The sequence below is a fragment of the Silurus meridionalis genome, chromosome 4 (genome assembly GCF_014805685.1).
Source record: "Silurus meridionalis isolate SWU-2019-XX chromosome 4, ASM1480568v1, whole genome shotgun sequence".
In the NCBI taxonomy this organism is placed as follows: domain Eukaryota; kingdom Metazoa; phylum Chordata; class Actinopteri; order Siluriformes; family Siluridae; genus Silurus; species Silurus meridionalis.
In genome coordinates, this window is record NC_060887.1 from 17,144,925 (window position 1) to 17,289,103 (window position 144,179).

General features: G+C 37.4%; 5 protein-coding genes across 6 annotated transcripts; 4 read left to right on the forward strand and 1 right to left on the reverse strand.

Annotated features, from left to right (window-relative positions):
• Positions 1-457: 457 nt before the first annotated feature.
• Positions 458-8,864, forward strand: slc6a19b (solute carrier family 6 member 19b). Its single transcript, XM_046847203.1, has 12 exons — positions 458-766; positions 3,727-3,867; positions 4,061-4,198; positions 4,375-4,556; positions 5,526-5,636; positions 5,783-5,895; positions 6,020-6,148; positions 6,239-6,395; positions 7,041-7,245; positions 7,375-7,534; positions 7,814-7,976; positions 8,215-8,864. Exons 1-12 carry the CDS (start codon positions 568-570, stop codon positions 8,365-8,367), a joined length of 1,851 nt encoding a protein of 616 aa, XP_046703159.1. The 5' UTR covers positions 458-567; the 3' UTR covers positions 8,368-8,864.
• A 95-nt stretch (positions 8,865-8,959) lies between these two features.
• LOC124384405 (sodium-dependent neutral amino acid transporter B(0)AT3-like) lies at positions 8,960-17,955 on the forward strand. Its single transcript, XM_046847202.1, has 12 exons — positions 8,960-9,581; positions 11,206-11,346; positions 11,609-11,746; positions 11,987-12,168; positions 12,252-12,362; positions 12,867-12,979; positions 13,280-13,408; positions 13,511-13,667; positions 14,283-14,487; positions 15,072-15,231; positions 15,562-15,724; positions 15,903-17,955. The coding sequence occupies exons 1-12, from the start codon at positions 9,401-9,403 to the stop codon at positions 16,095-16,097; spliced, it is 1,875 nt and encodes a 624-aa protein (XP_046703158.1). The 5' UTR covers positions 8,960-9,400; the 3' UTR covers positions 16,098-17,955.
• A 2,861-nt stretch (positions 17,956-20,816) lies between these two features.
• On the forward strand, positions 20,817-29,163 carry si:ch211-254p10.2 (solute carrier family 40 member 1). Its single transcript, XM_046846089.1, is given in 8 exon segments — positions 20,817-21,455; positions 22,410-22,529; positions 22,655-22,777; positions 22,932-23,194; positions 24,274-24,298; positions 24,384-24,902; positions 24,905-25,036; positions 28,681-29,163. Coding segments are annotated over 8 exon segments (1,593 nt in total). The 5' UTR covers positions 20,817-21,304; the 3' UTR covers positions 28,941-29,163.
• A 2,523-nt stretch (positions 29,164-31,686) lies between these two features.
• LOC124384409 (rap guanine nucleotide exchange factor 5-like) lies at positions 31,687-68,769 on the forward strand. Of its 2 annotated transcripts, XM_046847205.1 has the most exons (17): positions 50,035-50,141; positions 50,732-50,831; positions 59,763-59,841; positions 60,194-60,338; positions 60,590-60,687; positions 62,569-62,599; positions 63,163-63,241; positions 63,414-63,563; positions 63,737-63,834; positions 63,935-64,057; positions 66,000-66,178; positions 66,597-66,687; positions 66,777-66,827; positions 66,956-67,043; positions 67,157-67,221; positions 67,325-67,379; positions 68,202-68,769. In XM_046847205.1, exons 3-17 carry the CDS (start codon positions 59,804-59,806, stop codon positions 68,318-68,320), a joined length of 1,410 nt encoding a protein of 469 aa, XP_046703161.1. In that variant the 5' UTR covers positions 50,035-50,141; positions 50,732-50,831; positions 59,763-59,803; the 3' UTR covers positions 68,321-68,769. The 2 variants fall into 2 exon arrangements, 1 of the variants encoding a protein (XP_046703161.1); XR_006925391.1 differs by lacking the exons at positions 60,590-60,687; positions 62,569-62,599; positions 63,163-63,241; ... (8 more) ...; positions 67,325-67,379; positions 68,202-68,769 and adding exons at positions 31,687-32,065; positions 35,654-35,716; positions 36,031-36,137; ... (4 more) ...; positions 43,987-44,057; positions 45,557-45,682 and having other exon boundaries at positions 50,020-50,141; positions 60,194-60,327.
• A 534-nt stretch (positions 68,770-69,303) lies between these two features.
• Positions 69,304-116,716, reverse strand: LOC124384404 (dynein axonemal heavy chain 11). The gene is given in 83 exon segments (XM_046847201.1): positions 69,304-70,636; positions 70,738-70,878; positions 71,294-71,406; positions 71,518-71,633; positions 71,789-71,971; positions 72,062-72,301; positions 74,516-74,635; positions 75,455-75,646; positions 76,552-76,779; positions 76,942-77,069; positions 77,416-77,564; positions 77,763-77,956; positions 78,171-78,293; positions 78,997-79,167; positions 79,286-79,426; positions 80,721-80,885; positions 81,041-81,245; positions 82,751-82,873; positions 83,030-83,265; positions 83,482-83,655; positions 85,002-85,136; positions 85,286-85,387; positions 86,223-86,405; positions 86,834-86,977; positions 87,099-87,212; positions 87,308-87,454; positions 88,718-88,951; positions 90,056-90,217; positions 90,334-90,476; positions 92,000-92,123; positions 92,844-93,006; positions 93,263-93,447; positions 93,571-93,732; positions 94,049-94,288; positions 94,383-94,485; positions 94,571-94,736; positions 95,777-95,981; positions 96,633-96,806; positions 96,957-97,088; positions 97,641-97,791; positions 97,900-98,048; positions 98,177-98,304; positions 98,420-98,552; positions 98,669-98,746; positions 98,923-99,117; positions 99,277-99,369; positions 99,504-99,642; positions 100,038-100,154; positions 100,242-100,387; positions 100,496-100,652; positions 100,755-100,915; positions 101,855-101,986; positions 103,345-103,578; positions 103,765-103,917; positions 104,572-104,698; positions 104,799-104,890; positions 105,376-105,600; positions 106,299-106,421; positions 106,520-106,642; positions 106,787-106,945; positions 107,605-107,688; positions 107,828-107,986; positions 108,100-108,186; positions 108,340-108,456; positions 108,661-108,883; positions 109,133-109,302; positions 109,451-109,708; positions 109,828-110,160; positions 110,246-110,641; positions 110,769-110,873; positions 110,976-111,171; positions 111,291-111,415; positions 112,120-112,257; positions 112,333-112,449; positions 112,845-113,012; positions 113,096-113,329; positions 113,456-113,667; positions 114,162-114,261; positions 114,348-114,540; positions 114,683-114,841; positions 114,843-114,877; positions 115,320-115,463; positions 116,229-116,716. Coding segments are annotated over 83 exon segments (13,398 nt in total). The 5' UTR covers positions 116,451-116,716; the 3' UTR covers positions 69,304-70,388.
• Between the last annotated feature and the right edge of the window lie 27,463 nt (positions 116,717-144,179).

Below are 144,179 nucleotides of genomic sequence, written 5' to 3' on the forward strand. Positions count from 1 at the left end.
CCTGATTTGGAAAATTAGATGACAAGCAGCACACCTCAACCGGAAAACTGTCATTTCTGAATAATGAATGCTGCTCTCTTTATTATTGTTAATTTCATGAGTGATTTAGATATTAAATGTTGAACCCTGGGTCCATTTATTTGTAAAAGAAAAAGTGCACTAAGAGTGCAAGTGTGTGTGTCTATGTATGTGTGTAAAGTGTTCCCAGAACTGCCCTGGATGTTGGACCCTTGTTTCTACCAAAGTTACTACTCAAGTGATATAAAGATTCTTATCTACATTTATTAACCATTTAGACCATTTAATTGGCATGCATGCGCATGTGTGTGCAGACAGGTGTGTGTGATGACATTAATTATTGTCATACATCAGGCTCAGTCAGGTGCTCTTGCTTCCCCTTATCTAGCTGACATGGCACATACTCCTTAAGGGGTAGCATACACGTGCCCTCTGCTGATGTTGTGCTAAAGTTCACCATATAAATTCACCTTTCTCAAAAAAACACTGCCCTATTACTCATAGTTCCCCACCACCTCTAGTTCAGATACATACAGCTGCCAGAGAATCATGAAGCTGAAGATCCCAAACCCGGGCCTTGAGGATCGGATCCTGAGCCATGATCAGCTGGAAAAGCTGGAGATCGAGGAGGCAGGGGAAAGGCCTAAATGGGATAACAAAGCTCAATATATGCTGACATGTGTAGGCTTCTGCGTGGGACTCGGTAATGTCTGGCGCTTCCCCTATTTGTGTCAGAGCCATGGTGGAGGTGAGAACATACATTTTAATTAACAAAAACATTGACCTCAGACAAAACATTACCCTCGGTTTAGAATTTTAAAACTCACTTCACATTTTCTCAAAAAATTATTAATCCTATTCTAACAGACTGGATACCAATTAGAAAAGTCAGAATTAAACCATATGTATAATCTGAACTTCAGATGTGGGGTACCTTCTAATTCACAGGACTCAAAAGCACTTTAAACTAGATATTTTAGTAACATTTAGTCCAATTACACTTTGCTTATGTTTCTTTAGTGTCTTGTAGACTTTTTATAACATTTACAAAGATCAGGAGCTCCTTGGGAGTATACAGAGAGCTAAATTTGTTCAGGACAATTTGTTGGATGCCTTACAATTTTTTTTGCTGTTGTTGGGAATCTGTTTTCTTGCTAGTGGTGTAACATTCCAACATAATGATAGGAGTCAAAGATAAGAAGCACTCAGGTTTTTATAATGCAAAGGTATTTTTTAAAATCCACAGTATTCTTAAAGCTAAGGTAAAGTAATGAGCTAATAAAAAGGAGTTTTGGAGATTGTGTTCTTCAACTTATAAAAATTATAACAAAATCAGAAGATGCAAGCTGAATATATACTTTAAATAACCGTGGCATAATTGTATTAAAGCTTTTAAACTGATCGCCAAGATGTGCAATTTAAAAGTCAGCTTAAGAAAAGTCTGATTCTCAGATTGTTATATTGAATTGTAATCATGAAGTAATTAAAGTTTACTGCAGTCAGAAGAAAGATTAAAGTTGCTTTTAGTAAAAACAAAGAACTGATTGTCCAGAATGACATCAAATATTACAGCGATTTTAAACTCTAGGTAATTGATTACAATTGGTCCTTCCTTAAAACAGCTCCTTCTTATATTACCCCTTTTTCTAGTCTGTTCGTAATTTATTATAAAGTTTAACTGCAGGTTTTTGTGGCCTGGATAATTATACATACTGTATATCCACACGGTTAGATCCCTCAAACATTAAGCAAAAAAGTTAATGCATCACTCTTTCTATATTAAGGATTTGTAAAAACTTGTCAAAAATGTGGGGCTGACAAATGATTCATTTTCCAAACAGAGATTTTATTTTTGTGAAATTTGCAATTTTATGTATACCCTAGACTTTTAGCAAAACATTCAGATGTTGCCAAAGGTATGGGGACATCAGAATTTTACACTTTCACACATGCAGATCTTCCTAAATAGGATGTGTTTGTATGTTTAGTCCAAGGTTGTCCTTTACCAGTAATTAACTAAGAGGCCCAAACCTTGTCAGAATGGCAATGCACCTGCACACAAGTAGTTCTTGCACAGGACTCTAGTTTAAAAGTAATTTTATAACTTTATTAAACTCCTTAACATTTTTCTACATACCCTATTTGTGTCAAGTAACACTTAATATTTGAATAAGTTTTAAGCTTGTGTGTGCTTTCTCGTAAACCATTAGCCATCATTATATCCTTACTGGTAGGATGCAGTCTTGGTCGATTTATAGCTTCCTTGTTATACCTTTAATGTGAGAGGTTACAGAGTTACAAAAACACTGTGTCAGAAAGGTCACCATAACAATAAACTTCATTTATATTAACTCATCTATGGAAAAACACCAAAAAACAACAGAAACTAGCATCGACTTCAATAAGTCACCCTTCCCAGAAAAAAATTTAGTCAACATATGGGTCAGTGACAGAATAAACAACATTTTAAAATGTGTTATTCTCACACTTTAATATGTTGTTTAATGTACCTGCTTTAGGATTTTATTACCCATCTACACATCTTCATAAAAGCATGTGTTAATGGAGTGAACCACTATCACGTTCCAGAGTATGTGAAACTCTAGCCCCAGATCATACTGCCAGTGCTTGGCTGCATTGAGGTCAGTACATAGAGTACTGAAGGCTGATAAGAGTGCAAACTCATAGCTAGACCTCTCTAAGAATGCCACCAAGACAATGTGTACCTAAGTGTATTCACAAGTGCACATAATGTCTGTGCGAACATGCTGAGTCTGCCACATTGCAGAATTTAGTTTTGTCCCTATTCTAAAAACACATTAATATGTAATCAGGATTAAACCGCACAAATACTTCTAAACAGATAACCTGGCACTCACTGCTTATTAGGAACACAAGTACTGTACCTGCACATTCCTGCAATTATTTAGTCAGATAATCATGTCGCAGCAGTGCAATACAAAAAAAAAAAAACATGCAGATACGGGTCTTCTGACTGTTGTGTGGGAAAATCCTAGGACATCAGCATTTTATGAAAGTCTCAGATCAGCACACCTGTTACCAACATCCTTGCTATGATGTCAATTCAAAATATTACATCACAGAGATCATACTTATTCTGAAGTTTGATGTGCACATTAATTGGATCGCTTGATCTTCACAGTGATGCATTTACAATGGCAGCATTCATTTATCATTAGTAACTGTCTGGTCAGATTTGTTGTGGTTTACAATAAACTGCTATTTTTTTTAGTTACATTCATTAACTGTCTTGTTTAAACCACACCTACTCCAGGTTTTAATATAGATACTAATTTTTATCTCGAAACACATACAAATTGAGATATGAATATCTGGAGCAGTAAACAGATACAGATAGAGTTAGATACAGTATCATTGATACTGTATATATATATATATATATATATATATATATATATATATATATATATATATATATATATATATATATATATATATATATATATATCATTGAGTTACACCATTACTTGAAAAATGTGTCTTGTCTCTGAACGGGACTATCAAAACAAATACTATTCACATTTTAAACCAATTAAAAGTCATACATATTTCCAAATGTACCTAACACATTATTGATCCTTTATATCCTGCATTATATGTTTAACCAGAATAAACATTACTTGAAGTGTATGTTATTCAACTTATTCTTTATTTTTCTATCTTCAGGAGCCTTTATGATTCCTTTCCTGATCTTACTGGTGTTCGAGGGAGTTCCTCTTCTTCACCTGGAATTTGCTATTGGACAGCGCCTGAGGAAAGGCAGTGTTGGGGTCTGGAGGACCATTAGTCCTTACATGACAGGAGTAGGTGAGCTGAATTTCATGACCATCAACTATCCTGAGTTGATTTGGGTAAAAAAATACTTCATACTTGCAGTGACAGTAAACTATAAGAAAGTAGTTGTTGAACAAAATTCTTAAATCGGTGTCTCATTATGTTTTTCCCTCCTGTTCAAATGTTTGAATGATACATGTAATACAGCTTGAAATTCTTTCTGCAGGAATTGCATCCATGTGTGTGTCCCTATTGGTCAGCCTCTATTACAACACTATAATCGCCTGGGTCATGTGGTACTTCTTTAACTCGTTCCAGGACCCACTACCTTGGAGCCAGTGCCCCATAAATGCAAACAGAACAGGTATCACAGCTACAAGGCACTACTCATTAGCGTGATTATAGGAACAATCGTTTTCTGTTTGCACACATGGATTTGTATTTCATCAAATGAAATGTGTTTGACCATGTTTTCTTGAACAGTATTTGTTGAACCAGTAGGCCTATGTCAAAATTCTCTAAGCTTGACTTCATTGACAGGTTTTGAGCCAGAATGTGAGAGGAGCTCTCCTGTGGATTATTTCTGGTACAGGAAGACCCTGGACACAACTACAAGCATTGACCAATCAGGAGGGCTGCACTGGTGGATGGTGCTTTGTCTAATCTCAGCCTGGGCCGTACTTTATGTCTGCGTTGTCCGTGGAATAGAAACCACCGGCAAGGTATTTACTTTCTTGCATAACATATTTAAACACAGGTCAAACAGATAAGTACTGTTTAAAAGCTTGGGAAAGACGTTTGTGCCAGGGGAACTGGTAGACCAGGTTATGGTGGTGTATAGTTTAAATAAATAAATACATAATATATATATATATATATATATATATATATATATATATATATATATATATATATATATATATATATATATATATATACCAGGTCTAAGAATCCTGTCTGTTTTTTCCAGCTTCATAATTATTGATTTACTTGTAGCTTAAGCTTATGAACTAATCATTTAAATATCTGCTAAAAATAAAAAGCCTTTATCTGAAAATTACACATACTTCACATTACATAAGAGCCGTTATCAACTGTATCAGTAGTTTTAACATCAAGTACTGATACAGTGCTTATAAACAGTAAGTGCTTTAGTGTAGTCGGAAGAAATGGTCTGTGAGAACATTTAGATCTCATCATCTTTAAGAGAGCAAGGTCTTTTTTTAAGTGCAAACACACATGCCATGTATTACTAAGCATATTATACAGAACAGGCAAGTTTTTAATTCTTTTAGTATTTTACTGCATACTTTAAGATTTAGCAATGTTATGCAAGAATAAGGACCCATTAAGATTTACTACACAAAGTTTAATAAGTTTATAGCTATGAAAATAGAGATGGTAGACTTTTCAGATGGATTCGTTCAAATGCAAATAAAAAAGCTGCATATAATAAAGTTGACTAACAAACGTTCGTTATTGCTTAATCAAAATTCACAGTTTTTCTTCTTTTAAATGACAGTTATGTCATTAAATCTAATCCAATTGGTTTAAATAGCTTTTTCCATACATGCTGTGCTTTTTAAACTTTCCAAATATAGGGTTCTAGTAGTTAGTTGTATACCCAAGAGGTGATTAGCATAATTTATAATGAATCAGCTTTATATTTACTCTTTATATCTCATTTCAAGGCAGTGTATGTGACCTCTACGTTACCCTACGTGGTTCTCACCATTTTTCTAATCAGAGGACTGACTCTAAAAGGCTCCGTTGAGGGAATAATATTTCTTTTTACACCAGATGTAAGTATAAATTAACAGAAAATCATTGCTTTTTACAAGTGAAATTCAGTAAATATGGCAATCATTATTTACTACATTAATATTGTGGTCATGCACACATATGTAAAAAAATCTGTGTGTGTGTGTGTGTGTGTGTGTGTGTGTAGCTCAATGAATTAGCAAACCCATCGACCTGGCTGGATGCAGGTGCTCAAGTGTTTTATTCCTTCTCACTGGCCTTTGGTGGCCTCATCTCCTTCTCCAGCTACAACTCAGTACAGTAAGTTCAAAAGTACCAGCAATTAAGCCCCAGAAGTAGAGACAACTGCTGGAATATATTTGAAATATTAAATATCTTCCTGTATTGTGTCCTATGGTGTCCATATTATATGAATTTCTTTCAGCAACAACTGTGAGCAAGATGCTGTGATCATCTCCACCATCAATGCCTTTACATCAATCTTTGCTGCCACTGTAATCTACACTATCATTGGATTCAGAGCCACAGAGAGATATGATGACTGTCTGGCAACGTATGTACTTATTTCCTTAACACTTAATAGCAGATACCTGGACCTGGAGAAAGAGGTTATCTAATTATGTGCTTTGCATCTGTCCTGCAGAAATATTATGACTTTGCTAAACACCTTTAACCTGCCAGAAGCAAACATCAATGAAAGTAACTACGAGCAAGTTTTTACAGAGCTTAATGCCACATATCCCAATATCATTCAGGGTTTAAATCTTCAGACCTGCGACCTAAACACATTCCTGAGTGAGGTAAAAAGTTTCACACAAAAATTATTAGTACTTATACTTTGCATTTTTTAAATTGTGTATCATTGGGTTAAGATTGAATTCCTCTTTCACAAAATTTTAAGCTAAAATACACTATATAGACAAAGGTATTGGGACACATGATTTTTCCAGCCAAATCTGGTTCTCTAACCACAAAGTTAAAGGCACATAATTGCATAGGTTGTCTTTAAATGTTGTAGATTAAAAATGTATATTTACTTGTATTTGTCAAGTGCCCCTGTACACAAAGCCAGCTCTATGAAAATTTATTTTACATGGGTTGGTGTGGAAGAGTTGAAGTGAGCTGCTCAATCCTACTGAACACCTTTGGTATAAATTGGAACACTAACAATGCATACCAGGCCTCCTCACCCTACATCACTACCTGATTTTACTAACACCCTTGTGGTTGAGTGAGCACAAATATCCTCAACCAAACTCCAAAATTTTTTGGAACATCATCGCAGAAGAGTGGAAGTCATTATAACAGCTAATAGGGACAAAATGTGGAATAGGATGTTCAAAAAGCACATACAAATCGTATGATCAGGTGTCCACAACCTTTTGTCCATATAGTATAATATGTTGAATATGACTGCTTACATCCATGCTTCTCTGGTTAATCAGGGTGTAGAGGGTACAGGTCTGGCCTTCATTGTCTTTACTGAGGCCATCACCAAGATGCCCTTGTCTCCACTGTGGTCCGTCCTTTTTTTTGTTATGCTCTTCTGCCTCGGCCTGTCTTCCATGTTTGGAAACATTGAAGGAGTCCTGGTACCTTTGCAGGATTTAAACGTCTTCCCCAAACATTGGCCTAAGGAAGTGATCTCAGGTGCGGTATTCTAAGTGTTCAAATATAAACTGAAAATTATACAAAAATAATAGATTAGTATAAATGTATATATAACCTGGAACCAGGAGTTAGCCATGGATTAACCCATGATTTTTTTTATTGTTTCAGGAGTGACCTGTCTGGTGTGCTTTTTAATTGCATTAATATTTGTCCAAGGGTCAGGGAATTACTGGTTGGCACTCTTTGACAATTTTGCTGGTTCAATTCCTCTTCTCATTATTGCCTTCTGTGAAATGGTTGGAGTGGTGTATATTTATGGAATAGATAGGTAAGTGAAAAATCACTTTTTTATCACAATTTTATCTTTACAAAAAAACAGTCCCTTTCTTGGACACTGTTGTTGTATACCCTGTCATCTTTGATGCTGTGGTAAAATAGATATTACAATACCTATTATTTGTGCCTATGGGGTACTCAAAGAAAAAGACTGTGTGGTGAAAATTACAGCATACATTGGTTTAAAAACTTCACAGTGTCAGCAGTTTTAATAGTAAACCACTGCATATTGGAGTGACATCAAATCTGAGACCATGAAATCTCCCAACAGGTTCAATGAAGACCTTATGTTCATGATTGGCCACAAGCCTAATATCTTCTGGCAGGCCACGTGGAGATTTATCAGCCCTCTCATCATGCTGTTCATTTTTCTCTTCTACTTTGTTACCACCATCTCCAAGGAGTTCTTTTACCTTTCCTGGGACCCTGACTCGGTGAGGTTATTCAAGAGGCTACACGTAATAAGAGCTTAAAGTATAGCATGAGCCAAGTTAATAACTATTTGTTAGTAAAATTGCTATGAGTTGCATGAGTTGCTGTGGTGAGCATTATTTGCATTTAGTCATTTAGCAGACAATCTTTTCACTTCTGTGATGCATTAGTATTAAGGAAGAAATGTTTCATATACAGCAGCTAGCCTTACTTTTTTTGTTCATCTGTTTGTTTTTACAGCCGAAATTTCCCACTTTGGAACAGAAGCCTTACCCGTCCTGGATCTATGTAATAATTTTTATATTAGCTGGGATTCCTAGTCTTGCTGTTCCCGGTGCTGCCATTTTTAGGGCCATACGGAAACGTTGCTGTAACAAGGATGTTGATGTCTAAATTAAGAGCACAATTTGTAATTCAAGTCCCATAAATATATCTTTTTTGGTCATTGGTAATTTGATCATTGGTACTACTTCTTTTATGTCACCATTGTAAAGGATTTTTTGTTCTACAATTCTGACTATAATAATAGACCATTGTGAGAAACACACCCTCTGCTGGTTTCATGAAATTATATTTACTTTTAATACTCCTGTATCAGTACAGTGCATCAGAAATGTTGTCAAATTGTGCTTGTGATATTCAAATGAAAGCCTTTTCAATTAATTTTTTAGGTGTCGTATATACTAGAGAACCTTATTTATTTTGTACCTTTTGAACATTTTCACTGTAATATATTTGCATTATAAGACTGACTTTGCTAATGTACATGTTAAGTCAATATATGTAATTAATTCATATTTGTTCCAAACACTTTACACATTTTGGTATTGTGTTGTCCTTTTTTCTTAAAATAAGCAGCATTTTACTAAAATAAACATCATTAAACTAAATTTCCTTTTTCTGTTTTTTAAGATTTTCAGTCATCAGTTTAGTGCAAATTATGGCAGTAATCCTTCTGTTATAGTTCCAGAAAACCTATAGTTAACATTGTTTAAATTTTAAAGTCATGAGAATGAGTAAGCTGTTAACCTGTAGATTAGATGCTCTGCAAAAGTGCCAGAAAGCCCATAGTTAACATCCTTCTTTCAAACTGTGAGGTCATGCCAATGAGTAAGCTGTTAACCCGTAGATTTCTGTAGATGCTCTGCTCAACCACAGACTAGCAAACAAATGAGTAGGAGTGTTATCCACGGTAACTGTCTGTGCTTCCTGGCATATCTCAGAATGCTGAAAAAGTGCCAAAAAAAGCAGTAATCTGCAGCATACAGTGGGATTGAACAAAAAGGGCCAAAACTCCTCCCCTTCATCTGAAGAACAACCCCATAAAAAATGTCAATGTAAAGAGATGCAAGAGCTGGTGTGAAGAGGAAATGAAAGTCAGACCTGGATCGTGACTCACAAATCAACTGCAAAAGGAAACTGAAGGATGGATGAAGCCCACAGCAGCAAAGACATTGAGCTGAGCCAAGCTCACGAAGATGCCACTAAGACTGATGAACGCCCCAAATGGGACAATAAAGTTCAGTACCTATTGACGTGCATTGGATTTGCTGTCGGCTTGGGGAACGTATGGAGGTTCCCTTACTTGTGTCAGGTATATGGAGGAGGTAAGAGATTTTTGCGAATGTAGGACAGGATTTAATTTAATTAAACCGTTGCTTTTTATGTTTTCATGTAATGATGTATTTACTGTTCATGTTAGTTGATTCCCAGTTCTTGAATCTCTGTCTGAGGTTTATACATTTAATTAATCAGACACTGAAAATTAATTTAATCTACTTCCTTCCTAGGTCTTTTAAATGATACTTCCATCCACATCATTTTAAACTGTGTCCAAATGTAGTGATATATTGTTATAAATCTAATTTATTAACATAATATATGCATATAATTGAACTTGTAAATAGTTAATATTTGTATGTTAGATATTATTTTGACTCCTTGAATTACAACCAGCAACAAAAAACCCCCATAAAAAATACTTGTGCTGAGGGGGTCCAAGAACACTAACAGCAAAACATTTCTCTATACACATAAACATCACTAGCACTTGATATATTGGAACCCATGCTTTCAGATATAAATGTAGTCCATTACTGATATATATTTAAGATTCTGTGGAAAAAAAATATATATAAATGTTTCTGGGTATAAATATAAAGTCAAATCGATGTGTGGGTTAAAAAAGATTTTCTTATTGGGAATTAGAGATTAGGTTCAGAAGTTGGTTATGCATTATGCAGCATAGTGCTTAACAAACTCAACTCATCCTACCAGCCTAGTCTGCACTAAAGTATAGCAGTGACATTACTAAGAGGAAACTGTGGTTTAGTAAGTGTAGATAAACATACAAGCAGCTATTTACGTCGCAAAACCATGTGGTAGAAAGTGTGTACATGCTTGTAAAAGACTGGTTCCTGTCAGGTACTGAACATGAAAAATGAAACATTGTTTAAAAAGCAATAAACTAGATTACAAATAAAAATGACTTCATTTTGAATACTCGCAGACTCACTCATTTCTAAGAATGAATAAAATATAATGTTGAGTATTTCATTTGATTGCTTCATAAATAAGACTAATGATGTATTTTCATTTCATAATGCATTCATTTTGTATGTATCTTAAAGTACAAACACACACTGCAAAATTTTATACATTTCATCATTATCAGAGTCTTTTATATAAAGGGATATGGTTCTGTTGCATGTGATGTTTGCACTTTTAGGACCTTTCATACATGGAGTACCAGCTTTTTGTCTAAAGTAAATATAAGTCTACATATGTAAATATAGAAACCAGGTTCACCCCTGCACTGTGTACAGTACATTTGAAAGTACCTAAACAGTTAATACATCTATTCACACTTCTATATCCTGTATTTATGACACTGAAGTCAAATCAGTTAAATGGGATCATTAAATGCTCTGAGATCAAATTTGATTGTCTATCAGGTAAATCATATAGCCTTTAGATGGAAAGTATTCCTATTCTAATGTTTTACACTACCAGGAGTTAAAGATAAGCCCATGTTATCAGATTTCACAAAAACAAAAAGGTACCACTCCATATGCCACGTGCTTAGTGGGTTGAAAACAAGGATAACACAAGAAGAACTTAGCTTCATACATCAAATCTTTATTGCTTCTTCAAATCTTAGTAATCTGATGTGCTAATAATAACAGTTCATGAGAAACTAGAAGTATAATAATGTATTGTGTTTGTATCTAGGTGCATTTCTAATCCCATACCTCATAGCACTGGTGTTTGAGGGGCTTCCACTGCTTCATATGGAACTGGCTATTGGTCAGAGACTCCGCATGGGCAGCATAGGGGTTTGGAACTCAATCTCACCTTATCTAGGAGGAGTAGGTGGGTACTTTTAGTCTTATGGAAGAACTATATGCACAGTGGTTATGTACACACAGTATGAATGACTTTAATGTAGTACATGTTTAATGTTTTGACTGTAGAGATTAGCGTCCTGAAAAAAATATCTGTTTTGGTAATCATGTCTATTAATGATGCTGGACTTATTTGATTTGTAAACTGCACTGAAATCATATCTCTACTGTTGTTGTACTTACTATACATACTCAATCCTCTGTGTGTGTGTGTGTGTGTGTGTGTGCAGGTGTGGCCTCAATGACTGTGTCATTTTTAGTTGGCTTGTTTTACAACACTATACTGGCTTGGGTTCTGTGGTATTTCTTCCATTCATTCCAAAACCCACTGCCATGGCAGTCGTGTCCGGTTAATGCTAACCTCACTGGTAAGACAGAAACAGTATGAACATTAAAATTATATTATTTTTCTGATACAAAAATGGTTCTCTATGTAGTGTCTCTTCCACATGGGGCAGGGAGTGGGTAATCTTACATGTTTACACTGAAAAAATCACAACAATTATTTAATTTTGATTAAATTTCTTTTACTAATGCTTATTTGGCTGACCTGGCAACTAGTGCTATCCATGTCTGTTAGGCTTTATAAATGCTTCATGTTTTTACAGGATACGTTATGGAATGTGAGCAGAGCACTCCAGTGAACTACTTTTGGTACAGAGAGACACTGAATATCACTCCTAACATTACAATTAATGGGGATCTTCAGTGGTGGCTAGTTGTATGTCTGGCTTCAGCTTGGGGTATTGTCTATATCTGCTTCATCCGAGGCATAGAGACCATCGGCAAGGTCTGTATTCTCTTCATAGTAAATTTTATTCAATCAAACATTTATTTATTCATCATTAAATAAATCTGTTGCTTTGGTTGAAGGCTGTGTATGTCACAGCTACCTTCCCATATCTTGTGCTCACCATCTTTCTGATCCGGGCATTAACTCTGCCAGGAGCTACTATAGGATTGCGCCACCTCTTTACACCAAATGTAAGTTGTGTTGTTTTTTTTGTTTTTTTTTACAGCTATTGTGCACTTGTTGTTTTGACGATGTGTCAGTTGATATAAAATAAAGGGCTTAACTAGTAAGTGCTAGGTAAATTAACCTAAAGCTTACTACTTTGCCATGTAACAAGACAATCTAACTAGTTATTTCATTGTTTTTTTTTCTTTTATTGTAATCTTAATCTAAAAATTAAAGCATCATATTTAATCATTAGTTCATTTATTAATATGCCTGCGTCCAGTGCAACTTACAATGACGCAAAGTAGTTACGGGTTTAGGGCTTTGCTGATATTGATACTGTGATTGCTGATAATTCGGGTGGTGGTATTGAAACTCTGACCAAATTCTATCCAACAAAAATGTTTACATATCAGAAGCAAGAATAAAGTAGAAAAGAAAAATCCATTCTGTAAAAATGGGTTATAACCACATCTGCTCCAGCCATGCATAAATAATCTATTTGCTGAAAACTTTCTCTTTTCTGACAGTGGGAAACCCTGAAAAGCCCAACAGTGTGGTTGGATGCAGCAACTCAGATATTCTTCTCTCTGTCTCTTGCATTCGGAGGCCTTATTGCATTTTCCAGCTATAACCCACAAAAGTAAGCTCTTATTTGGTAGATATAGAAGGTACACTCTTTACAATCTGTTCCACTCAGTGATTGCCTAATTTATTACATAAACATTATAATGCAGTAATACACTTCATGTAACGTACTGGAAAACATTAATATCTGTAAAGATAAACTGCAAAGACATTGTTATTAATTGTGGATCCAAATTGTCTGAAACAAAATTGTAATCATTTGCCAGTGTATTTTTGAGCTAAATGTCTAAAATGTTTAATACCAATAATAAAACAACAGTAAAATAAAATAAATATTTTATAAAATTCTTTCCAGAAACAACTGTGAGCGAGATGCTCTGATTGTTGGCTGCATCAACAGTGCTACCTCAATCTATGCGTCAATTCCAATTTTTTCCATCCTGGGATTTAAAGCACTGTCCAGCTATAATGATTGTGTAAACAGGTAAGTGCTCCACAGCATGAAGTGAGCTAGGAAAAAGTGGCAGAGAATGTAGAATGTTATTGCTGGATATTGAAGCAAGTATTGGTTTCTTGTTTTTCACAGTAATATTCAGGAGTTGATGAATGCTTTTAATATTCCGGATATGAATATAACAGAGGAAAATTATGATTCATACTTGAAACATCTTAATGCTACAGATCCACGCATGGTGCAGCAACTAAATCTGAGAACATGTAATCTCCAAGCACTGCTTGATCAGGTATTATTACACATGCCATTATATATAAATATACAGTATATATATATATATATATATATATATATATATATATATATATATATATATATATATATATATATATATATATTTACTGTTCTGTAAAAAAATCAATATACATCCATTATTGTCAAAATAACTGGCAACAAAAGTGGGGCATATTATTTACTAATGTATGGGAGATAATGTACAGGATCCCCTCAACTCAAGAAGTTATTGCACTACCTTTCAAGGAAGAAGTTATGACAGCAGCTTGTTAAATTAGAGAGAAACAGGGAAGCACACTTTGAAACTTTGATTCAGAACACTCTGATATGGTAAAAATATTATATGTATGTCTTATAATTGAAAAACTTTACTAATAATAATCAGTAGTCAATAATGAATTCTATGTTAAATAACAATTCAAATAATAGACTCGGAACCACTTTAATACTGAATGTAGACCCACCCATACACCTACAATACATCATGGCATATACTTAAGAAATAAAAGTACCACTTAAATGTATTGATTGTTGTACACCTGCTGACCTTTGATTGCAGACTATGCAGTGGTAAATGTGTTTTCATTACTTTTTGTTTGTTGTTCCTCAGAGTGCCTCAGGCACAGGTTTGGCTTTCATCGTGTTCACTGAGGCCGTGATAAAGATGCCGGGGTCTCAGGTCTGGGCCGTGCTCTTCTTCATTATGCTTTTCAGTCTTGGACTTTCGTCAATGTTTGGAAATCTGGAGGGAGTCCTGACTCCTCTGCTGGACCTTCACCTAGTGCCCAAGTGCATTCCTAAGGAGATTTTCACAGGTAAATAGAGAGACTGGGACAACATTAAGTGGAAAATCATTTGACCTAAAATAAAGCTATGAAGCTACATTATTATAATAAAGTTCTAAATAGTAGAAGTTCTGATAAGGGAGGGTTTGGGCAAATATCTTTTTATTTATTTATTTATTTTTACATTTACATTTTTACTTATTTTTACTTCCAACAATAGTCTTTGTCATATATTAAGATATTAAAGGTCTCAACAACAAATAATAAGTGTGGAAATGAGCAAGAATGAAACAAATACACTCCTGTGACTCTCCTGTACAACAATTTACTTGTTTACTTTTGCTGTAGTGAACTGTCTGCGGAAAAACTAGAAACAGAGAAATTAATTTTCAAAGGCTTCTTGAATGCAAAATCCAAGTCATGATTATGATTAAAATGAACAAATCTGTGTTTACAAAATTTTCCAAAAAATATTCTGGGATATTTTGTTTTAAAAGATTTGTTGTTAAGACAATTAAAAGCTTATGTTTTTTCACTTTTATTTGCCCAGGGTTGTATAAGATCAGGTCAATTTTACCAACTGAATGTTAATATTATTTTTTTTCGTTCTATAGGTCTGATTTGCCTGGTTTCCTTCATTGTGGCACTCATCTTCACTATGGGATCTGGAAACTACTGGCTGGCCATATTCAATAACTATGTAGGTTCCTTGCCTCTGCTGGTCATCGCCTTTTTTGAGATCACAGCCGTGATTTACATCTATGGAGGCAACAGGTGCTTGCTAACTTGTTAATAGAATGTACTGTAGGATTATGTATTTCCAAAGACCACTAAAACCGCTACTAAGATGTGTCTAATACAGGCATACAATTGGCCATATTTACAGTAATGCACATAAAGAACTATTCTAGTTAATATTATTCAGTCAAGACCAAGAGAGGATTATATACAGTAACATTACAATAGCATTATGTGATCAGGGTATTCATATGGGTATAGCAGCATTAGATTTTCTAAGACACTGTTTTTATCTGTACTCAGTTATTGTACAGGACCCTTGTAATTTCAGAACATCCGATTAATACCATGTTTTTACCCTGTCAGATTCAGTGATGATATAGAGTGGATGACGGGACGCAGACCCAACCTGTACTGGCAAGCTACATGGAGAGTGATTAGTCCTTTGATGCTTCTGGTGGTCTTTTTCGCTTATTTGGTTGTACAGGCACAACAAAAACCCACCTATGAAGCATGGAACCCTGATTATGTAAGAACCTCAAACACTCTTGTAACACTAAATGTCCATGTTTTCCATATTTACAACAATTCAACCCAGTGACATTAAGGTACAGTGTAATTAATAAAGCAATAGATAGTGGTATTGGATAGGGACTACAAGTGCATATGTACTTGATAATAATCTGATGTTTTTCTTACTCTCCCAGGTGAATTTTCCTGCTCCTGAAATCCTGACATATCCTGGCTGGGTCTACAGCATCTGTATTCTCCTGGCTGCTGTTCCCTGCTCACTTATTCCACTTTGGGCACTTTATCACTTTATAAAATTTTTACATAAGCGCCTAGCGGACAGACTAGCTACAAGATGTTATGATAATGAAGGATACGAGGTAGAAACATAATCTATTATATATATTACTTTTTATTATGGATCATAAAAACATCAAATGTATGGTTGTGTTTTGTATACTGACACCAAAAAGATTATATACTGTCATCATTTGTATTGTGTCCTTTGTTTTTAAATCGAATACTGTATTTAACATTACTAAAGTAATGTAAATGGACTGCTCTTTGTTTAAGAACACATTATATAAATTAATATATAATAATACTTTATATGCATAATAATTAGGTTATTCTCTAAGTTGACAATGTTTCTCCAGTCTCTGCGCAATAAATAACAAAATCTGCACAGCAACTTTATAATTTTTTATAAATGGTTTTAGGGTATTGTTTTGTTCATTTTGTCATATTTTGTCTTTAAACTATCAGCATTCTAATATATTTTGGAATATATGGAAGTTTATAATGTTTATATGTATGTTTGAATGAAATGACAAAGGGAGTCATTTAGGTTAGACAGTTTTTGAAAAAGAAAAAAAAAAAGTAATAAACTGTTTGGTCACTGAACAAATATGTCCCTGTGTACTTCCTTGTCTGATAAGATGGATCTGTTTGTTTTGGTTCAAATAAAAGTGATGATTGCTATGATACAAGGAAAATGGTATCAATAAAACAACTTGCCCCATCATTCAGTTAATTATTAAAAGCAATTACATTTTTGTAATAGACATCTTAAAGAATAAACAAATCATAATAATTTAAATAAAGAATAAATAATTATAATAAAGAATAAAAAAAACCCTCTATTTGTTTAACAATATCAGAATGAATGAACTCATTTGTTCAGACCAGAGAGGAGAAAAACAGGATGTCTGATATCACCTTATGTTGTTTGTAGATTAGTGCTCTATCAGCAGTACATGTCTTGTGTATAGTGAATCACAGCTTATGGAGACTATATATTTGCTGTGTTCCTGATCATTTAGATAACGTTTCATTAGAGTGTAGAACAGTAGAGCTGTATCGTTACACTCCCCCATGTTATCTATAGTCATTGTCGAAGAGAGAATAGACCGAGAGCTATGAGTTTAACTTGCATTAATGATAAGCCATAGAGGAGAATAACTATCTTCTATGGTTCAGTTAAAAGCTGTTGCAAAGAACTTTTCTTGCAAAGAGTTGAGAAACTAAATATAACTGAGTTTCTCAATCTTTCCAAATGTTTGTGTGAGAGGGTCACACAGTCTCACAGCATTTCTTGATATTGTAAGGAACTTTAATTTATCGATTCGTATTCATGGACATGAATTTCTCTCTTTCTTTGTGTCATTCAGCATGAGAAGATAATTGGTAATGCTGACAAAAACTACAAAGGCAATATTTTTTAACCATTTTTATCAAAGAATAAGGCCAAAAATATACGGTTCGGGCAAGGGTAAGGGTTAAGGTTAGGGTAAGGTTTATACTGCTAAATGTGTGTCTGTAATTATCGCAGTCTCCTTAATTTACCCGGCAGAATAAATTTACTGTATTTTGACTGGAAGGAACCACTGATGATGGTCTATAATAGCGAGTACCTTACTGAATATAAAGCAATAAAAACAAGGATAAAATCTCCTGTTTAAACATTGAGTAATAGTGCATGAAGATTAAAAAATCAATAACAAACGAGAGAAAAAAACAATTCAGCATCTGTAGTATCCAATGCCAATAAGAAAACTTTGGCAGAGGCACCAAGAATACTTCCTATTGAAATACATTACATAGAAAGTCATCTTCATTGACACGAGAAAAAAGGGGGAATTTGTGTCTATGAACAAGAATCAATAGATTACATTTCGTGACTATATCACGAAATGGCGTGAGACTGGGCTGGAGAGGAAGAATCACCTCAATTAGTCATTTAGCAGACACTTATCCAGAGTGACTTACAAACAAGTGAAAAAGCTGTACTGCTCCAAAGAACACAGCGGACCTGCGAGGAATCATTATCTAAAAAAGAAATGAGACAAAAAAAATATTAGTTTGGACATAACCAAGCCAAAAAAAAATAACAATTAACTTAAGTGCATAAATAACATGAAATTTAAAGAACAGGAATTAATACTAAGCAATTATTGTAAGATAAGTGAAATGAAAAGCAAGTATAATAATAGATACTGTCCTAAGAATAATTTAATTGGAGCTCTATAGAGGATAAAGACATAAGGTGGCTCTCATTCCACCACTTGTTTGTAATGCTCAGGGGGTGTCACCGGTGACATTGTCTCTTATGGTGGTCACATGCTCTGGAATATGCTGCCTTTGTAAAGCTGTATGCCCTGTTTTGCTTTTCTGGCACTTTCATACAATGATGTCCTCATACACTGTTAAGTTAGTTGTCCTACTCTGACTGCATGTTTAGGTCTGTGGTCATGTCCCTGTAAAAGGAACACATGGCAAAGACAGAGGACTTGGATGTGTAGCAGGAACAAGCCAGAGCACACTCGTATTTAAAAGGTAATATCTGCTGGCTTCAAGGATTTTCTTTGGCAATTTATGCTTGAGGTAAATTAAAATAAATATTTTAGATCTGGAATTTATTTGGGTACATTGCATAATATAGTTTGTTTAGCTTTAATGTGCTGCATATAATGTTAGCACAGTAACAAAGCAAGGTAATGTATCTATCCATTGACATTTGTGTAAAAATTACATCCCTGTCATATAATGTTTTTTTTAAGCTATGAATAATATAAAATATAAAATAAGCAAAACATGAACTACAAGCAAGCAATTAATATTTGATAAAGAGAAGACAAAATACAAACTTCTGGTCATTATGAATTTAGTCAAGAAGCAGCTTCAATCATGTTCAGTAAGGTGTTTTACTTATTGAATTTGAATGTTGGTTAATGTAGCTGTTTATTATTTGGCTTAGGTGGAATTTTTTCTTTTTTTAGAAATAACAAATTACCATGATAATCTCTTAGAAAACATGTTAAAATGTTAATAAAAATAATAGTCAGTCAAGAGGCCTGTTTTTCTGAAGTATTTGGGCTGTTTAATTGCAGAAAGGTAAAAAGAGAGAAATCCACACTGTTTTTATGTACTAAACTATATATATATATATATATATATATATATATATATATATATATATATATATATATATATATATATATATATATAAATTGTCATCGTAGGTGCATGTCCACTGTGAGAGACATAATCTAAAAAAAACAAATCCAGAAATCACAATATATGATTTTTAAACTATTTATTCGTATGATACAGCTGCAAATAAGCATTTAAAAACCTGTCTATCAGCTAGAATTCTGACCCTCAAAGACCTGTTAGTCTGCCTTTAAAATGTCCATCTCCACTACATTTATTATCCCAAATTGGATGCACCTGTTTGAGGTCGTTAGCTGCATAAGGACACATGTCCACCCCATACAATCACTAAGAATCCAACTACTAACATGGCGAAGACCAAAGAGCTGTCCAAAGACACTAGAGACAAAATTGTACACCTCCACAATGCTGGAAAGGGCTACGGGGAAATTGCCAAGCAGCTTGGTGAAAAAAGGTCCACTGTTGGAGCAATCATTAGAAAATGGAAGAAGCTAAACATGACTGTCAATCTCCTCGGACTGGGGCTCCATGCAAGATCTCACCGTGGGGTCTCAATGATCCTAAGGAAGGTGAGAAATCAGCCCAGAACTACACAGGAGGAGCTGGTCAATGACCTGAAAAGAGCTGGGACCACCGTTTCCAAGGTTACTGTTGGTAATACACTAAGACGTCATGGTTTGAAATCATGCATGGCACGGAAGGTTCCCCCTGCTTAAACCAGCACATGTCCAGGCACGTCTTAAGTTTGCCAATGACCATTTGGATGATCCAGAGGAGTCATGGGAGAAAGTCATGTGGTCAGATGAGACCAAAATAAAACTTTTGGGTCATAATTCCACTAAACGTGTTTGGAGGAGGAAGAATGATGAGTACCATCCCAAGAACACTATCCCTACTGTGAAGCATGGGGGTGGTAGCATCATGCTTTGGGGGTGTTTTTCTGCACATGGGACAGGGCGACTACACTGTATTAAGGAGAGGATGACCGGGGCCATGTATTGCGAAAAACCTCCTTCCCTTAGTTAGAGCATTGAAGATGGGTCGAGGCTGGGTCTTCAAACATGACAATGACCCGAAGCACACAGCCAGGATAACCAAGGAGTGGCTCTGAAAGAAGCATATCAAGGTTCTGGCGTGGCCTAGCCAGTCTCCAGACCTAAACCCAATAGAGAATCTTTGGAGGAGCTCAAACTCCGTGTTTCTCAGCGACAGGCCAGAAACCTGACTGATCTAGAGAAGATCTATGTGGAGCAGTGGGCCAAAATCCCTCCTGCAGTGTGTGCAAACCTGGTGAAAAACTACAGGAAACGTTTGACCTCTGTAATTGCAAACAAAGGCTACTGTACCAAATATTAACATTGACTTTCTCAGATGTTCAAATACTTATTTGAAGCTGTATCATACAAATAAATAGTTAAAAAATCATACATTGTGATTTCTGGATTTTTTTTTTAGATTATGTCTCTCACAGTGGACATGCACCTACGATGACAATTTCAGACCCCTCCATGATTTCTAAGTGGGAGAACTTGCAAAATAGCAGGGTGTTCAAATATTTATTTTCCTCACTATATATATATATATATATATATATATATATATATATATATATATATATATATATATATATATAAAGAGAGTGAGAGACAGTTTGTGGTATTGTGGTAAGATGTATTTGTCTTTTGTAGCATGTCAGTGACAGGAGATTTACCTCAGTGTGCTGGTGTAATAGTGAACCGTGAGAACAATGACATCAAAGTGGCACAAGAGAAGAGCAGAGGTAAATCAAATAAAAATAATAACCAGCATACCAGATTTATGTGTTTTGCCTGTCCAGGTTTACATTAATCTTGTAATGACATACTTTCAGTTAGGTTCATGAATAATATTTGTTTTATAATTTAGATGAACAACTGAATAAAACTGTAAGATAATATTGAATAAAACAAAAAATACCCCAAATCTCTCTCTCACTTTATCAGCGGACAGCTACCTCACAGGCCCCAAGTCCCTCATTTATGTCAGTGGAGCATTATCAATGTGGGTAAGAAAAAAAAACCATAATATTCACAGACCCCCCCCTTCTTAGTTGTATTTGTCATTATTCTTTACTGCATTTGTCATTTGCATCTGGCAGGGTGATCGCATGTGGCATTTTGCCATCTCTGTCTTTTTGATTGAGCTGTATGGACATAACTTACTGCTAACTGCTATTTTTGGGCTGGTGGTGGCTGGTTCTGTGCTTTTCTTGGGTGCTCTACTTGGAGACTGGGTAGACCGTAACCCAAGAAACAAAGGTAGGTTGTGCATTTTATTAATTTGCCATTCTGTGTAATTTGTGCAATTACAGTGTCACGTGATCATAATATAATAATACAGTGAATTTATTAGAAAATGGACAGTACCTGAACAGGGTTATAAAAAATTTGAACATCCCACAGAGCACTATCGAATCCATTATAAAAAAATATATAGAATTTTGCACAATCACAATCCACCAACAATCAGTGACAAAGTAAGGAGGACATGAATCAGATAACTCTAAAAGAGTTGGAAAGATTGATAATTATATGTGATTATAGCCCAGATTCCAAAAATGGGCTTTATTTAGGCATGGAGAGAAAAAAAAGCTAATATTGAAAAAAAAAAATTAATTAGCATAGCTGTGGAAAACAGTTCACTGCTCTGATGACACCAAACGTTTGCCCTTTGCAAAAAGCACTACAGCATTAGTAGAAGCATGTTGTAGGGTAATACATTTCTATAACATGTCTCAGCAGGGCCCCTTAAACTGCTTAAGTTTATGGGCAAGATGGATGGAGCGAAATACAGGGTAAACTGAGAATAAACCTTGTTTTGGTCTGCAAAACACTTGGATAACAAGTTTGAAGACATACTGCCAAAAGTGTCAGTGTAGCGATTCAAAACTGAGAACCTGAATGTGGTAGACTTGCCCAAGCAAAGACAGGAATAGTGCTGTCAACCAGTAGTATTCAGCCAATCTGACAAAGCTTGATTTATTTGCCAAGAAGAATGTGGAAAAGTTTCAGGATATGCAGTAGATCTGCAAAACTGAGAGATCAATACCAAATACCTGCAGCTGTAATTGCAGGCAAAAGTTTAATACTTGTGCAACCAATACATTTTCTGTGACATTTGTATGTGCTATATTGTAATATCATGAGTTACTAAAGGTTTGATGTACTTCTGTTTTTAAGGCCTGAAACAGTCCTCTATGTTCTTTACTGCAGTGGCTCATGCATCCATGTTCATTCAAAACATCTCAGTGACAGTCTGTAGCATTGTGCTGATATTGGTATTCTCATACAAAAAGTGGATTGAGCAAACCTGGGACGGTTATTTGACTGTGAGTAATTGTTACGGTTTCTCTACATACATACTTCATGGGTTAATATTGGTACATTTTATACTTTCAGTAATGTATCGTAAGCAGTTCTAATGTAACATGTTGCATCACATGACTCACATAAGGCAGTTTGTTATACGGTGGTCATCATCCTGGCAGATGTGGCAAACCTCGCCAGCACAGCCCTTAACATTGCCATTCAGAGAGACTGGATAGTGGTCATAACTGGATACAACCGTGGCCACCTAGCTGGTAAGAGACTATGTGCATATCATTCAAATATTTATAATGAAAACATAAACATTTTATTACAACTTAATATGATGTGCATGCATCATTCTAATAACATCACCATTAGCTGTTTTTCTGACAATACACAAGGGAAATTGCTTTAATTCCACTATAGGGATGAATGCCACGATGAGACGCATTGACCAAGTGACGAACATTTTGGCTCCACTGGTTGTGGGTCAGGTAATGACCCTGGCCTCAAATGTGGCGGGTTGTGGCTTCATCCTGGGCTGGAATCTGGTCTCTTTGATTGTGGAGTTTGTCTTCCTCTCTAGAGTATATCACATAGTACCAGAGCTTTCACTTAAACTGCCCTTAGTAGAGGAGAAGTGCTATCTGGAGAGGAGGAATGAAAGGAAGATGTCAAAAGGTGAGGGAGTGATCTAAAATGCTACAATTACAATAGAGAGAGAGAGAGAGAGAGGAGAGAGGAGAGAGTGTTAGCCAAATACAGTGGAACCCGGTTATCTCGCCCTCGGTTATCTCGACAACCCTATTAAGTCGACGTTTTTGAAATGGAACCACGAAATTCTCGCTTTGTCTAGGCATTTTTTATCGGTTATGTCGATAACAATTTTTATGTATAATGGTTATGTATATTTTTTTTATGTCGCCGAACCCTAATATCTCGAGCACAAGGGGGGAAAAATTTGCCATTTAACGTCGGTTATCTCGGTGCAGCCGCAGAAGAACTCGCAAAAGTGGCGGAAAAATCAAGGCTTACAGCTGCTACAGGTGTTGTATTTTATACTGGTGAATCTCTGCTGTTAGTTAGTGCACATATGCCTTTTGTTGTTAAATGTTATGCGATGAACGGGAGGCGAAACACGGAACGTGTGATGACCAGCAAAAGCATAGAATGAACACCGGCAGGATCGGGGGGGGAATCCGCGATTGGGGAGGAAAAAGCGCAGCCATTGAGAGAGTGCCGGTGGGAAGGCACGTACCGGGATACGCATGCGCGATAACAACGACCGCCGTGAACCAACATATACCAACAATAACGGACAGTGAGAGTGTGGAAGTTTAAATAGGTTTGGTAATGATGATAAACGAGCACCATATGTGCGCGATTGAAGCCGGGAGCTTCAGAGAAAGCGGCCGAGAAAGCACCTGACACGCTGAAGGGGGCCGAAGGGGGCGTAGCAGGTGGATACCTGACAGATAAACATGTACTGTATGTATTTTTATAGCATGCCTTCATCAAACAAATTGCGGCAACACTGTTGTGTAAAAAACCCTTCAAAAACACCTGCATGCACATTCTCATTTATTAACGCACATCATGTACATAAAGAAATTTCAAGCACGTTAATATATTGCCGCCATTTTGATTTTCGTTTATCTCGATCATCGGTTACCTCGATGCTTTTTGGCGACCCCCTAGGACATTGACATAACCGGGTTCCACTGTATTATATGCTATAAGGTGTGTGGACTTTACTTTAATCTAAAAGGAAGTAAAATTTAGATCAAACCTAGGTCAATGGCATTCTTTTAAATTTACAATCACAGTGTAAAGAATGAAATGTGTATTTGTGAAGTCACACCTGCTACACATGAGTAGTAACCATTGTTTTACATTATGCAGGTGAAATTTCATTGAGGCATTTGAGGGGGAGAACCAGCCAGACACCATGTCTGCATCGCCTGCACAGGCTCCTTGGCACCTGCAAGGAGGGCTGGAAAACTTATTATAGGCAGCCTGTGTTTCTGGCAGGAGTGGGCCTGGCATTTCTCTATACCACGGTGCTGGGCTTTGACTGCATCACCACAGGTTATGCATATACTCAAGGCATCAGCGGATCCCTTCTCAGCTTTCTCATGGGCGTCTCAGCCATGGCTGGCCTGCTTGGTACAGTTCTGTTCACCAATCTCCGCAAAACCTATGGTCTGATCAAAACCGGCATGATCTCCAGCTGCTTGCATCTGTCCTGTCTGCTATTGTGCGTGTGTTCTGTGTTTGCTCCCGGCAGCCCTATGGACCTTAGCATGCTAAAAGAATCTAATGCTTCAGACTTGGGAGAGATGAATGGAGAAGGACACAGCAGACATGAGAACATGCTTCAGTGGGGCAACAACCAGCCCTGTTGCCTGACCGCTCCTCAATTCACTGGACCAACAATACTGTGCTGTTTGAAAATGCACCAGGAGGGCCTGCACCTGAGTCTTACATGTCCATCATTCTGTTGTTCCTAGGAGTCATCACAGCTCGAATTGGTGAGAAGAATGAATGCTTAGAGTATTTACCTTAAGCTCACACCTTAAACACTTAGAATTTGTAGTTGGTGTTGACCGTTGTTGATATTGATCAGATTATTTATAGTGGATACATACCACCAATGAAGATCATCAAAAAAAATTTACATTTATTTGATAAAGCAAGCAACAAAATTCAAGTGAAAATAAATAGTTACATTTCAGAAAAAAAGAGAGAGAGAAAAAAAAATGGAAATACGTATACAAAGGGTTGCACACCCTGCTATAATGGCGCATGGGACTGTGCTTAAATTTAGCGATGATCACACTCAAATTCAAATGAATTAATTATCATACATTTGTTACCAGTAATGTTATTCTGATTAACCCTAAATAAAGACCAGTTCTTCTCCAAGATTTTCTTGACATCATCTTGGTTTATTAAGACTGCTGAAGCCATAATCCTGAAAAAAAATGTGTAAATGTGTAAACACAATTCTAGAAATCCACAAAATCAGGTTAAAAAAACTAAAACAAAAGCAGACTCAAAGTCAATCTATATTACAAATGGGAAAAAAATCCCCAAAATCTTGAAAAGAACTCGAAAAATCTAAAACAAACTTCTTCTCTGTATAAAATATATTCAAAGCAAACTCTTCTCAGGAAATAGTAGAGTAACACAAAACACTCTTAAACAAGAACTTAAACAGGACCGCTTGTATTACGGTGGCCGAGAAGTGCAAAACACATTAAAAAAATCAGAAAACAATTTACCAAATTAGAAAACACACAAACAGACAAACAGGAAAAGGTAGGTATAGTTTGTGAATGGAAACTCACCGATAATTGGACAAGACACCTGTCATTCAAGATATACAGGAAGTGAAATATTATAACTTTGCTTCTTGTACATGTGTAAAGTTCTCAGTTTACATTAAACTATTTTTTATTTTGATTAGTGCACCTTTACATACAAGAAAAAAACAAAAGTAAACATTAGCAAGCAAGGAGAAACTGTTGTACTTCCTTTATATCTTGAATGACAGGTGTCTTGTCCAATGATCGGTAGGTATTCTATTTGCAAACTTCTCCTTTCGGCTTCTCCCATTAGGGCTCGCCACAGCTGTCTCCATATCTGCCTCTGTCAACCCACTACCTGCATGTCTTTCCTCACCACATCCATAAACCTGCTTTCTCTTTTTCTTCTTTCTGGTGGCTCCATCCTCAGCATTCTCCTACCGATATACCCCATGTCCCTCCTCTGCACATGTCCAAACTATCTCAATCTCGCCTCTTTCACCTTGTCTCCAAAATGTCCCACATGCGCTGTCCCTCTAATAAACTCATTTCTAATCCTGTCCATCGTCGTCACTCCCAGAGAAAACCTCAACATCTTCAGCTCTGCTACCTCCAGCTCCACTTCCTGTCTTTTAATCAATGCCACTGTATCTAAACCATAAAACATCACAGGTCTCACCACAGTCCTATAAACTTTCCCTTTCACTCTTGCAGATACCCTTCTATCACAAATCACTCCTGTCACTCTTCTACACCCACTCCACCCTGCCTGCACTCTTTTCTTCACTTCTCTAACACACTCTCTATTACTTTGCACTGTTGACCCCAGGTACCTGAACTCCTTCACCTTCTCCACCTCTTCTCCCTGCAACCGCATCACTCCACTCCCCTCCCTCTCATTCACACACATGTACTCTGTCTTACTCCTACTGACTTTCATTCCCTATTCTCTCCAGCGCATATCTCCACCTCTTCAGGCTCTTCTCAACCTGCTCCCTACTCTCACCACAAATTACAATATCATTCCATTTGCAAACTATACCTACCTTTTCCGGTTTGTCTGAACTGTTGCACGAAAACACATTAACAAATGCGAAAACTCGACAATTCAGACAAACCGGAAAAGGTAGGTATAAGTTTGTGAATGGAAACTTACCGATCATTGGTCAAGACACCAGTCATTCAGGATAAACAGGAAGACTTTTTTTTTTTTTTTTTATTAAGCAATTAAACATATACAAACAACGGGGCAATAACAAGTACAATTTACATTACAATACACAGAACAGGTGCCTGAAAATACAAATATATACACATATATTTAGGGGAAAGGGGTAAATAAAATATTATATTTTAAATATAATAATAATAATAATAATAATACAATTAAATTAAAAATATAAAAAATTAACAGGGCTATGGTTTATTCTGTAAATCATATTGTTCTATAAAGAACAAAAGATTCATTGCATTTTTCTTTTTAATCACTTTAAGGGCATTTATGAAAGAAATAAACTCATTATAAAATATAAAAAACGTTGGTTTCACTTTCAAGTATTTCGATTTGTGTATATAAAATCTTCCCATTAGAAATATATTATTAACAAGAAAGTCGTCTTTGTTATTGTTCTTTACAAGTCCAAAGATAATGTCCTTCACAGTGAAATTTCTTAGATGGGAAACTTTTGGGTAAAGCCAGTTATGGATATCAGACCATAAAGCATCTGAAGTAACAGTCTGCAGCAGGAGAAAGTTGGAACGTATGTGTAAAAGTGTACAAACTAATCTTTATGTCATGATATACTGCATCATCTCCAACATCACTGCATATGAATGTCTTTCCCCAAAGTAGATTTAAATTAATTAAAGTTTCTCCTTGCTTGCCAATGTTTACTCATTACTTATTTTCTTATATTTAAATGTGCACTAATCGAAATAAAAAAAATAGTTTAAAGTAAACGGAGAACTTTACACATGTACAAGAAACAAAGTTATAATATTTCATACTTCCTGCGTTTCTTGAATGACAGGAGTCTCGTCCAATGATCGGTAAGTTTCCATTCACAAACTATACCTACCTTTTCCGGTTTGTCTGAATTGTCGTTGTGTTTTCGGATTTATTCATGTGTATTTGGATTTGTTATTTTGTTTTTGCATGTTATTTTGTTTTTGCATTTGTTATTTTGTTTTCGGATTTGTAAGTGTTTTCTAATTTGTTAATTTGTTTTCGGATTTGTTAATGTGTTTAGCACTGCAGACAGTGAAACAAAACCACATAACCAACAACCAAGCAAAGAAATTACACAAAGCGGGGGAAATACACACAGGAGTTGGCTAATGGGGGACACAGGCGACATCTGGTGTTTGAACAATGGAAATGCAAGGAAAAAACATTAACAAAAAGGATCAAACCTAAAAGCCCCTCAAATCCTAACAAAATAATGGGGCATCACAATGACAGCGCCAAGAGCAGGATGTCCCTTGAAAATTGACAAAATATCAAGATAAAAATCAGACAGGATGCTTATAGCCATATTTGAATATTTGCAGGAATATTTGGAAAAACTGGTCACTTTCTGCATACGACAATAGTATTCCATATAATTTAGATGTGTGCTATGGGGTAAGGCAGAGAGACAGATTTACATAAAATAAAAAATCTATACAGCAATTTATTTATTGCTAAAAAATATTTTTGCTCTGGTAAAGTCTGATCTCATCAGACCAGGAAAAAAATCACTTTTGTCTTGTTGTGATTGGTCAACAAATGTTGGTTATGGAATGAGTAAGAATAAATCAGATGCACTCAGTTAATTAAACTGCTACAACACTTTTCTTTACTATGCCACTTACTCTTATTTTTATAGGTCTGTGGTCATTTGACCTGACAGTAACTCAGCTGCTGCAGGAAAACATCTGTGAGTCTGAGCGTGGCATTGTAAATGGAGTCCAGAGCTCCCTGAACTACATGATGGATCTCCTACACTTCCTCATGGTGATCTCTGCACCGCAGCCACAACACTTTGGTATTTTCGTCATCATCTCTGTGTTGTTCATTACTGCAGGCCACATCATGTACTTCGTGTATGCCTGGAAGGCTAAAAGAAAACAAAGCCTCAATGCTTAATCCTCACTTGTGTATGATTTAAAGATAAAGTCTCTGAAACTGATGTGTGTCACTCATGCTGTGTCAATTCACTTCGCTCTGGATATCTCCATATGCAGCTGCCTGTCTTCGCACTATTTAGAGGTGTTCAGCCTTAGCACTTGCAGCTTTGGTGTCTCAAAAGAGGAAACAGTACCACCTCCTGGATGCTGATGGAAAAATCCAGAAAAATCCCCGAATTCCACACCTGTTAAACAACATATACACAATAAACAAAGGTCATAAAATTTCCTACCAGTTTTTTCTATCATTCATGTTTTATTCTGGTAAAGCAGGTTTTGTATGCCTCTGTGAAAAAAACTGTATTTATCCAACAATCCACTCATCTCACTTCATGTGATGTATATATATATTTATATATCTCTACATCTTATTTATCTGCCTTCTTTCTTATTATATTTTTCTTTAAATTTTGTTATTATATTTATATTTTTTATTCTCCTTTTTTACCCTATTTTATTCCCTCATGCCGGACCGTCGTCAAAAGCATTTCACTGCATGTCGTACCCTGTATGTATGTGTTTGTGACAAATAAAATTTGATTTGATTTGATTTGATTTGATTTCTTAGAAGTTCTGAAGGCTAAACCTTACCAACACACAACTCTTGTATTTATCACACATACTTTGCAGTGTTTGCTCGGTTCTTTTGTGTGTCATTTTATGGATGCTCCATGTACAGTGCATCCCGAAATATTCACAGCGCTTCACTTTTTTTGTCTTGTTTTTTTAGTTGTTTCAGCCATATTCCAAAATGGATTAATTATTTCCTTTAAAATTCTACAAACAATAACCCATAATGACAACATGAAAAACTTTTGTCTAAAACCTTTGCAAAAAATTTATTAAAAATAAAAAACGAAAAAAATTTAAATAAATAAATAAATAAATAAAATTTCACATGAACATACTGTAAGTATTCACAGTCTTTGTCATGATACTCAAAATTTGAGCTAAGGTGCATCCTGTTTCCATTAATCATCCCAGTCAGGTTTGAGGGAAAGATGAATGCAGCAATGTACACAGACATCCTTGATGAAAAGCTGCTCCAGAGCGTTCTGGATATCAGACCTCGGCATTAAATCCATTTTCGAATAAAGCTGTAACATTACAAAATGTGGGAAAAAAGTGAAGCGCTGTGAATACTTTCTGGATGCACTGTACTACCCTAATTCCAAAAAAGCTGAGACACTGTAAAATACATTTTAAAACAGAATGCAATCATTTGCAAATCTCATATAACCATATTCTATTCACAATAAAACAAACCATATCAAATGTTTAAACTGAGAATATATTCATTTTGAGAAAAAAAATTAAGTAATTGTGAATTTGATATCTGCAACAGGTCATGTTTACCACTGTGTAGCATCATGTCTTCTGTCCGAATACATCTGGGAACTGAGGAGAACAGTTGCTGAAGTTTTAGGGGAGTAATTTTGTTCTATATTTGTCCTATACAAGATTCTCAAGTCATGCTATTGGAATAGATGTAGTATGCAGTCCTCTTTAATCCAGAGGACATGGTATCCATGTTTTCCAAAAAGAAATAAAAGACTTGACTCGTCTGACCACAGAAAAGTTTTCCACTTTGCCTTAATGAGCTTTGGCACAGGGAGGATGGCAGGGTTTCTGGATCATGTTTATGCATGCCTTCTTCTTAAAATGATAAAGCTTGAACCAGCATTTGGGGATGACACATTAAACTGTGTTCACAGCCAATGATTTCTGGAGGTGTTAATAAGCCCATGCAGTGAGTATCATTACATAATCACAGCTGTTATAAAGCAGCACTGCCTGAAAGCCTGAAGATCATGGGCATTGAAATAATGATTTTTGCTCTTGTCCCTTGTGCACAGAGTTTTCTCCAGATTCTTTAAAGCTTTTGATGATATAATGTAGTGTCAATTATGAGATATTTTGAAATTGTTCCATAATTTGTAGACAGAGCTTTCTTTACAGATTGGTGAAGCTCTGCCCATGTTTACTTCTGAGAGACTCTGTCTCTTTAAGATTTTCATTATTTTATTATTATAGATCATTATTTATACTCAATCATCTTGAGAAGTATTGCAACCATCAAATTCTAAATTACCTTATCATTTAATGGTTTTTCTCAGTTTAAACATTTCATATTTTCTATGTTGTATTGTGAGTAAAATATGGGTTTATGAGATTTTCAAATCGTTGCATTCTGTTTTTATTTCCATTTTACACAGTGTCCCAACTTTTTTTTTTGGAATTGGGGTTGTATACAGAGACACATTGTACATATGCACAATCATAAAACCCTGTTAAGAAAGGTTTAACTACTGTTTTTTTACTTATTAAAATTATATTCATTTTGTGATGCTTTGTCACATCGTAAGTGGCACCAATGTTTGACATTTCTTTTGACTATTATTATGAATGGCGTTTGATATGGAGTATTACTATTACACAGCCGCTTTTTTTTACCATTACAGACTCATTTAAGGTGATCCTGGATATGAAAAAAAAAATGAGTAAAATAAATTGAGACAAAATGATTTGTATGCCCTGATTGTATGCGAACAGCATGCGAGTGCCGAAACGCAGTCGCAGCGTGAATAATGGCGTCATTAAACAAATCACGTGACTTTACCTTTTTGAAGCTGGAGCCACGCCTATATTTACTTACACACGGGTGAGCCCCTCCCACTTCTCTGTCATTTAATACATAGGGACGATTCAACACACAGGGATCTGGGACAAGAAGTCAAACTATGGAGTATAAATTTAATATTTCAGGATTATTTTAAATAGCTTCCCGTTGAGATAAAGTAAATGGTTAGGTTTAGAACAGAGAACCTCACTGGGGGTCGGATTGAATTTTGATCAACTTGTTGCTGTGTGAATGGATGAGGACGTTATCGCCTGGAGGATCTTGGCTTAACAGTGAATATGGCGATGTTAGAGAAAAGCCCGGTGTCGGCCAAGAGTGACCTACTATACCTGCGCTGGAGTCAGGTAGTAAAAGAACAGCAAGCTCGGCTGAGTCCAGGCCAGGAGAACACACCTTTGCTGAACAAACCCACTGCGTTGTCTAGGAAAAAAAGCTCCGAGGTGGTAAGTGTGTTCGGAAACCTGTTTCTCCAAACATTATGCATGCAAACACCTCGGATCTGCACAAACCAAGCGCTACAGTTCCTCAACCTTCTCTGATGTTGCCTCAATGACACACTCAGTGAGAGAGATTTCGTCTCATCCACGTGACTCATTGTCCTCGTATTTTATGTAGTATCTGCTGTCGAAGACATTTAGATGCACATGCCTCTGAGTCAAAGTTACTAAACTAACTAGCAAATTTTAACACGCAACACCTTTACACAGCTTTCAGGGAAAAACCTCTACCTTAAAACACACGGAACATTTCTGCTGTGTTGAAATATCTGGAGTGTATTTTGCGATTCTGATGCGTTGCCAATCGATGCTGTGTTTCCGTTTTTTTAATGAGCGCCGCGCTGACGTCACGAGGCGGACATTGCTAGTTTAGGTACAAATGTGTTTAATACGAGACCAATTTGGAGCTTTGTTATACTTTTTTTCTTTTAACACTAACAAAAAAAACCATAGAGAGATTTTCTCACTGTTTCCCACCAACTGGTAACATTATAATAAAGTCTAGAAGTCTTTAATTAAATTGTATTTGTGTGGAGCTTTTAACAGTGGACATTGTGTCGAAGCAGCTTTACGGAGATAAAGAGCTTGTATAAAATAATGTATCAATTTAGTACCCTTTAAAAAAAAAACTTTTTAAGTTTATCTAATGAGAAAGCCAGTGGTGACTGTGGCAAGGAAAAACTCCCTAAAATGGTTTGAGGAGAAACCTTTAGAGGAACCAGACTCAAAAGGGAACCCATCATCTTCTGGGTTGCACCGAATGTCCATTCATTACAGGTCCATCATTGTTGAGGTGTACTGATCAGTGATAGATGCTTAAATAAAAACTGTTCATGCAACTGTTGATATTAATCACAGACCAAATGTATCCTCATGGTTCTTAAATTGCCCAGTAACTTCATGGAGCTTTACGCTCCTGATGTGGAACCATCCCCAGCTGCACAGAGTGGTCTCTATCCATTTGAAGAGATCTCCATTCACAGATAGGTAGATAGAAGAAGAGCAAAATAGTTAGACCTAAACCTATGGACACATTACAATGGTACTCACATGTGCTTGTTGAACACCCTATTCCAGATTTCTGTCCAGGCTTTGCCTTAATACATAGTAACAAAATAAATATACAACCTCCACTCTTCTGGGAATGCTTTCCACGAGGTTTTGGAGTTTGCTTGTGGGGATTTACTCATTTAGCCACAGGAGCTGATGTTCTGAGCAAGTAGGTCTGGCATTTATAACCATAAAGACTGTATAAGACTGTAGAAAGAACATTACTTATAATCTTATACTCCAGTACTTACCAGTGTTCTGTATTGTTGAAAGATTTATGTCACCCAAATGAGGATGTGTTCCCCTTTTGAGTCTGGGTTCTCTCAAGGTTTCTTCCTCATAACATCTAAGGGAGTTTTTCCTTGCCACAGTCGCAGGCTTGCTCATCAGGGATAAATGCACACCATTCACCTTGACTGTTGATTTCTGGAAGGCTGCTTTGAGACAATGTCTGTTGTGAAAAGCGCTATAGAAATAAACTTGATTTGACTTGACATTCCTGTTAATCCCAAAGGTGTACAGTGCGGATGTGGTCAGGGTCTGTGTAGGCCACTCAAGTTCTTTCACTTCAGTGTTGGCAAACCATGTCTTCATGACTACTACTAGCCTATTATCCAGGCTAAAACAAATTTGGGCCCCTTAGTTCAAATTAAAAGAAATTGTAATGCTAGTGCATACAAAGACATCTCATATAATTATGTACCACTTTAGGGCAACACTTGAGGAAATGCTCATATATGGGTCTGATGGACAGGTGCCCACATACTTTTGGCTGAACATTGAACAACACAGTTGTGCTAAGTAATGACAGAGAATCTGCTTATTTAGTTAGAGAACTAGGAGATGACAGCAGGATGATGTTGACTGCCAGTGAGAGTTTAAAAATATTGAAGCTTTAGGACTTTAGCATACACATGACAAGGTGAGAGAGTTGGACAGAGTGATATAACTAAATTGCTGCTCTCTTTAGGTAGCAATGACCCATTATGAGCAGGTATTCAATCATGTTTAGAAAAAAAGTTTAAAGTATGAAATGTAACTAAAAACTTCACTTTAAAGTTAGTGCAATTACGTTCATTTAGGGCAAATTTTTCTTTTTAACCAGTTGCTCTAAAAGGCTTGTTCAAAGAAAACTTTTGATAATTTACCTGTTGAATAAAAGTAGGCTAATTCACAATAACACATTTACCCTTCACCACCTGCACAGTGTTATTTATATCTGGTGTTTGTCCTGCACATATTACTTCTTTTTTTTTTGCTTCAGCTAAACCTCTGCATCTCCCTTACTAATCAATAATTCTTGCATGATGTTAATGCAAATGAGTGTTAAACGCAAGATAAGCACTAACATGTGCAGGGTAAAGTGTATATACTGTATTACCAAATCCAGGTACTAATCAATACGATAAGTACAACTACAACAAGTAGTTTGGTAGTTAATTATGAACTATGCAGTAAGAGATTAAATATCACTTGAAACAATGCTAGCAATGTAGTCATTAGTAATGAATTATGATACGTCCTTAACTCATGAAGCAGGACATAGTAACAGTGTTTGATTTTCTAATGAGTGTGTTAATATTTGATAAATATATCTCAGAAAATGGAATTACAACATGTACACAGAGTGATGTTTTTGTAATCACGATTGGTGATTTCCAGAAAGATCACTGACACAAAACTATTGCTAGGTAGGACATCTATTCTACTTGGCAAAATAAAACAAAATATAACATTTATATCGTAGTTACTGAAATGTTAAACTACGCAATTCTGCATGAGTTAATAGTTTCTCACTACGCATTTAAGACCTTATTAAGACACTGATGCGATTAGTGAGTAGTCCTTAGTTCATCTGTAATTATTGCTTAATTAAACATTGAAATACCAAACTGATATATTATTGAAATTGCATGCCCATTTGCATATGTGAATTTGAATTGAACTAGAGCTGAAGCAAAACCTGTTTGGTATCAATTCTAAGGCGATTGTTTTAACACTGTTGTGTAAGGTTTATTAATTCAGTATTGTATTAAGAATACGTGTATTACATAAATAGGCAACACCTAAAAGAAGAGTGAATGAATTATCGTGCATAACATTAGAGGTAGAGCAATTAGCGAACTCCTGATTCATTATCGTAAGTTATATTGCTTTAATAACTTATTTTTAACTACAGTGTATCAAAAAAGGCATGTACGGACAGAAAGTAAGGAATGTAAGTTTGACATGGTCAGCAAGATTAAGGGGTTTGTGGGTTAAGCATAGTTGTTTAATTGTTGTGAATTGTACTTTCTCTTGTGTAATTCATCATTTGACACAATTGTGAATGGCCTAGATAGTTAGGATAAGCTGGCTGTGTTGATAAGTAAACTACTGTATACAGCTGAGTTTTAAGCTTAGACACAGCAGACAGTGTATATTGTTCAAAGAGACAGAGCGCCATTGTTTACCGTGCGTTTAACCTCTGTTTCTCCTTGGCAGATTGCATCGGAAGAGCAGCCACCTGAAACCATCAGCTGTCTCGTCTCGGACACCACGCAACAGGTAAAGCAAACTGTTTTGTATGCACTTTGATTGTTTTTGGTCTTTGCATGACCTGAAATTCTGGTTGGCCTCCTCGGGTATGTCCGAATGCACATCAACAAGTTTGTACTAGACTTTGCTGTGTGTATCATGTTAATCAGCTGTGGTTTTTTTTTTTTTGTATAATCTGATGACTTGTGAATGTCTTCTACTTCAAGATGTGCATTTGTTTGGGTTCTTTTGCTGTCATCTGATAAAAACCACATGTTCAGGGAACGTTGTTGTCTGGTGCTCTACACATTTTTTTGTGTAAATATTCTTTCTCGTTGTTGTAGGTTTGTGTGCAAAATGTGTCTTGTGCTGGCCATGCACTCAGAAATGCTTTTTTATCTAATGGACAAGAAAACTGGAAGGCCCATGTGAAACTAGCCAGAATCATCAGGTAAGTTTATGCAAAGCTTAAATCTTAATCAGAATGTTTATCTTTATTAAAATAAGTTAGAGTTGATTATTTAATGAAATGTATATTATAATCTCAGTTAATATGCCGTAATAAAGTCGCTTTACATAGTTTTAATAATTATGATCCCCATCTACACTCTAAAGTAAAAAGTACTGTGAAACCTGAGCTTTTTAGCCATATCTGGTTCTTCCTCAAATTACTACCACAACGTTGGAGGCACACAATTGTATAGGATGTCATTGGATGCGATAGCATAAAATTTCCTTTTTACTTGAACTAGTAGACCCAAATCGGTTTCAGCATTACAATGCCCTTGGTCACAAAGCCAGCTTCATGAAGATATGGTTCGGAGTGGCCTTCTAAAGAGCTCCGACCTCAACTTTGTTGAACAGCTTTGAAATGATTTAAAATGCTAAAAGACCTCCTTAATCAGTACCATCAATACCTGACCTTAGTACCAGGCTTCCCCATAAATAAGGCCGGATCTCTAATTTTTGCTCCAAAAGACATGGTAGGGCTTACTTTTTGGGAATTACCATGTGGGAAATGGCCAGTCTGCAGTCCAGATCTTTCAACTATAGAAAACATTTGGCGCATCATAAAGAGGAAGATGCGACAAAGAAGACCTAAGACAGTTCAGCAAATAGAAGCCTGTATTAGACAAGAATGGGACAACATTCCTATTCCTAAACTTGAGCAACATGTCTTCTCAGTCCCCAGACGTTTGCAGACTGTTATAAAAAGAAGAGGATGCCACACAGTGGTAAACATGGCCTTGTCCCAACTTTTTTGAGATGTGTTGATGCCATGAATTTTGAAATCAACTTATTTTTCCCTTAAAATTATAAATTTTCTCAGTTTCAACATTTGATATGTCATCTATGATGTATTCTGAATAAAATATTGAAATTTAAAACTTCCACATCATTGCATTTTGTTTTTTTCACAATTTGTTCAGTGTCCCATCTTTTTTGGAATCGGGTTTGTAATTCAATACATCATCGTGTGTTGCAACAGACCTTTAGTACTACCGTAAATGCCAGCTAAAGATCTGAACTAGGGCTTATTTTCTGAGAAACATGGTAACACCCTTGTGGCACAAATCTCTACAACCACACTTCAAAACCTAGAGTAACATTTTTCCATAAGAGTGGAGGTTTTATGACAGTAAATGGAGACAGCAAATAGGATGGTTCAAAAGCACATGCAGTACAAATCTTATGCTCATGTTTACACAAATCTTTGTGCCTATAGTGTAAAACTATATTTACCACATATAGGAAATAATAGCTCATATTGGGGTTGATGGTTTTGTGATTATGATTTGACCTCTGACACTCAGGTTTTGGTTACCATGTGGTGTCTATTTGTTTTCTACAGGAGGTGTTTTATAGGACAGGAGCTGGTGCAGTGGCTGACAGAGCAGTGTGTGTTTGTCAAAAACAGAAATGCAGCTTCTAGAGTCTGGAATGTGTTGCTGGATCTCGGCATCCTGATTTCAGGTATATGCAGGAGACTTAACATATGCATACTTATTAGTAAATATAATATTCAAGGCAGTAGAAGATGGGTTCAAATGACATTGTTTTGGAACAGCAAGGTGGACTAGGTAGTTGGCTAACTATCCAGGACTGCCAATTGCCTAATTAGTAAAACATTGTATAATTTTTTATTAAGACCATTCATTGAAGCTACAAACTAAGATATTCAAAAATTAAAGCTAGTTATACTTGTCCACAGGAAGTCCACAACTCCATTCATTTTTTGAATGTAAAAGTGTCAAAACAATAGGTGTAAGGTAAATTCAGGTAATATGAGGCACATTAAGTAGCTTGTTTGCTTCCTTGTCTTAAAAAAAATAGTATAACTGGTCAGTATTTCCCAAGGTTTTAGAAACAGAAATGTCATGGGATACTGAGATATATTTCTTCTTAAATGGGTTAACAAAGGAAAATAATCAAAAATATAATACCTCAAGTCATCCAAGAGTTTCTCAGTAGACATATGCATTACCCAATCATACACACTGATAGATACTTGTAGTGAAAATATTGATAATAATAATAATGTTTATAAAAAAGTATCAGTTTTTACCATTGTGGTAAAACTTTTTAGAATGAGAGGGGATTGCATTATATATTATAAAGGCTTTTAAGTTCCCTTGATATGTTTCATGTACACACATTAACATTGACTAATAATGTGTGTAACAGTGGAAAGGCAGGCAGTTTTTGAAGACTCTGAAACGTTGTACCAGTTCTCCTTTGAGGAATGTGAAGCCCAAAGCTGTGAATTTCGAAATCAGATCCAGTGGCATAATGGAGTGAAACTTCTCTTAAGCATGGCTCCTGTGGCCACACCTAAACGGTAAGTACTACAAGAAATCTGTTTGATATTCTATAATATTATATTTCACATAAATTACAGTATATTATCTTTCAGTACAGAGGAATATGTGCAGATTTAATTACCTGATATTTATACTTGTGTAAGACATTAGAATTGGTGTCAGACCTCACACTTTAGGAGAGGAATGTATTAGAACCATTATATTATGTATTTGCACTTATTCATTTTTTAGGCTCATTTCAGAGTGTTTTTTGTGGTTTTTTACATATAGTCTGGCATAAATTAAATGTTGTCCTTCCCCACCCAACCATATTGCAATGTACCTGTACTGCTTTGTATGTCTGATGATTGTATTATATTATCACATTAACACAACAAAGACATAAGTAGCACTGAATGACTGTGGTTCTGTCCATATAGCTCCTAATTGTCATATTAATTTACATTAAGTGTCCCCAAAAAGTATGAAAACGCAGTGATCAACACCTTTGCGACTCAATTGCAGTTACAGCACTCACCAGCAGGTGTCTATACGTTATAGTTTTATGCATTTTCTTGATATTTATGCTGTTTATTCCCTCACAGTTCCTCTTGTATACTTTCATTTTACATACCGGCTGTTTACAGGAAGATTTCCTGTTGTTAAATAGATACTGGTATGAATTAAAGGCCTTTGTATGGACACGTGGTTTATTACTTGTAGCAGCCCATTTGAATGCTTCTCTTTTCAACCCACCGGATGTATAGGAGTTAACCTTAGATTCAGATAGTAGTGTCTCACTAATCATGTTTTTATTTCTCTTATATATTCCTTGATATATTCGATATACTGGAATGTAGTAGAGCTGGTTAACTGCTGCACAGACAGTACTGCATAATTTGACCTAAATTAATGTTTTAAGTACATGCTGTGGCTCTCTCTCTGTCTAGATAGTTTCCATTGCTGATTTAAATCCCAATACGGGTAGAAATAATTAGAGCACTACACAGATCCAGATAATGGCATTGCATTACATCCACAATGTGGAAAGGAATACACACAGATGTTGGCATTTATAGTTGCTCTAGCTATAATGCTGTTACATGATGGCTTATGCTTAATTGTTCAATTGTGTGTATATGTCTGCTACTGCAGGTGTGAGGGAGACCATGAGAGAAGTTCTCTTGCTTGTAGCCCAGTGGATGTTGTTCAAGTGAGAGCATTGGAGCACCTAACATCAAAGGTAAAGAAAAAACTCTTAATGTGTAAATCAGAACTGTGTTTATTCTTAAAATGTAAAATTTGAACTATTTCAGCTTATTATAGGGTATATGCATAGTTATTACATACTTTCTATTACGGCTGCTTTATCGGAATATCGGTGAAAACTAAACCCATTTAGTGCATTTAATTGCCATATTACATCAAAATACAAATACAGTGCATATAAAAATTCTCTCCGCAGTGGCAGCATGGAGTAAGTGATGGGGAAAATATTTGTTTAATTAAACTCAATTATTCTCACTCGTAATTATTTATTAAATCTCGCAAAATATCATCGTGGTTTTCTTGTCTTCGGAAAAGCTGCTTGAAATTTTCCACACACTAAATCCCTGTATTTATCGTCAGCTTTAAAAACGTGCTCCACTACCTACTCAACGTGGCCACTGCGGGGGACATTTTGACCGCACTGTATATAAATAAAAATATTAAAATCAATATCAAATTACTTAAAGAAAACACTGTACAGTGCTGTTACCTTATTTTTATGATTTAGATTGAAATTATTCCAATCTTTGGAAACTATCTGGCGTTTTCTTTGGCCTGAATCTTCTCCTAGGCCCTCGCTGTTTTCTCCACGTTCCTTCATTTTTTATTCTGCAACGTCTTCTGTGTTCCCTGTCCAGAGCGCTCCAGAGTTTAGAGGGTGGTGCGTCAGTAACAATGATCCGTGGGAAACATGGTGCTTTTTGTTTAGTTAAAGGACTAAACAAAGCGTCTATTAATTTTTGTAATCAAATTACTTGAGTACTTTCTATGATTTACCAGAACAACCAGAACACCATAAGCACTGTTCAGATGAATTACCATTTTTATACTATCTGACTAAAACTGCTGCATTACAGTACATGCTTATTCGTTCTTTAGTGGCTCCATGATTGAAGACACATGCACTTGTAGATCTTGTTGAATCTGAGAGACTAAGAGTGCACTGATAGAGAGAGAGAGTGTACTTTATAGATGCAATACTGTGCACACTTACTAATGTTGCACGACTGTTTTTTAAGGTGGGTTTTTATGCTTGAAATCACCTTGGCAACAGGCACAGACAACCTTGACTATCCATATATACAGTATATAGCGTGTTCAAAATGATAGTCATAACTTTAACTTAAATAGAAACGCTTAATATCTGAAACAGGAAACAGGTTTTGGTGTAGCATGTGACTTGGAACACGGAGATGCAGTGACTGATGGGGAAAAAACATCTTTATAAAATCTTTACACACATGCATTAATCAGATTTTTTAAACATAATAGCTCCTGGCTCTCTTGTGCTCTCCCTTTTACTACAGCATTCATTATTTAACAAAAACAGTGGACATTTTTGTTATCAGGGTGTCAGAGCTCTTCGGTCTTCCATAGGTGTGAGAATGCGTGTTAATATCTGTTAATGAAGCACTATAATGGAAAGCTTTCTAATTTTCTTGTGCTTAAGCTTTTAATAAGGCATACATTACAGAATTGTATTTGATTTTTTTTACATAGACTGTTAACTATTTAGAGTGATGAAACTAAAGCAAGTTGTTAAGCATTTTTTTTAAGTGAATTTTAAATGAATTCTAATAAAAAACAAGCAACCAGGTGGGTGATGCTAAAACAGTTAGATGTTTTAACTTCTACTGGTTTTTTGCTGTATGTCCTCCTGGGAAATATAGTTTTCATGGGCCACTAAGCAGAGTTTCACTTGCTTTCACTACTTGCCGTTACACACCTGGATTCACACTATTATTTTATAAAAAGAGCCCACTGTTGTAAACATGTATTATTTTCTCAATAGTGTAATAATAGATGAAATATTAAACAATAACACCCTTAGAGACTATTTTACTAAAAAGAATTGTACTTTTCTGCATATTGCTGACTCCTGGAAAAGTAAGTGCACATTTATATGAAGGACCACAGGCACATAAAATGTAATAGTAAATTCATTGTCTCTGGTGATAATCATATATTTGTGGTACAAAAGCCATCCCAATGACAAGCTATAATGCAGTGACTTATCAAATAGGTGGTAATTCCATTTTTTTTTGGCAATATACTTTTTAAACTTGCCCTTAAGTCTATCTTGACAGATTGGCTTTACAGATATCACTGGCCATCCTCATGAGAATGGAAAGAAAGAAACAGCAGAAACTTTTTAAAGGACATGTTTATCTTCAGGGTGTCTCAGTGGCACAGCAGGTAGTATTTCTGCCTCACAGCTCCAAGGTCTCCCATTGGTTTGAGCAAGTGTGTTTATATGTGTGAAAGGAGCTCTGCAATGGATTGGCGCAATCTGGTGCAAATTCTCCCGTCTTACATTTACATTTACATTTGTTGCATTTAGCAGACGCCCTTATCCAGAGCGACGTACAAAAGTGCTTTGAGTCTCTAGTAATGAATAAATCTACACTGGTACACAAGATTACAAACTTGATATATATATATATATATATATATATATATATATATATATATATATATATATATCTCTTGAATTATACAAACTTGGAAAGTGCTAATTTAAGTGTTTCAGGAAGAGGTAGGTCTTCAGTCGTCGCTTGAAGATAGTCAGGGACTCTGCTGTACGGACATCTAGGGGAAGTTCATTCCTCCACCTCGGTGCCAGAACAAAGAAGAGCCTTGAAGTGTACTTACCTCTCATTCTGAGAGAAGGTGGTACCAGTCCACCTTGCACTTCATGCTCATTGGATAGGCTCCAGATTCACGTGGGTCCAAATAAAAGTGGTTATTGAAGAAAAATGAATATTTTTCTCCAGTACTGATAAGTCCTTGCTCCATTTTCAGTAATCTGTAATTCAGTAATATTTAGTAATATTATACTTCAAGGCTCTTCTCTGTTCTGGCACCGCGGTGGTGGAATGAACTTCCCCTAGATGTCCGAACAGCGGAGTCCCTGGATATCTTTAAACTACATTTGAAGACACACCTCTTCCTGAAACACTTAAATTAGCACTTTCCAAGTTTGCTCTGTAAAAATCAAGAGTTGTAGGCTGATTTATCTTAAGTTGGTAATCTAGTGTACCAGTGTAGATTTATTCATGGCTAGAGACTCAAAGCACTTTTGTACGTCGCTCTGGACAAGGGAGTCTGCTAAATGCCGCAAATGTAAATATAATCCTTCAGTTATCCTGGGAACAGTACATGCTGGATTAGAAAACAGGCTGAATAAGGTACCGGTCCAATGCTGAGCTTTGTGCACACTAATTTACTGTGCTAGTGTAACCAGTTCCCCTACTTGAATGTTTATTTGGGAGTTGGAACCTGACCTGGAAAACCAAAAGAAAAACCCACACAGACAGGGCCTAACAGGGATCTTCATGCCGACAGCAACACAGACAAGTTTAGATATGAACCAAGAACAATGCAATACCTGCATTGTCATGCACTTAAAATTCTTACTTTTCATAAACATGTGCTCCTGTAACTTAGCCAAAAATATACCACATTAGTTGGTAGCCGTTATTATTTATTATATAGTGATTTATAAGCATTGGATTCAACCTAATGTTTGGTGGTCTTGTCATTCAAATGTGCATGCAGTGATGTTTTAGCTGCTGTACTATGTGAATCATACATGTAATGTAGCTACAAGAGCTGTGAACTCCCTGTGTAAGAAATTACAACACAAGCGGTAGGCAAAGACTGTTGGATTTATTCAATTAAGGCTATGAACACTTAAGAGATAAGCACACAGCAGTGACCTCACTTAATCACAGACCTACAGTTGTTATTGTTATTACAACAATCTGTCATTCACTTCTTTGCCACAGCAAGTTTGTATGTGCCTAAATGCAAAGCGGCCACTCTCACAGTAGGCTACACCTCCTGCAAGACTCCATCTCTTTCTGTATCTTGGCCAGGCAGCAGAAACTGATTATCTACATGATCTGATGTTTTAAAATGATATGCCCTAAATACTCACACTGTAATGAATTTGGTCTGGCAGTCTGGCTAAGCTCTCTAAGCTTGCTTGGGGTGAATAATGTCAGACATGTGCTGTACATGATGCTGGAGGCTCCTCGGCTAAATGTTTCATTTTAACAGGTGCAGAATGAACTGACAGCAGCACTGGCCCGAAAAGGAAGTTACAAATCAAGTAAGGAATCATTTACATTTTAAACAAAAGGATTAACTATATGTTTTTTTATGTTCTTGTAGTTTATTGTTACTGCCACGAAGTAGAATTAATTCTTTTTTTTTTTTTTTTTACAGGGATTAGGGACGCTCTCCCAGAACACTCTGTTGAACTCCAACCCTGCCCATTGTCTTCCACTGAGCAAAAGGTACAAATACAAATCAGGCTATTAGTGTGACTATGTAAATATGTGTTAATATATATGTGTATTCTCCTACTTCACTTTTTAGAAATCGATAGCAAAAGCAATGTCAATGTTAGATGTTAGATGTTGGTACAAAAGAATGAGGTCATACATAATGATTTCTATTGTAAATACACCCAGACTTTTTAATTAAGAAGCTCTAAATAAAATTATCTTAAATAGATTTCGATTTCAAAAATTACATTTGTTTTAGAAACCCAGGCCTTCAGCAAAATCAGTCTAGTATGTCCAAGCTTATGTATGTTCATGTGCCATATATAGTAGTAATAAGTATATTTTACTATTTAGTATAGCATTTACTTTAAAGTGTATAATCAATGTGTCTTGAAAAGAACAAGTTGCTTGAGTTTTTAAGCTCATCAGAAATAAAATACACCTCTCTATCTTTCACACACATCAGGGTAAGCAAGACTTTCAAGTATTTCCCTTTTGCCACTTGATATTGTTCATTGTTGTCTATATTCAGACAGACAAAGTGTATCAGATAGACAAAGTGTCCAGGAATGTCAAGTGTTTCATTTATGTTTAACAATTCAGCCCAGTATGAGGTTAAACTCCTTTATATAGGCTGGAGTGATTGTATTTCTTTTTTTTTGTGACTAGTACAAATTCCTCTGTGGTTCCCTCATACTAAACGATGAGGTCATAAGTGTTACATCCTTGAAGCCTACTGGTCATAGGGGTATGTGTGGGTGGGGGAATATGCACAGGTGTGTATGCTAATGGAGCGGCACTGTTTAAGGGAGCAAAATACTGTATAGATTATAGACTGTAATACCTCTACCATCCTCACAATTCTTTAACTTTTGCAGCTGATTCTTGTATTGAGACATATAATATTTGACTGTAAACAGGTCAAGGATCCAATGTAGCCATGTGACCCCACATGTCATCTTTGATTAATAAACACTATTTTGGTGTGTTTCTCTGAAAGTTTATTCTTTTCATATATATTTAGATGATTCTGTAAGCCAGGAAAAATATGATATAGTGTATATGACCACTGACCTGCTATTCTCTGCATTTTTCTACACCTTTTTGCCTTTTACAATTACATAGTAACATACCCTACTAAAGTCAATGCTGGTCAGTTTCCCAATTTCAGGACATTGTTAAACTTCCTATTCATGACTGGAGCCACTGGCAGATGTTTCCTGGCCACCCCCACTCTTGTTTTTTGAATAAGAGAGAGAGGGAGACTAAAGGAAAAACAAATGCAGGTTCTCTCTTATTGAACATCTAGAGAGAGTCTCCTATAGCTGTATAAGATGTTGCATGTGACTCCCTGCACTGGATTATAGAAACCAGAACTCTGTCTTATTTAAAAAAAAAAAAAAACAAAAAGGAAGCAGTTTTCTGGATTGATACACTGCATGTGCTGAACCTCAATGGCATGGGACTGTGGTCTGAGATATGTGTTCTCTGTATCTCCTGCACTTCAGCAGGGCCAGGGGCCTGGATTACGCAACAGAGAGGACATGAGTCGCATGGAAATAGTTCAGAGACTGGCCAAGGATGGATGCCGGCTCCTCCATAGCCCGCTTAAACCCACTGAACGACCAGCTGAGGTGAGTGAGTGGATATACACACACCTTACAGATGCATTTTGACATCAACGTCCGCTGTAAATGGAGTTTAATGTTTAATAGTACTTATTGTATAAAAACAATAACAATAATATTGCTTTCTTGCCTGCATCCTGAAATATACAGTACATTTCAGGATGCAGGTATATATGAATTATTAGAAGTTCAGTTTGGAATTTTTCATTATCAGAAAACATTCAGAAATAGTTCTTATTTAAGAAATACACCTTGTGATTTTCATTTACATGTTTTTCTTTTTTACAAAGTTTTTTTTTTTTCCGTGGACTTTGTGAGCTCAAAGTTCATTATCACATGCTTCTTTCTGATTGGACAATTTTATTGGGCTCCCACCTCATCATTTCTTGTCAAAATTCGCCCTAACTGCCACAAAGACTGGATCAAACAAGTCTACCTACTAATATACCCAGGCTTCAAATAGTTTTTTGCCGACCTTTCCTTTGTAGAGATTTATTGCGCACCCTGGCAGAAGCAAAGAGACTTGTTACAAAACATGTAAAAAATAATACACACTAGTGTTAACACGTTTCTGTTTTTGCACTGCCACCTGAATCTGATTCAAATATGTATCGCACAAATGATCTAACTTGTTTAAAATATTTTCATTGGCTGTATTAGTTCGATCTTAATTTTATGTATATTCTAGACATACACATCATATTCAACATAATTAACAAGCTTTGCTTTAATATATAAAAAAAAGTGCTTTTATAATGCAATGTTAACTTAAAGATGGACATATACAGTATGTTGCATAGCAAGAAACAGAGTATTCTTTATTCTATTTAAAATCCATAATTTACCTTAATAAATCCTATTGAACCAGATAAAGTGCATGTTCTTTTATTCAAATATGTTGTCTTTGGTTATAACATGACATTGCACTGGTGTTGATGGCTATAGTCAAGTACACAGAAATGTGAATGCACTCTGCTCTTTTGATTTATACTCCCACTTTAAGAGTGCATACCATTCATACTGAATACAGTCCTGGGGTATCTCTGCTTTTACTCAGACATCAACAGCTAACATGGCTGTAAAGTCTGGGATTAAACAGATGTCAAGGTTTAATCTTGTCTGCACAGAAGTTGACCTTTGTGTGCTTCTCAGCTCTCACTTCACACTGGCATGCAGCACATCATTTATTTCTTATAGGCACAGTATTTTAGTTTTGACAGGTGTGAAATATGATTTAACATGAATCAACTCTATTGATTGCAACCTTCACTCCATGAATTGATTGTTTATGAAAAAAGATGATGGCAGACACAGAACATACTTATATTTGACCACCAGATTTCCAGAAGCTTGGGTTTGGAGGCTTTTCCAAACAGTAATACAAAACGGTATGGATTAATATTGACTTTCTGTTTTTATTGATTTATTATTTTTACATTTGTATAATAATATAGCAAGACATTTGATGGCAGAGCTATTAGTTATTTGTTTAATATTGTAAGAGAAATAGAAAGAAAGGTGAAATTCTTTCTTAGCATATCCCAGCAAGGTTTGGAAGCTGAGGTCAGAGTGCAGGCTCAGCCATTTCACAGTGCTCCTAGAACACAGAGGTTAAGGGCCCAAAGGGTGGTAGATTGGTGATATCGGGGCTTAAACCCCAGACCTTTCGGATCAGTAACCCATTGCCTTAACCACTGAGCTACCACCTAAACCATAGACATGGAAGTGTACATTTTAATGTCTTTACTGCTGATCACAGTGGGGAAGTGAAATATGTAATAATGCTTAGCTACTGCATAACATGGTTCAAATAGTTTACATGTTTCTTCCTTTTAAGAGAGCAGAAAGCAGACATTATAAATCAGTCTAATCCAAACTGACTAGACAAGAGAAAGAGCCATAGACCATAACATATCAAACTAGTCATAGTTATGCAATAAGGTATTAATCTTCTGCATTAGCTTCCATGTAGTCGTGGTGTACATGACCCCATCATTCCATCTGACAGCTTCAATGATGAAGCAAAATAAGACCAATGGAGATGTAAGTGCTTCCCAAGAGGCTCAGTACAGAGATGACCTCTGTGGTCTTTTCTATTGATCTTTCTCTGAATTGATCTTTTAGAATATTTCAGATGTCACAGGGTTTAATTTACACTAATGTTACACTAATAACACGCTCTGTGAATGATTAGTTCGAGTAACTTCTAAATTATAGGCATGTTTTGTGAAAACAGACAAAAAATGTAACAATGAAACATATTTTATAATTATATTTCATTTCTATATTTTGTAACCCTGTCTGCCTGATTTGATCTCGAATTATTCTTTTTTTGAAAAACACTTGAATCCTCCTGCTGGAACCTGGGAAGTGGGCTAACAAACGTCTAGAGCTATCCTGATATTATTACTAGAAAAGTACAAAAGTCCCAAACCGTTTCGTTGTATCTTCTTTCCATCTTAAGTTTGAATTTTGATTGTGCCACCACCATCAATCAGAGCGAAACTAGCCAATCATTGTCATCTGTGAGCTTGTGTATATGGAAGGGTGGCAGATAACACTTTTCTCATAATGTGTTACACTGGATCAGCAGTTTGACAAGTTGCTGGGTGGCTGGTTTCACATTTCGTGGTGGAAGCAGGTTTAAGCCTTTAAGAGTCCATGAAAACAATTACAGAATTCTTGAAAAGTGCCCTGTTATCTAATCAACTATTTTTCTAATGCCAAAATGCGTTGAGCTGTGGGCTTGTGGAGTTGTCCTACACTGTTTTCTTTAATAGTGTTACTGTCCTGAGTAAAATCTCACAGTGATCAGAGTGCCTATAGACAGCAGTGTTTGTCTGTGACAGCTTTAATGGAGTTTGTTTGGCGGGGAGAAGCTGATTGCTCCAATAACAGCCACTTTAGTGGGTTAGTTGCAGCTGCAAAATTTGCAGCTGATGGACTAGATGCAAGTACTTCTCATCAATACTTTGTGTGTGTGTGTGTGTGTGTGTGTGTGTGTGTGTGTGTGTGTGTGTTAGCGTGTATAAATAAGCAGACAGACAGGCTGGAAGAGCATGCACTTTTCTGCCCTAATTGCCAATTGCACTGAAGACCTTAATCACACCTACACACACATACACACACATACACACACACACACACACACACACACAAGCTGACTGAAGGGCATCTATGGTTCATGAGCAGTATGCATGAAACAAGAAAAGAACACATTAAAATGTAAATACACACACACACACACACACACACACACACACACACACACACACACACACACAGGTGCATCAATGATTCTCAGCTTTAACAATGAGCCTGATCATTTAATTAAGTAAGAAATAAATGCCTCTTTGTCCCCACTATCAGTACTACAATGACACACACAGCTGAATAATATTTCTAGTGCAGTAGTACAACAAACCAGTTTATGTGCTGATGTGCTGCACAAAGCAGTTCTCTTCACCACACAGGTTAGAATTTTGATATAAACAGTCCTCTCCCTGCTATATAAACATCCTCAAACACACAGGACAAGGCTAGGAGCTGAATATATTACTGACAATGCCCCAAGGCGCAATGCACATATAACCACCTCCTAGCAATCTCTTTAGCTTAAAGCACACCAGAGAAAAAATTGTAAATCATCCCATATTTGTCTGGGCCATTCTTTTTTTTGCTGGATATCTGCAATATGTATGTATATACATGATTAGGTGAGGATAAATAGATAAAAAGTTATAAATGGGCACATAAGCATGTGTGTGTGATGGATTATGCGAGTGTGTAAGATTGATACCACCCAAGTGGTAAGGTGGCAGAGTTATAGCAGGACCCATACCCCTCCTGATTCCTTTGTTCCAAGGGCAACGCCTCTGATAAATGCACACTTACAATTACACACACACACACACACACACACACACACACACACACACACACACGTGCACACACTCAGACACACGTGCACACACTCAGACACACAAACATGCACACAGCTCAGAAAACTACACAATGCATGACACTACAAACTACAGTAGCCAGACTACAGAAATTATTTGTCACCTTTGTTAATGAACTATGCATACACTTTTGTATGAATATAAATGTGGAGGTCTGCATTGTATTGGCGGATGATTCAATAAAAGGCTGTTGGATGCGGCTGGTGTAATTTGGGGATTCAGAGGAGGGTCTATATTGATGGAAATTAGGAGGAAATGGAATCTCCTTGGTGATACACTCCACCTCTCTCTCTCTCTTCCTGTCTTTATCTCTCTCTTTTTCTTTCTCTCTCTTTTCTCTCTCTCTCTCTCTCTCTCTCTCTCTCTCTCTCTCTCTCTCAGCCCCTCGGTGACGCAGCAGTCCGTGTGTGTGTGAGAGAACGGAGTCGAGAGATGCTGCTGCTTCAGAGGACTACGTCAGAGCAAGCACCCTCCTCGTCCTCCCCCTCCTCTCTTGCCAGGAGGTGAGCTGCATGATCGCACACACACATACACGCACATGGGTGCGTACAGGCTCGTGAGTCCACACACTTTTTCTCTCTCGCAACCTCTCCCTTTTCTCTTTCTCTCGTTTTCCCTCGCATCACTCTTTCAGTCTTTTCCATTCCCTTCTCTCTCAAGCTCTTTCTTTCTCTCTCTCTTTTCAAACAAAAACCCATTCGGTTAGTATGTGCTGCATTTGTACTGGCACTCTCATAGCAAGCTCTTCCCACTGAAGTTGGTCAAGGCTTGCAGCTTGTCCTCAGAACTCAACGGGCACTCCTGGAGCCCCTGAGTCAATGTGGTAGGTACGTGCCTACGCTAGCATGGGCAGCAAGCGTCTGCTGGAGGGCAGGGTGATGCTGGCAGCGCTGGTAGAGCAGGAGGAAGATGAGAATGAAGACGGTGGCTCGGACAGTAGCAGCGGTGACCGGGTGACGATACCTACCTTCGATGTTCCATACTTCCGTTACATCGACGAGGATGGCACGGAGGAGGAGGAGTGGTGCAGCAGCAGCCGTTCACTGTCTTCCATCGAGGAGGAAGACTCTAGTGACTCGTCTCTGTCTCACAGGTACGCCAGTGTGCCCGCCAGCCCCGAGAAGGTTCTGGAGCACCTGCTGAGCCACCTATCGCTGGAAGAGGACAGGGGAGCCCTCAGGCAAGACAGACAGGTAGGCTCTCATCACACACACACGTTACCCTAGAGAGGCCAGTTGGAACATTTCGCTTAGCTTCAACTGCACTAAGTTTACTTTTGCTTAGTTTACAAATGAGGAGTGTGCCATAAAATGTCAACAGAGCAAGGTTTGTACCTGCTTCATGACTTAAGCATATCTCTAGGCAGAGTTGTGTCTCCCATGTTCAGTTAAAAGACAAGCAGATGTTTATGTGCTGCACTACTGAGGCTAGCTCATTATTTTATTTGTTATTATTTACTGTAAAGCATAACATTTTATGTAGCGGTGGTGTAACTATTACAGCAAAAATGTCCTATGTCAGAATTTACTGACAGCTCTAGGGAGTTTAAAGGGTTAAACTGAACATTGCACTATTAACAGGAAATCCTCTGTAAATGACCGTAATGACTGGACGTCTGTCTGAAAGGAGGAGCTGGCTTCTGCTGGAACCAGCTCTATAACGCTGGATTTCACTTATATTTTTATCAAATAATCTTTTAACATATCTGATCATTTTTTCCTGCACATTTAAGTAACAACAAAACGTTTTTCTTAAATATAGTTTTAATTCATTTATTTTTCTTCCTCTTTTTTTTCTTCTTTTTTTAATATTAGTGTTATTATTATTAATATTATTATTACATTCCAAGCTGCTTTAATGTTAGAAATATTTTTGGTGATCGTACCGATGAAGTTGTCCATATCTTTCCTTCAGCAGAGGTGAGGGACAGAGTTAGGGACTGAAACACAAGCCATATTTGGCTCAGATCTTTTGTGATTTAGGAGCACAGATCTTAAGAAATCGTCTTTTCTATAACGATATCCAAAAAATACAGCACACGTTTGAAAATCAGGGTAAAGGCATCATTAGAAAACTAGCATAAACATCAGCTACCGATGACTTGATTATTGTCCCTTAATCACTTTTTCCTAATATGAAAAGATAATTCATATTGTCTTTCTGTTAAGATACATGATATGGACAAATCCATTGACTTGAAATATATTTGTTTGATCAAAATATGATGAAATAACAAAAAAAAAAAAAAAATAACTATCAACTGAATGATTAAAAATAATAAAAACACATTTACCAAAAAAGCATAAAGGATCTTAAAGGCGGTCTTAAAGGGATGGTTGTAGTTCTTAAAGAAAATATAAAGATATGTTCCTGCTTTCAAAAATAAACCACTTCCAGTTTTATAAAACATAAAATCCTGAAAAAATGTTCCCTAGTTCAGAAAGTCACCAGATTTTGAGAGAAAGCCAGTTATAAATCATATCATACTCGTCATGACACAAGCTTAGTGTTAATTAAACAGTTTGTAACACCCTCTGTTTTTGTTTATAAGCTGAAGTTGTTAATTGAGGTCACTGTCCTGATTGTTGTGGGTGTATATGGGTGCGTGTGTTCTTTGCTGTCTGCACCAGGTTTTGTTTGTCTCAGTTAAAGAGCCTATCTTCAGGGCCTGAAGAATAAATGCATACTGGAAGCATGAATTGTATGTTCATGTTTTATGGTGTGCTTTCAGCGCTCTTGGATATCGACCTGCCGAAGTTAATGAAAAATGTGGCAAGACAGAAAGAAGAGTTTGTGTGTGGCCATGTGTGTCAGTTCTGCTGATCGCCTTGTTCTCCTGTGGTAATGTTTAATCTAACAGTATTGATCCTGGAACTCTCTTGAGGAACCCGGTTACCATGTAGTTTAAACTCTATACATGGGCTCAGCAGAACTGAGGAACATATGTCATGTGTGGATGCTTAATACGAAGGTGTAAGCTGTTCATTCTGTCGTTGTCAGTTGCTGCCCCAGATATTGTTTGTCATCCCAAAACACCAAAACGATTATTTTATATTCTCATATCTAATTAGTCAGAAGTGCTGACAGTCGTGGCATATTTAGGATAAACCACATAAATATTGATGTTATGATTTCTATAGTAGAACTGTACACAGGGATTTTTATGGCCTACGTTTTTATGCTGTTAAACAGACTAAGTTGTAGATATAGTGAAGTTTTTTGTGACAAGACGCTTATGTTACACTTTTGTGAGTCTCCAGTGTCAGTGCTTTGTAAACAGTTAGGTTCGGAAATACGACAAACTGTGTTTGATTGTTGTTAAGTTAATCTTGTTAACTTTAGGAGAGAGAAAAAGAGGCAGGTTACAGGATTATTGTTTATTGCTGCTGTAACTGGATGATACGTTCTCTCCTGTTTTGCACAACATTGAATGTTGCTATAAACAGATAAAACCATTTAATATTCCTAAGTGATCATAGGTAAGTTGCTGTGGTGTTTGAGGAATAAACTATTTCAGTATGCGCTCGTATTGGAAAATGATCATCTTGTGTAAACATGGTGTAAATGTATTACTCCACCTTGTTGTTAATTCATTTTCCTAAACAACATGACTGTTCATTTTTTATATTATTGCACAGGATTATACAGTTGGATTTTCAGCCTTGGTTCTCTCTGTTTAATGTAGAAAGGATGAGCTCACTTTAGCTTATATGGGTGTGCTAGACTCAGCATCAGGTCAGCTAAATGAGTGTTAACCTGATTAAAGCCATTGATGGCTAATCGCTGTTGTATTCTCTCTCTCTCTCTCTCTCTCTCTCTCTCTCTCTCTCTCTCTCTCTCTCTCTCACACACACACTTTCTTTTCTCTCAAATTGAGTCTCTGTGGCTGTAGCTTTCTCTGTTAAAGTGCTTTATGGCTGCAGATGATTCAGCCTTGACTGCTCTTACAGGAACTATATCACTTTCACCTTCATGATAAAATAGCCAAATGTTGCCAGATTAGCCTAATCATATCATGCTCTTATTATATGTGGTTGTGTACGGTATGCTGTGTGTTTGTGTATATTGTATGCATAAGGTTGTGTATGTGTATTAGATTAAAATGTACCACATCATTAGAAGGTTACTTTTTTCCCTTTTATTTATTTATAACCGAGTCTCAGTGTTGCTAGGCTGTGTGTGGGAGAAAGACTGATGTAATTTATGAATAGTCAGAAGAACTGATTCTGCTGCTCCCCCTAATAAGTTCTGAGTGTTGGCTATTGAAGGTGTAGAGAGACAGGATTGTTCAGTATTGTGCTATTATGCGGTGCATGATTGTCATTCTTGTGTGCTTGCACAGGAATATTGATTTCACGCAGCTGAGGATGTGCTTTAGAAAATTGTCCGGCTCACATGCTGTCATTGTTTGTGCTTACAGGCAAACTGGATTGTGTTGAAAGGAATATGCTGGATAAAGTACATAGGCAAGGTTTGCTGGCATTGATTGGGGTGTAGTGGAGCGATTGGTCATCTTTATGAATCACATCCTGCAATCATAATGTTCATGTTATGCCAGAGTCAGCATTACAACACAACAGCATACATTTCTTAACTTTTAAAATATGAAATTTTAAAGATTAAACTACATTAAAAAATGTTTAATGCCATTTTTATTGATTGTGCTTGTATATACACTCCGTCCACTGTAATGAAAATTGCTGGACATTAAAAAAGTTATCCAGTCAGCAAATCATACAAACTTCATTCATATTCAGGCCAAGAGATTTAGTTAATGTTCACACAAAATATAGGAATGAAGAATAAGTGTGATCTCTGTGTCTTTTGGTATTGGGTGTTATTTCAGAAATTACCGATCTCCTGGGATTTCACACTAAGATATACAGAAATGGGTGTAAAATACAAACACTGAGTGAGTGACAGTTCTGTAAATGGAAGCACTATGTTGATAAGAGAAGTCAGATTGGTTTGACCTGCCAGAACTCCTACAGAAGCTCATATAATCTCTTTTGTTAACAATGCCTGCTTAAAAAACCTGACTGGCCACAAAGCCAATATACTTGGAAAAAAAACATATGTTTAAATCATATTCTTGTTCAAGTGATGTAAATCTAGTGCCGCTTTGAGAAACCCTAACCATAATTGTGCATTATTAAATTATACTTGATTCCTTTTTCTGTTCAAGCATACTGTCATTGAATGAGTGAGGATGTCTCCTAAAATATAAAATTTAGAATATTTTTTTAGATCTGCCCTTTATAGAACTGAAGCCTGAGGCTTTGGCAGTAATATAACTCAGTGAAATCAGGCTCATAAGTCAGAGCCTTAAGATCAGTTCTTAATATGCGGTCCAAGCCTTGATGATTATTGACAAACTGAACTATGGTGCTAAATACCTCATTTATAGTGAAGGACATAAGCTCTGATTCCACAAACGCATTCGAAAAACTTTCTAATTTAAAGCAAAGAATTATGCAAGGGATTCTGGAAGTGATTTTAGGGAAAGCCCTAAAGGTGGTGATCTAGATTTACAGTCTCTATGAAAAAGGAGTATTGGCTGTATTATGGGCTGAGATGCTGCTACAACATATCCTTTATCCTCCTGTAATGAATTCAGTCACCATAGCAGCAGCGTTCAGGTTGGATGGCTGCTGCTCAAGGCCTGCTGAAGATAATTGCTGAGCAGCAGTCAATGAACAGCAGTAAGCCAGGTCCATATGGATGCCAGTGTAACGTAATGAAATGCTTAGGTCAGACTGGAGTCACTGATTACACACACACATGCACAAGCACATTAACTGCTGGGAAAATGGAGACAATTTAAGGAAAATCCAAAAGAGGTACCGTGGGTTTGCATGCGTTACATGCACACTTATTTCGCCCATTGTGACTCCACAGTATCTCAGTGCCCCTGAGCTCTGACCTTCATCATACCTTTGTCAGTCTCCAGTCCTCCTCACATCCTGCATTTTTTTTTCCTATTTCTAGATTGTTGCTGTCTAAGAATTGTTGAATATTCAGTGGATTGAATACCTTTCCCCCCCGAAATATGGCAGCACCAATATTTGTACATGTATTTGTGCAATTTGTATTTAAAACATTTCAATATGAAATTTTATTTTTATTAGAACTTAATATATTTCATATATTTTTCTAAATATTTAGATATTAGCTAATATTGATTGGTTGTTGGCTAAAATTCAGCTGAATTAGGGGAAAAATTGTTTCATCAAATGAACATGAAAATTCTTTTCTTTCTCATAAAACATTGTATAGATACATTGCATAGATTCATACATCAGGTAGTTCTTGTCAAATATGCAGTGGGGTCCTAAATTCTGAGACTACATTGAAATTCTGTAATTTTCACTCACAATTTATAAGTGCATGGGTGACTAATTAGAAGTTTTCCCTGTTTTCTTTAATTATTTTATAAGTTTTATATAGGCTTTTATGATCTGATGTTCTAGTTTTCCCAATTCACATATACAGATATTACCCTGGAATATGAAGGAGGACCTTGTATGTTCTGTTTAGAAATAAAGTACAGAAGGCATCTTCAAAGTCTGATAAATAGACTGACCATCTGGCTTCATCTACTAAATAATATTTACCAAGGTGCACACCCTATTGTATCATACACAAAATGCAATCTGCTGTTGGTGGATATGATCTTTCTTTTTGTCTGGAGAGCTCAATTATGCAGAATGAATGTGTAATTTATTATATACACTGGACATGGCACATGTGAGCATATTGTAATGACCTTCTGTCCAATTCACACCACATGCGACTCGTTTTCATTGCGTGTTTATGCCCAAGAGAAGGTTATGTATGTTAATTAAATATGGGCATCAATGTGTTTATATGTATATAATGTGTGAATTCACTTTTACAAAACATTTTTGAGAGCAGTGAACATGTGAAATTTTCCTGGTTATTTTGGATCCTAATTATGGTGTAATAGAGTATTAGTAACATACATAACGTTGCCCTATAAGCACAATCATTACATTGTTGTAGTTCTGAGGGTATAGAAAATTGTAGATAGATATGAAAGGCATGTAAAAAAATGCAGGCTGTGTATGTGATGATGAGTAAGAAGACTAAACATTGCTTATCTGTTCATTCAGTGCAAACTGAGATTAGTTTATCTTCTATTTTGTATCTTCACAGAGATCATTACCCGCTCTTGTAGAATATTTTCATGTGTATCGTGTCACCGAAGGTTATGCATATGTGAAAATCGTGTCACCATTAACATATTTGTCAGCAAAAGCACTCATTAATGCATCGCTATTACTATTTTATCCCCTTTTTTTTAAAAGCTTTGAAAGGTTTAGCTGTGTTCCCCAGGGATCCTCTTAGTCTCTTCGATTATTAAAAATTCATTATAATTCCACAGAAATGAACACACTCTGGAGTAATGAGCCAGAGTCTGGTGAAGAACAGAGCACCACACAGTGATCTATATCAAGCAAAATAGCCTGTGCGGAGTGGAAACTGGGTGTGGATCAGGATTGAACTTAGCAGGATTAGTCTAGATTAAAAATTAAGTAAGACATCTTAAATGACATGGACAATCCGGATACAAATATGTGTAGCGTTGAAATGTGATAAGGATTTGAATGAATTGTTACCAGATTATCGAATTTGAAAGAGCTAATGACAACAGGTATATATGGGCATGTGTGTGTGCATGTGTATGGGAGAGATAAAGATTTTTATGATTTGTGTTTGATTTATGTGTATGTCTATGTGTGTGAGACTGAAAGAGAGAGAGAGAGAGAGAGAGAGAGAGAGTGTGCATGTGTCTGTATGAGCTGGCACCATAGATGATCCAGACAGCGTTGGTATGGTGATAATTGTTTGTGGGATTCAGTGAAGCTGAATGCAAACACAAAGCTTGGGAAGTGAGTGTGAAATTAAAGTGGAATTTACACCACCAACAACATACCATACACACACATCAGCCAGCAAACACAGTGTGCCTAATAGGATTTTCAGCTTAAGGAAGAGCATCAGTAGTAAAGTCAGGTCATCAGTCACCTTCACTATGGAACCTCATGTTTGATTCTCTCTCTCTCTCTCTCTCTCTCTCTCTCTCTCTCTCTCACTCACTCTTATAATGGCGTGTGCAATCAGCCTAATTCTAATTAAAGACTCTTATAATAGCCTGCATAATCAGCTGCAATTTAATTGAAGCTGTACAGTAAATGTCAGACCACTTCAGATCATATTTTTTAATCCAGTTTTTAATACCTAGTCAAATTATACACTGCATTCCAAGGATTTACTAGAGCTACATTAAATCATGAACAACACATTTTAATGGCTGGAGATAATAAATTGGATTAAATATTGCAGATTAAGGAGAAAACTGACGAGCGTGCAAAATGTGCAAGTCAGCAATGGCAATAATTATTAGTAGAAATATACATGGATAAAGGGTTTGTGTTAATGTAAAGTCTTAAATGTTGTTTGTGTTACAGAGAAAGTTCACTGCAGAGTACATAAATAGTATGTGAGAAATTTTACTCTGATAGGTATTACTTTATAAAATTGAGCATAAACTAAATGACTGAATTAGGGTATAAAAATATCCAGTGAAAAATATCACCGTTAGAACAAGATGTAAAGACAAGATTGTGGCGATGTGTATGATGATTATTCCTTTTTTGTTTTCTCATACCAGGGGTCCACTAGACACCTTTGTTTTTTATTGTTCGGTTATTGTTACCGTTAAGACAATTAGAAGAAAATCGTTTTTTTTTTTTGCTTTTGCCACATGCTTTCCCATAAGCAGAAGATCTCATAAAATTATAAAATAGTTACATGTTCATCTCTGCACCAATAAGGGGGTTTGAATAATATTCTTTTTTGCTTGTGTTTGAAATGCTTTTTGTCTTTCATTATATTTTAATGATTTATGAGGAAATACACAGATGCGCACACACACACACACACACAAACACATTCACATATATATACTTTTATTTATTTATTTTTTATAATTTTTTTTTATTTACTTATCTGAGGCTATACACAGTTTAAGCTCTGTAATTGATCCTGCTCCTGTTCAGGTATTGAGTTTCTTGCAGGTTTCTTGGGGAAGGGAACTGAGCACATACTAAATGATTCGGTAGGGAGCACATGTGCTGTCTCGTCCTAATGGATCTGTACAGTGTGAAGTATTGACGGGTTGAAGGATAGATGGATGTGTGGGAGAATGCTAAAAGTCCAGAGGAGCAAATTAAAGCTGAGCAAGGTTGTGAGGAGTCATTACCCACTAGAGGCAGAACTGATGATCTGGTAGCAGAGAGAGATCAGTGCACAGGACAGCTACATTAAAAGTCTGTGTTAAAATGTGAACTCCACTCATTGAATAAAAACTGTTCAAAAAGCTTTAGTCTTGTGGGATAACTCCTATGTTGTGCAATACCAGATATAATACCTAAAAATGATACACATCTGGAGACATTGCAAGAACAAGCATGAACACTGGCGATTTTCCTGTAGTCCATGTGTTTTGAGAATCCAGAAGTGTTAAAACATGTTAAAATTTGATAATGCTTGTTTTTCTATATCCAGTGAGTTATCCGTCCTTGAACACAGCCATCATGCACGCTTTATGTATCTGGTTCCGTATCATTGCTGCCAATCAGATGTTGCTGACAAAAAGACGTTTATCCGAATGCCACACTTTCTTTAAGCTCCGCCTTCATTAGGCATTTGATTGCCTTTAGAACTTAAAAATGATTTTTTTTCCTCTGATCTGATTTCTCCCAATCTACCCTTAAGCCAAACTTTCCGAATTAACATCTCCAGGCATGCATTCTTGATAGAGATCACTTCTGGCTGTGCAAGACTAAAGAAAAGCCTCAATTCAACTCAAGGTCACTGCTGAAAAAGTGCTTTCAGGCACAAAGCATCCACACATAGAGAATGTTTTCTAGTAGGAAATTGTCTCTTTTTAATGTTGTATAAAAAGCAGGCACTAGTGTTCATCTGGTTCTTTCCAAAATGATACAAGTTTCAGTCTTACATTGTTTAAAGTAGTTTGTCTTGACAGAATGTCTTTAACAGATATTTGTCCTTGATAAATTTCTGTCTGTTATTTTCAGAGAGTCTCCTTGAGGACTTTTTGCTGACTTACCCAGTGTTCATGTCGACCAACGACCTTTGCCAAGCACTTCTAGGATAATATCCTTTTCTTATCCTAATACGCTGACGATCTCTGTCACTGCAGGTATTTTAATATAAGCAGACTTGTTTAAATACTATTTGCATATCTAATTAGAGTGCATAGGGTTTCTGTGCGGGACACCGTATGCAAATGCAACGGAGCATAGGGTTTCTTCCTGGCTTTCCACAATTCCAGTCTGTAGTATTTTCCTGAAAGCACAGCGAGCAGGCTATTTAAACCGCACTCTTCTCAACGGTGGAGTAACGCTGCATGCCCTCAGGCTCTTCCATATTCTTACGTGTGTGTAAAGGCACGTAGTAGCTTTGTAATGCCATTTTGCTTTGATGCCTTAACTGCTCTGCTGCCCACCTATTGTTTGAAGCGAGGCAGGATGAAGGAAGAAGCTAAAGAGACTCTGCTGAGGAAGCGCAAAGTCCTGCACCTGCTGTCCCAGTGGATCGCACTCTGTCATGACACACTGCAGGAGGGCGAACACACCAAAGTCTTTATGAAGGTAGGAGCCATAAATGTGGTTAATCAGGCAGTGTGGAAATGTCACGCTTCCCGGAGGATCGGAATTGTTAATGCTAGATGATGTGCCGGAGATGCAGCATGTTTGGCTAATGAGGTGAGACGAAGTGAAAATGTAAATGTAGCTCGGGGTTTCAGTCTCATATTATATTGCCAAATGAGTGTTACAGTTCTAAACAAACAGCATGACACTTTCATCGATTAAATAGAGTGGGGTTTGTCTCATTATTCCAGATGCTGTACCGCTACGTTTTGGATGACCTTTATGAATACCCGACCCTGGAGAAAGAGGTGAAGGAGCTCCAGAAACTTCTCCGCATGCAACGCAGACAGTAGGTGCTCCCCATTCCACTGAGCTGTGTACAGCACAAACAATGGTTCCTATAAGCATGGATTCATTACTGGCATTTTAAAAACCAGTCTAAATCAGGATATATGTGTTTCCGAACATTAAGTACATAATTAACGGCAGAGCCGGGGCACTCGACATGTCACTCTTTGGTTTTCATGAGGATTTGAAACAAGTGAGCCTATTCATATAACAGAAAGATTAATCTCATTCATTCATCTCTGAATGAACCAGGCTAAAATGTGAAGATTTCCATGTCTGTATTCTCTCGAGGTCTGTAGTCTGGGAGACACATATGAGCAGAATTTCTCAAAATTCAAGAATTTAGTAACAGAAATGGCATAAGAAAACCAAAATTCATTTTTTTTTTAATGAATTTTTTTTTTTATCAGGCATGTGGGCAAGGCGAACTGCCCTCAATTAACCCCTTTGTGCATTTTTCCATGGCCTGCATGCTCTTGTTTTTTTTTTTTTTTTACACATTTGTTTAATAAGCACTGGTGCAAAGCAGCCGTCTGTTTATTCTTACCAAGCAAACAGTGCGTGTTTTAATAACCATATTAGTCGAAAAAAATGGTGGTCTGTATTATACATTTTTTTATTTATTTCCAACATGTATTAAAAGTGCTTCTGTAGTTATTGATGATGACGTAATATTTTCCTGGATTAATATCCAACACTCCTTTTGGCTGCACCCAGTTTCTCTCCACCCTTTTTCACCAACACGCCACCAAATCAGCTGATTGTCAGCCAATCGCTCTCAGAGCTAACAGGCAGCATTCAGCAGCTCCACGGAGGCTTTGTGCTTTATTTGTGAGACAGCCGTACTGCACCCATTTCCTCTGAGACTAGTCAGATATCAGAAGGTTAATTCTAAGAACCTTAAATAAATTTCACATGGCATTTCTGTGGCAGGAATAAAAATAGACGTTTCCATGTTTGGGTAAACTGCGTCAGTCATTTTCCAATAAACCAATTATATGAGGAAAATCGAGCACCTTGCCAGTTATGTATTAAGTATACTGTATATACCAATTAATGTATATCACAGAGTAGTTGATTCTGATTGGTCAGACAGTAATTCGGCTACAAGGTTTTTACCAGTGTACTTGTACCAATATATTATCGTTTCTATGCAAAGGCTTTTTTATTTTAGATGATGCATTAAACAGGTTAAAACAGATTTTTTTTTAAATGTGTGTAATTGCTTAATTATGACGCTTCCTAAGAGGGGGTGATTGTGACATTTATGAAAGGAGGCTCTAGTGCCAGAACTTATAACTGTGAGGAAAGAAAAAGAACAAGTGTTTATTGCTGCTATAATGCAATATGACAAGAACGTAGGTGTTTTATAGACAGGAGCTATAAACAGAACAAATGTAGGCAATATTGTTCATAAACAATGAAGCTTAGTGCTTAAAAAAATGACTGTGGGGATTGTTGTGGTGTGAAAGCAGTAAATGGAATAAAGCAACAAGTGCATTCGGATATTAAAATAATCCACTTCACTAAGACTGATTCATGTTCATATTGACTCCACCCCTATAACTGATTACTGTCCTGTAACAGCATCCTCTTTTGGACTTTATTCTAAACAGAGCCTCTTCAAACACTTACATACATACAAACATACATTTTTGATTTGACAAGATTTGATTCTTGTGTGTAAATTGCTGTCTGCACACTGAACTTCCAGTGATGATGATGATTACAGTGTTAATGATACCGTATAATAACATAAGGAGGCTCCGAAAAAAAAGCCTTGTGTGCTTTTTGTTTGATGATGAATGTCTTTTTTTCTAATAATCGAAAGATTTGGTATGTAACTGCATCTTTTTTTTATATTTTGTCTCTTCTTCCTCAGCACGGTGGATGATTATTCTCCCCAGCGAAAGGTGAGTGAACCTTCAAACTTCACTTACACATATTTAAACCTAAACTAGAATCTGTGTGTTTGTTCCTAAATTAAGGTGTTTATACTTTGAAAGGCTTTGAATGTGAAAACTTCAGTTGATTCCATGATTGGGAGTTTTTTTTATATCTGATAATTTTTTGGAAATGAAACGGTACTGGTTCCAAGAAAACATGCATTTACTGTAGCTGTACAAAAAGATGTGTCCACACGTCTCGGACAGATATACATTTTTCTACAAGGTTTCTTTGTTAAACGGCTGCATTATACTTTTTTTCTCTCTGTTCTGCACCTTTACTTTACTTGTGGGACTCACACAAAACCCCAATCATGGAATCACAATATAAATAGATTACAACTATCAAAGAAAACATCACATGTCTCATGCCATATTTAAGTTTCATTACCAAATAAATCTCTATCTAATTTGATTCTTGCAGCCCTGCAGCTCTCTGTCTCTGAGTCTTACTCTGAGCCGTGTCTCGATACACTGACATTTTTCATACAATCATTATCCCCAATGCTGCTTTTTCCCTCCTTTGTCAGAATAAAGCACTTTCCCACCAGCTGAGTCTGAAAGAGACCTGGCAGCCTACATGCATGGCCCAGAGGCAGAATAAGGAAGGTAGGCTTATAAAATATTCCCTCTTATTTTTGGCTCACTGTGTCTTTCTACAGTCCCAAAAGGGTCAGTTGATAGAGCATTGTATATAAGCAGTTGTGGATTTAAAATGGGTCAGAATTAAACACAAAAAACTGTAAAAGAATTGTGTGTGTGTGTGTTTGTTTGTTCTCAGTTATGTGTCACGTTTATGTGACCATGGACTCATATGTGAGTGTGAGGACCCACAGTGAGGTAACTGCACAGGCGCTGCTGGCAGCAGTGGCTGAGAGATTAGAGTGTGCAGAAGACGACATGGTGCTGGTGGCAGTCATCTATTCCAGAGGTACAAATCTACAATATCAAAACTGGACCAATAGCTAAATATGTCATTAGTTTTTTTTTCTCCATTATCTTAGCAGTGTTCAAAAATATGTAGGTAGTTATGATGAGAAATGTTACACCAGACTGCCCCCTGCTGGCGAAAATCTTTATTGTTTCCCCTCCATGTGTGTTCAGGGAAGGTGCTGCTCCAGCCGCAGCAGTGTGTGTACTCCGACTCCCTCGGTGCTGTGAGCAGACTGTGTGCGTGCAGAAGAGACCTGACAGAGATCCCTGTAAGAGAATATTGTTTTGTGTTCCACTGAAGTGCATCATGTAAATAACTCAGTTATTGCTCACTGACCGTGTGCTACATCTCCTATGACATCTGAGCAGAGCCTCGTCACAGATAATGGACAGATGCAACAGCCGACATTTAGGATGCTGAGTATGAACACATGGGATATAGCTGTGGCTCTGACCAATTGTGACTGGAGTCTCTTTAGAAATCTGAAGGAGGTATGATGAGTCTGGCAACTCTCTCTTTCTCTCACAAACACACACACACACACACACATACACACACACACACACACACACATTAGAAACGTTTTCACAGAACTGCTCAGAAGCAAATCTCATACTGTAAATATCCATGCTGAATTTTGATATCCTTTTTTTGCCAGCTGCCTTAAAGCGCTAGAACTAAAGCTGATTGATTCACAAGACTTTTTTAGTATAGTAATATTTTTGTTGTATATATATATTTTTTGCTATTAGGGGACAATAACATAATTTTATCGTAGAATCCAATGTTACAGATTCCGCACAGTACTTACGTGTTATTTTACTGATATTTCTTTTATTTTTAGAGGAGAGGGAGGCAGGGGGAAACCAAAAATGTGCAACCAAACAATAGCAATTACAATTAAATAAATAGACAAACAGGGACTTGTGTAAACAGGGTAATGCGGGCAGCAGACCTGCCAGATTCTTTTATTACCAACCAAATTTGTGTATTTTAAATACGCCTTCTTGCACTTTCGAGTTAATTTGTATGATTATTTATGTATTTTTTATATCAAGACTTTGCTCTTGGTATTTCAAATGATATATGTGTAGGTTTTGTGCATTTATACTGCTCACTACATTAATCTAAGAGTGAAATATTGAGTCTGTGACACATAATCAAGTGGTGGAGAATACTTGGCTTTGGTGTGTACTATCTCTCTCTCTCACACACACACACACACACACACACACACACACACACACACACACACACACACCTGTCTGAGCAGCACAATAAAAACTTCAGTTATTTCCCAAATCCTGAGTACTAATGTGCACTTCTGATATTATTTTAATAATAATAATAATAATAATAATAATAATAATAATGTATGTAATGCACTATACACCTGATAGACACAAAGATTTCCACATGCCCGAACTTTTTAACATTTTTTACAAATATTAAAACTATTTACTTGTATTTTTTAACAGTGTCTGCACATTTTTCACTATTATAGCCTTTTTATTTACTTGCTGTATATACAGTGGAACTTCGATACTTGAGACCTCGATATTTCGCGACTTTTCATTTGGAGCCAGACTAAGAGTAACTCAAGTAACTCTGAAGAGTGGCTGGAGAGGCTTGAGACTCGAGAGTTTGTACTAATTAAATGACATAAAAATGTTTGAAAAACTATTTCATTATTGTATTATTCGTTTCAAGTAGTAAATAAAACATTTATCACAAGTAATTCACAATATTTGTTGAGTTTACAGTACAGTACATGTACAATTCCGCTTGAAAAAGGAACCATCAAAAGGAGAGTCAAGACCTTAAGATTTTTTGTTGCTCGCGAGGGTTCATAGAATGTAAGTCCCAATTGCTACTATTTGCACTTTTGGCAGAAGCTAAACTGTATTTCGTTGCTGTGTACCTGTACTATGCAATACCTACCTACCATTCCTTCCTACCTACCTACCTAAAAACCTACTGACCGACCAGGTCATAATTTTACCAAAGTACTGAGACAATAAGCATTCCTCCCCTATCGAACTTTTTTACTACATTTTGTATCGCTATGGAAAATGAACAGGGGTATTTCATTCGGAGTTTGAATTTTGATCAGTAACAGCACACATTAGAGTTCTTCGTGGTGTATGATTAGCATTTTTTGGAAGGATTGTGCACTACTAACCTTTGTACAAGCTTTCAGATACAAGAAAGTGTTCAGGACAGAGGCTTTTGTTTCTCTTTTGCTGCATTAAGTAGTAAGTGAAAGGGAAAGAAAGATTCTAGACTATTTTACAGCTGTACTGTTTTATATTCTTGTGTAGCAGAATGCTTCATCTGGTTTTAATCATTTCTTATTCGACAACTGACACCTTGTGTGTTTTGACATTATTGCAGTAGTTTATATTCACTCATCTTTCCCCTTTGCCTGCACAGCAAGAACTGGTGAATTTTACACTGAGCCGTGATTCCTGTTCTGGCCACTCAGCGGCGCTGGAGCTGCTGCTTCAGCGCTGCAACGAAGTTCAGCAGTGGGTGATGACTGAAGTGCTGCTGTGTCCTACACTCTGCAAACGTGTGCAGCTCTTTAAGAAGTTCATCAAGATCGCAGCCCAGTGAGTAAACCTTTAATTCACAACTCTAAAAAACTCCATAAAAGCCTTCAGATCTTCATTCACACGTTGATGTGACTGAGAATTCCAAAATATATTTGACATACTGTAAATGTTCGCAGTCACCTAAACCACTTCCCCTCAGAGTTCAGTTATAAGTAACTAAGTAAGAATTTCTCAGTAAATTGAAACATACAGTTTTGTAGTATATAATAAATAATGTACAGCTTATTAATAGCATACAGTACAGTCGCAGCACAATAACGAGCATTAAAGATGCTGACGTGTTATGTTGTATAGTATAATATATTAATATATAATATAATAAATAGCAAATATAAGTCATTATTAATACTTTTTTGCCAATGTTTGACTCATTTTCTGAAATTAAATTTTTTTTAATCTTATTTCTCACCCCTAGCTGTAAAGCACAGAAGAACCTGAATTCGTTCTTTGCCATTATAATGGGTTTGAACACTCCAGCTGTCAGCCGGCTGACTCACACGTGGGAGGTAAGGGGACACATTACACGATCGACACCTACACACGCTCTTTCATAGTAAAAAAATAATAATTCTCTATTTTTCCTGTCATTTTTTAGAAAGTTCCTGGGAAATTCAAAAAGTTGTTCTCCGAGCTTGAGAGCTTGACCGTAAGTAACTGGCAGTGCAAAGTGTTCAGGGGTCTACATCATAATTCACTAAGTCACATAAATACAATGAGTAAACACATGCAGGTTTAGATATAGCTTGACAAGTAAAATACAGTGTGTATTTTCAGGACCCATCCTTTAACCACAAAGCCTACAGAGATGCCTTTAAGAAGATGAAGTCTCCCAAAATCCCTTTTCTACCTCTGCTACTGAAAGGTGCTTCTGTACTATTCATCTCACACAGTGTTAAACACTTTTATATCATAAAATATTGCTCTATGGTGCAAAATTCAAAGCCTTGAACAAAGCCTTTTTTGTTTTCCGGTTAGATATTACATTCATTCACGAGGGAAACAAGACCTTTCTTGATAATCTGGTCAACTTTGAGAAACTGGTACGTTAATGTCACCCTGTAATCAATCACTTATTCGCATAGACCTCAGCAGAACGCACTTTATACTTATGTGATACTAAACTGGTTCAACTCCACCTTCCAGCGCATGATGGCAGACATGGTGCGGGTCATAAGGCACTGTCAGACAGACCACATGGGTAAGCATTCGTGCTGATTGCTGCTGAATGGCTCCATTTGAATATTTTACCACTTTCAAGTTCATTTTAGCAAAATAATTTAGAAATCAGTGCGTTTCCGTCACTGAGCAGCAGCCACAATTACAGATTATGACGTTTGATGACATCAGTGGGTGATTTAATCACTGATATATTTAGCTCTGATAAAAAATAATAATAGTAATGTAAGGTGGCACAGCTACAGAGGCTCAAATGTTATCTTTAGGATTTTGTTTAGTTCTCACATGTTCTCGCTGTTTCTACATGAGTTTTTCCTTCAGGCACTGGAGCGCTTATAACACAGTTATAGAAGTGATTTGTTTAGAATCGCACTGGTGCCACCCAGATTAGGATGGATTCCTCTCCGGTTCCTCTCACAGTTTCATTCTCATGTAGTCTCGGGGAGGTTTTTTTTTGCCATCAACACCTCTGTGTTGTCTAATGATTATGGATAAACTTTTAGGGATACATTTATTCATTTATAACGTATCCTCTGAATCTATATATTTCTAAAAAAAAAAAAAAAAAAACAAGTCTGAATAGAATTATTTTCGTAACATGGATAGCTTTAAGAATACGTACTGTGCTTAGTTTCATATGAATAAACTCACATAATATACTACAAAAACCTCAAACAGTGACTGGGCTTCAGCTGAGCGGCATTCTTTTAAAATGGTAGCTTATGAGTAGTATGTGTGTACAACTAATTAACATAAGCAGAAATAAGATTCGGAGTAGGTATGAGAGCCGACTGACTTGTTACCACTTACAGTAAAACGTGTTTTTTTTTTTTTTTTTTTTAAGGAAACATGTTGACCCAGAAGGAGAGTGCCGAAGTTAAAGCCTACACCAACTATTTACACATCATTGACAATCAGCAGACTCTGTTTGAGCTTTCACACAGACTGGAGACAAAAGTCTAGGACGTGTGTGTGTGTGTGTGTGTGTGTGTGTGTGTGTGTGTGTGTGTGTGTGTGCGCGCGCATTACTTAATGTGTTTTATTGACTTAGAAAAGAGGTGGTGCCATAATCCCTCTTTGGTGCCAAGACACTGAGAAGGAGGCACAAATAGCACGGAGAGCCACAAGGGGGAGAGACTGAGCCTCACAGACTGCACACTTCAGAGGAAGAGAGAATCACAAGAAGCCAAGGACCTTTTAGTTTTTTACAAATGCATAAATGTGTAAAGGCACTGAAGAACCTGGGATGGCTATTAACCTAGCCAAGGCAATCAGAAGGATATTACAAATCAACTGATATATCGGAGTACACTGATCTCTTATTGACAAGCCTAAAACAGTCATGTCATATGCATGAAAATGTTAATAGATAAGACAATCAGAAACAGAAAAATAAAACAGAATTCAGCAGTGTTTGCTGTAGCTAGATTATTTTCAGGACTTAGCAGCAGTAGCAATATAATTAACCAGTACAAATGAAATTACTTACTCGTATCTAACGAGATTCACTACAAATTTTGGAGTAAAGGTTTCAGTCATCGTGCACTTTAAAAGTACACTATAAGAACAGAGGCTTGATGTAATCGAGATGTGCATTTACATCTTTGGGGAAAACAGCAACACCGATTAATTCAGTAATAGTATAACAAGGAGGCCGTAGATCTTGAAATGCAGTGTGTGGTTTGGTTCAAACCTTACTGGTCTATATGATTTGGCAGTGCCACTGACTGACCAGTATCAAAAGTGCATGTTTAACACGTGTAAACATTGTAAATACATTAAATTAATTTTGTTTCTCTTTTTTTCTTTTCTTTTTTTTTTATTGACAGCAAGGCAACATGTTTGTTTTCAGGCCTTCATGAAGCACCATTTGTATGATGATTTGCTTTTTTAGTCAATTTATAAAAAAAAAAAAAGAAAGAAAGAAAGAAAACATAAAACTTAGGACTGTTACATCACTGCCTGTGAATGTTTTTATTTTCCCAGTCTTGGTTGATGGTTTCAGGCTTTAAATGTACTTTTTTAAGCACACACGCTTACTGTCTGAGTGGAGTACAGAAGTCTATTATAGCTCTCATTTGAAATGAAACACTTATAATGGGTATTGAAACCTCAAGGAAAAAAATCCTATGTGAGTGACGCATCAGGGCTTGTAGGAGGCCACAGGAGGGGAAAAAAAGCACATTCCATACGCATTGTAACAGTCAGCTTGCTTACTGTTTGTCTCAGCTGGAGCAGGAGCCTAAATGGCCGAGCAGATGCTGTGACAGAGCCCCCCCCACCCCCACTGTGCCATTACTGCCTGCTGTGAGCATGCTGCAGCTCTCTGAGAGAAGAGGCACTGCGGTACGGCCTACTCAAACCTATCATTTCCTTCCTGCTCTGCTGATCTATCATTTTCCTGTCCTTTCAACAAAGCTTTGACACACTCTGCGACTGTGGGAAGATTGCACAATCCATCCACATCTCTCACACACAAGCTAATGAACCCACTATATTATATTATATTAGCCGTAGAAGTTGTACTCATTTAGTCAAATGTCATCATTGGAATCATTGTATTTCTCCTAAAATATTGGGAATCAAAGAATAAAATCAAAGCTGTATTTTCTTTATTATTAAATGGCACAGTCAACCCCCGGTGATACGCGGCTTGGAACTCGCGGCTCGGAAAATTTGCGGGTTCTCATTTGTAACCTAACTGACAGCAAGTTACAGATTATGTTAGGAATAACATTTTAAACTGCTTTAACAAATTTCATAAAAAATATTTTAAACACATTATTGTATTAAAGTGACAATGTCTAGATGAATTTACGAAGGTACATAGGTAAATTAGGGGAGAGGGGGGGTGGTCTTAGAACGTAACCCCCGTGAGTTCCGGGGGACCACTGTATAACATCAGAACATTAGAAAAAAATTACGATTAATTCAGCTTCAATTAAAAATACAGATCTTAGATATGTTCTCAAATTAAGAAGTAACTCTTAGTAACTCTTACAATGTATATATAGTGCCATGGACTGTTAACTCACACAGAAAGCAACAGGGCCGCTCCTGCTAACACCCACTTGGCAGGCGGGTGGCGTGTTTTGAGGTGAAAGCTCCAGATAAAGGTGGGACCACGGAGCTTGGTCCGGTACACTGGGCATTCATAAGTGTTGTTGAGCTCCAGCTTGTCAGCAGGTAGTGCACGGATATACAGCACTGGCATGGCCGGAGTCAGGTCCTTTAACACAGCCTCTGACAGCACCCCTGCTGACGTATCCCATCGAGCACCTGGGGGAGACACCGAGAAAATCAGAGCTGTCCTCAAAACAGCACATCATCTTCCATAGAACCTTATCAGGGTTTATCTGATGCTTGACCTTCTCACTTACCCTCCATGTAGAGCCCGTGAACGTAAGCACCTTCTCGAGGTGGGTGGCCGTAATCATCCTTTGTCTTTTTCGTCACATCTACAGACAAAGCCATTTTGTCAAGTGGCCACTTGTTCTTACGAGCTATACTCTGCATGACCGCTGGAACACAAAAGATCACCTTCTTAAATTGTCCATGTCAGCAAATTTTCTTTTTGCTCTTTATGATGACATAATGCCCACTAATAAGAGGAATTCATAACAATTTGGGGTTTTGGGAGGAGTTTTGTGTCACTGCCCAGGAGACAACCTGTGAACCTTTACATTTACAACATAATCTACTAATGGAGAAACGTAACTACTGACAACATTTCTGTTAATGACAAAATGTTAAAAAAAAATCTAATTTCATTTGAACATGTGCTTAGCTACCTCATGAGCATCAAATATTCCCACAAGATTACTAATATTTGACTTTGTGAGTAGGCCATCATGGCCACCAAACTGCTTTTTTTTTAGCTAGTCATAGCATTAATTAGCTGAATTAATAAGTATGTTAATGGAAAGTCTTGTTTACCAGTCAGAAAAGCCTGGGGGCTGAACAGTCCTGGGAGCCAGACCACGGCCGGAAGCACAAAGTCTTGAGTCCAGGTGTCCAGCTCTCGACACTGACTGAGCACATCGCTGAACCTAGAGTAGAGCAATGTTTTAAAACACACCATCCTGAAAGTAAAACATCTCCTCTTTCCATTATACTATATACATTTAACAGGCTGTAAAGCAGGTTGATGAATTCTGTACCACTGGGCCAGTGTGTTGGTAGAGGGGTAGGTCAGTCGAATCCAGCTTTCAGGAACTCGGTTGTAGTAAAGAGCCGTCTGCAAAATCTCCATATCAGGAGAGATGCTTAACTCACCCTGAAGAATACGAGTATGCAGGATATACATTATAATTTTTAAATGACAAATCGACAACGTTTTAGCCTTTTAACAGAATGCTTGTTAACACTTTAAGGGTCCTTCATGCAATCCTTCTTATGGAAAACCAGAAAGTCTGAAAGTTATTAAGATACCTTGAGGGCCAGGGCCAGCTGTGTAAGAGAGCTGTGGATCTCAGATATCAGCAGGTTCATGCGCTCACACTCCTGCAAACAGAGCAGAACCAATGGACTGCGCTCTGCTGTTTTAGCGAGCAGCTCTGACATGCTGTATTTCTCAGGCAGTTTCTCCAGAATGTCATCGAGCACACGTTTCACCTGAAGTCAGAACAATTTAAAATCAAAATGTGATTAAAATTTGTTTTTATTCAGTCCTGAATGAATGCATGAAGAACATACATCATGTACCTTCTCCTCCATGCTCTGTGCTGCTTCTTCTCCCACTGAGTCTCGGCACTGTAGTTCTAACAGAGTGTTAAAGAGAGCGTTAGATGTAACGGTCATAAACTCGATCTCTGCGTTGGGATGCAAGCCATAGAGGCTTGGATTTTCCTCGGGCAACCTCTCGTCCACGTAACTGTGATAGCCAGTGTAGTCCAGATCAGGAGGAACTAAGAAGCCAGGGCAGAGGAGCAGCTCTCCTTCAAACTGAAAAGTGGAAAATAAACACATAACCAGCATCATATCCCTGTATTTTTTATTCCTTTACGCATTTATTATGGGCAGTAAAAGATCAATATGCATCATTAATTAATGTCCTAAACAAACATGCACAATCTCTAATGCCAACATTAGGCTCAAATCCAATCTCTTTGTTTCACATTTGTTTGTTTGTTTGTTCATTTTCCTTAAGTAAACTTACTGAAAATTACTACCAAAAATTCTTGTTCAGATGAGAACAACAGTAATATGAGCTTGTGTAGTGAGATTTGATCAATACTATGAAGGTTAAGTACCATTAATTCAATCACATTTATGAGACATTAGAGTAGGAGGTTTTCTAAGGTTATACAATAGGACACCACTAGGTGCCACTAAGCAACCAATATTTTAAACCTTTTTTACTAAAAAATAAAATAAATAAAAACATCCACATGTAGATATTACAAATATACGAAATGAAGGAAAATTATTCAATTAAATCAAACCAAAGTTAAAAAAGTAAACATAAATAAAATTAAAACTGAACATTGAACCCCAGCACTGCAGACTGATCTTATATATCTTGAGTATATTGCATTCCGTTCGATTTTTGCATTTATTTCCAGACATTATAGTTTTATTGCCTTGTCAATTAACTTTACTTAGCTCACAGATTTTTCAATAGCACTGATCACTATCAAAGTTTCAAGGTGTTTACATTTTCCTTGTTGTAAACTAGAATTTGTTAACTAGCACTCAAGAAATGATTTATTAAAGACATCAGTGCTTTATTCAATAACTGACTGTGATTTACTAAAAGACTTATTGATGGATTATATTGAAGTACCTAGGATTAGTACTTAGGCTTCTATTAGGATGACTGGTTCTGATTGGATAGCAGGGCCACAGACTGGGAGCTTTGTGATTGTACTAAACAACACAAGGAACTTTGAAGTTGCACAAGAAGAACAAGTTTCTATTTAGACACAATAATTTTGAAAAGTCTTTTATTACCAGCTACAATAATCACCCTGCCAAAATGATTATTGCAGCTTTGGTAAAGCATCATATTTCAGTTGTAGTGTAATGACGCACGCTGCTGTGGCTTATTGTAAGTAGTATAATCATACTTTATTACATAGATGTCTTTGTGAGCAGAATGTTATATATTTCCTTAGTTATTTTATCTGATTAAATGTCATCTTGGCTGGAATATTAAGAACTTATCCTGGATAATGCTAGTTTCTCCTCAGAAGCTGACATACTACATGCACAAAAGGGTTATATGGGATAAAATGTTTGCAGTTAAATAGCTTATTCACACACTGATAACTGAGGGATGACATTCTTATTAAAACCCTTATCACAAAATATATATTATATATAATTATTGGCACCCTTACATTTGATACTTTGTGTTCCCCCTCCACCTCCTGAAACCAATCCCATATGCACACCTGAACTTTTCCCAATCCTCTCCTATGGCCTCTCATTTCTTGCTCATACCACAGGATAGACCTTTTTGTTTTTTACACCTTAAGTTTTAAATTTCTTAATAATATTTGACCATGTAACTCTTGTTTTTAATCAGTTCTGATTGATAAAGCTAGTTTTGTTTTATTTAATTTCTGTGGTCTGTATTCTTTACCATGTTTATGAATGAATAATTTGGAAATGGGAATTTGACATTTGTGTCACCTCATTTTTATACCCAAGTAAAACAGAAAGTCATGGATTGACATTAAACTGGAAACCGAACTTTTGTTGCATTTCGTGCAACCCAAAGGTATACAAATAATGAATGTTTTTGTGAGCTGAGTATATGTATTTATTAAATGATTTATTAAAGATTTATTGATAAATGTAATAGCTTTCCCCCTTCCTACATAACTGAAAGCAATAACCAGGAAAATTGCCTGCTATAGATACAGGAAAGCTAATAATATTTTAGAATCATTATATTGTTAACAATACTCAACAACAAGAGAAACTACACCAAATTAAAAAAAAAAAATAAGACGTGAATTAAGATATGAATTAAGACGTTATAATGTTGAAGCAAAAACATTCCCAGAAGCGAAATGTTTCTGCCAAATTATTGGGGGGTATACTATGTATAGTTATATATAGTATATACTGTTATACATTGCATACATATCATAACATTTTGCTGAGAGAATTATTATAATTTCTAATACTAATTATCATAATTAATTTTACCATCTCAGGATTGAGGAATTCCTGTATATATGTGCGGCAGAGTCTCCTATCCCAGCCATCAGTGATGTGTCCTCCATACATGATCTCTCCTATCAGATAAGACAGGTCCTCCCATGGCACCTCAGCCAGACAAACAAAAACAATTAGAATTGTGCAAAACAATGGGCCATAATCTTCTACACATTTATTTTGTCATTACAACCTGGGCATTTCATAAAATATATTTGATATATAAATATGTGATATATGAGACAAGTTAGCTGTTTACGTTGTTTGTAAATTATACAGACTATTATTTTTATTGTATCAGGTGTAGTCCTCAGACTTTCATAGTGTGTTATGATCTGACAGCTAGTCATGTCAGATCATACTGGAATGGTGTGACAAAAAAAAAAACAACCCACAGAGATGTGGGCGTCTGAAGGAGAGAAAAGAGTGTGAGTGGAAGCCTCCGAGCTGATGACAGAAGCTGGAAGTTCACAGTCATTTGTATCTGTATTGTTTTGCAAATTGCTTCCTTCATCAGGCCTAATTGCAGTGATCACTTATGGAGTGGTGCGAGATGTCACGCGCAGTGTGTGTAATTACATTTAGTGTGACGCTTCATTGGCCGCCTAATGAATCCCCTGTATACGCATGTACAGGTTAGTGTTTGGTTAACATAATGAAGGACATTCGTTTTTTGTTTTTTTTGGGGTTTTTTGATAGGAGAGGGAATTGTGCTGGCAGGATAATTGTTTTCAACCAGCATGATGCAGAGAAGAGAAAAACATATTCTGAAATCTCACTGAAACAGTCTTCTGGTCCTCGATCTCACAAAGGAATAAAACGAGCCATGTTTTTTTTCATATGATACCACAAAAATGACCAAACACATTTCAGCACATAATTTAAGCAAAAAACGTTCTTCTCAGGGATAGGGGAATACATTGTACTTACTTTTAAATGAACCTCCAGGTAGTTATACAGCACATTCATGGAGATGGTGAGGTCTCCTGTGTTAAATGGGTAGCAGCGATTCCAGCCTTGAGAGCCAAACTTCCTCCTCTCGCTGACACAAGCATGGAAATAGCAGAGAGAGAACAGGAGGGCTTTAAACTCCTGCTCGTGAGAGCACATCTCCATTGTTTCCTATCAAGAGACAGGCAGAAATGAACAAGGAGTTATAATGAAATGAAGTGGTATTGATAAACATTTGCATACACTTCTCCAGTGTTTAATGTATTGTAATTAATAAAATTGCCAAAACAAAAAAGTAAATCTGAATGTGGGTATATATTGTCTACATGCGCATGCAGAATTTTTCATATGTGTGGCATCCGGGGGAAATTCAATTGCTCAAATTATGCATAATTATGTTTCTCTTGTGCATGTACTCCAAAGAAAAACACTTGCATTTTATAGCATATAATTTATGTGAAACAATATGAAAAAATAAATAATACATTTCCAGTAGAAAAAGACTCACGGCATTTAAGCAAAAGCATTGCTGTGCCTTCACTCCCTAATCTCTGTTAATGCTAATATTAGTTATATTCTATTCTGTTGACTAATTGGTTGGTTATAAATATATTTTTATTATGCTGTTTATGTATTCTTGACTGCTCTCATTTATACATAGTGTATTATCGTTTTTGTGTTTTGAGAAAGTCACAATGCATGAGCATCATGGACATTTCCAACAGACTGCATCTGATTACTTCCTGATTAGGCTTCTACATATCACTCTGCCATGTAAGTATCTAAAACCTTGTTCAAACTGTGATGAAATCTGACAATGGTTTAGACACCATTAGGCAGACTTAAGCCTAGTAGTTGTTATCTATAAGCAGGCAGGCTGCCAAGACAAGGACAAAATAACCTTATAAAATATAAAATAAATATATTTATGTTTTCTCAAAACAAAGATGAGCAATAGGTTTTAATTCTGGCTTTTTCCAGAATTCAGCCCCAGTGAAATCTGACCAGTTTTCCCACACCACCACGCATATAGCAGTCTTGGATTAGGTTTTGAGCCATGTCTGGTGCTTTCTGACCTGGCTGAAGTTGTGCAGTGCAGCATGTAGGCTGGCGTTCATGCCTGTAGGTGGCTCATTGGTCAGTTTGAGCGCATTTTCGAGGATGCCCCTGGGAATGATGTGCTCCTCAGGGCTGGGAGCAGGTTGTCCACTCATGAAAACTCTGTACTGTGGGTGAGCTTTTCTTCCGATATTTTCCAAAAGACCTTCCAGATGAACCAGCCAGCGCTCCACTAAATGCACATTCTGTTACAAAAAATGAATCCCTTCATTTTCTTTAAAAATGTCTCTATGCTAAGGAATCACATTTACAATTATTTAATTTAAAACAAATTGCATTATCAAGTCCGATGGACCATAAATACCAAATGTATCGAGTATAAGAGTTGCAGAAGAGCGGTATAGTACCTGCAGAATGACCCAGTGGCCTTTTGTAGCTGCCAGTTCTAGAGCCTTCTCAGCTACACTCTCCTGACCTTGTCCCAGTGAGATGTTGTGAAGGTTCCCCTGGTCTATGGAGAAGCCCAGCTTCAGCCCTACACACACACACACACACACACACACACACACACACACACACACACACACACACACACACACACACACACATTGTCACACATGCCAACCTTCAAAATCAGTGTATTCCTGACAAAAGTATCGAAATGACTTCTGGCTAATTCTTTTCATTTCTGGGTGAAAAAAATATGCAAATATTCAAAAATGTATCTGGACATACTGTATAAACTAAATGCCAATATTGTAAACCATTTCCTCAAAGATATTTCTTTAAATTGTATGAGAAGCTTTACCTTCAAAGTGGTTTAAGGTAAAATCTGTTACTGTCTATGTTTGTGGGAACAACACATTTATTAAAGCACATACCAAGTGTTTCCACATCTTTTAGTGGGTTGACTCCAGGAGACAGGATAAAAAAAACTGGTGTTGATGAACTGCTCTCTTCATAAGACTTCTCAAACTCCATTCTGGTTGTTTCCACATATCTGCAGCCCAGACTCTCCTCCACAAAGTTTCTACCATTAAATAGCCACAGAAAAAAAGGTATATTTGTATTAGGTATCAGTTGTCCAATGTAAATCAGTTGGCTATATATGTAGAGTAAAAAGTCATTCATTGCAAAAGTGTAAGTCATTTACAAATAATATTTACTTTCTAAAGGGTATTGTCTGAGGTTTGTATATCGTATAGTGACACTGTCTAAAAATTCCCACCTGAGAGCATAGCTCATCCTGTCAGGCCGCATGGCTCTGAGGATAGTGAGTCTCTGCAGAGTATTTTTCTTCTTCCAGTCCAGAGGTAGGCGTTCTCTCTCTGGACACTCAGACTCAACCAGCTTCCTCCAGCGCTTAGGTGAGCCTTCGACATCCCGGTCCAGACCACGAAATGCTTCCAGCGCTGACAGAGTCTGAGGTGGGGATTGAGACGATGTTAGTTTCATATACTGTAAGGCACCTTCATGAATCTCAAGGCCAATTTTACTTAATTATAAGCTCTTGATAATACTTTTGTTTTTTTTCCATATCAAAAGATTTGATATTTCAACATGTGAGTGACCCTGCATTATCCAGAACGGACAACATACAGTAATAAGTATTTTTAAATACTCCGATAGTGTTTACCCTGATAGCTCCCCACGCCTGAGCAGACAGAAAGCTGACAGGACTTCCACTGCTGAACTCTACTGGAAAATGCAGAAGAAGATCCAGCTCTTCTGATTCAATGGACCCTTTCATCAGGAGAATCTAATGAAAACAGATAATTATGATTACAATACAGTGACTTGGGATGATACTTGTATCTTTGTTTGGTAAAGAACCATTGCCCCATTTGTTGTACATAGATAAATAAATTAGTTGAATTGGAATGCTGATATGAATTCAAGGTCGTTGTCAGAATAATAGTGTGAGATGATTTCACTGCACAAAATCACATAGGCCCTTTGGGATTTTATTATTATTATTTAATTATTATTTTTGATCTTAGAAGAACATCAAGCTCACTTTTCGAACCAAAGACCCAAAGTTATATTTCTACTGCTTTTTTATGTAATAATGATCGGCTTTAAAATATTAACTTATCTTGATTTTGTAGATCCTAAAGAATAAACCAGGCCCAGGTTTTATAAGTTTAAAGTTGTTTGTGGGGATGACAGTACATGTACAAAGACAACAGCAGGAAAAACAGGTGCTGTTCTTACAGGGATTTGCATCCTGCTCCATCCCTTCTGTCAAGGCTTTGTCAGTGCTGACAGCCTGAGGGAGAAGCAAGATTTGACTCTGAGAGTTAATCAATAGAAACAGGGTGCGATCCTGTGACAGAGCCTAATTGAAGTTAATGTAGGGAAAGAAAAGTGCAATGATTGATGTAGACGGCAGTGCACTGGATAAGTAAGGGTGACAAAGAGGTAGGGGTTGGTAAATGTGCCAGTATGGCGCGCCCCATCACCTGGAAGGCAGTGTGGGTCAGAAAGGTGAGTCTGTCCTTCTGGAAGAGGCCTTGGCTGGTGTACATGAAGACAGAGTAAGTGACAGCCTCAGTGAGGGAGTGGACACACACCACCACATCTTCATCTCTTGGAGTTTGTTCTATCGCTTTGTAGAATACTGTATTAAATGCCTACAAATATAAATGAGAGAAATTGCAATATATTAAGTCTTTGATTTTGTGTAAATTCTGTTGTCTTTCTGATAAAACAGATACTGATACAAATGGGATGAATATACTGAAGTTTTACCTTAAACGAATACTGGTACATGGGATTAAGGTTGTGTAACTCTTTAATGATAAAATAAAGAAGAGTAGCTCTCTGTGCTACAGGACGGTAGAGCTCACGGGTCTCATTGATTTTCATCTCATTCTCTCTCGCCTCTATGACCTGCATGAAACACGGAAATTCCTATTACATACCCACTTATGCAGTCATGTTGAGATCCACTTTGTGCCAAGCATAAAAAAATAACATTTAATACAGTTAATAACTCTATGCATATAAATTTATTACTACAAAAAAACAAAAACAAAAAAAATCACATGTACATAAGTATTCAAAGCCTTTGCCATGATACTCAAAATTGAGCTTAGGTGCATCCTGTATCGAGGCATAGATCTAGGAAAGGGTACAGAAAAATTTCTGCAGCATTGAAGGTCCCAATGAGCACAGTGGCCTCCATCACCCATAAATGGAAGAAGTTTGAAAACACAGAGTCTCTTCCTAGAGCGGGCCGCCCGGCCAAACTGAGCAATCAGAGAACCTCATGGTCACTCTGAAAGAACTCCAGCTTTTCTCTGTGGAGAGAGGAGAACCTTCCAGAAGAACAACCATCACTGCACTCCACCAATCAGGCCTGTATGGTAGCGTGGCCAGGAAAAAGCCACTGCTCAATAAATAGCACATGACAGCCCGCCTGGACTTTGCCAAAAGGCACCTGAAGGACTCTCAGACCATGAGAAACAAAGATTGAACACTTTGGCCTGAATGCCAATAGTCATGTTTGGAGAAAACCAGACAGAGAAAACCAGTTGGAGAAAACCATCCCTACAGTGAAGCATGGTGGTGGCAGCATCATGCTGTGGGGATGTTTTTCAGCGGCAGGAAGTGGGAGACTAGTCAGGATTGAGGGAAAGATAAATGCAGCAGTGTCGACATCCTTGATGAAAAGCTGCTCCAGAGCATTCTGGACCTCAGACTGGGGTGACGGTTCATCTTCCAACAGGAAATGACCCTAAGCACACAGCCAAGAAAACAAAGGAGTGGCTACGGGACAACTCTGTGAATGTTCCTCAGTGGCCCAGACTTGAAACCGAGTGAACATCTCTGGAGAGATCTGAAAATGGCTGTGCACCGAAATAGCACTGCCCAAAAATAGGTGTGCAATACTCAAAAAGTCCTGAGGCTGTAATTGATGCCAAAGGTGCTGCAACAAAGTATCTGAATACTTATGTAGGTGTGATTTTTTTGTTTTGTTTTTTATTTGTAATAAATTTGAAAAGATTTCAAACACACTTCTTTTATGGGTTATTGTTTGGAGATTCTTGAGGAAAATAATGCCATAAATCCATATTGGAATATGAAATGTAGAAAAAGTGAAGCACTGTGAATACTTCTAGATGTACTGTATATACTATATTTGAAATCCAGTGCCATGAATTCCTTGAAAGGATTTTCCCACCTTGTATTGGATGTGTGCGGCAGTGTTCTTTGTGTTCTCCAGCTGTTCCACCAATGCTGCATCTCGCAGAAAGCTCCCCTCAGCAGCAGACAACCTGCTCAGCAGCTCATCTTCCAACTTCTTCAGCTCTATCTGACACATGTTCTGCTGAGTGCTCAGCTCTAACTGTATTGGGAAAGCACTGACTTTATAAATAAACTTTAATCATATCGAGATTAGGTTGATGCTTATGCATATAATTATTTCAAATTTTTAATGACTATAACCAAGTATTTAATCAGTAAGCATGCAGTTTGGTTGTGTGGTGGTGTCAAACAAACCTTCATGGTCTCCAGGTCAGGCCTCTCATGGCTAACCACCTGTCCCAGGAGCTGTTCCTCCAGGCCAGCCTGCGTCACTGTGAAGTTAATGAGGGTGGTCTGGGCTTGTAGCTCAGGAGGAAAGTCAGGGTTGGCTAGCTTTGTGCACAGAAGAAGCCAAAACCTGCTGTTATACTCACAATCTCTATCCCCCAGCCTGATAAACCTGTAGACGCATTGTAGAGCATAAATCACTTTAAGTAGGTGCAAAACACAGGATCATATAACCAAAAAGGTGAAAAAAGGTAAAAAAAGATTAAGCTGTAATGTAAAATGCACATTTACTATTATTAAAAGCAAAAATGTACCCTAAAGAATTGTAAATCTTTGCACAAACTAGGGCCACCTAAATTACCCTGTGAAAATAGTTTACAATCTATAATAGCATGTCGTTTTAGTGTCATTTATCCAGCTCTCTAATTGGATGGAAACAGAAAAAGATGACAAATGTAACTGCTAGCCACCAAAAGCAAATGATATTAAATAAAACCTGGAAGATCATATTCCCAGCAGCCAATATTTATCCCAATCTGCATTTCAATTATATCAAGCCTGGCTGCCCAGACCTGGTGGCTTTTAATTTTTCTCTAATTACCCCCTCACTAGTCAGCCAACAGCCCTGGTTCTTACGCCAGAGCTTCCACCAAAGCCCGCGTTTGCTTCAACTCTATATCTTCACAAGACGGAATTAATGTACTATTGATAGAACCATTACTCCACCAAATTAAAGTCCCAGCTGATGGATTGGCTCATGCTCCTCTGTCAGACATGAAAGGAATAATTAGTATTCATTACTTTGCACTCTGCAACATTCCAATTATTAATGAACTTCAGCTGTGGAACCGCACCAGATTCATCACGGCTGCTGCGGCCGGACTGAATCGGACTGAATTGATCATGGGTGGAGAGTGGAGTGTAGGTCACCCGCAGGAATAAACTTATAGTCAGATTAAACACGGAGTCTATGCCACGGGTCATGAGACACAGGTGTGAGAGTACTTCAGGTACAGAGAATGTAACCTTCATAACTAAATGCTGATAAAGCTGAATATTTAACGTTATACCACTTTTTGTGATTAACATACTCTGTGTTGATAAGCAGTTCATTTTGTGATATCTGTCCAAGATTTTTAGAAAGTACAAATACATAAATGGCAAGAACCAAAGCTTGGTGCTTTAGAAAGTTCCATCACAACTTAAAATGTATTTCTCTAAAGATTTTCCACCATCACCAGCTCTCTCTGAGTGGATAAAAGTCCAATTGCTGTCCAAGTCCCTCTAGTGCCTCAGGGCTGATCAGTCACTTCAAGAAAGCTGCTTCATATTCAAGTCACACAAAGAATATGAGCAAACAAACGCACATCTATCACCCGCCTCGAAAACAAGATCAATACAGCTGCCCCCACTTCAATTCAACTCACGCAACACTAATTCATCTACAATTTAAACAGTAAGCTATCATATTGTACTAAGTCACATCTGGCTATCGGCTTTTTTAACCCTAACTGAAAACCCAGATAAACCTGCCTCCTAAGCATGACATGCAAAAAAATAATTACCTAGCAAATATATTTCTGTGTTTAAAAAGATGCAAATACTTTGCTATTAGAATGTAGTTTCAGTTTCATTACGTGTCATTATAAATAAAAACTATCAAACTCAATCTCTTGCCTTCCATTGTTTGTAGTGTTCCTGGCTAGAAGAGGTCCCAGGATTGCATCCAGCCTTTCCTCCACATTCTCAATCAGCACAACTTCACCACAGATCAGTGCCTGCTCAATCACATCCAGATATCTAGATAGTTGAATAAATTAAAAAGGGGGAAAATAGAAAATTATGGATGATGATACTATAGTCAGTTTGGAATTATATGAATCTTGTGTATCACTATGCAGTGGATAAACATCAACAGCAAAAGCTGAAGGTGATGCAAAGGATATTCCTGTTCACCCTTTCTCTCCATGCTGCAGCACTCTGAGTCCAGGTCCATAGAGGTTGCGGAGCCACTTGCTGGCCTGTTGCTGAGGGTCTACAAGGAGTGGCCAGCGCTGGCTGCATGTCAGGATCACAGCGTTCTCCACAGACAGCCTATCGGGCGGCAGGCCCTGGTTGTGCCAGGCGGCAATGCTTGTTTGCTCAGCCAGCAGCAGGATAGGGTCCAGGCCTTCTGTCAGCGGGATGAGGGGCTGGAACATGAGGTGTGAGGAGAGGAAAACACACAGTGATGCTATTCAGATCACTGCTTCAATGATTTTGGTATGCACATATACAAAAGTAAAGCAATAGCATTCTGTATGTGGAACTAAATAAAATTTTGTACAGGGTGAAAAATTCTTAACATTTCACAGACCTGAGAAACAATCAGTCAGTCAAAATACATAACCAATACATCAAACACATACTTTCAGTTTCTCGAGGAAAGGCTTCCATGTGCATTCTAGAAGCTGCTGCCTGTAAGGCTGTGTAAAATATCCAGCATAAGAGACAAAAGCTGCAGCCAGTAACACATCCCCACACAGTGTCTTCTGTTGGGCCTCTAGGTCCAGTGCAGCTTCTGACCACCGTACATTCTCAGACTGGAGACAGGAAGTTCAGAAAAAAAAAAAAATCATAACTTTCTTAAACCTTAGCAGACATGAAGTGTTACTATATGGCAAAAAGAAATCCATCAATAAGCTGAGCCTGATATGGTTAATATCCACAAAGACAACTTTCCTGCATTAATTGTCACGGGTGGAGGAAAATGAATGTATGTCTCATATGTTGATTATGTTCCCTCCCCATTGATCATACACACTAAAAAAACATAAGCAATAAAGTATACAATTGCAAATTGCATAAAGTGGCATTGAAAGTGTAGTTACATTTTCACTCCGCATCAATTTAACCCTCATTTAGATCTTCAATAATATGGCTGAGATGCTACCGCAGCGATAAATCTTGCCTAACACTGGCTATGCAGGTCGAGCATGCAGAACATGTCACATAATAAATTGTCAGACAGTTAAAAATCACTATCATTTTTTGCCTAATGTATTATGGATTGCTTGGAATATCACTCAGTCCTGGCTGAAGTGTTTTTAATTTCCAACAGCTGTTGAGTCTTTGCGGTGAGTTAATGATTAAATATAGATGGGCTGATTTATTAGTCTAAACACTATTGCTTCCAGGTCAATAGCATAAAGACAAATCATCTGTCTTGATATGCATAAAGGCCAAGCTGTCCCATTCTAACCCTATTCATTACTCTGAATAAGGAAGTAGAATGTTCCTGGAGAAAGAAATAAAAAAACACTAAAAGAAATATTACATTAATTTTATTTCACATTAACACCGGTAAAGATTTTGGATAATCCGGGTGACAAATGTCTGAGTATTCTATAGGAAAAACGTAAGCATACACTGTATATATAATACTTTTTGACATGATACAAAACTGAAAAGTTATTATTAACATATTAACAGGAAGTGCAAATAAATAAATTAATTGCAACTGACCTGTAATAACATTTCATTCGAAATCAAGTATATTTGTTCTATACTGATACCTTTGTTTTATAATACTTGCAGTTAAATAAAATATAATAAAATGATTTGTATATTCAGTAGAACATGCCAGATTATCTAATAACCTTGTAATGTTCTGGTTGTATTTTGTACAAAGCCAACCATATACATATTTTGCAATTTTGGCACATTAAATAAAAAGGCCAGTAGGCTTTTGGTCTCCTTTTTTCTCACCTCCATTTGGCCAGTGTCCACTGACCTCTTGGCCAGTTCAGTTGCTGTTTTGTCATGGTGCAACCCTTCCTTCCTAACTCAGCATCTCTGTTTCTAGCCAAAACTATATTCCGTATCAATACCCCAAAAGCATGTCGTGTAGCCAGATGCTGACCCTAAGCCTATTTGCTCATGGTACTACCTGCAAGCCTCCCACCAATCGACTAGCCAGCAGGATGGTCTGTCTGCTGCGGGTCACTTCCTCCTGGCAGTGCAGTTTTTCAGCTGCTGCTCTCTCAAACTGGGCTGTTAGACTCTGCAAATGCCTGTCGAGATCCTGAATATAAAACACACACAAACACAAGAAAGAACATGTCTTAATACACAGGATACAGGTTACAATTTTAAGTATGTTCCTGCTTAATACTAATTTTTTAAACTGTAGTTTTACATAAATGCTAAACATGAATGGCACACAATACTTACACCCAGTTTCTTTCGAATGGTGAGCAGTTTAGCTGTAGCATTGTCCAGCTCAGTGTTGGCCTGAGAAAGAGCCTGACGCTTTGGCACAACCTGACAGTAGACCTGAAAAACAAATCTATTCTGGGTAGGCCTTCCCATTGCATGAAATTTTCCTTTGCAATTTTAGTTCATGTTGATATGATTGCATCACATAAGATTTTTCAGGTGCACTTTTAAGCTATGAATCTCAAGTTCTACCAAATCTCAAAGGTGTTCTTCTGGTGACAGGATTTAAAATTTTAAGACGACTTTTTCTTGTAACGTGGTGCATTATCATACTGGAAGTAGCCATTCGAAGACAGTAAATTGACATACAGTGTGCACACAGTCATCAACAATACTCAAGAGATTGTTTGTTGCTATTAAAAAGCCAAGAAAATATTCCCCACACCATTACACAACCTCCACCACCTGAACCGTTGACATAAGGCAGGTGGGGTTCATGGAATCATGATTGTGTTGCCAAATTCTGACCCTACCATTTGTGTGCCTCAGCAGAAATTAAGATTTATAATATCAGGCTACAATTATTTAGCCTGCCACTGTCCGATTTTGGTTTAAAGCTTGAGCACAATAAAATCTCAGCTTTCTGTTCTTGGCTGATGGAAGAAGAACCTGACAGAGCTTTCTGCTGTTGTAAACAATCTGCCTCAAAGATGCTATCTGAGATGTATGTGCATAATTTATGCGATGCAATGACACATGATTGGCTAAATAGATAACTGTTTGAATGAGTAGGTGTACAGGTGTGCTCAGTAAGTAATCAGTGAGTGTTTGGTGAATGTATGTTACATGTATTTTTTGCATTTAGAAAAAAACAATCCAAACCAAACCAAATTAAAAACAATCTACATGGACCTATCAGGTAAAATTTAAAGCATTGGTTTTCCGTTCTCACCTCATAGTACCGCACAATATTTATAATCCAGGCACAGAGACCAGCAGCAGCATAGGATTTGGTCCGAACATGCTCTGGGTGAAACTCTGGATTACTGAGGTACTCTTGCTTCACTGTACTCAGACACTGTTCAGGTATGTGCTCTTTATCATAGTATACCAAAGCCTGCAGGAAGTCATCCAGCTGCAAAAGAAGTCTGTGTTATTTAGCTAATCATTTACATATAAATAAAATAAAATAAAATAATCAATTATTAATGCCTCCACAAATGTAAAATATATTTCTTTTTCTATAGAATAATTTTGTAGCTTTCCATAATGTCTGAATATACACAGCTGAAATTATTTTTAAAATCTTCCACAGTCATGAAGCCTATATTATATTATATTTTAACCCCATGTACACATCAAGGATGGCAAAGCAGTTCACTCATCTAATAGCCAATTCAGAACTAGCCCTGTCTGGAAAAACGTTGCACATTTAATGCACTGCTCATAATGATAGAGGTCTGCAAGTTCAAGGCTTGCATATGGGTTAGAATAAACATGAATCAGAATAGTGTGTTGGGGATTTTTTTTCGAGGTAAAGGGGATTTACTGTGACAAGCTCACCTTGCCCATAAAAGCTCTGGCAGCCTTCCAGCTGCGATCTTTAGGAACACGGCCACGTGGGGTCAGCAAGACCATCACGGCTGCCATCACATTTGTTACAGCCTCTGGTGGATTGGGAAATGTCTTTAACTCTGTAAGGTTCACCTGTGGAGTAAAGTGTAAATTTTGAATGCAGCACTCAGACACAACATTTAAATATGGCATACAGAAAGGTAAAGGCTTAAATAATGTTTTATTATGACTTGTTTTTATGTGTACTGATCACCTTGTTAAGAGTATCTAAAGCTGCAGTGGCAGCCTCTAAAGCTGGTTCAGCTTTAATCAGGTCATGCTCACAATCCCTCTGTCTCTGTGTCACTTCTGCCTTTATGGCTGCCACCTGAACAGAAACAGCCACAACTATAATATATGTTTCATCTGCACACAAACTGACAACAGGATTTGGGCATAATAAACAAACACAATAATGCTTACATTCTGCTCTTCTACATCAGAATCTGTTCTCTTTTGGCTAACTCTTTCTGTCTGCTGTCCGATCTTGGCAATCAGAGCCTCAGCTGCATGGTTCTTCATATTTAGCTCCACTTCCTGGGAGTTCAGTTTAGCCATAAGCTCTCCAACCTAGTAAACATGTGCATTACCAAAATGTTACCACTGGAAAGCAAATCTCCTCCCAAACACAACCATTTCGGAGATATTTAGGGTGTCCAGACCACCTGTTTTTTGACAGATTTGGAAAAAATGAAACCCTAAAGAAACCTACACAAACATCATATTTTATACAGACAACAAGCAAATCTCTGCATTGGATCTAAAACCCAGAAGCTGCAGGTGCCACCATGTCACCCCACAACTGTTTCAAAATCCTGTAAAACCCAGCAACAGCCTTGTTTAACTGACAAGACCCAATATGGTTATAATGGTTTTATGATGTGTTTATTCAGGATAAGTGAATTACTTCAGGTACCTTTGGCAGCAAACATAGTTAACTTCACATATTGGATTTGAAATGCATATTGTCAGTGCATACTTTATGTTAAAAATGTAAATGATATCTTTATATAAAGAAAACATAAATAATGTTTTAAAAATTGGAGGTGGAAGCTAAAAGGATTCCGGTTGTTTTAGAGAGGCGAAGGTTGGATACTTATTTCAAGTGAAAAGAATACTGAACTAACATTCTACCATTCCAAACTTCAACACAATCCAATTGTGTCTGGACTGTGGTTAAATGAAAACAGTTTGAACATACATGGTAATAACCCAAAGCTCTGCAATGGTAGCTGGAGTGTTATCTATCATGGAATGGCCTGCTCATTCACTGCACCTAAATCCTACTGAACTGCTTTAGCATGAACTGGATCGCAAGGTCAGAAAGAAATATCCAACTGGCAAAGAACACCTTTGGCAAGTTTTACAAGTTTTTTCAGGTATATGTATTTCAGGTGAATATTTGGAGAAACTGACTGCCTGAATGTCAAGAGTGTGGAAAGCTGTAATTCAACTGTGCATTAAAATATACAGTACATATGGTGTATTTTAAAACATTCTTTTTTGTTTCTTTACTGTATAGACAAAATACCTAGATTGTGAAAAACATTGATGTTACATAACCAATACAGCCTCTTGTAGAGAAGAATGCTAAACTACTAAACCTCAAAGTTTAAAAATGCTAGTCATGCTAGAATTCAAAGCAAAGGTTTATTTTAATGCCTGTTGTAGAGGAAAGAGCTCAAAGAAGCATGGAAATTAAATTGCTCTAGATCTTCAGACCTCTACAGCTCTAAAGGATCTTTCTTATGCTGATAATTATACTTATCCACACCTCCAGCTTTGGGGGACTACAGAACTACAGCACTACAGCACTCATTTCGGGGAGGTTACCTGTGAGGCGGTGGTTTTCAGTTTCAGCAGACCTGAGTTTAGTCTGCTAAGCCTCTGTTGCAGCTGCATGTCTCTCTTCTCCAACAGAACACCAAACAACCTGAGCAGTTCCAGAAAGCTCTTGGGTGTGCTGTAGTTGTGCCTCCTCTCCTTCTGCCGAAAGCGCTCGTTTGCCTGCTTGACACTGGCATGAGCGTGGGCCATGAAAAGACTGATGGGTTCCTGAATGGCTGGCTGTAAAGAAGGAGAAGCAGAGATAGAGAGTGCATGAGTGGAAGCTGGCTGGATTAAGCACTCTTTAACATCCTTGCCTGTGACGGGTCTGAAATATCATCTTCATAAATCCTAAATTCATCTCCAAGTTTGTGGATACTGGACTTACTCAATTTGAAATTTAGGTGCTGTGAGTGAGAGAGAGGGATTAGGTTGGGAAAATAATAGCTTATAGCTGGTGAAACACAGTGTATGGAATAAGGTGAATGTGGCTAGCATTTCATAACCTCATCCTTTCTTGCAATATTCATGCTGATGTATTTTTCATTGAGCCGGTGTTATATATTTTTATATATGTATGATAAAAAATCAGTACATCTTTAGATGGATCATTAGAGGCAAAATACAGTAGACTATGATATTTAAATACCTTTAGCAAAAACTTTTCCTCATGTAATCAATAAAAATAAACCTTCTGTTGATACAGTAAAAATGTCAAATTTCACTGTGTAAATGTACAATTATTGCGCTGTAAAAATAATTCAGTTAATCAGTAAAATAATCTAAACGGATCCAACAAAACTTTTACATGCACGCTAAAATGAATTTTGAATTTGTATGCTAACAGCTGGTCTTGAGTCATCTGACACACACACACACACACACACACACACACACACACACACACACACACACACACACACACACACACACACATACACAGAGAGTCTGGCAATGCCTGAAACAGCTGTGGCTCCTTAGAGGGCCAGTCTGTGTGTATTAATCATTGTTGTTTCATTAGCATAAATGATCCTGCTTAGTAATTGTTCCACTGGAGCACAGAAAACAACATTACAGACAGAGCGACTGTGAGGGAGGGAGAATGAAAGAGAAACTGTGTCTGTCATAATGCTCATGGTGCATGTGATCACCCATTTGTCTTCACTTTAAAGTGAAACTAATGATGAAGGACCTCGTACAAACTGTATAGTTTGAAGAGACGACATTGAAGAAGTTAAAATCGAACTTGAAACGTCAACTCAAGTCTAATATCAGTACTAAAAAAATATAAATATTATTAAATATTTCCCAAATTAATTACTGTATTTTTATATTACAGCTCACTTCAATGCCAGGAAGTTCCTTTATAAACTGCAGGCTGACGGATTGCAGTGCCTCCTGGGGCCACTCTTGAAACCAATCCATTGTAGTGCAGCTGAGGAGAGCTGGGAAATGGCGCACACGCATACGGAGGGTGTTTCCAACAGGAGATATGCACAGCACCACCTACACACACAACACATTAGCACATTAACATTCATAAATTCATAAACACCTTATTTGAACTTTTTAAAGTAATCAGACCCATTTCAGACTACATGGGGCAATCCATGTTGTAAGACCTTGAGATTTTGATAGACACGTTCTTTGAAGAAGCTCCAGCAATTCTCTGTGGTGTCTAACAAGCCAGATTCATGAACTTCCCTCTTTACTGCCTTCACTGAACTGTTTACCTCCTCATCTGACAAAAGCTCTCGGATCTCACCTGCAAAAGCAGACAGCAAAAAAAAAACATTTTTACACAACATTATTTTATGCTCAGCTTTATTTTGAAACTGATTCCATCATTATTTCTAAGATATGATATTAAGATATGAAAAGCAAATGGCTTTTACATAGCCATTGCAAAGTATGAGGAATTGTACAAACAAAAATTATCCATATTTCTTTTACTTACTCTTTTTAGTAAGAGTAAGTACAATCCATGTAAAAAAAACCTGCATTAGCAATATTGTCAGAACTTTTTTTTTTATGTTACCACAGTGACTGTGATCATGGTATGGTTTAAATATTTCAGAAACTGCATATTTCATATTTTAAACAATACATATACAAAGAAAATCTCCTTCAGTGAGCAGTTGTACTGCAGTTAGAAATGCCGTCCTGATGAGAGACTGGTTCAAACTCTACAACCATGGTGAGGAGGAAAGCAGCATAGACAACTCAAATATGTCAAACCTTGCATCAGAATCTGGACAGATATAAACTGGAAATACATTGACAGGTCTGAAAAATATCAGTTATTTTTGCAGCATACAGATTGTCTGGTAGGCTTTGTATCAACATCGAAAATTTGTGGCTGTAACCTGCCTTATGTCAAATGTTAAGGCTGGTGGTGGTGCTGTAATGGTGTGGAGAATGTGCCCATGGTACACACTGGATGCCTTAACACCAACTGAGCCTCCTTTGGTATCCTATTTGGTATCTTTAGTCAACCAGTGTATTCACAAAGCATGAGACATATGCATGTGTCCCAAATCTTGAGTCACATGGCAATGAATTTACTCCCGTGCCCTCCCAAGTGATGAGATCTGAACCCAGAAATGGATGTGGTAGAATGGGAGATTTAAATTGGCAGAAATTCTGCAATGCAATCATGTCAATGAGGATTAGAAATCTCAAAGGGATACTTCCAACAACTTGCGGAATCCAAGACAGAAAGAATGAAGGTCGTTTTGAAAACTATATATATATATATATATATATATATATATATACTGTATATAGTTATATTGTTATATTGTTTTCAAAACGGCCTTCATTCTTTTTATATAAATAAAAATTTATGGACATCCATTTTAGAGACTTCTTTTTAACAGTAGCAAAACACAAGCAATAGTTATGTTTTCACTGCAGGTCTACAAATTCGTTCAGAATTTAAAACCTTAAAAAAAACAAGTGCTTTATTCTAATTCACAAACCGAGAGCAGGTCTTTGACCCCTGGGTCTGACATCAGTGACAGATGAGCAGCACCATCTGTGTGTTAGAAGGCTTGATCCAATGCCATAGCAGCCTGTCTCAGTCACCGTTAATCTACTTCACTTCCACAGCCACATTTACATGTGTTTCCCATTCATCAGACAAGCACACAATGAGGCCCCGTGTGGCATGAGAGTGTTTATTATCGTATGAGGAATGAGTGTCTCAGGGGGCAGTGAGAAGAGACGCTTCAATTTGATAAGATAAGGATGCATTGCAATGTATGATAAAGACCAAACAAGTCTGACCTGAGGAGAGCAGGGTGCTGATGATGATAAGGAATCGCTCATCAGGGATCTGAGCGTCTGTAAGCAGCAGCACTGTAGGAAGGTTTTTTAGCCCGGTGTTTACACAGAGACCTGCTAGATCCACCTGAATGAGCACAACAGGATTAGACAGGATTATACAAAAGGACAAACCTATACTATTTGGATCAAATATGTTTTCTATCTAACTAATCTTTTTACATTCAGTTACAACCCGATTACTGTTGTTCACTGTCTTAAAGGTTAATTAAAAAACAACTAAAAATGCATGAGAGGATAAAGGGAATGATGGGACAATGTATAAAGGGCACTGCATTTGCTGTCTCCAGAGTGTTAAGTGTGTTGATCAATGCAGCAGGCCCAAATAGCCTGAGATTCACACGCCATGATGAATTAAACGATAGCAGCAGCCTCATCAATAGGGCATTGAAATATTTGCTCAGACTCTGTAATCGTATCTGACAGTCCTTCGTTGTCGAGTACAGGCAGGACTAAATGAGATCAATGGTATGCACAGAGCAGGAATGGATATTGATTAGGGGAAATGTTGTCTAAAAGAAAACATGATCTCTGTTAATGAATCACTGCCATTTTAAATTTATCCTCTGACTGATGGAAACTGTCATATCTGTTTGTACAACTAGAGCACAATATTATTGCAGCATTGATTTGGTCTTTTCTGAACATGTATGATAAACTTTTAATGCACTTTCAATTACCAGTTCCGATATTACTTACTTAATGGCTAAGATCTAACATTTCACAATCTATTACATTTGGGCCTCTAGTGGTTAGCAAGTACACAGAAATCTGTTGGGGTAACTACCTTCAGGTCTTGAATGCTGTAACCCTTGTGCAGGACTGGCTGGAAGGTGTTCATATCAGAGAAGTAGGCAGCCAGACGAGTCAGGCTCTGCTTGCCACTGCCACCAACGCCTACCAGCAAAGCATGGCCTCGCTGACACTGCAGAATTCGGCTGATCCGACAGCTGAATGGTTTAATTACAAAGTAACTCAGCAATGGTGAACAAAGGAAATATCCACACCAAACAGCATGACATTTTTTGCGAAGATTTCTAACTTAACACAAGAATAAAATGACTTTAAACATGCATTACATGATAAACTAACATTGAACCAAATTTATATCTACCAACTTACAGTATATTCACCAGAAGAAAAATACTTTGATTAGCATTATTCACTGTAGTAGATGCTAAACAAGGCTGCTCTCAAAACACTTACACATGTTGCATGGCTTCTTGAAACAACACTAGATTCATGTTGGAATGAAGCTGGTTGTAGGTATCCAGGGCAGTTGTCAAGATACTCCTTAACTGTTCCCATCCCTCTACAGGACAATAGCAAGGCACCATGGCCCCCTTGCTACTATGCAGGTATATCAGTGGTTCTTGTAGCTCAAGCTGCTTCTGACAGCAGGTTTACAAAATGGTCAAATGCAGGAAAATGTAGGACATGCTCCTTTACGTTGTATATGATGTTTAAAAATACATATATATACTGTATATCATGTATGTACTCGTTCTACTTACCTCAAACACTTGCTGAACAACTTCTGCCTGGAGCCTGTGAAAAAGCTGCAGGTCAGCAGTGTCAGCCATCTGGTCAGAATATACTCTCCTTGACTCATGCACCCACAGCTGGACCAGATCAGAGCTATGCCTAACACACTCAGGTCTAGATAGCAACAGGCCCTGAAATCACACATACACAGAATTGTGTACAAAATTAGGCAGCTGCTTTAATTTCTTTATGTCTATGTTGTTAATATGACATGCTTTGAAAGTTGCATAGGTATCTACACTCACTGAACACATTTAGGAACACTGGTAGGGCCTTATTTTGCTCTTGAAACAGAAATGTTTATAACAAGATTTCAAAACCATATTTCGAATGATTGGAAACAGTCAAACCAGCACATCTGGCACCAACAGATTTTTTTCCTCATGATGTAAACATTACCTAAAACCTGTATGTGCTGCCATTGAGTAATGCATTTACTCAACTCACCTGAAAGAGATGGGAGAGATCCCACAGGCTGAAGAGGTGGTGGAACTTGTTAGCAGAAGGGAGAAAATGGTGGATCACTCTGTCATGTAGAGCAATCGCTGCTTGTACAACAGAAGTGACACTCGTGGCCACAGCCGCGTTGAACGGCAGGCTTTGTACGTGCTGGCTGAGAATAAAGCTGTAGATGGAGATCAAAGCCTCATGGGTAGGGTTGTTCATTGATAAAACCGAGAAATGTCTCTGCAAGAGATACAAGACAGATGCAATTAATAGTTGTACAAATTTAAAACGTAAAAAAAACAAACAATAAAAGTAAAAAAAGTTTAAACTGTACCTGTAGCCTGGGATTGATTGTGTAACTGCCTGCTTGAGGATTCAAACAAGCGATATACTGGGTGTTGTGTATCTCTTTCATAGACAGCTTTTGACTGTCATACCTAAAATAGAACAACAGCATGAATAAGAAATTGTACTTTATATTAATAAAAGCTGACATATATAAAGACACAAATTTTTCCTAACCAGTGTTTATAGTCCAAATGCTGGCGTATGAGGGTGTGAGGCTGAATTGTGCCATAACTGTCTGTGGCTGTCAGATTCATATCGTCAACAAAGTAGATGAGCCTCTTATTTCCTGAAGGAGCATACTTCCTGCCTGCTTTCTTCTCCAATGGTCTCTCCAGCATCTCTGAAAATAAGGAAAATAATACAATTATTTTTGAAACTCTTGGCCTACAATTGCATAGTTTTACTTGTATTAAGTAAAATCTATTAATTAGCTGATTACTAATTGAAGTAACAAAAAACAAGCACTCTAAAGGCAGTATTAAAGTACAGTTTTTACTGTAGTGGTTCTATAAAGTATAATTCAATAATAAGTTGTGTAACTTTAACTCTAATTTTTATGTTAATCAACATTGCAGAGTAATTTACAATTAATGGTTTGTATACAAATTGAAAGAAAATATGTGGAATTTTTTTATTTATAATTCCAGACCCAATCAAAATAAAGCTTTTCCTGCCACAAGTCTTCAGGTGCCAAATGCTTAGTCAGCAGCAGTGATGTCTAGGACAGTGGAGATAGATGAGCATCCTAGGCCAAATTAATCAGGTATCTATAGTTTTAAATGCTTTAAAGGAAACAGCAATGATAATGATCTGCAAATTATTTCACTCAAAACTATATTGCCATTTACGGCTCAGAATCGAACATGTGGAAACATGTAGCTCGGTTTGTAAAACTAGCTAGCCAAAACTGTGATTTAGCAGTAAAAAAACAAAACTCTGATGGTCAGGAAAAGGTGTAAGGGGCATCTATTCCATACAAACCTGGTTAGCCACTGAAACCTCAATAGCAGCCAGTTAAAGTTACATTTTATTTTTATATACTACTGAAAATTGTGGCGAGGTTATCTTCAGCATAGCTTATGTGGTTAGTTAAAAAAAATTTACTCCCTAAATATAGCAAGTCCTTGATTAATGACTCAAATAGTTTTACATAAAATGACATTTAATCTTCTCTACTTTTACTCAAGTGAAGTAATTTCACAGTAGTAGTACTTTTACTCAAGGCAGTGATGAAAAGGCATAATGAAAAGTTTTCGCTTGCCAATTTTTATTAAATATTTTGCAAGAAAATGGAAATTCCTATTATAGGCCAATAGGAGGCATTGTGCTACCTGTTTTAAGGAGGTTCAAAGTGCCCTAAAGAGGAAACACAGGACTCACTTTGCAGTGTAGATGATGTGCTGTAGTGATGGAGAGACACGCTGGCAGATACAAAGGTATCTGGTAGTGTGGACAACAAGTGTTTAACTATAGCTGATTTTCCAGCGCCCACTCCCCCAACCAGCATCAGAGGCTGGGAGCTTTCCAGTAACAAGCGCATGAAGTGCTGTAACCGCACCGTCTCTGCAGTAGGGACCAGCATTGCCTGGATATACAAATCATGGCATAGATGAACTCTAATATAAAATATGTATCATTTTATAAGAGCTTGGCTTATTGTAATTTAGTTTAAATAAATGACGGTTTAAATTCTTTTAAAACATTTTTATATTGAATTTTGTTATATAGCTATCACATGGCCCTTCAAAACATGGAAGAATAAACTGGATTTTGCCTAATCATTTATGCTAACATGATCTCATGATAAAGATCAGACAGCAAGAGAGTGAGTGTGAGAGGAAGAGAGAGAGAGAGAGAGAGAGAGAGAGAGAGGGAGAGAGAGAGAGAGAGAGAGAGAGAGAGAGAGAGAGTGTTCTCTTTGTGCCCTGGTTTGGTAATCAGACCCAGTACTGAGTTGTATTTGACAGCAAACTAACCTCACGGCTAGGACTGCTGTTGTCTTTCACTTTGCTCACTGACCCTCTCTAATGTGGTAAGTACTCTAAATTAGCCTGTTATTGTGTGAAATTAAAACTGCTTGCTGCGGGGGTGTGAATTTTCTCAGCAAAGAGTCAAACTGGTAGACAAAAGAAAACTATTCAAAGCATGCTATTCAGGAATTGAAAAAAGACTTTCAGAAAGAAAAAAAAAACACTTTTGTTGGACTTCAAAAACTTTTTGATATCACTTGAATGACCTGCAATGGTTTTTCTGCGTCTGTGTAAAAAGGCGGTATTTTGTCAGTCCACGGTAAGAATCGTCTGGTCTGAGGGTCCAGGTAGTAATCAAACACGAAGCCATGTGCTGGTAACTTAATGCTTCTCATCTCTTTAGTCCACCACTGACTGAACTCAGCTCTGTAGTCGCGCAGCTGCAAAGAAATGTGACATCCATTTTTCAACTTTGTAAAACTTCCTTACATATTTGATACACCAATTCTTATAGACATAAAGCCTACATCAATACATTATGCTCAATTGAAGAAAACACATGTAACAGTTATAACATATTTATTTTCTACCTGATCTTGATATGTAGCACCACCGAAAGCCCAGATGCAAGCAAAAACAAAGTAGGTCTCATATATTTCACGAGGAGAGTCGGCTGGAACGTTCTCAGGGGTGAGCAAACAGTCCAGCAACAAGCACAGAGTCTCAAAAAAAGAGATAACAGAAAATCATATAAATGCTTACTTGTATTAAATATACACCCAGTGTATACTTGAACACCTGTATACCTACATATCTTAAAAGCATACAGATACAAGTTCAAAGATTCTCGTTCATTTCAAACATCAGAACGAACAAAATGTGATAGAGAATTCGCCTTATCGGAGTAATTAAAAAATTCTGATTTCCTGCACATCCACTAGAGTTTATATAGAGTATTGTGTTAAGCAAACACATCCAATGAACAGTCATTCTCTAGTTCGAAACACCTTGTTGATAAAAGAGGTCAAAAGAGAATGGCTAGACTAGTCAGCTTAGAGTAATTTTAAAAGCCAGTGTTTACAACCGTGTTGATAAGAAAAGCACAATACATCAGACTTTGAGGAGGATGGGCAAATTAAGCAGAAAACCACTTTAGGATCCACTTCTATGCACTGCAACCACTTGACTGGCTGAAAAAAATGATTGCACAAATAATCAACTGTCCAGGTGGTCTGAAAATAAGTGGACAGGACTATGGGTTTTTTTTTAATTACCTGTACCATGCTGTTTTCCGGGATTGGGATAATAGTCTTAAATGAGCTTCTCATTTGCTCTATGCAACGAGAAACATATTTGTCAAACAGGATGGTGAGGTGGGCTTTCTCAGTCTGGTGCTTTCTTCTGTCAATCCAACTAGTCACGTAACTACAGAAAGTATAGGAATCAGGGTCATAATCATGATATATTATATCATATATTGCACATATTCATACACTATTATCGTTCAGACTGTTCTTCGAATCAATGACTCACAGATTCCAGCTGAGATCTTGTGGGTTAACATATAGGATGCCAGCTCGAGACACAGTGGCAGGTGTTGCATTCCTCAGGTGGCTGATCTCAAACACCAGTCTCATTGAGGAGGTCAGAGGAATCCTCTCATTACTGGCCAAAGTTAGCACCTGGGTAGAAGAGAAAGCAGAATTGTTATACATGTTTGGTTACGCATCATGAACTATAACCCGGCAAAACATTTCTGCAATTAGTAGTTATAGTTATTCACAAAAGCATTAGGCAAACAAAACAAAACCTTATTGTCATCCATGACAGTGTTGAGAGACTCAGTCCACATGGGGTCTACATCTCCATCCAGAATAATCCATTTAGGACCAGGGTGAGAGTTATTGGCCTGTTCTCGCATTAAGCATGATAATAAGCCTGCCACATGAAACAGGTCACCATCAATCACAGCTTTTTAGCATGAATGTACAGTCTCAACATCACACAAAACAAACTCCGATATAAAGTATTTAAAAATATATTTTATAGGCACCATCTTTCCATTCCCGAGTTCCAGGATGGATGAAACCAAAAAGTTTGTCTCTACTTATTGCCTTTGGGTTCAGATCATTCCACACAGGTTTCTTTTTCATGTTGATGTAGGTTTTATAGAGAGTCTTCAGGATCTGTCAGAGAACAGGGATTTAATTAATCAGCTTTGGCTGTTGAGCAACAAAATATACATCGAAGGGTGGGGGTTAGGGGTCGACTAATCTTAGAAAAATGTAATAAACACACTTGCCTGGCTTTTCCCTGTGCCGGCATTTCCAACCACAAATATAGAGTGACGGACACTCATAAGCTCTTCAAGCTGAACTACCTACAACAAATATCCACTGCATTTCAATAAAGTCTGTCCGTGAAGGACAAACGCAAATGCTATTTAGAATGGCAGTTACTTTATCTCTGTGTTATTAAACTCTTTTTATTTTACAACTGGATAATGTGTTTGAAATATTTCCCAGAATTGCTAAAAGACATATATGTAAGATTAACCTTGAGAATGAAGGGATCCTCTGGCTGGAGTTTGAGTTCCAGGGCGCTTTGCCGAACCAGTTGCTCAAAATCATGATCAGTTCGCCTCTTCACCTCAACGCCAGGAAACAAGTCACTCACTAGACCCAGGAACACTGGGATATCCTCAGTGACAATTTTAGGCAAGTTGAAATCACGCAGAGCACGCATCAATACCTATTCATGTGCAGAGACCAAATGTCAACTATGTCTCATGTTCCAACCATGGACCACGTGTTTGTACAAGCCAAGCAATTGGCATCAAATCAGGAATTATTGAATTATTTTCCATTTGTAAATTATAAAAATTATTAGTTTTTTTGAGACAAACGTTACCTGATCTTCTGGTCTTGTCTTATCCTCCCTTTTAAGAGTGCCAGCAACCACCAAGACAGACTTGATGGCACGCAAGCCCCAGTCATAATGGTTCTGTGCAATTGCAGTAAATCATGGTTACTATCGTCGAGACTCCAATACAGTGTAACTGATCCCAACATTTCAACTTCTTATTATTTACATAATTACTGTCATTCACTAATATGACAATATGCATTTCAGTGCACCTGTTTGGAGAGAAGCTCCTTGCAGAGGTTGTATAGGGTGATGAACTTTCTGCCCAGGACCCTTGCATTCAAAAAGCCTTCAGCCATCAGCATAATCTCACATATCATTTCCAAATCCGGCACCACCATGGCACACGGCCTGCAAAACCATTTAGCATTCACAAAATGTAGATCTCAGGAAGCAGAACATTTATGAATAGAAATGATGGTGCAAAAGTAAATCATTATTTTATGTTTGTATTGTAAATAGAAAAAAAGTTTGGTAGGTCACGTTTAAATCATAAATCTATCCTGCCCAACAATCAGCCAAATTTGGCTATATCACTTCAATTGCTAATCAAATTATTAATTACAAAACTAGAACAAATTAATAATTATGCTGAACATTACTCAACATAATGTTAATATAACTCATGTTACAACTTTCTTCCTCATAAGTTTCCTTTTACTTCTAAATATTTGACCATGTTTTTCAAATGCATTTATTTTCATATTTATTCATTTGTCGGTTTATATCTGAGAATACTGTTGTACCTGAAGAGCGCTTTGAGATTCTCAGGTAATTCAGTTCGTCCAGCATAGTCTGGGTTCATGGTAATAAAAATCCCAACTGTGGGCTTTAAACTCATTTCCTCATCTAAAAAGAACAACCTTGAAAAAAAAAACATAATTTAAGCACTTGATCTGGATATACAGTATGAATAAGTAAAACAGAATCAGTTGCCTGCAGATTCCTACCTCTTCCTCTTCTGACGAATGGCATCTTGTATAGTCTTCACTTGTACTGCCACTACTGATAGCACCTCCACAGAAATGCGGTTAAATTCATCAAAGCAGCCCCATGTGCCAGTCTGAGACAGACCTTTAAAGATATTTCCTATGGACTAAAACAAGCATCGGATCAGAACACTATTCCAATGGTGAGTGAACGACAAAATACTGATTGATTCCAACAGAGCAGTTATTTGTGTAACAACTGACAATGCCATTACCTTGTAGTCCATCTGTTCAGAGCAGTTGAAGACATACACCATCACACCAAGGGCCCTGCCCAGGTCTTTAGTAGTTTCAGTCTTGCCTGTGCCAGCAGGGCCAGCTGGAGCTCCACTCATTATCAGGTGCAAAGACTGGGTTAAGGTCACATAGCACCTGTGTATGAACATAGCATCACCATTCAATGGACAGAGCAACACTTGTGACTAATTAAACATTATTAGCCATTGGCTAAGAGACGTCCAGAAGTAGCAGTACCGGTCTGTAAGAGGAGTAATCACCAAGCGTGGTGTATTGCCCAAATACTCATAGGAGTACAGAAACTGAGCATCACAAATGTTGGCAACGCAGTGCTTCTGTTCTTCATCCCAATAATGACGCAGCTGTGATATCCAGGCAAAAGAACTGGCACTGCTCACCTGGAAGAAATGGAGGACAACTGCTTAAGTCACAGCCAAAACCCGCTTATATAGCTTGTAAAAATTGTCATCCAACTCCTCTCTGTTGAAATACACTATATGGCAAAACGTTTGTGGCCAACTATTCATCACACAGTGTGCTTTTATTTTAAAACATCAGTTTGAGGAAAGTCCACATAAAAGAGTGATGGTCAGATGTCTATAAACGTTTGGTCATGTAGTGAATTCTTATTTATATATTCTATTATAAACTACTGCTAAAAAGTTTTGGAACATTCTACATGTTAGCATTTTTGTTTAAATGACCACATTTCAAATATTCTATATTTTTACCATATTATATATATATATATATATATATATATATATATATATATATATATATATATATATATATATATATATATATATATATAATGTATACTATATTTTTGTATATATTTATTTAACCAAAGAATATGTACAAGTGAATTATGAAATGTTTCATTGTTTATATTTACTCAATTGTGTCACATTTTTATGTTTTAATTTAATATTAGCACTGTCTATGAGCCTGTGCTAGAAGCTTAACACGTTTACCCTCCAAGTGTACTTTTCTTAAATGAAGAACTCATTTAGAGTAGTGTTAGGAGTTAATAACTTCCACAAAGAATTAGGCTTCCCTTTTTAAATTCTGTGTCATTTTATTTGACCTGTGGCAGTAACAGTAATTAAATACTTTTAAATAATAGTAATATATTCTCTTAGACAATTCCTTTTTGTAAAAGGTTCTTTTATATTTTTGGTCTCAGATTAAAATAAATTTTCCCCCATCTTTACCAAATAAGGGAATACTTTCTTATGAATCTATACCATTAATGAACACAAATCTAAACATATTACTCAACAAATACACATTGCTAAAGCATTACTACTGACCCATTATAAACATGACCAAACCTTTTGTGCGATGAGATTGAATACTATGTCTCTGGCATGGACTTCGACAGTGCAGAGTGTCATGATCTTCTGTCTGTCCTCTGGACTCAGTTCTCCCAACAACATGTTTATCAGGGAGTTAAGCTGAGCAATCTGAAGATGTGGGGGAGATATTTCAGAGATTATGAGGGCACAGTAATGGGCTGTGTGAGCATACAGTGAGCTTTGTGGCCTGTGCTTACAGTAATTATATCAATTTACATGCCAGAGAGAAGTGGATAGTAATAACAGCAGCGACAGGCACTCAGGGTCACATACTCATCAGAGAAATCCCTCCATATTTTATGGAGCAAGGTCATATATTCCAGTCAAGAGGCCAAATGAGCATGGAGCTCATTTATCAACAGGGTGTTACTGTGTATATGTGTTTGTGCATATTTGTGGAGGAATTTATCTGAGTGTTTGTAGAGGGATGTTTAGACACATAAGTGTGTGTGTGTGTGTGTGTGTGTGTGTGTGTGTGTGTGTGTGTGTGTGTGTGTGTGTTTGTGTGTGTGTGTGTGTGTGTGTGTGTGGTTATCTCTGTTACAGGCAAATGCAATATAATCTCGCACCCCCAGCCCCTGTATATTAGATGTAAAAGCAGCTCAGCTTGGGCTGCATTTATCACTGTGATGTCTGACAGTGACTTCACTCAAGGGCCCGGAGGAAAAGCGTTAGATTATGCAAGCTGTGCTGTGCAAGGACATGCTAACCTTACATACTTCTAGAGACAGACGGCTCCTGACACTGCAGAGACAGTGAGGACTGCCTCACTGCTTTACTACAGCCTACATGGCTCAGCAATACACACTTCATCACAGGAGAGGATGAAAAAGCATTTTGCAGCTTGCAGAATTTCCATCAACTGCTCACCCCCCCACTCCTCTTCCTTGCAACAGCTCTATCTCTAATATGAATGTAGGCACTGTTGCAAAAGATATGAGAGATAGGAGAAAATAAATGAGTCATAATAAGATCATGGCCTGGTAATGATGCAATTGTGTTCAGATCTACATTATTGTGCATTCTTTAACAAAGAAAATCAACATTATTTACCAGATTAGGAATAGAAAATAAAGAGATTAATTTGAGATGAAATCAGAAATTAAAAGAAAATACTGTAGATACTGAAAGCTATATTATTTTGTTAAGAGCTTTCTTCCCTCATGCTGCTGCTACTGTGTTTAGTGCAACATAGATAACAGTTCTGTTTCCAATATTTACACTTCAATCCATAGATATTTTTAGCTCTTTATGGTATATATAAGATGCTGAGTAATCATAAAGATCAAGTGTCTATCCAAGGACTCATTTATAATATACGCGTACTTAACATCTTGTTGACGTTTTTATTTTACTTGTACCGCTATCTACTCTAATGTAGGTTACAATATATAACGTAAATTCTACACTGGAAACACAAGCAACAATATCCATTTAATTAAAAACTAAGGTCAGATCATTTTCACCTGTTTCTTGCTGTAATCCCGCAGTGCTGTGTCAAAGCCCTCCACCATGCGTTGAAAAGCCAGGCCTACATCAGTAGACCACCAGATCTGAGAAGCAGTGAGAGCAACCTGAGCTGGGTGCTCAAGAACCCACTGCTCCCACAGCCGTTCCTCATACAGAGCTACGGCCTCAGCTATGTGCCTCCTCACTGCTTCTCTCATCGTCTCTTCAAGGTTGGTCAGCCACAGCTCAACCTATTACAGAACATTAGAAAAGTACCTGTAATCACTATTAATACTTTAAAAGAGATAAAACATCTTAAATCTTAGGAGGTAATAATAAAAAAAACATGTAGAAAAATATACAGCTACAAAAATTACCTCCTGTCTCTAAAAAAAAGTCATGGCCACGTGATATCTTCATGGAGATACAAGACTTACCGGACCTGTACAGTCACACTGCAAATAGAAAGGCACATATTCTTTCTCTTTGCTGTACATCCCTACAGCCACCATGTCTTTTATCCTGTGATCATCCTGACAGAAATGCAGGTCAGCAATACTGTCAAACAGCTTAGCCAGATGATGGGTGACCTGAACAAAATAATACAGCTCACTGACTCATTTTTAACAGATCAAGAGAAGCTGCTTGCTGTAACACACGTAGTGCAAGAGCAAAAGCAGACAAAGAAAGGATATAATGATGCATGCATAATGATGGAATTACAGATGTACTGGTACTTCTAATTATAATCAATTCACAATGAGAGCAAGACAATGCACTCTGACCCTGATATGGTTGAATGCCTGAAACTAAACACTAGCAGGTATGTGGGAGGATCTGCTCAGGAAGAGTTCTGACCAGGGTCAGAGTCAAACCAAGTGTAAAAATGTCTTTCTTTGATCATAATCATATTCTGGTGAGAAATAATGCCCTTCTAATTATTAGTGTTATGAACAAAAAAAGTTTAACCAAAACATATAAAGGTCACAAGAAGAAAGGGAGAACTCTTTTTTTTTTTATATAAAATTATAATCAGCACCAATGAATCAAAGCTGCAGATAGACTATATAAAAATAGAATGCAGGATTCTACTCAACGTTAAAGCTGTTCTGGATTGAATCTCCATAAATTGTATGAGACTTATATTTTAGTAAGAGATGAATGATTAAGTATGATGTCCTAGATGTGTTAATTTAATGTGCGTGCTTATAAGGGTATGGGTTTTTCTTTTGCTAGAACTGTACCTCTTTGGGCCGGTTGCCTTTGGAGAGAATATCCAGTAAGTCGGCAGAAGAGATGAAGTAAAAGCGAGGAAAAGCTATTCTCTTTTTTTCAAGGTATTTGGCAAGTGCTTTCTCACACACAGCAAGTCTGTACGGAAAAAAAGTGACTGATCATCTGATGTCTTATCATCATATTATGTTCTAAAACTATAGCAGATATCTTTACAATTTACTTTTGAGAGGCAAACCTTATTTGCAAATCCTCAAGTATCCCCAAAAGATGGGGCTTGTTGGTGGCAGCAATCACATTCTTTGTTTCTGCACTTTTAAACATCAGGTCCTAAACACATAATAAATGGGAGTTAAAAATTAGCAGTCACATGCTAGCAGTTTCATCATGCGCACAGTTTATACTGAAACAAATTAAAGAACATTTTCTAGATCCTTATATGCAGGAGTGTAAATCATTTGAGTGTTTAAAAGGTATATAAGGCACCAGACTGCAAACTCAAAATTGAGGATAAGCATCCCTGGGCCTAGGGTTAGGGTTAGGGTTAAGCAAGTTAGGTGTATCTCTAAAAGCCATTAATTCCAAATAACTAGCTAAAGCTAAGTGTTGTTTTTTTTTTAATTTTCTTTTTTGTTTTTATTTTTGGTAACCTCAGTATGTAGCATTAGTGATGCATATGATACCGTTCAGACTGGATGGCATTTAAAAGCAAAACAATGGATTAGCATTTAACAGTTTTAGCCCATATTCACATTAGACATATTTTCTTTAGTTTAAAACACTAACGTAGGACCTCTCAATGTCGGTGATGTCACCTTAAAGTCAAGGTCAATAGTGTGAAATCGCTGTGTTTCCTCAGGGAGCTGGTAATGAATGTCATCCGATCCCATAAATATGCTCTCGAGGTAAGCCCATGTCCTCTGCACCTCCAACCAAATGAGTAACACTGTGTCAGCTTGAGTCAGCTGGCCCTGCAGATCCAGCACCTGCCTGTGGAAGAACTCCACCTGCTTACTCTGCAGCATGGCCTGCAACTGTACCTGATATGAAACAAGATTACACAAACACTAATGATGATGATGTACAGTGCTGTACAAAATCTCAGAATGAATATCATTTTAATGTGTGTCCTGGGATCATCAGTACATTTCCTTTAAAATTGGAACATCCTGATGAAAAAGACCAATCGGATATTCCCACAACCACTTAAAATCTTGCTATTCCTAGAGCACCAATTCAAGATGCTAGCCTTTTTTTTTTTTTTTTTTAGGTTTAACAATTTTCTCACAACCTGGGGCTTAGTTTGACCTGTTTTTTTCCATGTGGGAGTAAAGAGCTTTGAGATATGGCTGACTCATTGTGAAAAGCATTGTGCTTGGCTGGATCTGGCCCCTACGCATGCAGCTTGTGAATAAAGACACTAATGCATGGTCTGTACACCATAAATCAGACGTTTGAATGAAGGCGGCTGACAATAGAAGATCTGTCCACCCTCGCCTCAGCACAGCAGAGAAGGCACATAAGCCCTAAACACAGTACTCATTTCCCGGCAACCGCTTGCGAGCACTCCTGATAAGCTATTTAAATATACCAAACTATAATATAAATAATCGCTCATTTCATTTCAGCTTAACATCTAAACACACAGCTTTTACTCTGCTGCATCCCAATGAATATATGATCTCCAGGATCCAGGTTACATTTATTGAAACAATAAAGCAATTAGACTAGAGTATACCTGATGATCTTCCAGCTTCTCAACGAGTTCATCATCGCACTTCAGCACAGGTGTCAAGGTACGGAAATGCTCTTCATAAGTAAACTCCATCAGGGACCATGTCTTACTGATCTCACTTAATGCCTATTCGAAAAGAAGGAGACATATATTTACTCAACTCTATACTGAAGCAGGTGTGTATCACGGATGTTGTTAACATGCATGAACCAAAGAATTAGAACCTTTTCAATGGCCAATTCTTTGACCGCTTTAGCCACTGTATTGTGCACCTCTTCCTCATGCATGTGTAGCTGCAGAATCAGTAAGTCTGCAAGAGTTGTTTTCTCTGTCACGGTAAAGTCAATCTGTGAAAACACACCACAATGTGATCTTAGTACAATCTCAATTTAAGTTACAAGTAGTAGGTTACAAATTACAGTTTTGTAAATCACATATCTTCAGTATATATATAAATATTATTATTATTATTATTACTACAATTCACTTGCCTTTATGGCCTTTGCCAGCTGTGCCCAGTGTCTCTCTCTCATAGCAGTATTCTGTAGCTGAGTCACAGCCCGTAGTGCAGTCAACAGATCTTTCAGTTCGTGGTCCAGTCCAGCATACACATCCCAACCCCGGGCATCTTTATCAAGTCTCTGCATTTCCTGGAGTATACACATTTACTGATTTTCAAATTCATGTTTTCAAAAGGACTTTCCTTCAGATCACAGAACATGTGTTGTTCTGCATAGGTTTCACCTCCTTACATACTACATCAAATTTATTTCTGACCTGAGCTGCTTCGGTCCAGACATTCTTCAAACAAAATTCAGCTGAATTTAATCATTCTAGTCTAGCCAATATAAACACATGGTGACAAATTAAAACAATATAGAAAAAAAACAATATACAGTATTTTAGTCAGGTATTAGGCCTGCACAAGCAACCAGAACAGCCATAATAACATGCAACTCTACTCCACTCATATAAACTATACTACCAAAATGAATATTTATATTCAAAAAGATATTCTTTCAGATGTTTTTTTCATAATAATGGTTGTGAATGATATGTAAAACAGTAAAAAATCCCCATAGCCATGTGATGATGACATGAGACCTGTTCACTGGGAAAACTAAAACATGTTATACAACCCTTTCCTAATCATCAAAACATTCAGTTAAACCTTTTACCCTGTGGCAAAAAAAAAAAAGATTATCATTTACCTTTTTCTGGGAGACTTACATCACAAGCTCATTGATAAAATACAAGTTACTACTGATTATGAATGCAAATAGAAAAATACCAAAGCAGAGTCGCTCACTTTTGCAAGCCTTTTTAATTCTGCATCCATCTGCTCAACATTAATTTCTCTCCACTGTGTCTCTCTCCAGACGTCCATAATACTCTGTGGAGAAAGATATTGAAAGGATAATTAGTGTAGACACATTACACTACAGGATGCAAATACTTAAAAAAACAAAAAGCAAAGTCCCAGCTTTGGAATAGTATTACAACCACAGCTAATATAAATGTGACTGAATGACCTGAACACACAGAAGCAGGTCCCAGAGCTGCTTTAACACGATGATCTGTCTCCGACAAAATCCGAGCTGCCTGAAATCTGGGCTGCTCACTTCAAACAGCTTGCAAGACTCTTGCAGCATCACTGCCTCTTGCTCCAGTCTCACCACTTCGCTGTTCCACTGAGGAACCATAAAACAAAGACAGGTCAAAGTCATTGTGCAAAGGAATATTCTGAATTGTGGGTGAAATAAAGATGATTACAATGATTTTACTTAAACAGGAATTGGCATACATTATCTAGTTGAGTGTAAGGGCTCTTAGTGTTGCGGTGAAGGGGAGCTTCCATTCGAAACATCTCTTCAAACCGACGCAGTTTTATCTGCCAGAGTGATATAAATCATTAAGTATGGTTGATAATCTATCATTCGCACTGATCATTTAAAAGTAAGGAACATGCTTTTATTTTTAAATAGGCATTCTATTTATTTAAAATGAATCAAACTTAAAAATATAAATAAAAAACATCATATACCTCAAACGCTGCATACTTCTTGCGTATGACTGCCACCTCTGCATTCTGCAGAGAAGCGACCTCGTGCTTTACTGTCCAAGCCAGCTTCTTAATGCTATTCCATCTCTCAGGTAACTCCTTAATAAAGAAAAGAGAATCTAGCGATGACAAATATTACGTCATACTGCACAAATCTAAATAAATGTAATCACTACAATGTGAACCAAAGGCTCCAAGATACATCTACGCTAATATTTGCTTCAATCAGGTTCTGGTAAGAAACTGATTAAGAAACATCCTGTTATCGTATTAGAACTACCATAGGCATATGTAGACTGGTACCTCTAGCTGAGTGTGGATATTATCAGGGAGTGTCTCTCCATACTGCTGCAGCAAGCTGACCACAGCTGTGATTGGATCAAACATCTGGTCTGTACTGGGCTGTCTTGATCTGACAGCTAGCAGGCAGCCCATCACCTGCACCAGGGCCCGGTAATCTCCAAAACTCACTGGCTCTCTTAACCCTGAGTCAACCCTAAGGATAAACTCCTCAAGGTCTGTAATACTGCAGAGAAATGATCAACCAGCAAATAAAGAGAAACATGTCAGAAAAGTGTAAGAGATTCACAGATTTTGACAAAATGAATTTTGACAAGGTAGGAAAAAATTGAAACTGTTTGTAAACCCTATTTACATGGTATAAGGAAATACTGCAGATAACAGTCAAAGAATACATTAAAGAGTCTATTTTTTTTTTACTATTTAATAATATGGATTCACTTTCACTGGAAAATACAGCAAGATTTCTTCTCACTTTTCAGTCACATATGATATGAGGTGCTCCTTAAACATCCAGCTCCATTTTTTTATCATGTTTAAAAGACTCAATTTAAACGGACGGATATCCACTCTAAGCCAGCCGTCATATACTCGCCAATCCTCAAGCTTGCTCACTTGTACATACAGTTCTTCATAATGGTCAATCTGTGTAGGAAATGTGAAAAATATTTATACTTAAATAGCCAACTTGGTAGATAGCTAGATGCCCTTTAATTTATTCATAAAATCACTCCATAAAACAGAATTTATATTTATGTCTGTGTGAAAACTATGCAAAATAAAAAGATTTTACCTGCTCTTTAAACTTGTCAGTTGTGGGTGGATTCTCTGGTAAATCTATAGCCTCCCCAAATGCTTCCATGTTTTCGGTTGTAAGAGCCTGTCCATATAGGAGAAACTGCTTCAGAAATTCACTCCGATCGTCCAACCACAAGTGCGTATACTTTTCAAATGAGCTTTGATACTGGGAAACTTTCATGATCGCATCTTTTACTCGTTCCATCACTTCCTGTCGTAGGTCTAAGAGGTCCAGCATATCATCCATATCACCCTAACAAAAAATATCAGACATTCATTTAAGCATTCATGTTACAATAAGGTTGAATCACTGCTATATCATGTATGAACATGAACAACCAAACGTGAACAAAATAAAATAATAATAATTACCTGATAGTCTTTCATATCAAGAGGAGAGGCCACCCTTTTGATTTGAGTGGACATTTGGAACACGTCCTGCAGCAGTCCCTTGACTAACTCATAAAGGCCGTCTTCTGCGCTAAAGTCCAGAGATGGTCTAAAAACAATCTCAGATGCACTAAGCACCATTTGAGCCTCTAGAAGTGGAGCCTGTCTAACAGATCCTTCCATGTTGTTAACAAAGAACTCTAAAGAGTAAGTGATCGCATTAAAAAAGCCTTCCACTACCATTTCATCCACATACTCCACATAGTCTTTCCATGCTTCTGAATCATCATCTGCTGTATAGAGGTTTTTGTTCTCCTGTAGAAAATAAAACAAATATTCTATGCATAAATAACAATTTAGAGAAAAATTTAAGTAGCCACATCTATAAAGTCACTCCTACCTGTAACAGACTGTGTATGGTCTCTCCATCTTTCCTGATGCTACTGTATTTCCGTGCCACTCTTGCTGCTCTGTCCTCTAGCATCAGCAGTGTGTCTTTCTTACTGTCCTTCCTGCAGAAGATTGGCTGCTTGCTCCATCCCTTCATCAGCTCTTTAATCATCTCAACATTGTCCCTGGATTTTTGAAGCTTGCGCTCCAGTTTATACACCATATCTTTTACCTGGCAGATGTAGTTCAAACAGGCTTTGTCTTGCCATGTCAGGTCAGTCTCAGCCCGATACAGCTGTTTGTCTATGGCCTCCAGCTCAGCTTTCATAAGGGAAACCTCTGCCTCCACAGCCATGTGGCGTACCTTGTTGTACAGCTGGACGAGCAACTGCAAACTACTCACGCACTGTCAAGGTTTTGGAATGAAGGAAAAGGTCTCATTGAGTACAAACTAAATACAAAATATTGAATATACTCAAAGAGACAACAAAGTCTATATCCACAGATTTAAATTTATAAGAATCATTACAAACCATGAGAAACATGTCTTTCTTCTCATACACCTCTAAGGCAGCACAAGGAATACAGGTCTGGTCCAACATTCGAAGATATCTAACATCCCTCAGGACAGCTAAAAGCTTAGGTCACAAGATTGAATCTATTCATTTAATTGCTTTTAACCAGAATTCGAGTTAAAACAATTGGTAAGTACTCTGATGTATTATAATAATGGGCTGTACCTCTTGGTTGAAGTTCACTGATAAGAAACCAGAAATTAAATCTCTCCTGATTAGGGGTTGGTCAAGGTTCAGCTGGCAAACCTGTTCAACATTACTGCACCAATCGGAGTATACTTGCTTTTCATACTCATCCAGCAGTGAGGACATCTCCAAATATTTTTTATATAAAAGCTTCAGGTCTGCTGTTTCCAAATTCCTAGAAACATTTCTTCATTAGTTATCACTGAAATGTATACAATAACTTAAATCAGGAAGCAAATGTGTCAATTGTATTTATGTTTTCTTTATATTTTGTAAATGAAATTCTGGACTTACATGTCAAGCACAAATTGGAAATTCTGCCACAGGGTCTGGATTCTGTTTTTCAGCATTTTGGCTCCTTTCAAAGCACCTGACATGTCAGGCATGTTCTTACACACTATAGCTGTACAATTCTTTCTCTGCAGAAAAACATCAAACAATAACAGCTTTCATAAGCTCGGAGTGTATAAAGCTAATCACTATTGTCAGTATATACACTCAATGAACTCGTTATTAGGAACATTATACTAATACTAGGTAGGGCTTCTCATTACTTCTAAAACAGCCTCAATACTTCATGGCATGGATTCTATAAGTTGTTGAAAGCATTCGTTTGAGATTCTGGTCCATGACTTGCACTTTCAAGTGCACTTTCATGCTGTGAACAGATATAATTACCAGACCCAAAGTGTGCCAATAAAACATTCCTTTCACTGTTACACCACCTCTACCAGCCAGCACTTTTGACACAAAATGGATTCGTGGATGCTGCTAGCACCAGATTCTGACTCTACCACCTGTGTAGCTCAGCAGACCGAGATTCAACAGACCAAGCAGTTTTCCAGTCTACAACTATCCAGTTTTGGTGAATTTGTGCACACTGCAAATCAAGCTTTTTGTTTTGACTGACAGCAGTGAAACCTACTGCCTTAGAAAAGATCATGTTTTTCTCATTATAATGATTGTTGTGAACATTTTTAAATGTCTGTATCTGCATGATGTTATGTATCACATTGTTGCCATATGATTGGCTCATTAGATAAATGCATGAAATAGGAGGTGTTCCTAATAAAGTGCTCGGTATATGTATATGACCTATTGTGCTCGTGTATATGAGCAATACCTGCTCTCGTTGAGTGTCAAGTAGAATTTTACAAGTTTCCAGCTCAACACCGAGAAGGTGCCTCAGTTTGGTGAAATTGGGTGTGAATGTTTCCTTAATGATCCCTCTGTCCAGGAAAGGTTGAAACACAGCTAGCAGCTTTGAATAAACAAAAAAGTGTCAGTGTTTACACATCAGTTTTGGTTTTATAAGTGACTACTGATAGGAACTTACTTTGAAAATAGATTCCAATCCTGAACAGTCTCTAAAGGCCAAGCAAAAAATGTTGCCAAGCTGTCTATCAAAGTCTGCAACCTGTTCCTTAAAATGTGTATAATCCTCATCAAAATCCTTCACATAAAAACAAATAGAGAATGCATGTAATTTTGGTGTTGTGCTTAAAATAGTAAAAATGTGCTCTCTACCAATTGTCTAGGTATATTGCAGTACCAATATCTTTTAATATTTGATATTAAAGAAATATATTTTCATAATATTTAAGAAAGAGACACAAAGAAAGCATATTGTATCCTTTATTAACAGGACACTGTGTTGCTACTGTAATAAACCAGAATATCACCATGGAACAGATGCTCATATTATGCAAACTATACATCATATTTTATCAAGTGGGACTGTATTATTATAGTTATTATTATATTATACTTCCTAGACAACCCACCCCAACTCTAACACTAGATTTTATGACAATTTCAACAAACTGTTCACTGGTTATAGAAGCATACCTTAGATGCTAAATCTAAAGGATTATGATTACTGTCCATGATTCCTTTGCAAAGCTGCTGAAACTCAGAGTACAGTAGAAAGACCTGTTCAGTGTACATTCTTCCTTTGATTCCACCAAAAATGACTTTCTCCAATTTCTGTAACTTGATGATGGTGAAGAAAAAATCCTGCAACATACAAATCCATAATTTAGTTTGATTCATTTGGAAATGGACTTCAAATGTGCCACAAACACAGAAAAGTATCCCACCTCTAACTTTAGCACTCGAGCCGTAAAACAGTCAAAGTGACTAAAGACCAAAGCAGATGGAAAATCCCAGCACTTGTGTACGCCTCTGGAGCTGGCCCAGATTGCCACCTTCTCTCTGTAAGTATAGAATGTCTCTTTAAAACATCTAATAAGCTTCATAACAGCCTGAAGCTTCTCCAGAGTTTCCTCTGTCTCTCCTCGTAGCAGCTCCTGTCCACACAGGTGTGAGTTACCCTGGTTGATGAAAAGGAGAAAATGCTTACAAATGCTTGATTGTAAACCATCAATATTCTTCTTTGTAGATCATTCAAGCAAGTGTAATGGTAAATTCAACCTGCAGTCCAATTACAAGCATATTACCTTCTGAATGAAGAGGTTGCACAGCTCCTGAAACAGAACTACAATTCGAGCAGGCTGACGATAGAATGAGCAATGAGTCCAAATCAGGAAGATAACATGAAAGAGTGGGGGTATAAATGTGTGGATGGATGAAAAGTCCCGCTTTTCAAAACAGGACAAGACTGGCTGAAGCTGCTCCAGGTAAAGATCCACATCTCTTGCTTCCTGTAATGCTTTATATAAAAATGTATTATATACAAGTGTCAGTTATTTAATAATATTTCTTTTATTGGTCAGTAAGAGCTTTGTAATAGTCAGGGTTAAGGGGTCTAGAGCCTATCCTAAACACTTGTGTTGTATAGGAAGTACATACTAAATGGGATGCTAATCCTTTCTAAGACACCATGCACACACACACATATACACACACACACACACACACACACACACACACACACACACACACACACGTACACCTAATGGCAATCTAAAGGATTCGATCCACCTACTAGGAGATTTTGAAGTTGAAAAGGAAGTGCTTAACCCAGAGAAACCCACAAAGCAATGAGGAGAACATGAATGGACTGCATGCCAAGACCAGGAGCCTAGTCACCTAGCAAAAAGTGCATGCATTACTGGTTATTTTGCTACACTACCTGCACAAGCTTGTTGCAACAGGCCATCATGCAATAATAAAAAAAGATCATGTAAGATTGAACTTAATCACCATCATAGACATCCTTTGTGAGTGCTCTAAAAGATGGGTAATAGCTGCTGTCTGCCACTTCCAGGATTCTCACCATCTTCTGAATAGGTGGACTCTGAAGCTGAGAGTAGAAGACATAAATCAGTTGCATCATTACAAATAAATGATGTGAGTAAAAGCTGTATAAATGCTCATAGCTGCACAAACCTGTTCATGTATGTTTTCTATGTTGTTTCTTCTTGACCTCCAAAAATCCAGTTCAGTCCTCGGTCCTGGGTTCAGCCCTTTTAAGAGGAGTTCAGCAGAATCTTCTTTTAAGACTTTTTGTATCAGATGGGCCCAGTTAATGATCATGGACTCAACTGCATGCATCATGGACCTCCTTTCATGACAGCCTTGACTGAATGTGTATAAATTAAAGGACTGTGTTATTGCAGACTGAAAAGAAAAATTTTACAAAATGTGCCATACACATATACATTTACATGTACATCACATTCATCAACACTGATAATATATAAAAGTATAAAAGTCCATCTTACAAAACAATTGATGCTTCTGGAAAGTCTTCTATCCTTTCTGTCAGAGTCGGCACAGGAAGCACAGTTTTCCCATAGATTTTTCCTTTAACTACAGAGGCCTTGTTTGATAAATTCTCTATGTGCTGTGTTACATCCTGGGATATCACATTTGGCCAGCTGATGATTCTCCTTGTTGGATAAAAGTGGCAGGCAGACCTTGACATAAAACATTGACATATTATGCATGGAAAGATATGTCTGATACAGAGAGATGAATCAGACATTTATTAAAATCCTAGCCTGCTGGAAGATTTTAAACCAAAAAAAATTCTAGAGATAATATTTAGTATAATTTCAGTTACCAGTTTATCCTATTCAAGGTCGTGGTGGATCCATGATGGGACAATTGCCAAGAGGTAAGAATATTCCAAAGATATATTCACACCTTGGGGCAATTTATCATACCTAAACCACTTTCGGGCATGTTTTTGAGAGGGGGAAGCAATCTGGAGAACCCAAAGAAATCCACACAAACACGCCTAATGCCAAAGGTACCCGAGTTCAGATTCAAACCTAGTACACTAGAGCTTTAAAACGAAATGTGCTACTTCCTACTGGCTTCTAACATCACCTAGATTTCCTTGTAATTGTCCATTACCTTGTCCACACTTGTTGACAGCTGTAGAAGCATGGACGGTGACAGCACGCCAAAGACAAATATGTTCCTGCAGTTTTCACAAAGGATGGGCACGTTTTCCTTCTTGAGGACATACAACCTCTTGCAATCGGGGAGAGAAGAAACCTGGTGCACACACAACAAGAGTATGTCAGGTAGCATTAAGAGAGTATAAATACATTGTAAAATTTACCAGTACTTTTACAGTAAACAAGTGTAAATTATATTTACAGTAAAGATTTTAAACCAACCCAGAACCACTGAGGCACTACAACTAGCTCACGATGGGCACATTGATCACTGCGTTAAATCCGCTAAGATTGCCATGAAGTTGGGATCTTTGTTTTTCCATTGACGTTTTCTTTAACTACAGAGAACTATGTGCTGTGTTACATTGTAGGATATCACATTTGGACACAGCTGATGATTCTTCTCGTTTGATAAAAGCAGCAGTCAGACCTTGACATAAAAATGGATACATTATGTATGGAAAGATTTGTCTGATCCTGAGAGGTGAATCAAAGATTAAATCCTAGCCAGCTGGGAGATTTCAAACCTAGAGAAAATATTCTGCATAATTTGTCACCATTTTATCCTGGTCAGGGTCATGCTGGATCTATGATAAGACAACTGCCAAATAATACATCCTAAACATGTTCACACCTGGGGAGGAAATTAATATCAGCCATGATACAGTGTCCCTGGAGGGCCTTGCTCAAGGGCCAACAGGGCAGCTTGGCGATGCTGGGGCTTGAACCTCTAACCTTCCGATCAATAATCATATATCAGATTGTTAAGTTTTGTGGTGCAGAAGCAGTGAAACACAAGGATTCCTACAGGTAACATGTTTTCATAGGAAACAAACATTTTTCCAGCACAGGCCACACTTACCTCAGTGGAAACAGTGAGGACACCTGAAGCAAAAGTGAAAAACAAAAACCTAGCTCGTGCTTCAAAGTAGTCAGTGAGAAGGATTTGGTTTTCTTCCATCATCACCAACTTTCTCCAGGACTCTGCTTTGATTTTCAACATCTGGCAAATCTTCTCGCCCATGAACTGCACCCTGTCGTCATCAGAAAACACAGGCTCAGCTTCTTCATCCTCTTCAAACATGTTGTCCCAGAACCGTTCCAAACCTGACCAAAACTATTTCACTAGACAATAAACTATGAAGAACTCTGTGTACTATTTATTTGTTTTTAATACATTTTGCTAATCTTTTGGCCAAAGCGCGAGATGCAGGGGTAAATAAAGAAAAACGCACGCGCTGTGAGGGGCGGGATAGCGTTCCGTTGCCATAGAAATAGACCCCGTTTGGGCACTAGTTCAAACACACTGGGTTTGTCCAATAGCTGCTTTTATAGTTTAACCCACTGTGGTGGGGACAGGGCTTCTTCCCAAGAATGTCTTCCATTCATGAGGCGTCAGTTTTTTTTTTTTTCCCACAACATTCTACATTGAGTTCCTTTTGGAGTCCTGATACTCTGTAGCATTGTTTTTTTTTTTTTTTTTGTCTTATCAAATACATTTTATTCTTGAAAAAATATAATAAAGTAACAGATAAGTTACACGCACAGTCATGGGACTGTGAGTGCACCGCTGTTGCCCTCTAGGGGCCTAATATACCATTTGACCAAACATTTCCGGGTTGCCCCAGTGAAGAAATTCAGAAATTCTTTACCAGGGGTGAAATTAAGGCTACAAGTTATGAAATACTGAAATAAAGAGACATTTTGTTTTGCTAATTTTTGGATGAGCTACAATTAAAGGTTGAATCATATCTAGTTTCAATAATCTACTCTATAAGAGTCAATAGTTGCACTACATATGAGGAAAATGAGGCATGGATCATTAACTATATCACTGTGTGGACTTTTAACTCTAAAATGATGAAATAACTTGTATTTGATGACTTGGTTATTTGTTTATTTTAATGTAACTTGTGATGTACAACAGTTTAAAAGAAACTCTGCCCCGAGTATCAGAAGTGTCCTCAGGAGGGCAGTCCTTCCTCCTCCGTTTCACTGCACTGCTCTGTGAGAAGCTTTTTTCCCCCTTAAAAACCATTTACATCATTTACAACATGACTAGAAATATGTTCATATGTTGCACACAATATGACAAAAAAAAACCTTCCCACTGTGACTGTGTCTCATCTTGTTGCAGTGAGTTTATTCTTTCAAAATGAAACAATAATATACTGAACCAAAATTAAATATAAATAACCTACTGCCGAGCTACATGCATATGGGAAATGTATCATGCAAACCCTGTTTTTTTTTTTTATTCTTATTTCATTCTTATTTTATGACTTATATAAAAGCATGTGTGAGTCAATGTAAGAATACATTGAACTACAAAAACTGCTGAAATACGAATTGACAACAAACAATCTTTTATACATGCAAGGTGAATTCACTCTGTGAAAAACTCCAGGTTTTGTTTACAAAAACAGAGAGACCCCAGGCATAGGAATTTTTGTGTGATTTTACTGTTTGCTACAAACATTAAGATTGATCGTTCTTAAATCTTATTTTCTGTATCAGCTCAAATCAGGACAGTCCCTGCGTCAATTTCTGTGACATCTAATGCGTTTGAAAAGATTTCACAGAGTTAAAGCCTTACTCTATTGTAAGAGTAGGATTGAATAAGTTTTTCTACAGACCATACTTTGAACCTTACAACTTGTTTCCACTTTGACAATAGCTGTGAAGATTAGACCAGAATTGACCAGTTTCCCAGCGTTGTAGCAACAGATCTGAACGACAGTTCATGTGTTTAATTAAAAAGCAAATATTTGTACACAAGTTGATTTTTTTGTATTTTGTAGTATTGTAGTGAAATGTTGATTCGTGAGGAGAGGTGAGGGTTATATTTTAGTGTAAGGCTGTAATCGAGCAATATGTATAAAGTGGTTCCTCTGGTTCCTCTTCTTCGCAAATGCACATTTCTTTACTGAAAAGACAAACTTAGTCAATAGTTCTGTAAAACACTGATTTAAAGAGTGATAAGCAACCCATAAACAGAGTGTTTTTTCTTCTTCCATATTACTAAATAAGCTCCACAGTTATAGACACCTCCAGGATTAGAAGATAATGTGGCTGCTACACAGAAACTATAGGCTAGACAGCAAAGCTAATGTTAGTGAACCACGTGTCTGATTTTTATATTTTCACAGGGTTTGAATTATTATTCAGTTATTAATTGTAAAATAATTGTAATTGTAGTTTTTAGGAGAAGGGTAAGCCCTGTTTTATTCATGGGTGCCTGTGTGGGAACAGTACCATTTAATTAATGTGTTATTATTCACAATAAACCCAGAGGTGGGGAGCCTCTGCCTAAAGCATATTATTTAATAATAACTATGAATTATCTTGTAACTACTATACTGCTAATAGTGTAAATAAATGTTAGTCTGGTTTCATTAAATAATGGAAGTATTTCTTGAGTTATATATTATCCTCAGGGTAGATATGGGATGGATTTTAGATAACTATAGCTAGCTGGCTAGTTAAGTTAGCTAGTATTATTTATGACTGGGCAACTAGGAGGTTTTATCAGGTTTTCATGTTTATATATAGTCACTTATCCTGATATTTCTGTTAAAATGTTGACAGGTTGCATTGCTTAAAATGTATTTAAATAAAACCCTCTCTAGTTCTACTTCCAAGTGGGATGTTTCTTGAATATTATCAAATTATATAATTTTTTCTAGCATTTTACTAAGATATGTTTATAATTAATTTAAAGCTGAACTTTACAGTTTTATCTCAAAAAGTCAGACCTATCTGGAGTAAAACAGTAAATTGTATGTAAATGCAGTATATTTTGGAGCAATAATATTTTTATGTGGGATCTGTGGGTCCTCATAAAAGTTATGGGATCCAGGAATTTCTTTCTCTTTTACATAAATATCGTTACCCTAACTGGAAATCACATTTATCAAGGTAATATAGTTATTATTCTTGAGTAGTTACAAATCACGTTATAAACTTTATTCTAAACCTGAATGACTTAAAAACAAGTCGATAATCTACGAATCATTGATATAATTTAAAAAATAGTTCTTTTAATACACAGGAATCATTTCAGAAGTTAAAATAAATAAAGAAGAAGAAGAATAGAAACCCTATTTGACTCCATTAATTGCCAATGAACAATTAAAAGAACATGTTGAGTTATGTTCATATAATAGATGTGTGAACTGTGGGGTCTTTTTTTCACTTGACGAGGGCCTTGGGTGCAAAAAGTTTGTAACAAGGTAAAAATGATGCAAAAACTTATACAGAGATTGTTTTACAAACGTTTGATGGACATCGACGGGCGCGCGCACACACACACACACACACACACACACACACACACACACAGAGGAAGCGGACAGGTCGCAGCAGCCCCCGGCAGTGTGCTGGTGCGCGCGCTCCCCGCAGTGCAGGCAAGCTGAAGAGAAAAAAGGGACAAATTAGCGGCAGCGCTGCAGCCTCGAGCGCGCGCTGATGGATGCGCCCTCCCGGGCGGAAGCTGATTCAACCCCTCCTGCTCCACTCGGTTTAAGAGATCCTCTCAGAAGATATGACAGATTTAAATGCTTCCACGATAGGCTAATGAAAGCCCCTTTAACACATGCAATAGGACAAGTTCGAACATCACAATGCTATTTTTTTTCTCTCTCCAGACCAGACAGGTTCTTCCTGCTATTTGTGTGTGTATATGTATGCATATATATATATATATATATATATATATATATATATATATATATATATATATATATATATATATATATATATATATATAATGGAAATTATAATTTTGTGTGTGTGTGTGTGTGTGTGTGTGTGTGTGTGTGTGTGTGTGTGTGTGCAGATCAGCATATGCTAAGAACTCACTTGCAATGCTTCTACTCCCAAAAGGCAGCATTAACTAAGCTCCCACAGTATCACTGCATACTAACACATGTTAGTGATTAATACAAGAAACTATTTCCCATAAGAACACCTATTATGAAATAATAAGCTATTCAACAAAATTTGAACAAAATACACAAAAACATATGCATTGCATGCTTTAATCTCAGCCATGCACGTCTTGCAGATGCCACTGTTGTTGCTTTCCCATTAGAGATGACAGAGTGTGGCCCAAGATCTCTCTGACACCGGTTCTGGGCTTTCTTCATCCTTCTCCGAGCTCTGTTTGGCATTAGTCAGAGAACACGTGGCCTTTCGAGCTCCTAATCCTGGACCGATGAGCTATTCCACTCACAGCTCACAGTGTGATTTATGAGCCAGTGCTCCCCAGCTTGGTGGAGGGAGATCAGAGATGCTACGGAGCCTCAGTGGGAAAAGTTTAATATGCACCCTCAATGGTCTCATCCAACATTCACCAACTCTACCCAGAGTCGGTCAATAAATGTTTAAAATGCATCAGAACAGCAATGAAGGTTTTCTATCTATTACATGAAGCATCAACAAACAATGTTGGGTGAATGTACTGCTGATGAGACGCATATGTTTGAAAGGTAGAGTTTTATATATCTTTTTCACAATTTACTGTATAATTTTTAATGCATTTATTTGTTACTGTATTAATGAACAACGTAGTATCACGGCATGGATATAGTCACAAACTTTATTCTATTGATTCGTGTTCATGGACACGAATTTCCCCCTTTTTTTGTGTCACTCAGCACGACTGCCTGCGGTTCTGCTCCGTCTCCGTAGAAACAGAGGCAGAGGATCATGGGTAATGCTGACAGAAAGACCAAAGGTCATCTGTTTTTCCCAATTTATATCAGAGAATTAAGTAGAAAATATACAGTTGGGGTTAGGGCTAGGTTTATACTGTGATAAATGTGTGCCTCTAATTAATGTAGTCTCCTTAGTTAACTGGGAGAATATATTAACTGTATTTTGAGAGGAAGGAACCAGTGACAATGAATTATAATAGCGAGTAGCTTACTGAATATAAAGCAATAAAAACAAGGATAAAATCTCCTGTTTAAATGTTGAGTTATAGTGCTTGAAGATTAAAAAATCATTAACAAACAAGAAAAAAAAACAATACGATGTCTGTGGTATTCAGTGGCAGAAAAAATATTGGTGGTGGCACAAAAGACTTTCTACTGAAAAGCATTACTTAAAAAGTTGTTTGCCTTAACATTTTGTTAAATATTGTAAAGAAATCGTCACCAATGAATAATTAAAATGTAAAAGCGTTTGCTGGTCCTCACAAATCTCATAGCACTTAGCTTTTTGCCTTCCTGAATACCATTGTTGGACAATGATGAAGTAAATGTAACTCGTTACTGCACTAAAGTAGATTTTCACATATCTGTACTTTACTGAAGTATTTTCATTTGGGGAGACTTTTATTTTAACATCAGTACATTTCAGAGTCAAACATATTACTTTTGACTCAACTACAGTTTGCGAAATCAGTCGCTCCTTTTTAGTTATGAGTGGATCAAGCCACGGAACAGGGTAGAGCGCACGCTGTGTTTTTAACTTGTTTTGATTGCTGCTTGTTGGTACCTACTTAGCACCAACATACAGTTCAACATCAGTTCAACAGCAAGCAGAACATTTTGAGAGGAAAAAATGATGGAAGGAACTTCTGACTTTAAACTGAAGTTGTTGAAAAGGTTATGGACTTTAATAAATATCAATCAGTGATTGACTCATTAATATAATTCTATTAATAGATTGGTGTGCTGAGAGTACCATTAGAGTATTTTCACATAAACTAAGTTGATTAAGCAAGATTCTTGTGACAAAAATTATAATAGGACATTATAGCCATAATCATAGAACTTTAAATATTTAAGTACATTTGAAGGCAAATACTGTTGTACTTTTAAAGTGTAAAAGGGAGCAATTTTACTGGAGCAATAGTGTATCTCTACTTTAACTCAAGTACATGGTTGTGTTCTTCATCCACCACTGCTGAATAGTGATCCAATCCTGTTTGAGTGTTTGTTTTCCTCTCTACACTCAGAGCGAGCTGAATGTTCAAGTGCACATCTATTGTCAGCCTAAAAGCCTGCCACTTTGACTTCTGCCATAGGTTGGTGGAGTGAAGATGTCATTGTGTGTCTGTGTGTGTGTGCGTGTGTGTGTGTGTGTGTGTGTGTGTGTGTGTGTGTGTGTGTGTGTGTTTGGGGGATCTGAGCTGGGAGTGTTATGAGAGTTTTACTAGCAGGCTTGTGAATGGAACAGTTCCAGACATTTTGGCAGATATGACTACATTCTTTCAGAAATGTGTCACCTTATGAAAGCACCTAGTGTAAATCACTTGTTGATAAAGTATCTCTGTTCAGCATAAAACCTTTAGAGGGTTTATTGGAAAAAGATTAATGACATTCAGCAAAGAAAGAAAAAGAAAGCATGTTAGGGCAATAGATAAACAGGGATTTGAAAACATGTCATTACTAAATAATTTATACATATATGATTGGCGATCTGGCAAAACCTGCATGTATCACATCCAAAAGTAAAGTTCTAATATGATTACTCTGCCTTTTCTCACTCTATAGTTATAAACTAATTGACTTACAGAAAACCAATGTTTATGTCAAATTTGTACTTCAAGAACTGTACGTTTATTATGAGAAATGACTTTTATTATCAGAAACATCTCCATGAGCTACTTGCTGGATTCAAACAAGAGCCTCTTCCCACTGCTCAAGCTATAAATTTAGTGAATGATTCACAAATTAATTTAAACTTGCAGTTACTTTTTTTTTTTTTACAACTTTTGTTGTTATCTTTACAGAGCCTTTGAATGCACTGCTCTGTTTTCATTACAATGTGATGGTGCAGCAGCACCACAGACACAAAGACAAATAGTATCTGATTATAAACTGCCTTAATAAAACCATTTAGAACAAACAGATATTTAAATATATAATAGGCATTAAAACTGTAATTTAATCAGATTTTTTTACATTGTAAATTACCTCTACATTGACACCATGAATGGCCTATCCGCTTTTCTTCAGATTGACCTGGATGACTAAATCTGTGCTTCTGGTCATCTTCTATTCAATATCTAATCCATATTTGTTTTCTCTTCATCATTTGTTGAATTGAGCTGGGTTTGAATTTTACTCTATTGTGTCAATGTATTTTGATAGAATACACTCCAGCCTTTATTCTGGATATTTATCAGTGCTATGTGTGAAATTGGGTTTCATTCTCCTGAACTAAACTGAACTATTGAATATCTTTTGTGAGATTTTAAGACACTGGCCCTAAATAAACAGAAAGTTAACACCACTTTACTACAATACATGTAATAAAATACAGGATAGTCTCCTACATTTTGATCTTACATCTCCTCGGTAAGAGGCAAATAATTAAGTTCTGCTTTTAATTTGATTTTCCTTCATGAAATAAAATGAGTTCTTAACTTGGCCATTAAATGTAATTGCAGTTCATTCACTGACATAAAATGGTGAATTATGAAGAAGCGCTTGTGGTTATGAATTTTGAGCTGCAGTGTTAAATGAAGGGGTGCCAGTGTGCACGTTATGCCCTGTCGTTACAGCGATTAGTTTTCTGTTGCAGTTAAAAATCAATCGACTAGGATGTCACATGCTGTTGAGGCTGGAGCAGGAAAAATGGCTGAACCAACTTAATATCTTCTCTGCTTTTCTGTCAGTCAGCTTATTGACACACCTGCCTACACCAAAGCCAGAATAAACTCTGGTTAAGAATGTGCACGTTGTTTACACCAAATTGACTATGTGAGAAGAAAGACTTTGTATTATTAGATTTAGAGAATTGATACATTTTTTTGATAAATTGATCAACCAAGGAATTTATAATTTTTCTTTTAACAGATTTGCAGCCTACTGATTGTATGGGCGGTTGGAGGAGGGGTGGCTTTTGATGTGGATTTCAAATCCTAAACTCACCGTGTTCTATAAGGCTGGGAAATTTCCCTGGTAACCAGCCTGAAGTGTTTAATCCTCACCGTTTCCTGTCTGTCCTCCCCTCTTTCTGTCACTTTTCTTCCCCCTCTCTGTCCTCTCTCTCTCTCTCTCTCTCTCTCTCTCTCTCTCTCTCTCTCTCTCTCTCTCTCTCGTCTGTCCATTAGACTTGGCAGAGTAATCGAGCAGCACCAATTGCTCCCACCGTGAGATCATTAAGTAAATTATTTTAAGATCAAACAGCCAGCAGTCACAATGAAGCTTTAGTATGATGGTAAAAGCTTCAGAAGTCCACCAACCTGCCTGTCCCCACCTCCTCCCTCCTCTCGAATGAATGCTCTGTGGGGAACTCTCCACACCTCTCAGGTGGATGCCCCTCTATGGTCCCTTTAGTAGCCTTTTAGCTGCAGGCTAAGGTAGGGCTCGCTAATTGGCTTCGAGAACAAAACTAGGACACTGGCAGGAGGTGATTTGCAGGCAGGTAAAAAGGGAAATAATTTAATCCCCTTGGTCAATACTGTTGGTCCACAAGCTAGAAAAAACAGTGGACTCAAATAAAATGTCATTTAATAATTATTTCAAGATTAAGTGCAGGGAAAAAGTGACCATTTTGAGACAATCATATCTCCATAAGCGAATTTTAGTTAAAAATGTAAAGCCTCCAGGTTTTTTTTAAATGTACAGAGGGTCAAGATCAACAGCCCAAGAATTTATAGAGATTAACAAAGGTTTGTGCTCCCTTTGTGGTTAATTAGTGTAAGGGTCAATAAAGCAGAACCTTTTGACCTTTTAGAAATTGATTCCATTTCTTACAGAAGTCCTTGCCCATATGTATATATAATAAAAAATTAAGGGTTCCGTACGATTAAGAGACATTTTGGTCTACTATTATAGAGTTATACTAACTCTACTATATTATGAGTTCACATAGGATTTTTATGTACAGGCAAAAGTGTAAAATGGAGCAATAGTCTGCTCTATGTAAAGAGTATTTTAGGTATTCAGAGAAAGAGAGAGATGAGAGCTTGTGTCATTTGGTCACTTCACAAGCCATTAGACAGTTATTACCGTTGCTCTGAGTACATGAAAGCTTGCTTTGACAGCTTGTCCTTTCAACTAGGTCGAAGTTTCACTCGGTTTATAATAACTGAAGCCTAAATGTTTGTAGAATTTGTGACCGTCCCACTGATCTTTGCTAATAGTTCAAACGCTATGCAGTCTGCAAGAAAGAAAGGTCTTTTGTTTTGTCTAGCTAGTGATTTATATGAGATATTTAAAGGATGTAAAAAAAAAAAAACATAAAAAAAATCATATGGTACATCATCTAAAATTGAAATGATATACATGTACTTTTGTACGATATCGAAAAAGTGTTGCTTTTTTGCATCCTCAGATTGAAAGAAGGATTGTCATCAATCACTTGCATTTAATTCCTGATGGAGTCCTATTGAGAGTTGAAAATGTGCATGTAATTCAGTTGAAAGCCCTCAGCACTTCTCAGGCATCTTTCCTGCCTGTTTGTCAATGTGCTATAATCTCATGCTCAGTGTGACTCTAAGTACTGCTCAAATTAGAGCATTCACTGAGTGCCATGTTAGCAAACAGCTATGCTTGTCAAGAGGGTGATGGGGTTCCTTTTCTTTGCTTCTCTTTTATTTCTTGGGGTGAAAATGTTTGCATATACACTGGCTGGCAAAAAAAAAAGCAGCACACAAAATATTTTGTTGCGCCACATTTACGGCACACATTTGTCTTAGCATTGTTTCAAATGCAATGTTAGAGCATTTACTTCTGCCCAGAATTGCATACATTTCTGACTGATGAAATTTTTACTGATTATATGAGAGTTAAACAACTCCATCTTCCCCAGTACATCTTAAAAGCTTTCCATTGGGTTAAAATCAGAACTCTGTGGTTACCTAGTTTTGTGTAAATGTGATTACTAAACCACTCTTTAAACAATTTGAGCATAGTGAATCTTGGAATTGTCATTCCTGAATATATATGTGCCATCAAGAAAAAAAAAAATATTTGATGGGGAATCCTTGTAATTCAGTATATTCAGGCACCCGGCTGACTTCATTTTATTGTCACATAAGGTGGCTGAGCCTAGACCTGTCCAACTGAAGTACCCCAGATTATAAAGTTGGTTCTAGAAACTTGTACAGTAGGCTTTATGCACTTCCCATGTTGCCTGTTTGGAATCAGACACATGACCTTTTTGCATTGTACCACAGTGCAATCTTTAAGCTCCCTACAAAACTGAAGTAGTTTTATTTATTTTTTATTAACCTTACAACAAATCTAGTCACAATCCTGAGTTCTTGTGGCACTGTGCACGTGTAAATGATCTTACAGTCACTATTACTAGTAGAATGGTACATTTTTATGATGTGATTTCACCAAGTGTTTGGTAAAATCATTCACAATCATTTAGGTTTTTTCCACAAACTAAACAGTTTACCCATTTTTCCAGATATTTACAATGTATTCGACAGTTCTTAACCCAAGGCCAGTAATTCAGCAATCCCTTTAATCCTCTTCTTAATGCAGGGCAATCATGTGCCCTTTCTGAAACATAGAAACATCTTTTTCATGACCACAGGACAACATGGCTGTTTTAGAAATGAGAGGCTATGCACTGAATCAGTTAGAGTTGAAAGAAATGGTGTCAGCTGAAACGTATTAATCACTGCAGGAAAGATTCAATCATATGCACTATTTCATATATATATATGTGCTTATTTACATAAAAAGTCCAAGCCATTCACTGTATACTGATGTATTAAAATCTTAACTACAACCCCTTCCTTTTACACTACAACCCCTTCCTTTTATACTGCAGCTCTCTTCATTAATACATAAACATGATATTAATTATTAGTATTAAAACTCCTGAGAAACAGCCCTTAAAACCTTAATTGGGTCTTAATAAAAAAAACCCTGAATAAGATTATGCTGTCAATGTAAACAATATACACATGCAGATAAGTGACAAGATACAGAGACTTGGACAATTTGTGCCAAGCTGCATCGAAGCTGCTTTGACAGCTCATGGTTACCCGACACCTGACTAAGACACTTTATGTTGTTTGTTTCCTGTTTGTCACCTGTCTGTATATAGAGTATACAGAACTATTTTGTCCGCTATTTTGCATCAAGTGCAGCTTGGCCTACAGCCTGTACAATTTATATTGCTGACACTTGTCTATGGGAGTGCAAATAGAAGCTGATGGACAGTTAGGGGATTGTGATATTGTGTTTTCCATTTTTGTATATTACAGCCCTATCAGGCAGTCAATCTGATTCTCTTTTTCTATAACAAGCCTTACGACATGAACTGCCACCATTTGCTCATGCTCTGTTCCACCTCTGAAAGAACCATTAGTGCTCCTCATTTCTGCAGACCCTAAAGCAATGTGTTATCACAGCAATGTCACCCTAACATGGCGGCTTTTCACACATGATTAGCCCTGCCATCAGCAACAGGGCCGAGAGTGCAGCAGAGGCAGATTTTGTCCTGTAGCTGACCCCCTCATTAAGCCCTAATCAGGCTGCCCTCCTAAACAGCCACAGGCACAGCTGAGATCCACCAAACCCATGTCCACTCAAGTGGTCCTGGAAAAAAAAAAGCTCTCAACAAGCGATCATGCTCATGAACAAGCAGGAAAATAGGAGGTTATGATAAATAGTGGCTGGAGTCGTTTGTGCAGCATGGTGACAAGTCACCCTCTGTCATTAGTGCCTAGCGGGCATTGGTGATGCACAGGGCTGAAGAACCAGGCATGCAGATGGCACAGCAAGTTCTTTACACTGTTAGGGAGGCTCTAAAGAGAAAACCTGAGCATGGATGTTGCTCCTGTTGCTCATCAGCCATGACCACCTGCTCGCATACTCTGGCCAGAAAGTATGATAAAGTGCACAGTGCCATTGTTAGTTTTCATGTATAATGTGCACATATCTCTCAGGGAAATACACTGGACACACTTTTTGCAAAATTACTATTGAGTACAATATTCGAGGAATATATCAGGTGCAGTTTTAACAACTTTTTTATGCCGACCATTTTTTTTATGGTAAGCACAAGTTTAAATCATTATCATTATAATTTTCTTGTTTAATGCCCCCTTTCAGACTACCAAAGAGGCACGTTCAAGAGGCAATTTATTTCTTAGAGTTTATTATGCCGTTTACAAATTCTGACACTACCTTGTGATTGCAAGGAAACATAATTGCATTAGGTGAGGTGATTTTTGCCAGGCAAGGTTCCTGTTCTTTGCTCCTTTTGAAGATAAACCATTAAAATAACAATAAAGTGATGTAAAAACAAAACAAAAACCAAAAAAGCTGAGATCCACTTGTCTTTGATTTTCAAAGACGGGGTCTCTTTTCCTTAATTTTAATGCTGGGACCTTTGATTTCCTCTTGAATGGAAGGCTTAACTGATGCTAAGAGTATAGGGCAGTAACCCAAGACAATGAGAGCTTTCAAAGTTTAAGTGCCCATTCAAATGCTAAGAAAGCAATGGCTAATTATATAGTTCTAAAACACTTGAAAGTCTCTTATCTGTCTTACATTAATGCAGAGTCACTGATGTGCTGTTTATTTCCCAGCAGTCATCTGGTTTCCTGCCCAATGAATGACAAGAGAGGAAGAAGGAGGGCCAGGCTTCTAATGATTCCAGTGCATTTAGATTTCAATAGAGTACTGGCATTAATGCCGCTCTCTACAGCTCTGCTGGGTGAGAACATTTTCATTTTGAGCCACCTTGTGCTGTGTTTTTCTTTCATTCTGAAATGCTTAGATCTATCACCTAATGGGGATGTAGTAAGCATATAACAGCATTGAATGCAATTTTTTTCAAAGAATTGTATACAATTTTGATTATGGCTTTCGTTCATGCCAGTGCTTCACAGTGTGTTGCACTGCTACATAGCTTCACTTTAAATAAGGAGAAGAATATCTATTTTTTCAGTGACATGTTAGATTGGACAAATCATTTTATAAGATTTGGTTCTAGGTTTCAGCCTGTTCTATATCGGCTTTAATTATTACATGTAAAATGCTTCTTACTCAGTTTGACTTATTAGTCTTAGTTTCCACCGAAGCTTTATTATAATTTTCCAAGCAACACACACACACACACACACATACCCACACACGCAAAACGTATCAAACAGCTAACCTTAATTAGTTGTTGCCCAGCAACCATCAAAAGGTTCGAAACACAGGATGTATGATGTCTATAATTTAGTGCATCATGGGTTCACTAAAAATCAACTAAAAGAATATATCTATCACTGTTTGACTAAGACAATGTATTTTTAATCGTCAATGGTGATCTTTGTTTATTAACTCATCATTAAAAAAAACCCTAATTTTCTGCATTCACACTTATGCACAGAACTAATATAAACATTAGTGGATCATAGATGCCCAAATGCCAGCAAGAAAAATCATGAGCATCCGCAATCAAATCCAAACACATTGCAATTGCGATTATGTTCTGCAGGTGTGATTGCCCTTGCTATTTATTACCATAACATATCTGATGAGAGTAGATAAAGTCTGGGCTCTGTTTTTTCCTGGGAAAAGGGTAGGGACATTCTCTGTAATCACAGCATCAATCGCTTTTTTCCTCTTCTTTAAAAAAAATCAGTTGATCGCTACCCCAAGCTAGGAGAGATGTATGGAGATTGTTAGGAGTCATCCAGAGCAAAGATCATGCTTGGTCCTTGTTGATTAACTCTAATCAAGCCTGTACAGCTTTCGGACTGTCTCACAAGGTCTATTTTGTTATTGATTGATTTGATTGGCTGAGGAATACATTACACAGTTCATAGAAAGTGGAGATGGTCCCTGGAAAAATAGTGCAACTGATAACTATTATTGTACATGCTTTGCGCATTTTGCTCTGCTGTAATCATGGAAACATCATCGTTACTGTATGTGCAGTGTCAGTACTTCAGCAGGAGTAGGCGTTGTGCTAACTTTTTTTTATGATATTATATTTGCCAACATTTAAATCTTTTGTGCTTTCACATGTGGGAATATTCCCCAGAGAAGATAAATGAGGAGGCTGTCTGTTTTCAGGTGCTGTTATAAAAGCATGATGTCAGTCACTGAGCCTCTCTGAGAGGAAATTTACTGAACTCTAAGTGCTAGGTAGCAGGCCTGAAAAATTACAGCTGATAAAAGAAAAGAGAACGAAATGGTTGAACTTGTTGAGGCTTGTTTAACGATGTGTAGTAGCAGTTCTAAGCTTCTGACAGAGACAGATCACTTATAGTTTACCGGTCGCTGATGGCACACATTACACAGGTCATTGGGTTCTCTTTTTTGATTTTTTTTTTTTATTATTATTTATTTAAGGTGGTTTGGTAATTGTTCCAAATAGGAACTGGTCCTCTGTTAGATTACTAAAGGAAATGCTGTAAGGTTGGATGTCAGGGTTATATTTGAGACATAATTATTAATTAAGGAACAGTGAAAAGGTGCCAAATCAAGTTAAACAGCTCTCAATCACTTATTATAATGTTATATACCTACAATGCACACACATGCATGCATACAAGAACAGAGAGAAAAGGGAGGATCTTAGTCCAAGACATTTCCAAACATTCACTTCCTACCAGTAACGCCTCTTTAGTTCGGTGTCTCTGCCTATTCCTTGTAGTTTGATGGAAATGATCACAGGGACTGCCAGTGCACCTTTGACCTCTGACCCCAGCTTCAATCACACCAGAATAATAAATCAAGCAGCACAACAAACATCCCCTCATATCCCTCAAGCGATAGTTGCTCTCTCTCAGTTCTTAAACAAAGGAATGTCTGCAATGAGCTCCAAATACTGTGCAAGGGCAATTTCATAAAGAAATGTATGGCTGCATGTGTGTATGTGTGTGTGTGTGTGTGTGTGTGTGTGAGAGAGAGAGAGAGAGAGAGAGAGAGAGACCCTTTTGTACAAATATACACACAGTTGCAACTTGTATGCATGTTTTAGCCTGTCTTCTTTCATTTTAGGTTGCATTTCACAATCAAGGTGAATGCATCAAATTTTTAACAACATTAACTCAGTTCACAACCCTTTGTGATCTCGGTGCATAGCAATTCAGCCCTGTTGTGAATAGTCCGATGGTGCCAGTGGCTTTATTATTCCCCAAAGCCATTTGTACACATGCTGCTGACGGAACATCATGCTGCGAATCCGATTTAAATGAAAGTGACTGGAAAGCCAAGGTCGCCATGGTGATGAGCAACGTCCACTTTAAATGGACGCATAGCAAATGAAGGCCTTTCAATCAGAGGGGAGTGGATGAAAACATCTACCTGACCAGCAACAAGCCTCCATGACAAATGCATGAATAAATCAGAGATGTGATTTGGAGTGAGAGAACTCTGTCTCGCTCATACGCACAGACACAGCATGCAACATCTATAACTTACAGCACTTACATTATTACTGTACATGCCTGATTAACATTCAAATCGACAGAGTCTTGATCACTGTGTGAGAAAATTAACACTACTGTTTATAGGTTTTAGAATCAATAGCACAATAATATCGAATGGATTTTGCAATAGTGATGCATATGTAAAAGACTATCAGGTTTCAAATAATTTCTAATAATCACAAATAACACCATGAGAGTTAAAAGAACTTAGATACAAAAAATACCACATTTGAGAGGCAGCCATTAAATTTTAAGGCAGATGTTTTGAGGGGAAAAATTACTAAATAAAAATTTATAAATGCATTATGTACAACTAATAAATAACTGATTTCTTCTATTGTCATTAAGTACATATGACAATGTTTACAAATAGATTTTTATATCTTATACACTATATGGACAAAACTTTGTGGCAGCCTAACCTTAAGATTTGTATGCTTTTTGAACATCCAATTCCATATTTTGTCCCTATTTGCAGTTATAACTTCTACTCTTTTGGGAAGATGTTCCACTAGATTTTGGACTGTGGTTATGGAGATCTTAGCTCATTCAGCCACATGGGCATTAGTAAAACCAAGTACTGATGAAGTGTAAGAAGACCTGGGAGGCATTTGGTGTTTTAAGTCTTCCCAGTTGTTTAATAGTGTTGAGATCCTCAAGGAAGGGATTTATGCACAAAGGCATTGGCATGCTGGGCATTGCCATGCTGATTTGGGTCTGAAGTAAAGAGAAATTTAAATGACATATGCGAAGAGAAATTAAAATGATAGATGTCCAAAGACATATTATACAATTGTATTCCTCCAACGTTGTGGGAGCAGCTTAGGGAACAACCACATGTGGTTTGACATCAGGTATCCAAATACATTCGTCTATTTATTGTATTTAAATTACACAACATAGTATGTGGCATACAGTACATAGCATAGGATTTTAAAATATTAGATAAATCCATGTAAATCTATATAAAGGATACTAAATATGAGATACAATACTGTGCTGCATGTTGTGTTATTTGGAAAGAGCGCAAATCTTTGATAAATGACTTTTGAAATTCCTGTCTTATTTGTCTTACACACACACAAACAAACACACACACGGGCACACACACACACACACACACACGTGCACACACGCCCACACACGGGCACACACACACACACACGCGCGCGCACAAACACATATATATGCTGAAGATATGTAACAATTCAGACAGGTACAATTTCTAATGCCATTTTTCAAAAGTTTATTCTATTTTTACATAACACGACATGCAGCCACGGTAAACAAGTGATTTAACGATCAATACATTATCTCTATCTTGGCAGGATTGAGTGTGGTCCTAATGCCTTTACTTTTTTTTTTTTTTTTTTTTTTTACTCAAACAGGGTAAAACAAATTAAAAACACAACAAGTCAGTAATAGAGCAATTCATAAAGAGGCAGCAGGCACCAGAGGCTGTGACAGGACTCTGGGGTGAAAAATCGCCATTGACCTCTCCCCTGGCTCATCTATCTCCTCTTACTGTCCAGGCACACAACCCCGGCAGCACTGATTTATGGGCCAAAGAAAAATGCAATGCCGGAATGGGCCTTTGATAAAATTGTTCAAGAGATTCCAGGCTATAAATCCCACTCTTTTACATCCAGGTCGCCAGCAACGTCCACATTCTTCTGCCATCTATAACAGGCTGACAAACATGACGTTTAATCCATAACTTTACAATATTTGCACCACTTTGGGAAAACAGTAACAGTTATATTTCTCACAAGGTTTTTTTATGAAACAAATAATAGATATTCACCACAAATATACGTTATTTGCCCTTATGAGAAGAAATTTAAGTATTCTCATTAAACTAAATCTAGCTCACAAATACTGTATTTTCAAAATGTAGCATGTTGTCATACTGCAGTGTAACTCTGACAATTTGAAAGGCAATAAATTGTCTGGACAATTAAATGCTGACTCCGTAATAAAAGAGTATATCAAGTTAAAAAAAAAAAAAAAAGTAAAAAACATATTTAACTACCTTCTGTACCTTGAAATATCTTACTGTTAGACCTCTCACTAGTGCTGGCTGTAATTCCAGTCAAAGATTTTAAGAAATTAGCACATTTGCTCAAATACCGTATATCCTTAGGAATAGCTCCTTCCCAGGGAGTTGTATGGTATCTAATCCCACTAATAACTGAATTTATATACTATATATAAAAAAACATTCTGCTGTTTACACAAGATATATAATTGTTCATATAGTGTTTTATACATGATACATTTCTGTTGTAACTGTCAATAAGTATTGTTTATCTCCTTTGTTCAGGACAACAGACATCATGCTTTTCAGTGTCCCAGTAACATGACAAGATGAGGGTTTTTGTCTGGTTTTTTTTTTTTTATGATTATAGCTAATAACAAGAAATAACATGACTTTCCTTAATGTTACATACATTTTGACTTTCTTTAATAAATGTAATATTGTAATTGTTCACACAATTGATGTGATATTATTAGAATAAAACACTTCAGGATATGTTCTATAGAGGAAAAACACTTTGGTGTAGCAACTGCATCTCAGCATCCTGCTACTGTTTCTTTTTCTTATAACACCATACCATGTGTTTCATTTCAAATCTATCAAAGTGCATTATAAGATATTATGATTTCCTTAATATTAATAAATATAACCCGGACCAAAATGAAAGTAAAAAGGACATGTTTATAATTTTCTATAGGATTGTCTATTAAACATAATATAAAGGTTCCTATTCAAATGTTAATAAGGTCAATAATTCTATAGGTTTAAATAGTGTATAGCTTATCTGCTAACCATCAACATTCAGAAACTGTTGAAATGTTGTGGGGAAATAGCCAATACACTGCTTGATAACAGTCAGCTGACAGATTTTTGACAGTCAATAGTTGGTGAGTGCAATTCAAAATTTCCTCTTAGCAACACATTGGTAAAATGTTTTACAAAAATTCCAATCTGAGAACCAAAAGTCATTCACAAATCTGTTTCAGAGAAAAAAAAAAACAATAGATTCAAAGAAAATGAATTTTTTTGTCCGTTTGCAAACGTCTCGAATGTCACCTTGGTGTCAACAAGCTGACAGTGTGAGTACCTAAAATGCAGTTTACACATATTTGTGGTTACTCTGGGCAAGACTTCCTAGATTTATAGTGACAGCTACAATTAGCACCTTGAAATCCACTTCGGCTGCATCACACGCTCAGCATTTTTGAGCTGTGACATGAAACACAACGCTAGGGTTGGCGCCAAGAAAGAAGTGTGAGTCAGTATGAGACTCTTATTGCCAGTCTTTTGGTCTCTCCTTGTTTATGATTGAGGTGTGAACAAAACAACGAAGACAACAGCTGTGTACAGGTGTTTCAGGAAGGAGAGGACTTGTAAAAGCAGGTAGACATGACTCCAAGTAGCAATCATTGTCACTCATAAATGAATCAGGAAGAAACTAGCTGAACTTCACCACAGAGCTCGATGTTGACTGTGTTTGCTAAGTGATCACAGGCATAAAACAGTATTGCTGTCAATTTGTTTTGCTGAGGTGTGAGTATGTTCACTTTCATAAGCTCAGGGGGATTGAATGGAGCTCAATGGTCCACCGAAGCAGCGATAAATGGCAGTTTGAATAGATAACTGTGTGTCAGGGTTAAATCAGATACTGCTCCCAACCAAGATGGTCTCTTAAAAGTCCTTAATAAAAGGCAACAAGTTAAATAAACACACAGGGAGGGGCAGGGTATACAAGACAGACAGCATCACTCGATGGGATCTGGAGGCCGCTTGGAGAGAACAATCGGTTGAATGCGATCAGGGGGAAGATGAAGTGGCTAATCTAAGTGAGTGAGTTTGTGTTTCAGATTAGAGCCCTGCCAACAAGCACAGGACAAAGCTTCCACTGACAGCACAAGGAAATGAAATGTTTGCTGTCAGGGGGAAGAGGTGGGGGGGTTAAGACGACACAGCCTGACTCTTACTGTGTGTGTGTGTGTGTGTGTGTGTGTGTGTGTGTGTGTGTGTGTGTGTGTGTGTGTGTGTAGGTATGCGAGGGGACGACTTCCTCTGCCTGCTGGAATGGGGATAGACAGTAGGTTAGAAGAGCTGATACATGATATAGGTTGAGGAAATGGGTGTTACAGGAACTAGACTGTAGAGAAAAACAGTACAGGTAAAAATCAATATCGTAGTGACTTCATTTTCATGTTTAGTAAGAGACCACTTTGGGCCTAGACAAAACATTTAGCATCCAGGAGCTGAGATTGGTAGCATGGCAGATATATATTTTCAAGTAGCAGAGATTTCATATTTACACTATGGATGTAATTAAATATGGATACATTATTTGCAATGAACAGATACTGTGTTCTTAACTGGTACACGTGCACAATATACAAAGTGAATCTTGTGGGACGAAGCAAGGCCACATTCAATAATATGTACATGAGTCACTGAATGATGCATGTATATGGTTCATTCATACATCCTTAGTAACTGCCTGATCATGTTGCAATTGTTTAAATAGGTACAATTTTTTATCTTATAATTAGTTAATATTTAGAAAATAAGGATTTAGAAAAACACACTACTTAGAGAGAGAATAAAAAATATTCTAGGGGCAGATTGATAGGGGTAGGTATTAATTTCCACACAACCCCAACACACATGCACACACACACACACACACACACACACACACACACACACACACACACACACACACACACACACACACAACTACATACGACCAGCTACCTAACCCTAACCCTAATCTGGGGTATTATATTGTAATTCCGATACATATACAGATAGTGTCATTGTGCTACACCCCTTATTTACACTTAAAGTTAATACCCAGGGGCCAAATGCTAAATGCTATTAATTTCAGGTGGCTCTGCTGGCAATCAGAGACACAGGGGATTTTTTCAGCCTTCTTATAATCACAGCACAAAGTGCAGAGGCCGCACGTTGCTATCTCCACACTAATCTTTCATTTCAGAGTCTAACACAATATCAAACACCATCTGACACACGCACACACACACACACACACACACTTGCTCTCTCACTCTTTCTCTCAACCTCTCAATTTGCATGGTTATGGAGGATTTGTTGCAGGACGAATCAGGTGTCATCCCCTATTAAATGTTACAGTGGTGCACTATCATAATCAGGATTCTAATGAGAGAGAGAGAGAAGGGGTGTGGGGGGGATGCTGCGAAGTGGTACAGCTGAAAGAGGGAATTTGTGTATCAGGGTCAAAGCTCAGCGTTCAATCAATACATACACACACAATCAAGTGTGTTGTGGTTAACATCGCAGTGCCCATGATTCTCCCGTGTCTCTGTTCTAACAACTAATGTGTGCAGCCATTAGGCTAACACAGTTCTTTGAATCAGAGCCCCAGCTCTGATCACAGAGCTGAGTGATCACACACACACACACACACACACACACACACACACACACACACACACACACACACACACACACACACACCAAAAAAAGAAACAAAAAAAACATCATTACCCAACCAAGACTACAAACACAGCAAGGTGGCATTTAGATAGAAAGAGCTTTAACTACAGGTTTGGCATCCTGGACTCCTCCATCTCCTGAATGCAGTGCACTATGTGCATTTCCATACAGACAATGAAAAATAGTGGTGCTTGCTTTCCAAGTGATCAGGAAGTCAAGTGATTGGCTCCTATATGAGTTTGGGATGTAGTAAAGTGGTTTAATCGATTTGTGGGGATATCTGTATCGTGATGAAGCACACCGGGGCATGCAGTGAAAGCAATTTAAAGTCTCATCAAGCACGCTACTAAGGTGACCTGTTCTTTGCTAAATGAAAGTTAGAGAGAGACCGAGAGAGATAAATAGATAGACAGAGATTGTGGCTGACTACCTTACATGTCTACGGACTCCAATTTTTTTTTCTATTACCCTCGTATTTGTAAAGGATGCTCCATCCTTGCTCCTCCTGGGTCATCTTCATCCCCCAGAATATGTATCATTGTGCCTGTCTTTCCTTTCCTCTTCTCTCTTAATGCTGAATAAACTCACAATCGCTCTCTCTTGAGTAATGGCTGTGGGAGATCAGCTTTTGGCCTCAGTTTGCTTTCTATCATCTAGAAACAGCACACACACACACACACACACACACACACACACACACACACACACACACACACACACACACACACAAACACGTGCAGAGACACACAGCACTCACTGCGACCCCCGCATGCTCTACAGAGGGTCCCTCACACCCTAGAACCTGTCATTGGTCCCCGTCCCTTCCCATGAGTGGCCCACACAATAGAGAAAGGGTCCCGACCGTGGGGTTCAGTCACCATTAACCCCCACCAGCTGTTCTAGCTGAGGCCATTGGCCCACTCAATACACCAACCATCACCCCCCACCCGAATCCCCACCAAAGGGGGCCCTCTCGTTGCCTAATCTAGCCATTGTTGGCCAGGAATGCTGACAGAAATAAAAGAGTTTTTTTTTCTCCTCTGTCCATGCAAGTGTGTGTAGCCAAGTGTGAGAGCATAGAGAAGGCAAGGGCTAATTTCTATAGTTGCCCGTGAAGGAAGGGACTACCGCAGAGAATAGGCCTGCTTAGCTGCTTGACAATTTTTTTCTTTCTTCCTTTTTTTTTTTTAGAAAATGGATGGCAATTGTTGGTTACGGATTCACCCCCCACCGTCCGTATCTCGTAATTCCTTTTTAGGGAAATTTGGAAATTGGATTATACTCAATGTGTTAAAAGCTGTTGTTTTTTTTTTAAGTGATTTTGATTTTATTCTGTTTAAAGGCTGTAACAAATGACCAAATAACAAAATGCCATGCTGAATTTTTCTCTTTCTTTTTTGGCACCTCAGCAATTCTATGGGTTAATGGCATTTGCCATATAAGTAAATTACTATCCAATTAATATACAATGTACACAAAACTTCACATACACAGTTTAGATTTATTTAATTGAAATGAAAACTACCTTTTCTACCTTTTTAATTAATAGATTGTGGTTCCACGAGAGAAGGTTCAATAGATGTGCATGTTGTATGTCTAAACTACCGTAGGTTCTATTTTGTTTGTTGCCTTGTGAATATATTAACAATTAGTCCATTTCAATTAACATGAACATAAAAATGGTATTTTCCAGTCCATTTACTCTTTGGGTAGTTAGGCAGCCATTACATTCAGTGCAGACATGAGGTCCTGCTGGGTCTGAACATGTGTGCTACTCAGCCTTTGCCACTCAACACCCCCAAGTATATATTTTTACTTGTTACAAGACTCAGTACCATATAGTAACCCTGTGAAAACAAGTATTTATTTATTATTTATAAAGCTTTTCTGTGCTAAAACAGTCAAACAAGCTCATGGCATAACATAGTTATAACAACACAAACTAACTTATAATATGACGTGATAAAAACCAATGGGAGGGGAAAAAACTAATTAAAAAATCAGATAAAGAAAGAGAGAATAGCTATAATAAAAGGCAATGGGATGAGTCTGTATCATTTCTATGAGGAAAGGAGTGGGTGTTACTGTTGTGACAGGCTTCACGAGCGTGATGGTCGAATCTGCCCCAGCTGATTATCTGTCGGTGCTTACATGGTTTGTGCTAATGAGCTTGCCAGCTCCCATGGGCAGTCTTCCCCTTTTGCACTGCTAAAGATCACTTTCACTGCTTTTGCACAACTAATTCAGCCCCACAAAAAGTGGGAGCTTCACCCCTTTTTACTGCTCCTTTTGTGGGGCCTTTGCAGGCACGACTGACAGAGCGAGGACCCAAATGCTGCCTGCTCTTCATGCCCACTCTATTGCCTACCATTACCATACATATCCATATGAAAAGTCAGTCAAGTCTTGAACAGCTGTCTGGCCAAAAAAAGCTAGGTCTTGCACCCCCCAATCCACCCACACCCATGCACAAGCCTCACAGAAGATCCTTTTAGCCCTCAGTAGGCAATAATAAACCAAAACCATTTAAACAGTCTTTCAGAGAGCAAAGGAAGGGAGAGTTATGAGGCTAAAATTCAGCATTTCATGAGCCATGGAGTGCTCTCATTGGACAGTTTCTGCCTCTGCTGTGCCCTCCCAGAAGTCAAGAGGAGAGAGAGGGAGGGACAGTGCAATTGGCCACACAATGCTAAATCCCCCTGCTCTTCAAAAAGAGAGAGAGCTTCATGAATAGCAATTGTATTACATTAATCCCTTGTTTTTAAGACTCTCCAAAATTCAAGGAAGTGATTCATATGTTGAGATTAAAGGTCCAACAATTTTACACACTTTTCTGCGTGTCCTGCCTAACAGCTTTACATTCCCATCAATATTTGCTTTAATTTAATATTTTTCCAAAATATTGTCACATTACAACATGATATTAACGTTTAGCTGTATCAGAAACATCACAGTGATCAACAACACTAGTGGTCAGATCAATTCAATCTGGGCACAAAACAACAATGTCCAAATGGTGAATCTAAAAGTGTAGGGCAGCAAACATGGTGTGAGTTTAAGTAAGTCTCCCAGGTCATATGAGAAGTCTTTTAGTCTGGGTCAATCTAATTTCATCCCTAATAATCTTGCTTAGGTGATGATAAGGTGGATTCTTCCTCTAGGGTGATTCTGATCCAAAATTCTTGATTTCTGCTTTTTTACCTCTGTTAACATATAGAGCATTAGATTAAAAGATTACTACTAACTGCATTACTAATGCACTGCTCGATAACAGGCTCACAGCTAACCTTCAGCACAAACAATACTGTATGTTATATGTTTTGTAATGTGTCTGAATAATCCAAAAAAACTTTTAGCATATATAACAATATATTTTTGTTGGTTTGGCATACACAGTGTTTCTTACAATCAGTCTAAGAGCTCATTGAATCAATATCGATGATTCAAATTACCGCGAATTCTCTAAAGGTGCTCAGCTGTTTTTATTGGCTCTTGTTCAAGGCTATTCACTGCCTTTAAGAATCTTCCTGCCTCTGAAAGGGAACAAAAAGTTAAAGGGGGAATTGAGGCTTGTGGGTTGATTCAATGAATGAGAAAAGAGGCGAGAGGTTTGTATGTCATAGGGTTGGATTGTAAGTGTAAGGATATTTGTGTGTGTGTGTGTGTGTGTGTGTGTGTGTGTGTGTGTGTGTGTGTGTGTGTGTGTGTGTGTGTTTGCGGGGTGGGGGTTTGGGTTAGTCCATAAATCCTGTACTGTCCCACACACATACTAACCGCTAATAAAGTGACCCCTGAGTATTACCAAATATGGTCCTGCACCTACTCTTTCTAAAATTTTCTTTTAAAAAAAGCAGGGTGAATCTGTAACAATAATGCAGTTCAGAGTTTCATTAAAGTCACTGTTATTATGTGTCACCAGGGTTGTGTCACCCGTTTTTTTTTGAGGGGGGTCATGCTTTCAGTTCCATATATTAGCACTAATACATATCCAGCAGCCAGCATGTGCTGCAATCTCACCAGTGCTGTTTACACACCAGCAGCCAGCAGAAGCATCCAAACACACAACCACGAACACCTCTAGTGCTTATCTATTCCTGCCCTCTCAACCAAAACTTCATTTACTCAACACTCCTGTTTGTTGTCCTGCAACGTTGTGCAACTCATTAAAATAAGAGAGAAAAGGTAGAAAGAGAGAGAGAGAGAGAGAGAGAGAGAGAGAGAGAGAGAGAGAGAGAGAGAGAAAGAAGTTGGGGATCTTGAAGGGGTGGGTGGGATCATGATGACTTCTTGAACACATCTCTTCTTTTGGCTGCAATTAAACAAAGTACTGTGGTGATTAGTTCAGTGTAGGGAGCAGAGAAAGAGACACCCTTGAATCCAAATGGGGGGACCTGACTAGCCTTTCTGGGGACGACAATGAGCTGAGTTTATTGCTGAAACCAGCTTACGCTCCGGCATGGAAAACCATGGGAACTCCAGTCAGGTGGAAACTACTCCTTCATTCTCCCTTGCACTTTTTCTCTTTCTCTCTCCACACTCCCTCTCTACTCCCTCTGTGACCAGAGAGGTTCTCAAAGGGCACAAGGGTAGCGAAAAGGCACAAAATACACCTTCTCCTGCAAAGCGAGATGTTGAAATTAATCTCACTTAGTTTTCCACTACTGCTCATTCTCTATTTTAGCTTAAATTGTGTTCTGTGCTATTATACATGCGTAGTTAGTTAATTATGAACTTTCTTGCTGTTTGCTTCTGTCTGTCTTCCCTGCCCCCTCCTCCTGTTCTGCCACACTAAACCTTGTTTAAGTGAAGTACTGTTCTGTCTCTCTCTCTCTCTCTCTCTCTCTCTCTCTCTCTGTGTCTATCTATACCCTCTCCTTTTCTCTCACACACACTCCCTCTCTTTTCAGATCTTCAGGGAAGTGGGGATGCTTTCATTGGGGGTCTGAGTGTGTGTGTGTGTGTGTGTGTGTGTGTGTGTGTGTGTGTGTGTGTGTGTGTGTGTGTGTGCGTGCACATAATGAAAACAATTTTACGCTGTGAAGGCAAGCGGCGACCAATTAAAGTCCTGACAGCCACCTGCACTATCAACCCCTTTTTGCAGCCCCCCCTTTCTCACCCCACCAGCCAATCCCCCTCCCTCTTGCCCTCTGCCTCATGTATATTTAATAAGGTGCCGATGTTATGAATGGCTGGGCCAGGTGAAGGAGGGGTGAGAGTAATAAGGCTCCCAGCTGGAAGTGATGTAGTGCACCCCAGTCTCTCTGCGCCAGTCTTTACAGCAGCCGCTCTGGGACAGCTGACCCCAGTGAAGGAAGGGGAAGAGGGGCTCATGGCTGACCCACCAATCCACTCACCCCCTCCCCAGCCACCACTTCAAATCTCTTGTTGACCAATTTTACACATGCTGTCCAGCCCAAAGGCATGGATGTCAAATCTGACAGATCCCCTCACAACTTTAATTTAATAAGTAGTGTACATGGTGGGAATTAAATGGGCATTACCCCTGTCTTTCCATCGTGTTCAACAGCCCAATCACACGGATTCTCATTCGACAACTTTAATAAGATTTAGGATATAGTCAGTTGGTGAGTGGCATTTACTCATTGTGATAGCCAGCATCATCATCAACCAACTGTTGTCAAATTTTAAAATGTGAACACATCCAAGATTTTTTTTAAAACCAAAGGTTAATATAGACAAATATAAATTAATACTAGCTGAAGTTAAATGATCACAATATCACTATATTTAGCATTAGGGAGATTTTGCAAACAGACTTTCTAAAGTATGTACGCTTTAAAATGAAATGTAAGAAATTACTCAACTTGAATTTTTTGAATAATAAAAGAGATTATTAGTGTTATTATGATTTAAAATTGTATAATTCACTTCGACAATGCATAGTGTCCAACCTAACTGTAGGCATGTTCCATCTAAGAACATTGGTATTCATACTAATGTGTAGAATTAAGTGAGATAAAATGATTATCATTTAGTTGTGTTTACTTACACCATGTTATCATTAGCATTATTCATCATTAATCGCTCTGCGTTGTAAATGAATTAATTATGAATACATTTTCAGTAGCCTTTTTTTCTGGTCAGGATGGATCTTAGAAACACTTGGCCTGAGGCAGGAATATACGCTGAATGACACTAGGGGCAATTTTGTGTGGCTAAACCGTGTTCAGGGGTGCTTTCAGGAGATGAGAAGAAAACAGAGAACAAGGGCACCCCATTGGGGCACAGGACAACATGCAGAACTCTACACAGTGTGTAACTCAAGATCAGCATCAAACTGGGGACCAAGGAGCTGTGAGGTGGCAATGCCACCTGCTGTACAATTCCATTTTATTACTAGAATTAGAATGAAATTCAATACTCTAATTAAGTCCATTACATCTAAATAGTTTTCCATGAACCATATAGTGAAACCCAGTATCTGTGTGCATATGTGTTTCTCTATCTCAGTTCTCTCAGGAGATTTGTTGAAAAATGCACTTGACAGAGATGTGATTATGCTATGTTTTTTTCCAATCATCAATCCAATGAAGCTGTGACAACTACATTCAGCGTCCCAGCATGAGCAATACCGTAACAGATGAGCAGATGAAGGTTAAACGAATCCTGTAAGCAAAAACCGCACGTCTCAGCAACAAAGAGGTAATCGGCAACAAGCCAAAGAGAGAGCAGGAACAAGCAGGAGACAAACACCACTGTATTAATGTCTCCCTAATTTCACTCTTGCTGAAGAGTGTTGATGACATTATGCTCTGCAGCACACAGAGACAAATGATCCCAATGTGGACATTAGTTGATAAAGGATGTGTGAGAAAGACAATGTGCTCCTGTTTTTGGGGGATTTAATTAACTTCACAGTTTAATGCAATTCAGCAAATGATAAAAAGGTATTAATTAGGATTTTGGGGAATAGTTGCATATGTTTGAAAGGGGTGGCA

Coding starts and splice junctions, on each gene's coding strand:
- slc6a19b (XM_046847203.1), top strand. CDS start 568: ATGAAGCTGAAGATCCCAAACCCGGGCCTTGAGGATCGGATCCTGAGC. Junction 767..3,726: donor GTGTCAGAGCCATGGTGGAG/GTGAGAACATAC, acceptor TTCTATCTTCAG/GAGCCTTTATGATTCCTTTC. Junction 5,896..6,019: donor TCCAGCTACAACTCAGTACA/GTAAGTTCAAAA, acceptor AATTTCTTTCAG/CAACAACTGTGAGCAAGATG.
- LOC124384405 (XM_046847202.1), top strand. CDS start 9,401: ATGGATGAAGCCCACAGCAGCAAAGACATTGAGCTGAGCCAAGCTCAC. Junction 12,169..12,251: donor GCATAGAGACCATCGGCAAG/GTCTGTATTCTC, acceptor CTTTGGTTGAAG/GCTGTGTATGTCACAGCTAC. Junction 15,232..15,561: donor TACATCTATGGAGGCAACAG/GTGCTTGCTAAC, acceptor TTACCCTGTCAG/ATTCAGTGATGATATAGAGT.
- LOC124384409 (XM_046847205.1), top strand. CDS start 59,804: ATGTCGACCAACGACCTTTGCCAAGCACTTCTAGGATA. Junction 66,828..66,955: donor CCGAGCTTGAGAGCTTGACC/GTAAGTAACTGG, acceptor GTGTATTTTCAG/GACCCATCCTTTAACCACAA. Junction 67,044..67,156: donor TCTACCTCTGCTACTGAAAG/GTGCTTCTGTAC, acceptor TTTTCCGGTTAG/ATATTACATTCATTCACGAG.